General features: G+C 42.5%; 4 protein-coding genes across 6 annotated transcripts in view; 2 read left to right on the plus strand and 2 right to left on the minus strand.

The window, feature by feature from the left end:
* Nucleotides 1-9479: 9479 nt before the first annotated feature.
* Nucleotides 9480-46893, plus strand: CREB1 (cAMP responsive element binding protein 1). Its single transcript, XM_075284352.1, has 8 exons — nucleotides 9480-9628; nucleotides 26337-26458; nucleotides 29930-30076; nucleotides 32595-32695; nucleotides 34008-34150; nucleotides 37909-38085; nucleotides 42495-42645; nucleotides 44973-46893. Exons 2-8 carry the CDS (start codon nucleotides 26345-26347, stop codon nucleotides 45115-45117), a joined length of 978 nt encoding a protein of 325 aa, XP_075140453.1. The 5' UTR covers nucleotides 9480-9628; nucleotides 26337-26344; the 3' UTR covers nucleotides 45118-46893.
* Nucleotides 46894-59756: 12863 nt separating this feature from the next.
* Nucleotides 59757-73750, minus strand: METTL21A (methyltransferase 21A, HSPA lysine). 3 transcript variants are annotated; one of them, XM_075285938.1, is made up of 4 exons: nucleotides 73717-73750; nucleotides 63196-63390; nucleotides 62664-62775; nucleotides 59757-60815 (listed from the first exon to the last, which is right to left on the minus strand). In XM_075285938.1, exons 2-4 carry the CDS (start codon nucleotides 63340-63342, stop codon nucleotides 60427-60429), a joined length of 648 nt encoding a protein of 215 aa, XP_075142039.1. In that variant the 5' UTR covers nucleotides 63343-63390; nucleotides 73717-73750; the 3' UTR covers nucleotides 59757-60426. The 3 variants fall into 3 exon arrangements, with proteins under 3 accessions (XP_075142039.1, XP_075142037.1, XP_075142038.1); XM_075285936.1 differs by lacking the exon at nucleotides 73717-73750 and adding an exon at nucleotides 73646-73714 and having other exon boundaries at nucleotides 63196-63372; XM_075285937.1 differs by lacking the exon at nucleotides 73717-73750 and adding an exon at nucleotides 73569-73637 and having other exon boundaries at nucleotides 63196-63372.
* A 341-nt stretch (nucleotides 73751-74091) lies between these two features.
* Nucleotides 74092-117596, plus strand: CCNYL1 (cyclin Y like 1). The gene is made up of 10 exons (XM_075284350.1): nucleotides 74092-74425; nucleotides 93639-93713; nucleotides 98405-98439; nucleotides 99539-99639; nucleotides 103445-103480; nucleotides 103967-104018; nucleotides 104455-104574; nucleotides 106033-106199; nucleotides 113276-113438; nucleotides 113599-117596. The coding sequence occupies exons 1-10, from the start codon at nucleotides 74260-74262 to the stop codon at nucleotides 113713-113715; spliced, it is 1032 nt and encodes a 343-aa protein (XP_075140451.1). The 5' UTR covers nucleotides 74092-74259; the 3' UTR covers nucleotides 113716-117596.
* A 25130-nt stretch (nucleotides 117597-142726) lies between these two features.
* The window catches only part of FZD5 (frizzled class receptor 5), a 2099-nt gene continuing 646 nt past the window's right edge, over nucleotides 142727-144179 (minus strand). Inside the window, exon 1 of the mRNA XM_075283955.1 lies at nucleotides 142727-144179. This exon is cut by the window's right edge and continues 646 nt beyond it. Coding sequence (XP_075140056.1) covers nucleotides 142990-144179 — 1190 coding nt within the window. The 3' untranslated portion in view covers nucleotides 142727-142989.

The raw sequence follows: 144179 nt of genomic DNA on the forward strand, positions 1-144179 counted from the left end.
GAAACTGGCACTATATGGCAGTAGCAAGAAATGAGGGTATTTGTATTCCCAATATACTCTTTGAATTCCCAGTCAGACAATGGCACTGTATACCAGTAGTAAAAATTGTGGGTGCACGTAACCCCAATATATTCTTTGAATTCCCAGTCAGACACTGGCACTATATGGCAGTAGCAAGAAATGAGGGTATTTGTATTCCCAATATATTCTTTGAATTCCCAGTCAGACAATGGCACTGTATACCAGTAGTAAAAATTGTGGGTGCACGTAACCCCAATATATTCTTTGAATTCCCAGTCAGAAACTGGCACTATATGGCAGTAGCAAGAAATGAGGGTATTTGTATTCCCAATATACTCTTTGAATTCCCAGTCAGACAATGGCACTGTATACCAGTAGTAAAAATTGTGGGTGCACGTAACCCCAATATATTCTTTGAATTACCAGTCAGAAACTGGCACTATATGGCAGTAGCAAGAAATGAGGGTATTTATAACCCCAATATATTCTTTGAATTCCCAGTCAGACAATGGCACTGTATACCAGTAGTAAAAATTGTGGGTGCACGTAACCCCAATATATTCTTTGAATTCCCAGTCAGAAACTGGCACTATATGGCAGTAGCAAGAAATGAGGGTATTTGTATTCCCAATATACTCTTTGAATTCCCAGTCAGACAATGGCACTGTATACCAGTAGTAAAAATTGTGGGTGCACGTAACCCCAATATATTCTTTGAATTACCAGTCAGAAACTGGCACTATATGGCAGTAGCAAGAAATGAGGGTATTTATAACCCCAATATATTCTTTGAATTCCCAGTCAGACAATGGCACTGTATACCAGTAGTAAAAATTGTGGGTGCACGTAACCCCAATATATTCTTTGAATTACCAGTCAGAAACTGGCACTATATGGCAGTAGCAAGAAATGAGGGTATTTGTATTCCCAATATACTCTTTGAATTCCCAGTCAGACAATGGCACTGTATACCAGTAGTAAAAATTGTGGGTGCACGTAACCCCAATATATTCTTTGAATTCCCAGTCAGAAACTGGCACTATATGGCAGTAGCAAGAAATGAGGGTATTTGTATTCCCAATATACTCTTTGAATTCCCAGTCAGACAATGGCACTGTATACCAGTAGTAAAAATTGTGGGTGCACGTAACCCCAATATATTCTTTGAATTCCCAGTCAGAAACTGGCACTATATGGCAGTAGCAAGAAATGAGGGTATTTGTATTCCCAATATACTCTTTGAATTCCCAGTCAGACAATGGCACTGTATACCAGTAGTAAAAATTGTGGGTGCACGTAACCCCAATATATTCTTTGAATTCCCAGTCAGACACTGGCACTATATGGCAGTAGCAAGAAATGAGGGTATTTGTATTCCCAATATATTCTTTGAATTCCCAGTCAGACAATGGCACTGTATACCAGTAGTAAAAATTGTGGGTGCACGTAACCCCAATATATTCTTTGAATTCCCAGTCAGAAACTGGCACTATATGGCAGTAGCAAGAAATTAGGGTATTTGTATTCCCAATATACTCTTTGAATTCCCAGTCAGACAATGGCACTGTATACCAGTAGTAAAAATTGTGGGTGCACGTAACCCCAATATATTCTTTGAATTCCCAGTCAGAAACTGGCACTATATGGCAGTAGCAAGAAATGAGGGTATTTGTATTCCCAATATACTCTTTGAATTCCCAGTCAGACAATGGCACTGTATACCAGTAGTAAAAATTGTGGGTGCACGTAACCCCAATATATTCTTTGAATTACCAGTCAGAAACTGGCACTATATGGCAGTAGCAAGAAATGAGGGTATTTATAACCCCAATATATTCTTTGAATTCCCAGTCAGACAATGGCACTGTATACCAGTAGTAAAAATTGTGGGTGCACGTAACCCCAATATATTCTTTGAATTCCCAGTCAGAAACTGGCACTATATGGCAGTAGCAAGAAATGAGGGTATTTGTATTCCCAATATACTCTTTGAATTCCCAGTCAGACAATGGCACTGTATACCAGTAGTAAAAATTGTGGGTGCACGTAACCCCAATATATTCTTTGAATTCCCAGTCAGAAACTGGCACTATATGGCAGTAGCAAGAAATGAGGGTATTTATAACCCCAATATATTCTTTGAATTCCCAGTCAGACAATGGCACTGTATACCAGTAGTAAAAATAGTGGGTGTATATAGCCCCAATTCTATTGCTAGGGGACTTGCAGGGTATTTCTGGGGTGAAGGTGGGGGGGCACACCGTTGGAACGGGTATCGGGGTATATATCGGGTATACGGGAATACACTGACAGTGTATTCCATTCAGGATCCTGGGAAAGCTGGGTTGCGGCGATTGAGCCCGTCAGTGCCACGTTACACTGACAAGCTTCTCCCTGGAATTTAGCTCTTACAAGAGCTGTTGGTTGTCTTCTCCTTCCTATCCTAGCCTGTCCCTGCCTACCCAGAATCTAAGCCCTAGCTAGCTGGACGGAAACCTCCGTCCTCGGTGAATTGCAAGCTCAGAATGACGCGAACCTGGGCGGCGCTGTTCTTTTAAATTAGAGGTCACATGTTTTCGGCAGCCAATGGGTTTTGCCTACTTTTTTCAACGTCACCGGTGTCGTAGTTCCTGTCCCACCTACCCTGCGCTGTTATTGGAGCAAAAAAGGCGCCAGGGAAGGTGGGAGGGGAATCGAGTAATGGCGCACTTTACCACGCGGTGTTCGATTCGATTCGAACATGCCGAACAGCCTAATATCCGATCGAACATGAGTTCGATAGAACACTGTTCGCTCATCTCTAATAAGTAGTAGAATAGAAAAAAAATGAAAAAATATAAAAATAAGATATAGGTTATAGTTCACACATAAACATGCACACATACATATAGAATATATGTACATATATATACACGCTAGCTTAGTATAGAAAAAATAGGAAAATACGTAGGTTTAACACAGTATTATAGTATGAAAAAAAAGAAAAAAAAAGATATAGGTTATAGCTCACACATACACACAAATATAGAATATATATATACATATATATGTTAGCTTCGTATAGAAAAAATAGGATAACATGTGTTTAATATTATAGTATAAAAGAAAAAAAAATAAGACATAGGTTGTAGTTCACACATACACACACTTATAGAAATATATATACATATGTATGTTAGCTTTGTATAGAAAAAATAGGATAATATGTGTTTTTAATATTATAGTATAAAAGAAAAAAAATAAGACATAGGTTATAGTTCACAGATACACACACTTATAGAAATATATATATACACGCTAGCTTAGTACAGAAAAAATAGGATAATACAGTTTTAATATTATAGTATAAAAGAAAAAAGAGAATAAAATATAACTTATAGATCTCACACATATACACTAGGTCAGTAGACGTATAAAAAAAACTTAATACATAGTTTTAAGATTATAGACTGAAATAAAAACATAAAAAATTTAAACAAAATATTAGACAGAACACACACACATATATATATATATATATATACATACATACAGTAGTTTAGTAAGTATAAAAATAGCATAATATATTGTTTTAATGCATAATATTAAATAGTACAATATAAAACAAAAAAAAAATCTCAAAATGTAATTCTACTTAGCCATGTTAATATATAGCAGTGTAACACATAGGAAAAAAATTGTATAGTATATTTATATACACATAGTTATACAGTAGTGACATATAACATTAATATAGTAATAAAATATACCCCCCATCTATAAATAAGATTATTATAGATATAGACATAGCATAATATAATAGGAATATATTAATATAATATAACCCCGCCCCCCTCTATAAATAAGATAAGTATCGTACACATACATATACAGTAGACATAGTATATATAATAGGACTATAGTAATATAATATGACCCTGCCCCATCTATAAATAAATTTCCCTTTTACCTCTTACATCTTTGTCCCTGTCTTTATTCTCATTGGATGTCTGTGTAGTAAATGTTGTGCAGGCCTCATTGCCTTTTCCCCAGCACTCGGGATCTTCAGGGGTTTCCAATCTCACTTAAATCATTTTACCTATAGATGTCTATAGGTGGTGTGAACAGAGCCCTAAAAGGGTTGTCAGCTCTTTACCATCCTTTCCTGTAACCTGTGGTCGGACCTGACTGCAGGCGTTCACTTTCCCTACAGCGCCTCTAGAGGTAATAAAGTATAACACACTTCTCACTAACATCACTGGGTTCTCCATGGACCCATTGGGTCTTCTTTTAATCCCTTTCCATTCTGGCTAATAGTTGGTGGTCCTGACTGGAGGACCCCACCTCTATTACCTCAGAATTCCCTGGGGCAGTATGAAAATGGGTTTTCTAAGGCCTGGTTCACATCTGTGTTCGGTATTCCGTTTGGGAAGTCTGCTTGGGTACCCCTCAAACGGAATACTGAACGCTGCCTAAAACAGGCAGCAATTTTATTGGTCATATCATAAACGGTGAGGGTTTGTTACACTGTGTCAGTGCAGGACTACAGACTAGACTTAGTGGGATACACTGGATGGTGGGCGCTCTAATGCTGCCCCCTGTAGTCAGCGCCCTCGCCTCACTCTTGTGTTTCATACCCTTCCCCAGAGGGTAACATTTATAAAGAAGGAAAAGACATTAAAACCAAGAAATCCAACAGGAACCGCGTATTCCATCATTTTCTAATGTATCTGAATCTGAGAAAGCAGGATGACAACCAATATGGCCGCCACATTGACTGCCACAGGGGTTGTCACCCAAATTCTACACACAGTGGATGAAGGAAAAATGGAGAATTAAGATGACAGCTATCTAATGTGTATGGCCACCTTAGGTTATGTTCATACACAGAAATTTGGTGCTGATTTTGAGGCCAAGTCACCCTGTGTGAACATGCCCTTAGGGTTCAGCTCCAAACATATGCCCTTCAAACCCCCCATGCAAAGTAAGCGGATATCTTATAAGAGCTTTTATTTACATTTTTACAAAAACCAAGTAATAAGATGTCCCCTATGTACGCACCCTGGGCATCGGTGTTGTGATGATTGGGATGTCCCCACTTTCCAGGTTCTCTGTAACAATTCAGAGCATCTTATTACGGGGCATGGATCCACACTTCAGCTGGGCAGAGCTTTCTGTAGACGTATAATGGACTCCTCGGGTCCTAGTGACAGCATCATCTCAGCCATACTGGGTCCAGTCTAGAGAGGAAGAAGGAAGCTTCTATTATTTATCATAACGGGAGTCATATTGGATTTTCGGGCTAAAATATTGATGACTTATCCTGAGAATAGGTCATCAATATCACATCAGTTGGGGTCTGCAACCCCCACAACTGTTCTCAGCAGCTGATAAACAGAGAATGGATCAGGAAGCAGACAGCTCCGTTCTCCGTCTAGTGGCCAGACCAGGTACTACAGATCTGGTCTCATTCACTTTAATAGAAGCTAAGCTGCAGTGACTCAATTCAGCCACTATACAGAGAACAACGCTGTCTGCTTCCTGTTCAATTCTCTGTAGATCAGGTGCTGAGAACAGTGGGGGTGTCGGACTACCACTGATCCAATACAGATGATCTATCCCTAGGAGAGTAAAAATCAGTCATCTATGGGCACTTGCTATGGCCCATACAGTAGCGACTACCTTGTATTGTAATGAGTTTTACTGTACCTCGAGTCCACTGAGCAGCAGACGGAGAAGTTTCATGGATGTGCTGTATTTGGTGGCTTTCAGCTGCTGCAGGTGTTTCTTCAGTTCCATACTTAACACTTCCAGGCCGGTGACATTGTGGCTGTTCTGCAGAATCCTGAAAAAAATAAGTTCCAATTTCCTCATCAATGACGTGAAGATGACCTGTACTCTAATAATTCAGGCCTAGTCACAGTATAGGCCGCAATTATACAGCATCCATGCAGCAGTATCACTGGTTGGTATGGGTGATATCATACATTATACGTAATTTATTAGGATTACAAATGCAGTCCACAACATAGGGTTGACATCTGCAGTGTCATATTATATGGCCAACTGAATGAACCCTGAAAATTACAAGATAGGGTATAAGTGTCCGATTGCTACAGTGCCAAACATTGATATCCCCAGTGATCAGGAGAACAGGGAGCAAAAATTATCCTGCATACTCTCTGTGAATGAAGCGCAAATGCACTTACATGCAGTGGCGTAACTAGGAATGGCGGGGCCCTGTGACAAACTTTTGACATGCCCCCCCCACCCCCACCCAACCGACACCAACGCCGAAGACCTCGACTGACCCCCTCCTCTGCACTCTATTATGTCCCTTAGTAAGCCCTGCACACGGTATTATGTCCATTAGTGGCCCCTGCACACAGTATTATGTCCATTCGTGGCCCCTGCACACAGTATTATCCCCCATAGTGGCCCCTGTATACAGTATTATCCTCCATAGTGGCCCCTGCACACAGTATTATGCCCCATAGTGGCCCCTGCACACAGTATTATCCCCCATAGTGTCACCTGCACACAGTATTATCCCCCATAGTGTCCCCTGCACACAGTATTATAGACCATAGTGGCCCCTGCACACAGTATTATCCCCCATAGTGGCCCCTGCACACAGTATTATCCCCCATAGTGTCACCTGCACACAGTATTATCCCCCATAGTGTCCCCTGCACACAGTATTATAGACCATAGTGGCCCCTGCACACAGTATTATCCCCAATAGTGTCCCCTGCACACAGTATTATAGCCCATAGTGGACACCCATAAACAATTATTATACTCTGGGGTCTTTTCAGACCCCAGAGTATAATAATCGGAGACCCGGGGGAATAAAAACATAAAAAATTACTGTTTCTTACCTGTCCCCCGGCTCCTACGCTGTCTTCTCCACTGCCGTCCTTGTTCTATGACGTCGGATGTCACATGACCCGGGAAGCAGGCCGGGTTCATGTGACGTCAGACAAGAAGGAAGGAGGCCTGGCAGGATTGTGGAGAGGTAAGTAACACTGTTTGTTACGTTCCCTTATCTCTCCCGGTCCGCCGATCATTATACTCGGGGGTCTGCAAAGACCCCGAGTATAATGATAGCAGCGGTAGCGGCTGTCACCAGGCCCTTATTGTCCCGGGCCCTGTGGCAGCTGCCTCCACTGCTATGGCGGTAGTTACGCCCCTGCTTACATGAAAAGCACTCCATTCATTTCATTTCCGGGACTGCAAACTCAGCGGTCCCATAGAACGAAATAGAATGGTCAACAAGCAAGAGCGCTGGCGCCTCATTGACAAGGTTTCTGTTCCCCATTCTCCTGATCACTGGGTGCACTCTTCATGAAGTTGACACAGTCCCTTTAAGGACACTTAGAGAATAATACTCACCGCACAACAAGGCTTCCAATCTAAGTGGCTTCACTTGACAGGCAATGAAGATCTTCCTGCTGCACAGAAACAGGATCGGCAAGTGAATAGGGCCCGTAACGGACTATTTAAAAAAAAAACAAAAAAAACCCACAGCGGTAGCGGCTGTCACCGAGCCCCCTAATAGCCCGGGCCCTGTGGCAGCCGCCTCCGCTGCCTCTATGGTAGTTACGCCCCTGCTCTCAATGTACTCTTTATCAAATGACAGATCCTTGTACTTTTCCTGCAGCAGTGTCTGTAACTCTGCCACCAACTGTGTGCGGGTGTCAGCGCCCTCAATCCATGGGGTGAGGTGAACCCTGCAAGGAAATGGAGGGGTTACGTAGTGTAGGGATACCATATAGATCATGGGGTAGGCAAACTTCAGCACTACAGCTGTTGTGCAACTAAAATTCCCAGCTAAAATTCTCAGCTCTGCTCTTATTAGAGCTTACACACAAGTGACTGGGGCATGCTGGGAGTTGCAGTTTTACAGTAGATAAAGTGCTGACGTTTGATGATCCATGAACAGTGAACATTCGGGGCACATGGCAAAAACTTTACCTGCTGAATTCTGGGCACCTATTCATATCCAGGAGAGCGGAATGGGTGCTGGTGCTCTGCAGGTTGTACTGCTGTATTAGTTCAGGGATCGTGCGGCCAATCTGGTTTCCTATATAAGAATATTAAAGGGGTTGTCCCATCACAAGGATCCTATCTATACTGTTTGTTAATGTAATGTAAGACTTTTCCTAAATACACTGCTTCAGCAAAACCGCTTTGTTTGTCCACTATATTACTTTATTCATTTTTTTGGGACACATCCCTTGACTTATCTGCTCATAAGTGAAGTGATGTATCTGCTGCTCTGAGGGGGGAGGGAGGAGGGGCTAAGTGCACGGGAGCGAGCCTGGAGGGGAGAGGAGGTAGTTTACCCTTTGGGGGGAAGGGGCCGCCAATACAAACCCGGCGTCCGCTGTAATAGAGAGGCGGATGTCGAGGAGGGTTAGACGCCGGCACAGGTGCCTGCAACATCGCTATGCTTCTGCCCTGCATGAAGCCAGCAGCGGCAGAACTGCGCGGGATGGCGGGACAGGGGTATGGAAGTGGGACTGTCCCGCCAAATGCGGGACACTTGGGAGGTATGCAGATGTGATAGCCTATCCATTAAGATATATAATATATGTGACTCCTACCTTCTGCAGAAGCAACAACTCTCCAGACTAAGTGTAGGTTAAATGGTAGATGGTCACAACTTTATTTCTTTATGTACTTTGGGGGTCAAAATAGGGGTCATATATTGTTGGGGGGGTTCAGGGGGGCAAAAAAAAACCCACCATGCACTCTGTATGAAGACTTAGGCTTCATGCACACGACTGTGCGCAGTCTCTGGGTCAGTGAAAATGGCATGGATGACATACTGTATGGATTGGTTTAGTTGATCCATACATTGAATTGACAGAGCCGCTTTTACATACAGTAAGTATGTGCTGGTATTTAGCCGTGTTCCATACTGGATGCCAGGGAGATGTCACATTTATTTCCTACATGTGTGAGGACGGCTATACAACTGAGCCACTAAACCCCCAGTCACAGAGTTGTAGTGATCCATCTGTGTAATGAATCCAAGTCTGACTGTGTGTGGTTCAGTGTCCCAAATTGACCTGACAGGGTCCCTTTATCTGGTGACAAGGACTGACAGTGCTTTATAAAGCAGAGTCCTCCATGACTCCAGTGCTGCAGACCGTTGCACTCTCCCCGTTAGCGCCAGCTCTACACCCGCACTTTCCCTACTAACTAGCCGTAGGATTCCCCCCACACACTTCTACTCGCACACAGCCAGAGCCAGCACTAGTTTACTTCCGGTTTCACCACACCAGCGCGCATGCGGGAATTAGTGGCCCTAAGCCCCGCCTCTCCCCGCTGATTGGCTGTCGGGGCCGCCGTGGATGGTCGGCGTCCTGTCAGAGCAGAGCCCGCCGCACAATGCCGCGCCCGACATAGACTGAGAGGGAAAAAAAAAAAAAAGACAGAAAAAAAAAAAAAAGAAACCGCCCAACAGCAGAGGAAGGAGAGAGAGGAGCGAGCAGCACAGTGACGCGGCGGAGGTGTAGTTTGACGCGGTGTGTTACGTGGTGGGGAAGAGAATAAAAAAAGCCCAGCGAGATCCCAGCCGCGAACGAAAGCAGTGACGGAGGAGAGGCAGTGTAACCCGGTAAGAGGAAGGAGGAGGAGAGGGAGAGGCTGGAGGAGAGACGTGGAGCAGGCCGCAGCACCGGGCTCTCCTCTCACACATAAGGGCGCACTCACACTGGGCTCGGGGATGTTAGCAGGAGATTTTTCCCGACATTTGTTATTTTCATTTTTTTCTTTCCCCCGATGGTTTCCGTGTAAATGGCTGTGCGTGCAAATCACAAACATGGAGCCCCGGCCTGAGGAGGAAGGCTGGGGAGGGAAAGCCGCGAAACAAAGGATAATGGCGGCCGGCGCTAGCGGCCTGAACCGGGGGAGTACGAGGCAGACATGGGGGTCACTTGGAAGCGGGGAAAGGGTCGCATGGGCCGGATCGTGCACAAAGCTGCCGCTTCTCAGGGAAAGCGCCTGAAACTGGCCTATCCGCCCCTGCAGGGTTAAGGCTCTTTTTTTAATTTTTTTTTTTTTTGTTGTTGCATTTCTCCATTTTCGGTTTGTTACATAAGCTGTGTCGTGCAGCCGGCCTGTGCCCATGTCTGCCCCGCTCTCCCGCCTGATGTGTATGGCAGTGCCAGGGTACATGTAGCTGAGGGTCAGCTCTTGGGCGCACATTGCCAGGGCAAGGTTTGGTCATTTCTGGTTTTGCATTTTTCTTCTTTCCTTGGGATCAAGATGGAAAATCAGAATTGGCTTCAATCTGGTCCTGGTAATCTGCAATTCTCCATATTTCACTGAGGTTTCCTTGCAATCTTGTGTATTTTCTCATCTATAACACCTCTGCCTGTATATATATGTCTGTAGTGTCTCTTCCATATCCGCTCCATCACTTCAGGGATTGCTTGACTGTCTTTAGTGAGCCTTCCCCACTTTTCCAATAGACATCAATAAATGTGTTGCACTGCAGTGTCTGTTTCTGTTGTTAAGTGCGATTTCTTGTGCGACAGTGTAAGATCAGTTTGGACTAATACACTAACAGATAAGTAGAGACTCTGCAATGATATTCCCAGCTGGTCAATTCTTCAGCAAATTTTTGTGGATTTTGCTCATTGCCATGCGTAGATTGAAGATTTGCATCAGGTCCACGTGTGGATTTTACCCTAGGGTGCCAGAAAAATCTGCATTCCACTCTTGTGTGCGAGTAGCCTAAGGCCACACTTCAGATTTTCATCTGGAAAATCCACAGAGTAATACATTAATGATTTGTTTATGTATGCAATGCGTGGTTTTGGATTTTTTTTTTTTTCTTTCCATGCGGATTTTAACAGTGACAGCATATTATGTCACCTATATTAGTAACACTTGCACTGCATCTGTTTTGGGTCTGTCAGGGGACCAGAACTAGAGATGAGCGAACACTGTTTGGATCAGCCGATCCGAACAGCACGCTCCCATAGAAATGAATGGAAGCACCTGTGACGCCGGCCGGCAAAGTCATCGTCACAGGTGCTTCCATTCATTTCTATGGGAGCGTGCTGTTCGGATCGGCTGATCCAAACAGTGTTCGCTCATCTCTAACCAAAACAATGGACAAGCAGACCGCTTAAATAGCAGTTACACACATAACCCAGGGGACCCCACTGACCATATTGGGGGCTGTCAGGTGTCCTTTGGTTTTAAGTTAAACTGGTGGAGGAAAAAGTCCACTGCGCGGATGTGAGTGTAGCCTGAGAAGGTAAAATCCACATTTAACTCTTTTATGCTGGAGACACACATTAGGGGGACTTATTAATCTGGTATAAAAGTGGCACCAAAAATTGATCTGCTCACTAAACAGATGGTGGTACAGGGTGTGGATCTAGGCAGGCCATGGTGGGCAAATCTTAGTCTATAAGACTAAAACTACACCATAAATGCGGCTGCAACGCTCATCATAAAACCAGAATCGCCTTGCAATTCCCCTCACTAATATTAGTGCGTTCCATTATGACAATGTATTGAACATTACTTTCTATTTTTGCAACTAGAAGTCATGGCACACGAGTGGTCACAATTTGACTCCACTTACGAACATTAGTGAAAGAATCGCAGTGCAATATATCAGTCTTTGGTTTCTCCACAGGAATCGCAGCCAAAGTCGCTGTATAGACCAAGGCTAAATCGTGAGGCGCACCAGAATTTTTAAGGAACTGGAGTCTTTTTCTAATTCTGGCCCATTATCTTCAGGTGTATGATCTGCTGCTCTTCATAACATCCCCCTGTTGTGTTTTAGATGCGTGTTTTGGTTTTATTTTTGTCCCCCCGCGCCCCACTAAAGCTCAAGATTTACAGATTTTTGTACCATTCTTGCCACCTTTCCAAGGAAGAATGTGCATTGGCCCAGCAGATTTCTCATTTATGCTGTAAGAGTATGGAGAGACTTCCCTGCAGACGTAAGGCCTTGTCATTGGGGCTCATCCTCCACAGGTGACCGGGTTATGAATTCTAATGTTAATGATGCCAGTCTAATAAAATCTCCCCTGTTGTGTCTCCAGCCTTACACTTCCATGTAGTTTATTGGTTGCTGTCAGCTGCAGAATGTCTGCACCGAATCAGAGATGAACCCTATCATGTGACATCATATAGGAAGGGTGTATAGAATATAGATCATAGACTGATAAATCAGTACAGAGCACAGAATCACAGTCATACATGATAGTGTCGTTTCAACCATGGCAGGACAGAGCTGAGAAGAAAAGGTGCCGAAGAGCCCACAAAGTTTTATATTTGTACATTTGTTGCTTTCTATAGATGTCTGTAGAGATTCTTGTTGCCATGTTACTAATAAAATAAAACTACTAAATGATATTGCTCACTTTTAATAATGTTCTGTCACAATATATAGTTGGATTAAGGTAATTCAGATCTACCAAAATCACAGAACTTGCATGTTTTGTGTTTCTGCAGTGCCATAGTCAGTAAGGACTTGTAGTGAGTCCTCTTAGGGCTCGGGGACAGAGGAGGTGGAATTTGGCGCGGACTTCATGTCATAATCCGCCCCCCTCACAATGGTGGTCTATGGAGACTGCTAGTGATCTTTTTTCCATGAGCGGCATGTTGCTGCTCATGGGGGAAAAAAAGAAGCAGGCTGCCCTTTCATCAGGCGGATTCCACAGCTCATTGAGCCGCGACGTCTGCCTCACAGCAGCACCCTCCGGACTAGGCCCATTCATTTTGAGACTATTCGGGAGAGGGAAGCCGTGACTGACCATGTCAAAATCAGGAACAAAATACGCTATTCCTTGCCCATGTGAACTAGGCCTTAGCAGTCCTAAGGGGGGGGGGGTGTCTTTTCTCTGAGATCAAAATGATCAGTCGTGTTGAAATCCAATTGGACGATACTTCCCTGATATCTGCTGTTAGAGAAGAGTTGGTGGTGCCCGTACCCTATTAGATGTTCAACTGATTCCGCTGAAATTGGCAGGCTCGGCCAGGTTATCCTAATATGCAAACACAGGGTTGGCTTAAAGGGGTTTTTTGGGCAAAAAAATTATATATATTTTTTTAAAAATGATTTGTTAGTGCTATCAGTGGGTTAATAAGTGCACCCAAATACCTTTAGCAGTGTGTTGAGTGATTTCTGGCTTTCTCAGGGAGCTCCTGGTATCGCTTCCTGCTGTCTTAGTCTACAACTACCACGATGCATTGCAGCTCACTCAAATCCTCCGTCTCACTTCCGCCCTTACAACCCCCCCACCTCGCCCTACCTAGCTAACTAACTCAGTCCCCCAACCCCCTCCCCATCATACTTACCTGTCTTCTCGTCCTGGAGATGACTTTCATGCCACTGACCCCTCTTCTGCCTGCACCGAGGAGCCAGAGCTGGCACCTACACATTAGAAGGCCTGCAAAAGCCTCGCATGTGCAATAGAACGCTGCTTCTCTTCGTTTCTACCGGCGTTCTATTGCGCTGGCTGCAGCTGCAATGTGAAGGCAGCACCGCCCAGTAGCAGAGGAAGTGAGTATGAGGTGGGGGGTGTATTGGTGACACCCCCCCCCCCCCCCCCCCGTTTCTGGAAACGCTGAAACAGAACCACCAGGAAATCAGAAAATGTGCCATCCCAGGCATATGGGTAAATATAATTTTTTTTTATTTTTTTTTTCATTTATTTACTTTTTAAAGGAAGTAAATTAGAAGTTCGGTGTGTGTGTGGGGGGGTTAGCTTAGTGTTAAATGGGTTGTCCGGCATAAATTAAAACTTTAATTCGAGGAGACACAGACTTTTTCATGGATCAGGCGAATACTGTGCCTGGCCACACACCTATACTGAGAGCGCTCATATCTGTGGCATAGATTTCAGACTTTAGAAAACTTGTGCAATTAAAGACTGTCCTGTCTACAACATACTCTAACCATGCGCTCTTTTTAGGTGACTGAGACCTATAACGGGCACTATTTTTGTTGCAAGGTCAGTTTAAAAAGTCAGAAGGTGTGCAGCCCCACACTCATTAGCCCCATTCAGTGACTGGCAACCATGGCAGAAATGGAAGAAAAAGCTGTGAATGCAGCTTAACATGGAAGACTAGAGATGAGCGAGATCGAATACCTCCCCTGCATAGATATTGGTGTAAAAAAAAAAAAAAAAAAAAACACTAGGGAAAGTGGGAGGGGAATCGGATTTTTACAGCGTTTACCACATGGTATTCGACTGAGTACACCAATATCTATGCAGGGGAGGTATTCGATGGAATACTACTCGCTCATCTCTCTGGAAGGGCTTCATATATACGCATATTTCCTATTCCTGTTGTAGCCACTTTGGTTCAAAAAAAAAAAAAAAAAAAAAACAGTTTCTACAACTTGAGGCCTCACCATAAAAGAAAAACTATCCTTGCTATCCTATAGCAACTAATCCGATCTAAGCAAAAAAAAAAAAAATTCATATATATATATATATATATATACTGCTGTAGTAAAATAAAAGCCAAAGTTTGATTCACACTAGTGTTGGCTGTATTGTTCTAACTCGATGGAGGACCAGAACAAAGGACAGGCGGACTGCTATAATAGCCATTGCATACAAAGCCTAACGGTCCCCATTGATTATTATGGGGTCTGTTATTTTTAAACAAAAAGTGGTAGACAGAGACACTGACGCAAATGTGAACAGAGCCTGAGCTGTGATTGGTTACTGTGGGCAACAATCTGGATTGTTGTAGGACGGATTTCCATTTAGGCCAAGACCCCACATTGCGGAAACGCAGCTCTTTTTGTTGCAGATTTTACTGCGTTTTTTTCAGCCAAAGCCAAGAATGGCTACAAAAGAAATGGGGGAATATATAGAAAGCTCTTATGTCTGCCTTCTGCTCAATCCACTCCTGGCTTTGGCTCAAAAAACTGCAGTAAAATCTGCAACAAAAAAAAAGCTGCGTTTCCGCAGTGTGGGGCTTTGGCCTTAGTCAGCTTTGGTGATGGAGTCCTTTGTAGTTTATTAAAAGCACTTACGTCATTTCATTCCTTTACTCCCTCTTGATGCCTGGTGTTTTCTCAAATATATTTTTACTTAATTTACAATAAAGTTCAAAGCAACAATGTTTTGGTTTTATTTTTGTATCTGTGTGTTACTTCCTTTAATGTGGAAGAAGTATTTTGTAGGTTTAGGCTATGACGCTCCCTAAGTTAGGGGGCGTTCACACTACCATCGGTGTCTGACATGTAGTGTCCGCTCCTAGTGTCCGCTCAAAATCTGGCATAGACACTAGGAACGGACACTAGCTGTGTCCGTGACACCTGTCATTTATTTCAATGGGCATCGGGTGCGTTCTTTTGCACTCCGTGCCCGTCCTTTCCTGTCCGCAAGTGAAGATGTCCGACTTCTCAAGCGGACAGAGGAACCCTGTATGTAGGGTTTTTCTGTCCGCTTGAGAAGTCGGACATCTTCACTTGCGGACAGGAAAGGACGGGCACGGAGTGCAAAAGAACGCACCCGATGCCCATTGAAATAAATGACAGGTGTCACGGACACAGCTAGTGTCCGTGCCAGATTTTGAGCGGACACTACATGTCGGACACCGACGGTAGTGTGAATGCCCCCTTACACAGATGAAGGGTGTTAAAGAAATTCCACAAGTGTAACACTTCCTTCCCCTCATCTAGGGCTATAGGTTACTGTCCACTGCTGTTCTGAGGATATATTCTGTCAGAGAACCTGATGTCTCAAGACGTGCTTTATAGATTGTAAACCTTCTTCAATGAATTAAACACAAAAGATATGTTTACACTCGGAACTTGTATATGTACAAGCACAAACAGAAGTTTATAATTTATAACTAATCACATCCTTACATAGCCTTTAGAAAGGCTACTCCACACCTACCTTTAGTATGTAAATTGCCTCAGTGGTTTTTTAATAAGTCCGTTTTTAGTCATATGCTAATTATTATAATTATTATTGTTTATTTATATTGCACCATTAATTCCATGGTGCTTTACATTTGGGGGTTTACATACAGTACACAGAATATACAGGTAGATATACTACTAACAATGACCAACTGGCACGGTGGGGTAGAGGGCCCTGTCCGCAAGGGCTCAAAATCTATGGGGGAAGGGGGTAGAGACAGAAGGAGAGGGGGGAGACAGTTCAGATAGCGGTGCGGTGATAGTGTTATTGGAGGTTGTAACCCTTCCTGAATAGGTGAGTCTTCAGCGCCTTCTTGAAGCCTGTGATTGTGGGGCTCAGTCTTATGTGTCTTGGTAAGGAGTTCCAGAGTATGGGGGATGCACGGGAGAAATCTTGGAGGCGGTTGTGTGAGGAGCGGATCAGAGCGGAGTAGGAGGTCTTTGGAGGATCTGAGGTTACGTGTGGGCAGGTAGCGGGAAATTAGGTTGGAGATATATGGAGGGTCCAGGTTGTGGATCACTTTGAATGTTAATGTTAATAGCTTGAACTCAATTCGCTGGGCTATAGGTAGCCAGTGAAGGGACTGGCAGAGGGGAGCAGCCGATGAAGATCGGGGGGTGAGGTGGATTAAGCGAGCAGTGCAGTTTAAGGTGGACTGGAGGGGGGCGAGGGTGTTTGTTGGGAGTCCATGGAGAAGGGTGTTGCAGTAATGTAAGCGGGAGATTATGAGGGCGTGGAAGAGCATCTTGGTGCACGAAGCATAGTGTATCCTCTTTGCTATTTTTTCCTATGTATGTGTACAGCACAGGCTTCTGCTGATGACTCAGCTTCCTGCTTGCACCCACAAGCAGGGACGAGTGCTGCTGGGAACTTCCTGTGCTGGCTGGAAGCTCATTAGCATATGAATATAAATGGATTTATTCAGAAACCACTGAGGCAATTTACATACTAGAGGTAGGTGTGGAATAGCCTTTCTAATGGCTATGCAAGGATGTGATTAGTTAATAATGACTGTTCCCAATGATAAGGCCGCTTTAAAGGGAATTGGTCACTATTTTCTCTTCCACAAATGCTATAAAGGCTGGATAAGTGAAAAGATGCTGTTTCCGATATTAATATGTTTTTATCTCTGTAGTCTCTTGTATCCCCCACAGTTGCCCTACAAATGTTCCATGCTCTGTATGCCCATGTATACCTGGGACTCCTGCGCTCTGTGTTATCAGGTCTCCTTCTGATGGCTGTGACATGTCTGTAGTTTGTTGTTTGTTACATCCACCTATCCCTTCTCTATTTGACATGAAGTTGCAGCAGCGTAAATTCTCAATGGAGAAGATTCCTAACTGCTTCAGTGGATGGAGCGTTTGCAAGTGTGTACTTAGATAAAAATCAGAACCTGTCACAATACGCTTGGGATGTTAAACCAGTTTATGGTCTGAAAAGCCAGACCTTGCCACTGATATAAAGAAATATTATATTTTCCCTCCACCCACGACAGCACCATTCTTTATCAAGCAGGTCCTTAATGGTAGCCATATCTCTCTAAGGTGTTGTGGTGGGTTCTGGGAAATCAAATTACCGGTAAGTAATTTTAACTTTTTGTTTAACCCAAAATTAGAAAGGCTTTGGGTTGGGATGTTTGAGTCCCAACATACACCTGAATAGCACATTTGATGTCAGGTCAGGTGCTGAGTGGGCACCATAGCCACCAGGTCTTCTCTATTAATCATCATTGATCCATTGCAGTGCTCCCTGATCCCAGGCAGCTGTCTGGAGATGCCGATCTGTTTCCATGTCAGGAACCTATTGAAGGTTTCCAAGGCTGTCGTTACTACTACACTTCTACTACAGGCTGCCATTTTCAGCCTGTAGTAGAAGTGAATGGATTTCTTAGAGGACCTTTCATGGGTTTGGGCACAGGCAGTTCTATATACCGCTGGTCAGCTTTCACAATCTGTGCCCCGGGTGAAGCGCTGTCGGTACCGTAGCTCTTCACAGTCAGAAGGACATTCCTGACAGTCTGTCAGGAACGGCCTTCTCCACAGCAGCGCCTATAGTGCTGTACAGTGTGAGCGGGGAGGAACGCCCCCTTCCCTCCTGATAATACTCGTCTATGGACGAGCAGAGGGAAGGGGCGTTCCTCCCCGCTCACACTGCACAGCACTATAGGCGCTGCTGTGGAGAAGGATGTTCCTGACAGACTGTCAGGAATGTCCTTCTGACTGTGAAGAGCTACGGTACCGACAGAGCTTCACCCGGGGGAACAGATCAGGAAAGCCAACAGTGCGCTGAATTCAGTGATCAGCCACCTTAGGGTCTAAAAAAACCAGACATTCATTTTCACTAGATCAAAAATAAAGTCAAACAGTACATATCCTCACAACTGAAAAATTTAAGACACAAAATTATTTATCTCGTATGTTAAACGCCATAGACAGGGAAAAGACAGTTACTTTTTTATCATTTGGTCTCCCAAATTTTTTTTTATAAAAGGTGGGCAAAACATCAGACAATCCCCACATTGGTAAAAATAAAAAGTAAAAATCTAGGGTGTTAAGACGTGAACTATATAAATTTGGTGTCCTCATAATCGTACTGACCTGCTGAATGTAGGTAATGTTATTTTGGCTTCACAATGAACACTGTTAAAAGCAATAAGAAAGTGGACTTTGGATTTAAAAAATAAAAAAAAATGGTTTCCCCGCGTACAGGCAGAAGACGCACATGGATGGTCACTTTGAAAACCCATTCAAGTGAATGGGTTTGAAAACTGACCGCTGGGTTTCCGTCTCCTGTCCAGTTTCGCGGGTCAGAAGATGGAAACCGGCCATAGTGGCTAAACCGGATACCAGGCGCAGATGTGAACCCTCCCTAATTCGCAAAATTTGCTTAAGATTTATGAATGTAAATATGGTAAAAATTATGTAAATAAACAATAACAATAATTGTATAAAATAATGAATCATCTTATTTTGATGTTGGTATTTTTTTTCCTGACTCCACAACCCTGGAATCATTTCATCTGTATCTCAGTCAGTAAGTAAAATGGTCACTGAAATAGACAATGCGTTTGTGCTAGGGTGACCATTGTAAGTTGAGACCAGAACTGTGGAAAACTAGAATTGATAACTATCTAACACAGAAATAGCAAATCTTCCCCCCCCCCCCCCCCAAAAAAAAAACCTAACGTAAGCAGTTTTTGAGGGTCCTGGAAAATTGTATTTATTGCACACACAAAATAACATGGGGCCACTCAACCACAGCCAAACTCGGAGTAAAGGAAAGTACAGAACATATAGTATGTATAATGTAGAGAGGTGACCAGGCAGCCAGTCACTGCAGGCACTTCAGTAATAATTTTTTTTACCAGTGAAATGACCATGTGCCGATTTGTCAGAATTTCTGGCCATACATTGTATGTTAAGACGAGTTTCAAGTTACAGTGATCCAGATCATTGTATGTTGAAAATATCTATCCTGAGGCCATTATATCTAATATATGAAATTGGTGAGTCACTTACAGAGACAGCCCGGGATTGGATGTAGCCATATCATCTGACACTACCCTTAACAGGAGATCCATAGGTGATTATGGGGGCTGCCGACGTTTAAGTGGATCTATGCTAAATTCTGCCCTGGTTCTGCCTCCCTTCGTTTTCAGCCAGCTTATCAGAAAAATCATTCAACTTTTTGTTTTCTTGTTTTTTTGGTCACATTTTTGAAAACCAAGCTTTGTATACAACACTGCCCCCCCCCCAACAGTGTGGGTGAGAATAAAATCTTATTGGCTTTGCTTATACTTTAGAATACAGCGCTTTGTATTGTTTCCTGCAGTGTGGAGCCTTTTCACATTTGAAAGACAGAGAAATTCACTAATATGTTTATAAAAAAAAATAATTATTTTTTAGAAAAAAAAAAATCTGTGCTAAGGTCACAGAGGTCAGGCGTGGCAAACACAAATTGAAATCTTCTGGTTTATCCCAAATTTCCAGTTGGTTTTCAACTTTTTTACATTGTAGAGATTAAAAAAATGTACCCCAGTTTTCAACAAAACAACTATTAATTAAAGAGGATCCTTCATGATATAATATATACAGCTAGAAAGCTGACCGTGCGCTGAATATTATCAGCTTTGTCGATAAGCGCCCCGTTGCTAGAGATGTTAGTTACGTTACAGTCTCCACTGTCAGGTAGATTTTAAACCTCTGCATCACTGCTGAGCTGTAAGGAACGTCTCTCTCACAGCCCAGCATTCCTCATGGCCCAGCAATGGCGCTCGGCTTTAAAAGCAACCTTTCTGACAGTGGATATCTCTGGCAATAGGGCTGTTACCGGCACAGGACAGTGCGCTGAATTAAACCTTATAGCGGTATATAATGCTGCCCAAGTCAGAGGACTTGAAAGGACTCCTTAAGCCTAGATTGACACAAGCGGGCATGGGCATAATGGGCAACTTCCTTATGACATTAAGGAGTGAGGGGACTGATGGGGAGATGTAAGTCATGCCTAGGAGACAGTGTGAGTAGGCAAAGGGGCCCCCACCCAATGGGACTAGGTTAATGTACAGATGGCTTTAAATGCTTTCAACCTAATGGGGTTGTGGTGTGTTATGGTGAGGAAAAAAAAACTTGCAGGGCTAGGGCTCCGTAACCGCTTTCATCACAACTCTTGGGTCACGTGACCAGATATTGCCGTGTTACCTTTCAACTAATTCACTAATGTAACCCTTTGTGGACACCTGGTTTGTTGCGATACTGCCGTCTAGCACTGATTGGTCCTTTTGTGACTAGAAGTCACAATTGCAGCTCGGGGTCCCTGCGCAACTCTATTGACCTCTTAGTGCAGGTGGACATGGTGGTGAATGGTTGTGCAACAGGAGATGCAGCTAGAGTCGCTGTGTAGCCCTAACCTTAAGAATTTACCCACCCCTTCCCTCAAAAATTTCACTATTAACATATAATAAAATGTGAGGTGGACATATATGTGGCAAAATGATAAATCCGAAAATTAGGAACTACTGGCTGCAGCTGTGATTTCTCAATATTTATTATTTTTTTTTACATGAAGATTTGTTTCCTTGAACATACCCAAAGTAAATGGTAAAATCTACTTTTTTGAGGGGAGGGGGGTTACATGTGTTTGGATTGGGTTTTTTAAAATAATTTGATTTCCCTTATTGAAATGGCTATTGACTGACCAGATTAGGGTTGAGACTCCTAGTTTGATCATTGAGCTGACATTCCCTGTGATCTGTCGTGCTTGCTGATGTATTAATACTCTGTGCTTGACCTGAGATTGTACGCCTCCTCGGAATAGATCACAGCTTCAGATAATAACTACCTGCAGACTGTCAGTTATACAGTATCAGATGTCAGTATTCTACCTACTGGAAATACTTACCTGCTATTTCATTTGGTAATGGTCGACTGCCTTTTTAGCTCTCCTTCATTATGCCAAAGGTCTAATCAGTTTCTGAAGAGTTGAAATACATCTCTTTAGACCAGGGCCCCGCATGGCGTAAACGGCGCATCAAAAACCACAGCGTTTTACAGTCCCTGTAAAATGGATTCACTAGAACACATTGCAGAAAAATAGACACAACAGATACGCTGCGATTTCCAATTTCTGTTGCAGTTTTGTAAATTGCAGCATATCAGTTATACGTACAGAAACGCTAACACAGAGGAAACTTGCAGTGCTTTTTTTGCTGCTGCCTCTACGTGAGACCTTAGGCTAAGGCCGGTTGGCTGACCGTATGTTAAAGGAATGGATGACATGCCGATGTTTCCCGTGTCCTACTCGTGCATGGACGAGGCCGCTTTCATTAAATGAATAGGAGCTGCGGATGCGTGGGCCACAAAGTAGGACAGGAATAGGACTTGTCTTATATTTTGCGGCCCAGACTGTGTAATTCGTGGTCATGTGTACGGGCCCTTAATCACATACTAGGTCTGCAGCTTTAGCTATCCCCTATGCTAAGGGAGAGGTCCACGCACTTCCTTTTATATTTTCTGTTCCGTTTTGTGGACACTCCCTAGATTTAGCTTAAAAACAAAACCGAGCAAAATCTGCAACAGTCACTTTTCTGCAAAACACAGCTTATTTTCTTGGAAGATTTTATTGCTTTGTTTTGAGTCAAAGCCAGGAGTGGATTGAGCAGAAGGGAAAAGTATAATAGCTTCATGTATATTTCATATTCCTTTTGTAGCCAATGAAATGCAACAAAATCTGACGCAAAAAAAGCCGCGTTTCTGCAATGTTGGGCCTCGGCCTAATAGAGATTTCACTGACTGCTCTCATGTCACACCACTTTGTATGTAACATTGAGATTTTCATCCAAGCTCTTCTAAAATATTTGAAATGGATATGATCACTGATATCTGTTCTCATTTGGTGAATAAAGCCTGTATACAACTCTTTGTACTACTTAGACTATTGTCTTTATACTGTTATATGCTGAGGAGAGAATTTTCCTAATCTTTTTGAGAACTTAATCCTTTCTAGCACTTTTCCTGAACCTGATCAGGCGATTATCTTCTAATGTAATCTTGATGAATGGCAACTTATCAACAAAAGCATTTATACCATTTATACACTTGTATATTTGTATGTCTGGATGCAAAATAGTTAACAGGCGTAGATGTTAAAGGGATTCTACCATTAAAGCGACTTTTTTTTCTAATTACTATGTCGGAATAGCCTTAAGAAAAGCTATTCGTCTCTTACCTTTAGATGTGGTCTCCGTCACGCCGTTCCTTAGAAATACCGGTACTTACTGGTATGCTAATGAGGTCTCGGCAGCAATGGGGGCATCCTTCTTCTTCATCTGCTTCCTCCCCTTGTCTGTCGTTTGCTTTCTTCGTCATGTTTGACATCTGTGCAGTCGGCTCTGACAGCGAGACCCTGAGCCGACTGCGCATGGTCAGTAAGGTCCGTACAGCCCTCATCCAGGCGTCGGAGGGCTGTACGGACCTTACTGAGCATGCGCAGTTGGCTCTAACAGGGTCTCGCTGTCAGAGCCGACTGCGCAGGCATCAGACATGATGAAAAAAAGAAGACGACAGACAAGGGGAGGAGGCAGATGAAGAAGAAGGACGCCCCCATTGCTGCCGAGAGCTCATTAGCGTACCGGTATTTCTAAGGAACGGCACGACGGAGACCACATCTAAAGGTAGGAGACGAATAGCCTTTCTTAAGGCTATTCCGACATGGTAATTAGAAAAAAAGTTGCTTTAATGGTAGAATCCCTTTAAATAGCATAAGTTAGTGACAGTGATACAGAGTTATTTTGCCCTGTGTGTCAGTTCTCAGGCACATAAGGCATAAAAAGTTTGTGATTTGAGTCGCAAACTCAAAAACATCCAGGGTTGGTACAAAAGTAAACCACAAAAAAGTGCTCTTCTTTCCTCGGGGCTTCATTGTCCTATCCCAGATTTATGTACCCTAAATGTCACCAATAAAAAAATGTTGGGTCTTCCTGCAAAATCAGACTACGTTCACATCTGCGCTGGAGTCTCAGTCGGAGAATCTGCTAAAAATCGGCAGAGAAATAAGTCATGCCCAGAAAACCTCTAACAGTTTCAGTTAAAAAAAAAGAAACAAAAACAGACAACTGAAGGATCCCATTATAGTGAGTGCTGGCGTGAACCGGGTGTAAAAGGACTTAGACAAGAGGCAATGCAAATTATACGTAATCTAAAACAAGTGTAGCAAACGCGAACACTCATATCAGCTCCATCAATGGGATTCAATTACTCTTACTGTCTTCTGTGATCAGACGTCATGGTGCAGAAAGTAGAAGCCACACTCTGCTACATCTGCATAAAGATTGGGAAATTTATTGCACAAACTGGGGTAAAACTTATTTATCATTGCATTCTTCAGTATATTATGTTAAAGTGTAACCCCCCCCCCCTTTTTTTTTTTTTTTTTTTAAATCTACTATTATCTTATTAACTTTATTAAAGAGACTGTCCAGCATATACAGTTTTTCGCAAGGATGCAAATGGACATTGAAACACCAGGGACATGTGGGTATGTTTTGTTTTTTTCTTTACTTTCCCCAGTAAATTTTCCTTGCTGTAAATTTTACATCCTGGACAACCCCTTTAATATGCAGCAGTTCATGGTGCAAATAGTCACTTTCCTGTCTGTGTTTTTAACTAGTGTTATCTCTAAATATTGTGCAGCTAGTATTTCAATCTTGGCAGCAATCTTTCCTATGATAGCAGAATCAGTGGTATAAATTCACAGATATATCCATTTGTATTGACCATCCCCCATTTGACTGATGGGAGCTTTACAGCTTGTTACTATTAAAAGGAAGCTGAATAGGTTAAAAAAAATCTAAAAAGAGGGTCACAAACCCCCCCCCGACACACACCACAATTAAAATGGGAGTTCTACTTTAAGCTGTGTGGGGAATGACTGAAAATGTAAAGCCTTAAGCGACAGTGGTGAAGCTGTGTGTTTCTAGGACCCTATTGCAGATCATACCAATGGAATAAAATATGGTAATGTGAACCTAGCCTAAGCCTTGTAGTTTCCAGCTGCTGCACGATTTGGTAACTACAGCCAGAGCTCCCATAGAGAAGGCAGGGATGGTTTATTTATTATTATTTATTTATATAGCACCATTAATTCCATGGTGCTTTACCGTCCCTGTCATCCCAATCACTGTGTACAAAGCGCATAATGAGCTCTGTATATCCAGCTAGGAGCTCTGTTAGGCCACTGCCATGATGGGGCCGCCCTCTGACTCAGCGGTCATGTGATCCGTGGGATCAGAGATTGTTAGATCCTACAGGACCCAGATCAACTCTTTAGATATGGGCAGGAGGCCGTATTCCTTCTGCAACTGGGGCTAAATGTAGCAGTTACACAGGAAAGCAACCTCCTGCACAAAAAGAAAAAAGTGATCAGATGTCCCCAAAGGACTATAATGAAAGAAAGAAATACATCAATAACACACCTTATTACAGCTTCTAGTCCCACCCCCAACGACACCATACAAAATAAAAATGACCGTAATGAAGAGGAAAATTCTATTTTATAAAGGTTTTGGTAGCACTTTGTTCTATTAAATAAAAAAAATGAAAAGTGAAAAACAGACACGTTTTCCCTCCTCTTTTGTTTATATTTTCTCAGATATAAAAAAATAAAGCCCTATGTGTCACCGAAAAAAGACACAGAAACTAGTTGAATAACGTAAATAATAAAAATGTTATAGCCCTCAAAACCGCACATACAAAAAACCTGAAAATGTGTCTGGTCCTGGACCAGAAATTGGCCCGGTACTGAAGTGGTTAAATAATGTAACATCATAGTAAAATTACACGTGTTGCCTTTACTATGTTTTCCTTTCTCTGGTTTACTGTTCTGTGTACTGAACTGTTGTGTACTGTTGTGTACTGTGTTGTGTACTGTTGTGTACTATACTGTGTACTGCGCTGTATTCTGTGTGCACAGTTTTATCAGTATTAAGCTCTGTACACTCCTGTAATATTGAATTTTGATTTTTAAATCTCATTAAAGAGGACCTTTCACCACTTTTGGGCACATGCAGTGTTATATACTGCTGGAAAGCTGACAGTGCGCTGAATTCAGCGCACTGTCGGCTTTCCCGATCTGTGCCCGGTGTAAAGAGCTTATGGCCCGGTACCGTAGTGCTCTATGGTCAGAAGGGCGTTTCTGACCATTAGCCAGAGACGTCCTTCTGCCTCGCGGCGCCAATCACGCTGTGCTGTGGAGCGGGGAGGAACTCCCCCCTCCCTCTCCTGATAATGCTCGTCTATGGACGAGCGCTGTGAGCAGAGGGAGGGGGCGTTCCTCCCCGCTCCACAGCACAGCGCGATTGGCGCCGCGAGGCAGAAGGACGTCTCTGGCTAATGGTCAGAAACGCCCTTCTGACCATAGAGCACTACGGTACCAGGCCGTAAGCTCTTTACACCGGGCACAGATCGGGAAAGCCGACAGTGCGCTGAAATCAGCGCACTGTCAGCTTTCCAGCAGTATATAACACTGCATGTGCCCAAAAGTGGTGAAAGGTCCTCTTTAATAGTTTATTGTTATATAAATCTTACTCTAGGTTCACATTTGCACATAGGTTTCCGTTTGGGGTCCGCTTAGGGAACCCCTGAATGCAAACCTAATCCGCATGAAAAAGCAGTTACTTTAGGAAACCTGCAGACCCCACAGGCTATAATGGGGTCTGTGTGGTTTCCATTCGGTTTCTACCTGAAAAGGGCGAAAAATGTGGAGAGAAAAGCGCTTTTGGTGTATCTCAACTTAACAGTTTGCGGCCTTGTCCTGAAGAACATCTGACAAAATTTCAATTGCCAGTTCAACAGTTCTTAGTCAAATGTTTTCCTATGTTTTTATTAAAGATATACTTCTAATTAAACTTTGTTTTAGGTAACTAAATGACCATGGAATCTGGAGCAGAGACGCAGCAGAGTGGGGATGCGGCTGTGACGGAGGCAGAGGCCCAACAAATGACTATTCAAACTCAACCACAGATTGCAACATTAGCACAGGTATAGTATTCTAGAAAAGACTTTCTTAAAGGGATGAGTAAATGGCAAATTATTTCAAGGGGTCTTCCCATGAACGTAACCATATTTAAATTTTTAGGCAGTTAAAAGTTAAACCTCTCTGCAAATATAAATAATCAAAAAAATTCTGCTAACCATCTTACTGCTGATAGTTTGCTGTTTTGATCGATTGCCAATGGATGTGACTATGAGTGCAGGAACATTTTATACTCACAGCCTTGATTTCCTTTTGGACAGGTTATGATGATGATACTACATGGATGAGAAGATAACCCAGCTACAATAAGGATATCATTGCTGAGTGTCTAATAGGTCCAAGACCATAGAAAGTTCCTGCAATTATGATCATGTCAACTAATCAATCAATGCAACAGGCTGTCACCACTAAGATGGTTAGAGGAAATCAGCTAAATTATTTTATTTAAATTTACAAAAAAAAATTTAACTTTTAATTGTCTTTAATAGTTTTTATTTTCTTTTTTGTTGTTGTTTTGATTGCTGCGGGGTTTTTTTTTTTTGTTTTTTTTTTTTGAGCCAAAGCCAAGAGTGGAAAAATGGGATAGGAAGAAAAAAGATGGGAAATATAAAGGAAGTTCTTATATTTCTCCCTTCTACTCAAGCCACTCTTTGGTTTGGCTCAGAAAACTGCAGCAAAATCCCCAACAAAAATAGTGTTTCCGCAACGTGGGGCCTCAGCCTAAAACAATGTGTTTAGGTATAACACAGAGCCACTATGATGACTGCCTCTGTGGTGTGAGGGTGAATGCTGATACCAAAGAACGAGTCTCGATCTGCCATGATAGGTTTAAGAGCAGCTCTGTCAGGAAGGAAGTGTCACCTGATCTGATATTTCTTATTTAGTGGATTTAGAGAAGGAAGCGAATGGTGATCAAATTAGTGTCACAGTCCGAACCGCGGGTGTCGTTTCCAGCTATTCAGCGTGAATTCTCCCGTTTTGGTGCCCTCAGTAATTTCAAGGTTAATCTATCTAAGAGTGAGGCCCTTAATGTCTCACTTCCTCCTTCCGAGGTTGAATTTCTGGCGCAGACTTTCCCTTTTAAGTGGCAACCTTCCTCCTTCAAATACTTGGGGATCCATATCTCCCCTGATCCTGCTTCCCTGTTCCACCTAAATTACCTCCCACTTTTGGATGCCATTGCTTCGGACCTACGCTCTTATGGCGCTCGTCTTCCTTCTTGGTTCAGCCGAATCCATGCCCTTAAAATGGATGTCCTCCCCCGGTTTTTGTATTTGTTTCAGGCCCTTCCCATCCCTCTCCCACGCACTTTTTTGGCTAGGGTACAATCCTTGTTTGGGAAGTTTGTATGGGGCTCCTCTCGGAGCAGACTTTGGTTTAGCACCCTTGTCAGGCGTAAGTCCAGGGGGGGTGTTGGCCTCCCGGATGTGCGCCTTTATTATCGCGCCTCGGTTTTGCTTCGTCTGTTTGACTGGCAATTCCGTCGCCAAGATAAGCAGTGGGTGTCCATCGAATTTGACCTGATATCATCTTCGCTCTCCTCTTGGCCATGGATTCCACCGCACTTTCGTCCCAAACCTCCTGGCCTCTATGTTCTCCCTTCGCACTTCCTGAGGGTGTGGGATCTGGTCTGCTCTTCTGGTCGCTTGGCCCGTGTTCCGGGCCCCATGACTCCCCTCTTCGAGAATCCCATGTTCCCCCCTGGGTGCTCAGTGGATCGGTTCCTCTGCTGGGAGAAAGAGAATCGTACTCGTCTTCAGGAGGTGGCGGGTGATTCTCCGCTCCTTCCTTTTGCCCAGTTGTGTAGCTCTCACCCTGACCTACACCTCTCGTGGTTGGAGTATGCCCAACTCCAATCCTTCTTGACGCGGTTCTCTCTCCCTTCTCACCTCTCTCCTCCGGCCTTAGCTTTAGAATCCCTTGCTGGGCGACGGACCTCCCCCCCCTCGCGTTCTTTCGCTGCTGTATGACACTCTCCTTTCGGATGCCACGGCCGGACTCCCCTCCTATGTTGCTGCTTGGAATTCTGACCTCCCTGTAAGTCTGTCTTCTGCGGATTGGGACAGATCCTTCCTGCTTTCTCATAAGATGGCCCTACCATGTAGTGCTCAGGAGAGGAATTTCAAGATTCTTTCCCGGTGGTATAGGTGTCCAGTGCTTCTTCATAGGATTTTCCCTGCAGTTTCGGACTTATGTTGGCGCTGTGGTTCCGCTAGGGGTACTATGCTACATATTTGGTGGGACTGTGATGTTCTGCGACCTTTCTGGGATGCGGTGTTTTCATTGTATTCTATGGTCAGTGGGCGCTCTGTGACTGTTTCTCCTCAGCTGGCACTTCTGTCAGTCATCCCTGGCAAGCTGTCGGCTATTAAGGAGGACCTCCTGAGACATTTTCTTACGGCCGCCAGGACCGTTATTCCAAGGCACTGGCGCAGCTCCACTCCACCCTCCCTGCTTGAGTTCCTCCAGGAGCTCCTCCTTATACATAGAATGGAGACCTTGGTGGCGGAAGACTCTCCCACTTATTCCAAGTTTGAGCTTAGCTGGCGTCCTTGGATTATGTCAGAATCTTCTGCTTTTTCTACTGCCTTTGCTTGAGTGTGACGTGGCCGCCTGTTTTCTTCTCCTCTTTCTCTCTGGCTTTCCCTTTCCTCCGCTTCCCGTTCTGATTCTGTTTGTGGTCTCCCCGTTTTCGTCTTGTGTTTGTTTGTTTGTTTCTTGTTCTTTCTTTATTTCCTTTTCTTCTCCGTGTTGAGCTATTTTATTTTTGATGTTTATGAGCGGGGGGGTCTTTTTTTGGCCTCCCAGCCTACTGATTTATATGTTTTTTTTTTTCATTGATGCTCTGCTTGTCTTCTTTTACTTGTGTTGTATTATTTTCTTTGAAAAATCCTTAATAAAACCCGTTTAAGTATAAAATAGTGTCACAGATGAAAACGTGTACGGCAAGTTTAGGTGTGGTGTTTGCCCCTGAGCATCTGGTCAGGAACAGTAAATTAGCCAGATCATCCTGTGCATGTATACAGTCCTCATTCACAGTAAACTAATATCTTCATCACTATCATTTCATGGATGGATGTTTTAGACTTTTATTTATTTAGAGAAAACAGTTTTGTTACTTTGCTAATAAGTTATTTACATAGCACAGTGGCTCAGTGGTTAGCACTGCAGCCTTGCAGCACTGGAGTCCTGGGTTCGAATCCCGCTGAGGACAACATCTGCAAGGAGTTTGTATGTTCTCCCCGTGTTTGCGTGGGTTTCCTCCGGGTACTCCGGTTTCCTCCCACATGCCAAAGACATACTGATAGGGACTGTAGATTGTGAGCCCTATATGGGACAGTGACTGTCAATGTCTGTAAAGCGCTGCGGAATATGATGGCGCTATATAAGTAAGCATAATAAATAAATAATAAATATTTAAAGATTATATGATATGTCATGTTTTGCCATAATAGATTTCCTTTCAATCTTGTTAGGTTTCCATGGCAGCTGCTCATGCAACATCTTCTGCTCCGACTGTTACATTAGTCCAACTTCCAAATGGACAGACAGTACAGGTACACGGGGTTATTCAAGCTGCACAGCCTTCTGTTATACAGTCTCCACAAGTGCAGACAGTCCAAGTGAGTCAGTTATTTTCACATTTTTTATTCTTTGAATAAAGTGGACTTTTTACCACCTCCACCATCGCTAGTTCTCTGCGACCTTTAATAAATGCCACTCCAGTGATTCCAGCACAATTGAATTTGTATTCTCTAGCCCCCAGCGTCCCTGTAGTCTATGCCCGATATTGTAATTGGGCTTTCTACTTATGAGGGAATCTTGGGCTAGAGGAGAAAAAAAACATGTGACTGTGAACTCTGACAGTAACCGCCTGTAATCGGACCATGTCAGAGACTTCAGAACTAAACAAACTTGCTGCATTGCTTGGGAATGATGGGAACTAGAGAATAATGTCTAACAGTGTTGGATCAGTAGAACAGCACCTATTAAAGGATATAAAGAACTGGCTTTGGTTGAAGTAATGAAAGGTCCACTTTAACACGTTACAGTAAAAATATTATTTGGCCACAACCATGTTAAAGGAGTTCTGAGACTGAGATTTATCACCTGTCCTTAGAGTAGGTCTTTGCGATCAAACACTTGGGGCTTCCACAGATCAGCTGATTGATGCGGATTTTGTCACATCTTTAGTACTTTAAAAAACAGAGTACGGGTAGTCCTCGGGTTACGATGTTTTGTGGTTACTAGAGATGAGCTAAAAAGTAAGCTCCCTCGTAACAGAAAACTGGCAGCACTCCCGACTAGCAAGGACGAGCCTGCGGCAAATCAACGCTGGTTCTGCAGCAGGCTCGTCCTTGCTAGTCAGAAGAGAGCTGGCAGCTTGCTGTTATAAGGGAGCTGACTTTTTCTCATAGGAATGAATTGACCAACGTTGATTGGCCAGTGTACAGCATTCGGCCAATGAACACTCGTTCTGCCGGAGGCTCGTCTGTGAGGAGGCAGACTATAAGATCAGCCCACAGCAGTCTCCATTGTGGTCCGATATTAGACTCCGCCTCCTGGCCAGCGTTGATTGGCCAAATGCTGTACACTGGCCAATCAACGCTGGCCAATGCATTCCTATGAGAAAAAGTCAGCTCCAGCATAAATGCAATCTGCCAGCTCTCCCTGTACAGTACGTGATTTAGTGTGCAGCGGCTCAGAACTGAGGAAGACTACTGTATATGTTACAGTCTTCCTCGGTTCTGAGCCGTTGCACACTAAATCACGTTGATCCGTTCCTACGTGGCGTTCCTACTTACGTCGAAATTCGGTTTACGCCGCCGCGCAAGAACGGATCAACGTTGTAAGTTGAGGACTACCTTGTGCTCTACGTTGTATTGTGACTGCTTGACATAACAGCTGAGCCCCATTCATTTCAATGGGACAGAGCTTCAGCATCACCATGTGACCAATGGAGTAAGTGGAATTAACCCAAGTGCTGCAACTTTTTCAAATTGATGATCAGAGGGGTCCTTGGTGTCATTTTTTACCAGTCTACCAATGATGATCTATCTTAACGATAGGTAACCAATCTCATAGTCCTGGAAAACCACTTTAAAGCTGCAGAGGTACTTCTCATGCTCCATTAAATTTGTTATATAGTCACTAAAATTTTGACAAACCTTGCATAAATTAATGGAACAGTGACTAATTGGTGGAGCAATCTGCAGTATAGTCTCATACATACCGAACACAGAAAATGAAGTCTGCATTGGTGTAATTTGTGCCTGACTTATCAAATGTTAACTTATTAAATTTCACATGATGACCAATAAATTTGGTGCATCTATAAGTCTTTAATGCTTCTGATGTAAAATGTTACCCCACATTCTCCAGCACCCACGACTGTAAGAGATTGCAGAATTTTTTGCTACTTTTACATCATCAGATTTAGTAAGTCTGGAGTAGAGACCGCTAGATGGGTAAATCACCATTTATCAGATGTGTGGTGAGTAGTGTAAAAAGATGCAAAAAGCCGCAAATCCTTATTTTATGACCTAACTTGAGAATTCTGGAGTGCTTGCTTTGCCAAATGTAGTTGCATGACTTTGTGCATCTGACAAGTACAGGCAACTAGAGATGAGCGAACACTATACGAAATAGCCGTTTCGAATAGCACGCTCCCATAGAAATGAATGGAAGCGGCTGGCATGCTGACTTTGCCGCTTAACCCCTCCTCCCACGTGCCGCCTCCATCCATTCATTTCTATGGGAGCGTGCTATTCACAACAGCTGTTTCATATAGTGTTCGCTCGTCTCTACAGGCAACTAACAAAATGGGTAGTCAGATATTTGCAGTGTTGGAACTTGTGTTCCTAGTACAATGCTTGTGGTACAGCACTGGCAGCTGGTTTGGTTTTCCTTTTTTGTGGCCTACATTTTCATAGGGTGCAACAAAGTGTATACCTCAGATTTGCTTACACAGTTGCATACACTTAGCATTGACTCAAAGTACAAAACACAACAAAGCTTTTCAGTATGAAAAAGGATTAGTATAGCTCTGTAGTGTTCAAATGATGCGACTACTTATTGTGTTCCTAAATACAGTAATTGACAATAGAAATTGACATCTTCTCATGCTTTTTTTTCGATCAGATTTCCACAATAGCAGAAAGTGAAGATTCACAAGAATCCGTAGACAGTGTTACAGACTCTCAGAAGCGCAGAGAAATTTTGTCAAGACGACCCTCTTACAGGTATAAAAGTAGCTAACAACTTTGTTCTAATATCTTAAGATGATTTTATCTTTCTTTTTTTTTGCAAGTAATAAAATTTAACATATTAGGGTTTTGTAACATACCAGGGCTATTCAAGTTTGCCCTTTGATCTGTACTCGTTAGCACCATCTATCCACGAGTGGTAAAAACGTGGCTGCATTTTACTTAGCAGTTCGGGAGAAATTATGCCCATTTGTGCAACAGTTCTTCCAGCTCTGAAGCTTTTTGTAATTGTGGTGCCTCACAGACTCTGCATGTCTTCTGTATATAACTCTGATACAAGATGGAGCTATGGCTTTCTGTATGATGCAGACAGCCCGAAATGGTATATGCTGGGGATAGTTCAGGTACTAGTCACGTGATAATGCAAAGTGCATGACCATTGCTACATCTGAGATCAGGTAATGTGGCCTTTGTTTAATTACACCTTAGGGCGGGTTCACACCAGCACCCGATCTCCGTTTTCAGGTTTCCGTCTGCTGCCGACGGAAACCTGGCAGACCGTGTCCGGCCATGAGCGCCTGTAAGCCTTTTGTGCTCTCCGCAGTGAAATTGTTTTTTGTTTTTTTTTAACTGGACACAAAGTCCTGCATGTCCGACTTTGTGTCCACTTAAAAAAAAAAAAAAAAAAACAATTTCACCGCGGAGAGCACAAAAGGCTTACAGGCGCTCACGGCCAGACATTTTCCAAACCAATTGAAATGAATGGGTTTGAAAACTGACTGCAGGTTTCCGTCTCCTGTCCAGTTTCGGGCAGGAAACGGAAACCTGCAAAACAGTGACCAGGGCGCAGATGTGAACCTGCCCTATACGGACGTCCTTTAGCATTGACTTGCACATAGCTCACCAGATTAACAATATATTATTTGCTCCTTTCTGGTAGTGCTCCTTGCTATGTGGTCCAAATGCAAAAAGTAACAATGATCTGTTAGCATTGCAAATACAGAGGGCATGTCTAGGGGCCTCCATGCACAAATAATTGTGCCCGATATTGGGTTGATCCTGCTATAAACAGTTAAGTGATTTAGAATCTGATGTCAGAAGCCAGCTTTAGACAGAGGCTACGATCATATTCTTTCTATAGAAAGTTCTGAAGCTTTGCTCACATTGATATCAAGGATACGCCAGAAACATCCTGGACAACTCCTTTACATATGTTTCTTGCTGTATAAAGAGACTTCCCTAAACTCAGATTAGATTGTAGAAAGCTAATCAGTGTCTCTGTAAATGTGTGCAATTGTCATTTTATTGTCTGTGGGACATGTTAAAGTCACTAACTTTATTTCCACAGAAAAATCTTAAATGACCTATCTTCAGATGCCCCTGGTGTACCAAGAATTGAAGAAGAAAAGTCTGAAGAGGAGACATCTGCTCCAGCTATTACAACCGTGACCGTACCGACGCCTATCTACCAAACCAGCAGTGGCCAGTATAGTAAGTATTGGACAGATTTTGATAAAAAAAAAAAATTTAAACAGATGCATTGCAGTGTTTTACGGCCTATGAGCTACCTACAGTCTAGTGATTTCATATATATTTAACATATACAGTCCTATGAAAAAGTTTGGGCACCCCTATTAATCTTAATCATTTTTAGTTCTAAATATTTTGGTATTTGCAACAGCCATTTCAGTTTGATATATCTAATAACTGATGGACACAGTAATATTTCAGGATTGAAATGAGGTTTATTGTACTAACAGAAAATGTGCAATATGCATTAAACCAAAATTTGACCGGTGCAAAAGTATGGGCACCTCAACAGAAAAGTGACATTAATATTTAGTACATCCTCCTTTTGCAAAGATAACAGCCTCTAGTCGCTTCCTGTAGCTTTTAATCAGTTCCTGGATCCTGGATAAAGGTATTTTGGACAAACAATTCAAGTTCAGTTAAGTTAGATGGTCGCCGAGCATGGACAGCCCGCTTCAAATCATCCCACAGATGTTCAATGATATTCAGGTCTGGGGACTGGGATGGCCATTCCAGAACATTGTAATTGTTCCTCTGCATGAATGCCTGAGTCGATTTGGAGCAGTGTTTTGGATCATTGTCTTGCTGAAATATCCATCCCCGGCGTAACTTCAACTTCGTCACTGATTCTTGAACATTATTCTCAAGAATCAGCTGATACTGAGTGGAATCCATGCGACCCTCAACTTTAACAAGATTCCCTGTGCCGGCATTGGCCACACAGCCCCAAAGCATGATGGAACCTCTACCAAATTTTACAGTGGGTAGCATGTGTTTTTCTTGGAATGCTGTTTCTTTTTGGACGCCATACATAACGCCTTTTTTTTATAACCAAACAACTCAATCTTTGTTTCCAAAATGAAGTTGGCTTGTCCAAATGTGCTTTTGCATACCTCAGGCAACTCTATTTGTGGCGTGCGTGCAGAAACGGCTTCTTTCTCATCACTCTCCCATACAGCTTCTCCTTGCGCAAAGTGCACTGTATTGCTGACTGATGCACAGTGACACCATCTGCAGAAAGATGATGCTGCAGCTCTTTGGAGTTGGTCTGTGGATTGTCCTTGACTGTTCTCACCATTCTTCTTCTCTGCCTTTCTGATATTTTTCTTGGCCTGCCACTTCTGGGCTTAACAAGAACTGTCCCTGTGCTCTTCCATCTCCTTACTATGTTCCTCACAGTGGAAACTGACAGGTTAAATCTCTGAGACAACGTTTTGTATCCTTCCCCTGAACAACTATGTTGAACAATCTTTGTTTTCAGATCATTTGAGAGCGGGCTGTCCATGCTCGGCGACCATCAAACTTAACTGAACTTGAATTGTTTTGTAGAAAGAAATGGTCCAAAATACCTTCATCCAGGATCCAGGAACTGATTAAAAGCTACAGGAAGCGACTAGAGGCAAAAGGAGGATGTACTAAATATTAATGTCACTTTTCTGTTGAGGTGCCCATACTTTTGCACCGGTCAAATTTTGGTTTAATGCATATTGCACATTTTCTGTTAGTACAATAAACCTAATTTCAATCCTGAAATATTACTGTGTCCATCAGTTATTAGATAGATCAAACTGAAATGGCTGTTGCAAACATCAAAATATTTAGAACTAAAAATGATTAAGATTAATAGGGGTGCCCAAACTTTTTCATAGGACTATGTATATATATATATATATATATATATATATATATATATATATATATATATATATATATATATATATATATATATATATATATATATATGGCACTTTCAGCTTTCCTGGTATGTGGCCTGGTGGTTGGAGAGATTGGGGCCGTTAATTTTGGCACCAATATAACCCGATCGTCAGACGGGCAGGCCTTACAGCCTAGTTTCATCGCTGGGATGTGAGCAACACATCCACCCTCCCTTCCCTGACTATACTCTTCCATAGCCTTGTATTGTCAGAGGGGGTGTTCCTACTCTCTTTATACGCCTAAATAATCTGAGACTATAAATATACGGAAGCTGATTTTTGCACTCTTTCATTAGAGCGGTGTGACAGGAACTATCTCCCTCTGTGGATATTCTGTGTTAAGCTAAGTTCACATCTGTGTCGTGGTCTTCATTGCAAATTCTGTTGCAGAAACCGGCAGAGAGAAAATTCCTGACTTTTCACTCCACCGCTTTCGGTATCAAAATAGCGGATCCCATGATAGTCCATTAGGTCTGTTGTTGTCCTTGGGTAACCAGTGTTTTAGCAGTCCTGCTCGACATCATTCAGGTTCTCTTGCTGAAGAAAAAAACTGAAAGCCTGGTGCAGATGTGAACCTAGCCTTAAAGGGATCCAATCATTGAAATCTAATTTTTTCTCCCTAACACGTAGGGATAGCCTTAAGAAAAGGCTATTCTTCTCCTACCTTTAGATGTCTTCTCTACGCCTCCATATGGTAGAAATCCCAGTTTTCTTCTGTATGCAAATGAGTTATCTCGCAGCACTGGTGGCGGTTCCCAGTGCTCAAACAGCACAGGGGGGGTCCCCAATGCTGCGAGAGAACTCTCTAGCGACGCCTCTATCTTCGTCTGGAACGCCTCTCTCCGCTTCTTCTTCCAGCACTGGGCTTCAACCTTCTAGACATGCGCAGTCGGCTCTGCCATTGGGCATTGGGCCGAGGTGACTGCGCATGCCCATGGCCATTTTTTTTGTGGCAGCTTACGTCGGCATACTGTGCATATGCAGTACGCTCGTGTAGTTCTACCAAGTAACGAGCATACTGAGCATGCTCAGTAGCTATATACTGGTACTGACATCAAACACGTAAGTGAACTACACGAGCATACTGCATATGCGCAGTATGCTCGCATAAGTGGCCACAAAAAATGGCTGCGGGCATGCGCAGTCGCCAAGGCCCGATGGCAGAGCTGACTATGCATGTCTAGAAGATTGAAGCCCAGCACTGGAAGAAGAGGCAGAAAGAAGCGTTCCAAACAAAGATAGAGGCGTCGCTGAAGAGTTCTCTCGCAGCATTGGGGATGCTGCGAGATAACTCATTTGCATACAGAAGAAATCCGGGATTTCTACTGAACGGCGGCACGGAGAAGACATCTAAAGGTAGTAGAAAAATAGCCTTTCTTAAGGCTTGTCCTACATGTTAGGGAGAAAAAATGGGATTCCAATGATTGGATCCCTTTAAACAGTTAATAATACAGGAAATCTATGATTTGTGCTACAAAGTGTACCAATACTTAGAAAACAACTTTACATGAATGAAATAGCACATTCATTTATTGCTTCACTCTGCTGTTTTGGGGGAAAAGGTGTGCATTTTTAATGTCTTTATGTATCTCACTACTAACTTTTAATTGAATACAGTGATTGACTGGCTTATCTGTATAAGTGTCAGACACTTAGTAGGACATTAAATCCTCCTGCTCTACAGAATGCTGGACACATGACCAATTTCCTGTGACTGAATGCAATAATGTATAGACTTCTTTCTACCCTAGAGATGAGTATAATCAGTGCCTACTACCTAGCTTATCAGAGAAAGGAGCATTGCTAGGTTTATACATGTGGCAGGCATACTTGCTTTTATACCGGTGTGAAATGACTGTTTTGTAACATGACAGCATTATCATCAGTATTTGTAAGCCAAAACCAGGAGTGGGACCAAAATTAAAATCTTTCCATGATACTTTTGGGTTGGTTTTGGTTTTGTTTTGTTTTTTACAAAACTCACCTTTTCTATATTTTGTTTAGTTGCCATTACTCAGGGAGGAGCTATACAACTGGCTAACAACGGTACAGATGGAGTTCAAGGGCTTCAGACGTTAACTATGGCCAACACAGCTGCAACTCAACCTACAATCTTACAATATGCACAGACAACAGATGGCCAGCAGATACTTGTACCAAGTAACCAAGTTGTTGTACAAGGTAAGAGAAATAATGACATTTCATATACACTTGTGTAATTGTGTTGTATTTAAGTTGTTTTCTGTAACCTAAAAGGGCAGTTCAGTTTTTAAATGTATTGGTGACCTAATCCTTAGGATAAGTCATCCATAGGAGGTTAGTTGGGTATGTAACTAATCTTTTATTGGCAATTTATCAGAAGAATAGGTCATCGATAAAAATATGGGCAACCCCTTAAAGGGGTTTTTCCATCTCCCTCTCTCCAATTTGCCTGCTGTCTCTTCTTCACACTTCCCGTATTCTACAAATAGCTGGTGGGCGAACTTTAGTTGTTTAATAGACAGGACACTATGAAATACCTTACTAGATATAGACTTTGCCTTTACCATTAGAGGTTCCAAAATCCCGCCTAGGTGATTGGCCACTGCATGGGGTGTCTTCAACTGCTTGCAGCAGCTCCTCATTGTGTCCATAGTCTTGTGTGTCTGCGTGATTATGGCTTTTCTTTGTGTTCTCCCCTGCATTAGCTCCTCTATTCCTACTTTCTGTATTAATTGCTTTATCATGTTGATGGTGGCTAGTGACACAGATGAACCCAGGGGTACTCGAATAGTTTTAGTAAGGGTTCATTGACCTCAGTCTGCAGTCATGAAGGCCTAACATTAGATTCACACTAGCGTTGGGGGTTTCCCTTCTTCGGATCTGCTTGGGGACCTGGGTAATGGAAAGACAACCTGTTTAAAAAGCATTTACCTGTGGGGACTGCCAAGTTCAAGTCTGAAAAATGCGGAGAGGAGGGCAGGATGGAGTCACCGATCGCAGGTGTGACTGAAGTCTGAGCTGAGAGGAACTCCACGTTTGTCAGTGTCAAAGATTTTATTAGTAAAGTTAAGTGAACGTTTTCGGTCCCATGGACCTTCATCAGACTCTGTTCATATAGACGTAATTGTACTCCGTTGGTACGGTAAGTGTTAAGTGAGGAAAGGCACTCCAGACCAATCTCCAGGAGACCGGACCAAGCCCGCAATGTGTAGACGAAATAGCAAAGTAACCAAGCAGTGTACCAGCGCTGGTGAAAAGCCTATGGCTGAGGAATGGCGCCATTCCTCAGCCATAGGCTTTTCACCAGCACTGGTACACTGCTTGGTTACTTTGCTATTTCGTCTACACATTGCGGGCTTGGTCCGGTCTCCTGGAGATTGGTCTGGAGTGCCTTTCCTCACTTGACACTTACCGTACCAACGGAGTACAATTACGTCTATATGAACAGAGTCTGATGAAGGTCCATGGGACCGAAAACGTTCACTTAACTTTACTAATAAAATCTTTGACACTGACAAACGTGGAGTTCCTCTTTATACTACAAGACGGGTTGGGACCCTTGCTTCACTACTTGGAATCTACTGTATCCCTCTTCAGATTGAAGTCTGAGCTGAGCTCCAAACTTAAAGGGATTCTATCATTGGCTCTAGTGATATGTAATTAAGCATATACACTCACCGGCCACTTTATTAGGTACACCTGTCCAACTGCTCGTTCACACTTAATTTCTAATCAGCCAATCACATGGCGGCAACTCAGTGCATTTAGGCATGTAGACATGGTCAAGACAATCTCCTGCAGTTCAAACCGAGCATCAGTATGGGGAAGAAAGGTGATTTGAGTGCCTTTGAACGTGGCATGGTTGTTGGTGCCAGAAGGGCTGGTCTGAGTATTTCAGAAACTGCTGATCTACTGGGATTTTCACGCACAACCATCTCTAGGGTTTACAGAGAATGGTCCGAAAAAGAAAAAACATCCAGTGAGCGGCAGTTCTGTGGGCGGAAATGCGTTGTTGATGCCAGAGGTCAGAGGAGAATGGCCAGACTGGTTCGAGCTGATAGAAAGGCAACAGTGACTCAAATAGCCACCCGTTACAACCAAGGTAGCCAGAAGAGCATCTCTGAACGCACAGTACGTCGAACTTTGAGGCAGATGGGCTACAGCAGCAGAAGACCACACCGGGTGCCACTCCTTTCAGCTAAGAACAGGAAACTGAGGCTACAATTTGCACATCTCATCGAAATTGGACAATTGAAGATTGGAAAAACGTTGCCTGGTCTGATGAGTCTCGATTTCTGCTGCGACATTCAGATGGTAGGGTCAGAATTTGGCGTCAACAACATGAAAGCATGGATCCATCCTGCCTTGTATCAACAGTTCAGGCTGGTGGTGGTGGTGGTGTGGGGAATATTTTCTTGGCACTCTTTGGGCCCCTTGGTACCAATTGAGCATCGTTGCAACGCCAAAGCCTACCTGAGTATTGTTGCTGACCATGTCCATCCCTTTATGACCACAATGTACCCAACATCTGATGGCTACTTTCAGCAGGATAATGCGCCATGTCATAAAGCTGGAATCATCTCAGACTGGTTTCTTGAACATGACAATGAGTTCACTGTACTCCAATGGCCTCCACAGTCACCAGATCTCAATCCAATAGAGCATCTTTGGGATGTGGTGGAACGGGAGATTCGCATCATGGATGTGCAGCCGACAAATCTGTGGCAACTGTGTGATGCCATCATGTCAATATGGACCAAAATCTCTGAGGAATGCTTCCAGCACCTTGTTGAATCTATGCCACGAAGAATTGAGGCAGTTCTGAAGGCAAAAGGGGGTCCAACCCGTTACTAGCATGGTGTACCTAATAAAGTAGCCGGTGAGTGTATTTGCATAACCTTTAGAAAGGCTATTCCAGACATACCTTTTGTTTAGTAATCCTCTCAGCCGTTTTTGAGCCCACTTGTATTGATATGCTAATTAACCAGGACAGAGCACTGGAAGTTCACTGAGTGCTGTGTGTAAACAGGGGAGGGTGAGAGCCACGGAAGTCTGATGATGATGAGTAGGAGGACGACGACGACTCATCAGGCTTCCCTGGCTCTCAACACAACCCCCCCCCCAAATCACTAGAGCCAATGATAGAATCCCTTTAACGTTGTCATCTTGTGAACATTTTGCAGACTTTGTAACAATTTATATCAAAGTATTTTGCTTTGTTTTGTTTTGTTTTTATTTAGTAGTAGAAGCAGACTAGAGACAGAAATAAGTCCCCGCCCCTGCTAAACTCATTCAGTCTAAGGGCCTGTTCACACGGGCACAGAGGGGGTGGATTATGGCGTGGAATCCCCGTCATAATCCGCCCCCTCACAATGATCTATGGAGACTGCTCGCAATCTTTTTTACGCTCACGGAAAAAAGAAGCGAGCTGCCCTTTCTTCAGGCGGATTCCGCGGCGTCTGCCTCACGGCAGCACCCTCCGGACTAGGCCCATTCATTTTGGGCCTACTCTGGAGCGGGAAGCCGCAACTAACAGTCGCAGCAAACGTATTTTGGTCCCGATTTTGACGCGGCTTCCCACATTAAAAACAGGACCAAAATACGGTTTTCCACGCATGTGTGAACTTAGCCTTAGATCACACTGCTAAAATGTATGCAGAGCCAAGGCATTCTAACAGGCTGTTAGACTCTAGATCATAACATTAAACTGGGGATTAATATACAGTTGCTTCTAGAGAAGAACTCAAGAGATAACACTGCAATTGGCTGAACTGATTGTCCTGCAGAGCTTTAGTAAACAGCTGTGAGTGACATCACTTGTCCTATCACACAGGTCTGGGCGTTATGGAAACGCTGTGTAAACAATGGGAGGAATAATTTCACATAGCAGGAAAACAAAGCAGCATTTCTAAAGCAATATATTTAGGAAAAGTCTTCAATTTACATAAGCTACCAGTATAGATAGGAGTCTTGAGATGGGAATACCTCTTTTAACTTTGATCCTAGATCCATCAGAAAAAAATGAAAAATATATATATTTACACAGGACCTGTCACCTCTGTAATGTTCAGGGACATTTATTCTTACTTCTTTACCACTGTTGTGCAATTCCTCTATTAATTAGTCTATAAATCTGAGGGCCAAGTGGGTGTTACCAGTTGGGGAAGGGGGGGTTCTCATCACATTCCAGCAGTATCAAATTAGAATTGGACAATCTCAGAAAGACAGGTGCACTTTAAGGTTCTCAACACTTCTCTCCCTTTGTCATATTCTGATTGGGGCAGCAGAAATCATCTGACAAGTTCACTTTAAGACTTTGGGCCAGATTTTCCACCAAAATGAATGTGTTCCCCCCCCCCCCCCATATTAACTTTTATTTTATAATTTTTATGCTTTTCCTTCAATGATCAGAAAAGGCCCCAAGGCGTCTAATTGGGGTATAATAGTTATATAACTAAATTTGTCTACTTTATCAGGAGAAATGACCCCTGTCAGGTTAGGGCTACACAGCAACTTTGCCATGCAATGAAATAGCACAGTTGCTGTGACTGATGCAGTTTTGCAGAATCTTGTGGATTTTTCATCCTAACTTTCTTTCTATCTTTTAGCTGCCTCAGGGGATGTACAGACTTATCAGATACGCACGGCACCCACAAGCACGATTGCACCAGGAGTGGTCATGGCCTCATCTCCTGCAATCCCTGCCCAGCCGGCTGAGGAAGCTGCACGGAAAAGAGAAGTGAGACTTATGAAGAACAGGTAAGATGTTTTAAAGTTTTCACATTTTTGTTTTTCATTACATGGTCCTATGATAAGGCTATAGATCAGTAATTCCTCACCATCAGTGATACTAAATATGGCACTCTCATAGAATGTCCTCTTGGCCACAAATCTGCCCCAGTGAGGCGGAAAAGTCTGAGAGTAACACTTTGGCTCTTAAGCGACACAACACAGAAATTCTGAGCAAAAACACTTGCACTGAAGCGTATGGTGTGTAAAAATTGCCAATTGACATTATAGACCAAAACTCCGCACCAGAAACATCATAAATTGTGTTCAGTAAGCTCCGATAATGTACAGTCATGGCCAAAAGTTTTGAGAATGACACAAATCTTCTATTTTCACATGATCTGCTGCCCTCTGGTTTTTATGTGTGTTTGTCAGATGTTTTTATCACATACAGAAATATAATTGCAATCATATTATGAGTAACAAAAGCTTATATTGACAGAATGAGTTAATGCAGCAAGTCAATATTTGTAGTGTTGACCTTTCTTCTTCAGGACCTCTGCAATTCTCCCTGGCATGCTCTCAATCAACTTCTGGACCAAATCCTGACTGATAGCAGTCCATTCTTGCACAATCAATGCTTGCATTTTGTCAGAATTTGTAGGTTTTTGTTTGTCCACCCGTCTCTTGATGATTGACCACAAGTTCTCAATGGGATTAAGATCTGGCGAGTTTCCAGGCCATGGACCCAAAATCTCTATGTTTTGTTCCCTGAGCCATTTAGTTATCGCCTTTGCGTTATGGCAAGGTGCTCTATCATGCTGGAAAAGGCATTGTTGATCGCCAAACTGCTCTTGGACGGTTGGGAGAAGTTGGTCTTGGAGGACATTCTGGTACCATTCTTTATTCATGGCTGTGTTTTTAGGCAAGGCTGTGAGAGAGCGGATTCCCTTGGCTGAGAGGCAATCCCACACATGAATGGTTTCAGGATGCTTTACAGTTGGCATGAGACAAGACTGGTGGTAGTGCTCACCTCGTCTTGTCCGAATAAACTGTTTTCCAGATGTCCCAAACAATCGAAAAGGGGATTCATCAGAGAAAATGACTTTACCCCAATCCTCAGCAGTCCACTCCCTGTACCTTTTGCAGAATATCAGTCTGTCCCTGATGTTTTTTCTGGAGAGAAGTGGCTTCTTTGCTGCCCTCCTTGAGACCAGGCCTTGCTCCAAGAGTCTCCGCCTCACAGTGCGTGCAGATGTACTCACACCTGCCTGCTGCCATTCCTGAGCAAGCTCTGCACTGCTGGTAGCCCGATCCCGCAGCTGAAACACTTTTAAAAGACGTCCTGGCGCTTGCTGGTCTTTCTTGGGCGCCCTGGAGCCTTTTTGCCAACAATGGAACCTCTCTCCTTGAAGTTCTTGATGATGTGATAGATTATTGACTGAGGTGCAATCTTTCTAGCTGCGATACTCTTCCCTGTTAGGCCATTTTTGTGCAGTGCAATGATGACTGCACGTGTTTCTTTAGAGATAATCATGGTTAACAGAAGAGAAACAATGATACCAAGAACCAGCCTCCTTTTAAAGTGTCCAGTGGTGTCATTCTTACTTAATCATGACAGATTGATCTCCAGCCCTGTCCTCATCAACACCCACACCTGTGTTAATGGAGCAATCACTGAAACCATGTTAGCTGGTCCTTTTAAGGCAGGGCTGCAATGATGTTGAAATGTGTTTTGGGGAATAAAGTTCATTTTCTAGGCAAATATTGACTTTGCAAGTAACTGCTGTTAAGCTGATCACTCTTTATAACATTCTGGAGTATATGCAAATTGCCATTAGAAAAACTGAAGCAGTAGACTTTGAAAAATTAATATTTGTATCATTCTCAAAACTTTTGGCCATGACTGTACATGTGATGGTTAGATGTCAAAGAACTTATGCTCATAAGGTGCAGATTCTTATATATTTTTAGGCTTTCTTCACTTGGGTATATTTGTTCTGTGAAACATAGACTGTATGTCAGCCATATTTTCTGGACCAAACATGGAGCATTGACCCAAAACTGCAACCATCATCTTGTTAGGCATGTCCATACTACTATTCTATACTTGTGATACAAAGCAGTAGTTGCACAGGGGAACAGGAACTTCTGCCATTGGCGATGACTCCACTGCTTCGTGTTTAGTTCCTTGCAGCATTTGGTCTGGGAAATGTGGCCGACATGCGGTCTCTGTCTCTCAGACTGAATACACCCATTGGAAGCGTATCTAAAGCAGTTGCTTGTGTTTTGTGGGGGGTTGGTGTGTTGTTACTAATTTGTTTAGCGTGACAGGAGTATTCTTTTTGTACTTACAGGGAAGCTGCTCGGGAGTGTCGCCGGAAAAAGAAAGAATATGTAAAATGCCTAGAGAACCGAGTAGCGGTCCTCGAAAATCAAAACAAGACTTTAATTGAAGAACTGAAAGCACTTAAGGACCTCTATTGCCACAAATCTGATTAGGTTTATGATCCCTAACGAGGAGAGAGACTGGTTACCTGTAATCAGATGAACTGTGTTTTTTTTTTTGTTTTTGTTTTTTTTTTAAGAATTTCATTTTCTATATCCCTTTTTGCGCAAAACTGCCTGACAGCAACTACAGGATTTCATTCATCTGTGCTTTTTGCATTAAACTGTGAATGCTCCTAACTCCTGCCTCCAAACCAACTGAGTTAATAACATTGTTCAAGAATCAAGAAGAGAAGAAAAAAGACTTTTTTTTTTTTTTTTAAATCGATTTTTTTTTGTTTATTTGCATTTCCGCTTTGCCCTTCCTGTGTTTGCTCCACATTGTTAATGCAGGGAAGGTTTGTGTACATATATATGTATATATAATGCATTCAGGCGTCTTTCACTGATGTGGCTCTTAGTACAATTATATACTGTATTATCGGAGCTGATTACAGACACTGCCTTGCTTTGCCCGTCTACTTTACTCCACAATGCCTGGCCCGAGCATAGATGAGAAGATTATTATTGATGTATCCAACTGACTACACAACACGTGGAAGGTTACCATGTTAATGTCCTGTGGAGTAGGTTCGTCGTGTCTTGGGGATGATTGGTCCGGCTTGCTAGGTGGCTGCGCCAATCATTTGACAAGTTCACGTGAACTGCTCTCACTACATTAAGAAACTGTGCAAAACTTTATTGAATCGTCTGATCTAAGCACATGAGGTACATTTGATAAGTTTTAAAGGACTGAGGTTGAAGAAAGACGTTAAAGAAGCACTCCTTGTTGCACAAGGATATATGAAAACTATTGTTATGAATTTCTTGTATACCCTGTTTTCTCCTAAGGAAAGCAAATTGTCTAAATATTCCTTGAACAGCGACACTTTATGGGCAATTTTAAACCTGCAATCATTTCTTTATGTACTGTACCTCTCGAAACTCAAATCCCTATCACCAGCAACCTATTGTGGGATATTTGACTCCACATTTGTATTTATAAATTGGATTTATTTTTTTTTTTATTTTGTTCCTCTTTTGTGCCCAGTCTTGGATAGATATTAAAACAAGAAAAGTGGGCGCATCTCCCCGTTGGTTTACTGTTAGCCTCTGCTCACCGCAACATTTAAAATCGGCTTACTTTGTGTTTTTGGGATTTGTTGGTCTTGTAAAATATTTTATGTTGAGTAGAGTTATCATGTACTATTTGAAATACATTTTGTATTTTAAAACTTATGATGTATTGTTTGCATCAGAACATTTTTTTACTTTGTGCGTGCAGGATTTCTTTGTGCTTATGTGCTATTGTATATACCTTATATTTTAACTTTTTACACACATATATATTACTATATAAATTGAATTTCTGAAAATTCATACATTTGTAATCTTAGAATATGTTTCAGATGTGTTTAAGATCTGCAAGTTCTATTCTAAGTGATGGTATTAAAATTTACAAGGGATTTTTAGAAACCGGTAAGGGCTGCCATTTCACACTGGAAGCTGATACCAAACCGTTTGTACAGGTTAGTTACCCTTTATAAAGCAAATGTAAAATAAATAGCAAAGCCTGCCTTTACATAGCATTACGTATGCCATATTCTCTGGAACGCAAACTGGCAACGGTAATAAATCTCCATAATTGTAAGTAGCACACAAGATGCATCTGGATGAAGTACTTGGAGATTTGTCATAGAAATGACCTAACGTGCATCTGTACATACGTATTCTTGTGATGGACCTGCTTGTGTCCATGATGAGGAGGAGACACAATGTGTGCTCTTTCTTTTAGGCTGAGGCTCCACATTGCGGACAGGCAGCTTTTTTTGTTGCAGATTTTGCTGCAGTTTTTTGAGACAAAGCCAAGAATGGCTACAAATATATAGGAAATTCCAATATTCTGCCTTCTGCTCATTCCATTTCAGGATTTGGCTAAAAAAAAACACAACAAAATCTGCAACAAAAAAAGCTGCGTTTCCGCAACATGGGGCTTTAGCCTTAGACTCCCGCTGCATCATTCTGTCTCCTAGGCGTCCTGAATAAGAGCCACAAAGCCTTGACTCGTCATCTTGTCACGGTGTGGTACGTACTGCTCTTTCAGTACAATATACAGTTGTCCTTCACGTTACAGTATTAACTTTCTTTTTACATTCTAAGAGGAGCTTTCATGTCCTTCCGCACATGTGGTTTTATACACCGCTAGAAAGCCGACAGTGTGCTGAATTCAACGCACTGTCAGCTTTCCCGTTGTGTACCCCCAGGCTGGAGATTTCGGTGTCGTTAGTTTCTGCACCAATCTCTGCCCACCGTCAGAAGGGCGTTCCTGACAGTCTAGCTGGGCTGTGAGGAACGCCCCACGCCCCTCCTGACGGTACTCCTCCAGTACTGTATGGTCAGAGGTGGCGTTCCTTACAGCCCAGCGATGACATAAGCAGTGAAGACCACCCCCAAGTACTAGTCTATGGATGGGTTCTGTCAGAAGGGGTGTTCCTCACAGCCCAGTTAGATTGTCAAGGGCACACATCAGAGTTCGGTGCTGAAACTAACTGCACCAATATCTCCAGCCCTGGGGCACATAATGGTAAAACTGACAGAATTCAGCGCACTGTCGGCTTTCTAGCGGTATATAAACCGCATGTGCTGGAGGACATGAAAGGTACTCTTTAAGAATCTGTGGGAAACTAATTGGTTCCAAAGTCCCTGAATATCAACCCCAAATAGCAGATGTTTACATGTAAAAGTTAGGAAGTGTGGAGGGAAATTGGTGAATCCTTTAGAGATCAGGAGAGAATCTTCTTTAGGATCTTGTACAATGTACCAGAAATATAAAGTGAAGCCATTCTCACCAGTGGCCCAGAGGAAGAGCTCATCTTGGTGCAGGTAAAGAGAGATCCAGACCATGTGGCACTGTACTGTACAATGGCGCCATTACCACTTCAGTAATACAGAAGTTTTACCAGTGAGATGCTCATTGGCCAGCTAGTGTGAAGCACCACAATGTGTGAGGTATTGTAGTCTGATTGTGGTCTTCAGGTTACAATGGAGTAGGAAAAGTCTTTGTATGTTGAAAATATTGCAACCTGCGACCATTGTAAGGCGAGTGTCTGCGGTATTGTGACATTGTATGACATAAAGTAGTATACTGAAGGTAGGTGTGTAAAGTGCTCCAAAGAAGAAAATGCTCTAGTTATTACCGTCTAGTATTTTACCAAAATGCCATTTTCTTTCATTTGGTAAACCTGTTTGTTTCTTACAAAGGGCAAGGAGGCGTTTTACACAAAAGTAACGTAAAATTCTATTCTAGCTGAAAAATCACATCAAGTCTTCAATATATGAAATTGGATTATTAAAAGCTGCATTTAGTGATAAAGTTCTAATGCCAGAGATGTAACAAGTTACGTTTTTGGGGAGGGGGAATTGTCCTTGAAGTAACTGATGCTGCAACCTTACTCCGCCCTCTTGGTCTTGTCACCGCCATATTGCCTTTACAGTAGGCTTTACTGGCAAACCGTTAACTCTGTCATACAAAACATTTTGTAAACTTAGACTGAATAATAAAAAGGGTCTCTTTACTACACTTTGCGGCATTTATTATCATACCGTACTTAAATTCTTTGGTCATGTGCACTGATGTGTTAATTTTACATCCAAATAAAAAAAAAGGGGGAGAGACTATTAAGGGGGCGTTCACACTTTTGCCTGTGTCCAATCTGTGTCATTCTGCCGGTTTTCTGTCCTCAGCCTTGGCGAAACTGGACAATGGACGGCTTCCTTGCGGACAGCTTTAAAACCCATTCATTTAAATAGGTTTTTAAAGGTAACTGCTGGTGTCCGCCTGCAGCCTCTCCGCGGGGAAACCGTTTTTTTTTTCGTCGGACATGCAGGAGTTGGGATGCGGCAAAAAAAAAAAAAAACATTTTCCCCATGGAGAGGCAGCAGGTGGACATCTGCCGGGAAGCCGTCCCCTGTCCAGTTTACCAGGGCTGAGGACGGAAACCTGGCAGAATGACACGGGACAGACACGGGCGCAGGTGTGAACACCCCCTCAAAGAACCAGTTTAGAATGTTGGCTGATTTAGAGCGTTCAAGAAGAATTTCATACAAAATATAATATTGAGGAAAGCTGGATATATAGTAGTTAGAAATTACAGCAGTTACCGTGGCTATTATATTTGATAGAATTATTGGCTTTTTCCATTTTCTTCAGTATTGTCTCTCTGTTTTGGGGTTTGTTTTTTGTTTTTTTTTCTCTCAGAAACTCATTGATTTTTTTTTTTTGTTATCAACACTTTACTAATTCAAAGATGAAAAGTGCAGTGGAAAAAAACACAATGGGTTTTCACTGTGGTCTTTTCTGCAGTGCATTTTGGCTGCAGCTCACTACATGGGGCCTTAACCCCTTCCCCCACACAGGCATTATTTTAATTTAACTCCTCGCCTTCCAAAGCCTCTATATTTTAGGTTTGTAAATAATAGGTCACCAGTTCACACAATGAGCCAATAAATCAATATGCCAGCCAGCAGCAGCCTCCCACTCCACCCCTCCTTTCCCCATTGAGGTCTGTTTGAGGATGAATACACAATGGAATCTTATATATATATGTGTGTGTGTGTGTGTATATATATATATATATATATACATATATATATACACACACACACACACAGTGTATATATATACATACATATATATAATCTTAGTTTGGCAGTAAGGAGCAGGAGAACAGCTTAATGAGTGGTAAAGGATATATCGATCTCCTTAAAAAGGACCTTTCATGGGTTTGAGCACAGGAGTTCTATATACTGCTGGAAAGCTTACAGTGCGCTGAATTCAGTGCACTGTCGGCTTTCCCGATCTGTGCCCCAGGTAAAGAGCTATCAGTGCTGGTACAGTCTGTCAGGAACATCCTTCTACACATGAGCGCTTATAGCACTGTACAGTGTGAGCGGGGAGGAACGCCCCGTCCCCTCTTGATAGTGCTCGCCTATGGATGAGTACTGTGAGCAGAGGGAGGGGGCGTTCCTCCCCGCTCACACTGTACAGCGAGATAGGCGCTGCTGTGGAGAAGGATGTACCTGACAGACTGTCAGGAACGCCCTTCTGTCTGTAAAGCGGTACCGGGACCGATAGCGCTTTACCCGGGGCACAGATCGGGAAAGCTGACAGTGTCAGCTTTCCAGCAGTATATAGAACTGCCTGTGCCCCAAACCCATGAAAGGTCCTCTTTAACCACTTCAGTAACAGGCCAAATTCTCTGGTTCTGGAGAATTCTCTGCTTTAGTTACACCTATACAGTGGGGCAAAAAAGTATTTAGTCAGTCACCAATAGTGCAAGTTCCACCACTTAAAAAGATGAGAGGCGTCTGTAATTTACATCATAGGTAGACCTCAACTATGAGAGACAAAATGAGAAAACAAATCCAGAAAATCACATTGTCTGATTTTGTAAGAATTTATTTGCAAATTATGGTGGAAAATAAGTATTTGGTCAGTAACAAAATTTCATCTCAATACTTTATATATCCTTTGTTGGCAATGACAGAGGTCAAACGTTTTCTGTAAGTCTTCACAAGGTTGACACACACTGTTGTTGGTATGTTGGCCCATTCCTCCATGCAGATCTAAAGCAGTGATGTTTTGGGGCTGTCGCTTGGCAACACGGACTTTCAACTCCCTCCAAAGGTTTTCTATAGGGTTGAGATCTGGAGACTGGCTAGGCCACTCCAGGACCTTGAAATACTTCTTACAAAGCCACTCCTTCGTTACCCTGGCGGTGTGCTTTGGATCATTGTCATGTTGAAAGACCCAGCTGTTGGTATATACAGATGTGCAACAGATATAGACTTATTGTATTATACTGTGTTGGAGGAACTTACAGCTTCCGGACACTAGATGGCGATGTTATTATTGTTATGTGCTGAATACATGTAATGATAAGCTATGGAGACTTGTCTATATCTCACACTATCTATGGTTAGTCCTTTCCAGTGTATTCCTCCATATTGCTGTAGACATGCTGATGTTACCTCATGTTCTGATAAGTAAACTGAAGATTAACCCATATAATCTACTGTGAAGCTTTCTTCTGTGACTGCACTCTGCAACAGGTTATGGGCCCAGGCACCCAGACACCCCAGGCCCAGGCACCCAGACAACCCAGGACCCAGACAGACACAGCACTCAGGCCTAGCAACCAGGCAGAGAAGACAAGAGGACTCTGTGAATGCAAAAGAATTCTCCAGAACAAGTCTCTACACCCAAGTAAGATAAGTTAAAGATGAACAGCAGCTCAGAGCTCAGACTTACAGTAGCTAAGCTGAACAATGAGAACTATCAGTTATGGAAGTTCAAAGTGGAGATGTTGTTGTCTAAGGATGATTTATGGGAGGTAATCACCACAGATAGACCCAATGAGAATGATCAGACATGGGAGAAGAAAAACAGACAAGCTAGAGCTACTATCAGCTTATTAGTGGAGGATGATCAGCTCATTCACATAAGAAATGAGAATACAGCAATGGGAATGTGGCAAGCTTTGAGGAAGTTACATGAAAGATCCAGTTTAAATCACAAGTTATTTCTGCTACGGAAACTGTACAAGATGAGATTAAGTGCAGAGCAAGACATGCATGAGCACATAAACTCCATGATGGAAGTGACAACACAGCTGAGATCTATTGGTGAAGATATTCAGGAAAGTCATATAGCAGCGATATTATTATGCAGCTTACCAGATTCGTATACTGCTCTAATAAACGCTCTAGAAACAAGACCTGAAGCAGAGATTACACTAGAGTTTGTAAAGACCAGACTCATAGATGAATACCAGAGAAGGAGAGAGCAAACCAAAGAATCCACAGAAGAGGTTAGTGGGAATGCTCTTAAAGTTACAGATAAAAAGCGCCACAACACAGAAACAAGAGAGTGTTTCAGATGTAAGAAAAAGGGTCATTTAAAGAAAGATTGTTCTATATGGAAAGCAGAACAACACAAATTACAACAGAGAGACAGTAAACAGATAGTGAAAAGCTCCATTTCTATCTCACATGCAGATCACTGCAATGGTACGTTTAAAGCAGCTGATAAAAAGTCATCATCATCATCAAGTTGGTTTATTGACTCAGGAGCAACAAGTCACATGACAAGTAATAGAAGTTTCTTTACTGAGCTTGATTTAGATAAGAAGGAAGCAATTTATCTTGCAGATGGGAGTAGACTAACAGCAGAAGGTATTGGACAAGGAATGTTGATCTGTTCTGATAACTCTGGAAATAATGTAAAAGTACTAGTAAAGGATGTATTGTATGTTCCAGGACTAGAAGGAGGATTGTTATCCGTAAAACGTCTAACAGATAAAGGACTTACTGTAAAATTCAAAGATGATAAGTGTACAATCCTAGCAGGAGACAAGGTTATAGTCAGTGTAAATGCAGGAGAACAATTATATCATCTAGACACAGTACAGGAACAGGTGAAGTTATGTACACATGATCACAAGAATTGTATTCATGTATGGCATAGACGTCTAGGACACCGACATCCTGAAAGTATAATGGCATTACAGAAGAAACATTTGACAAAAGATCTATTAATATCTAATTGCTCAATGACCATGAAGTGTGAATGTATAAAATCGAAAGCTACAAGAGTGTCAATGTTTAAAGAAAGTGAAACAAGAAGCAAAAGACCACTTGACTTGGTACATACTGACGTATGTGGACCCATGAAAGTGACTACATCAGGAGGTAATAGATACATGGTGACTTTCATAGATGACTATTCAAGATACACAGTCACGTACTTGATAAAGAACAAAAGTGAAGTTTTCAGTAAATTACAAGACTATGTGACAAAGTCGAGTAACAAGTTTCGAAGGAAGCCAATCATCATTAGAAGTGACAATGGAGGTGAATTTACAGGACACCAAATAGAAAACTACTTAAAACAGAATGGAATAGAGCATCAAAAGACTGTTCCATACACACCCGAGCAGAACGGGGTAGCAGAAAGAAAAAACAGAACTTTGACTGAAATGATAAGATGTATGCTGACAGATTCCAAACTACCAGAGAAATATTGGGGTGAAGCAGCAATGACGGCCACTTATCTGCAAAACAGACTTTTTTCAAGGAAACTGAAAAAGACCCCATATGAGCTATGGCAAGGTAATAAACCAAGTGTGAAGCATTTAAGAGTTTTTGGTTGTAAAGCCTTTGTGTTTATTCCAGAAGAGAAACGATCCAAACTTCAAAACAGAGTCGTAGAAGGAATATTTGTTGGATACTGTGAAAACTGCAAAGGATACAGAATCCTAGATCCGAAGACAGACAAAGTTACAGTGAGTAACAGTGTGACATTCATTGAGGATCTAAATGATGACATAATGACATCACTGGAAATGAGAAATGATGAAAGCAGTGATATCAATGCAGGAATATCTGATGAAAAAGAAGTGGAAATTGCTGAAAATCAAAACACTGAAAGTAAAGAGATACAAGAACAGGCAAACAATGAACCAAGACGTTCAATAAGAGAGAACAAGGGAAAACCACCTGTACGTCTTTCATACAAGGCGAGTACAAACAAGATATATGAACCTACATCTTGGGAAGACATATCAAAACTCTCAGAAGAAGAAGCTAACAAATGGATAAAAGCAACAGAAATGAAATCCATGCGTGATAATAAGGCCTGGACACTGACAGAATTACCAGAAGGAAGAAAAACTATAGGATGTAAATGGGTTTTTAAGGTAAAATATCAAACGGATGGCACAGCTGAACGATATCGAGCGAGACTCGTAGCTAAAGGTTATACTCAAAAATATGGAGAAGACTATGATGAAGTTTTTGCACCAGTCGTCAAACATACTACAATTAGAACCTTGTTTGCAGTTGCAGCAGCAAAACAAATGCAATTGAGACATCTGGATGTAAGGACAGCGTTCCTAAATGGAGATTTAACAGAAGATATCTACATGGAACAACCTCCAGGATACAAAGATAAAAGAAAACCAAACATGGTTTGTAAGCTACAGAAAAGTATCTATGGTTTAAAGCAAGCTGCTAAAGCCTGGAATGATAAAGTCACAGAAGTGCTCACAAATGAACATTTTCAAAGAAGTAAAGCAGATCCGTGTCTATACACCAAGAAACTGGGAGACAGATGGATCTATGTACTGATATATGTGGACGATATTTTAGTTTGTTTTGAAAAAGAAAGGGATATAACAGAAATACAGAAAATTCTTGATCAACACTTTGAGATCAAATATTTGGGAAATGTGAAACAGTACCTAGGGATACAAGTAGAAAGAGAAGAAGATGGAAGTTATCTTCTTAACCAAAGTCACATGATTCAGGACATCATTGAAACATTTGGATTGAAAGATGTGAAACCAATAAAGTCTCCAATGGAAATCAACTATCTGAAGGAGATGAACAGTGAACAAAATATGTTGCCAGACAACGAACAGTACAGAAAGGCAATGGGAAAATTACTGTATCTTGCAACTGTTACAAGACCAGACATTGCAGCAGCAGTAGGAATTTTGAGCAGAAAGGTGTCAAAACCAAATAAAATGGACTGGAATGCCGTGAAGAGAGTAATACGTTACTTGAAAGGAACTATTGATGTTAAACTAAAACTACCTGCAAGTAACAAATGCATTTTAACTGGATATGTGGATGCAGACTGGGCTGGAGATACACTTGACAGAAAATCTACCAGTGGTTATCTTTTCTTACTCTCAGGTGGACCAATTAGTTGGGCTAGTAAAAAACAATCAATAGTGACACTGTCGACAACAGAAGCGGAGTATGTTGCCGCAGCACAAGCAGCTCAAGAAGTCTTATGGTTGAGACAACTACTGACAGACTTAGGACAACAACTGTTGGAACCAACAAAGTTGTATGAAGACAATCAAGGTTGTATTGTTCTTGCTCAGACGGAAAGAGTTAATCCAAGAACAAAACACATTGATATAAAGTTTCATTTTTTGAGGGATTACCAGGAGCAAGGAATGCTGAAGTTAGAATATTGTCCAACTGAAGATATGACAGCCGATATTCTTACTAAGGCATTGAATGCTGAAAGACATCAGAAACTGATGAAGAAATTAAGTTTGACTGAATAAGTCTTTATTGTTGAGAAAGGGTGTTGGTATATACAGATGTGCAACAGATATAGACTTATTGTATTATACTGTGTTGGAGGAACTTACAGCTTCCGGACACTAGATGGCGATGTTATTATTGTTATGTGCTGAATACATGTAATGATAAGCTATGGAGACTTGTCTATATCTCACACTATCTATGGTTAGTCCTTTCCAGTGTATTCCTTGTTATATTGCTGTAGACATGCTGATGTTACCTCATGTTCTGATAAGTAAACTGAAGATTAACCCATATAATCTACTGTGAAGCTTTCTTCTGTGACTGCACTCTGCAACACCAGCCACGTTTCATCTTCAATGCCCTTGCTGATGGAAGGAGGTTTGCACTCAAAATCTCACGATACGTGGCCCCATTCATTCTTTCATGTACCCGGATCAGTCGTCCTGGCCCCTTTGCAGAGAAACAGCCCCAAAGCATGATGTTTCCACCCCCATGCTTTACAGCAGGTATGGTGTTTGATGGATGCAACTCAGTATTCTTTTTCCTCCAAACACGTAAAGTTGTGTTTCTACCAAACAGTTCCAGTTTGGTTTCATCAGACCATAGGACATTCTCCCAATACTCTTCTGGATCATCCAAATGCTCTCTAGCAAACTTCAGACGGGCCCGGACATGTACTGGCTTAAGCAGTGGGACACGTCTGGCACTGCAGGATCTGAGTCCCTGGCGGCGTAGTGTGTTACTGATGGTAGCCTTTGTTACATTGGTCCCAGCTCTCTGCAGTTCATTCAGTAGGTCCCCCCGCGTTGTTCTGGGATTTTTGCTCACCGTTCTTGTGATCATTTTGACCCCACGGGGTGAGATTTTGCGTGGAGCCCCAGAGCAAGGGAGATTATCTGTGGTCTTGTATGTCTTCCATTTTCTAATTATTGCTCCCACAGTTGATTCTTCAATCCAAGCTGGTTGCCTATTGCAGATTCAGTCTTCCCAGCCTGGTGCAGGGCTACAATTTTGTTTCTGGTGTCCTTTGACAGCTCTTTGGTCTTCACCATAGTGGAGTTTGGAGTCTGACTGTTTGAGGGTGTGCACAGGTGTCTTTTTATACTGATAACAAGTTTAAACAGGTGCCATTACTACAGGTAATGAGTGGAGGAAAGAGGAGACTCGTAAAGAAGAAGTTACAGGTCTGTGAGAGCCAGAAATCTTGATTGCTTGTAGGTGACCAAATATTTATTTTCCACCATAATTTGCAAATAAATTCTTACAAAATCAGACAATGTGATTTTCTGGATTTGTTTTCGCATTTTGTCTCTCATAGTTGAGGTCTACCTATGATGTAAATTACAGACGCCTCATCTTTTTAAGTGGTGGAACTTGCACTATTGGTGACTGACTAAATACTTTTTTTGCCCCACTGTACATGAAACACCAGCGTTTCTATATGTATAATTGTCATGCTGCAATTAAAAAAAAATAAAAAATGCAACTGATTTTGAAATTGAAATCTGCTGCGGATATTTTAATTTTTTTTTGCAGTGTGGGGATGGGATTGCACTATGTACTACTATGTATTACGCTATATATACACTTTTATTTTTGTATATTTTTGCATATTATTATTAAACCTGGGAGAATATGAAGAGGGAAAACGTTTTTTTTTCCCACATTTCAAATTTTTACATTTTTTTTTTAATGGCACGAAGAGCAATTAAAACACTTTTTAAAATAGTTTTCCCTCTTTTATGGTAATTTTTTTATTTGGTATAGTCATCAGAAGTGGGGCTAGAACCTGTGATGTGGGTGCGGTCTTGGCGTATTATTATTATTTATTTATTTATATTTTTTACTTTTCTATTCATTTATTTCTCATTTTTACATTGTGTCCCCATAAGTTCATAATAGACCTTTGGAGGCATCTGGACATTTTTTTTTATTTTTTTTTTTGAGATGAAGGGGTGGGGCCTGATTTCTCCTATAGCTGGGGCTGATACCTATAGCCCCAGATCACACACAATTGCATGTGTGCAGCCAATAGGTCAAATCTGGGCCTGTGTGTGAAGGTAGCCAAAAGAAGCTTTTTTTTTTTTTTTTCTTCTTCTTCCCAGGGATTGCTTTTTCTTAGATAGGATCAAAAAGAATAAAATAGTACCTCGAAAACAAAAAAAAAAAACCTTCAACACTGTGTAACACTTCCTATCACTATGTAACACAATCTAACACTATGCAAAAAAACCAAAAACTCTTCAACCAGAAAAATAAACAACCAAAATATGTTTAATTGTTCTTGATTTTAGTATTGCAAACCAGGAACACATATTAAGTAGGCAAATTATAATAAATCTTAATTACGTTGAGGCCCCCGAATCCAACACAAACATCCCGCAGTAGACCCTCATGTGGCTGGTATTCGCTGTTACTATCAACTTTATTGCTGTGAAAATAATTGGAATAGTGTGTGTTTGAAGCCAGACACTTTGCAGGTTTGTTATTAAGTAGCTTCTTCCATTGTCCCGCAGATGGGAGCTTATCTCCCATCCATCAAATCGCTATAGCCATCCTAGTTAGGAACAGACTCTCGTAGGAATATAAATGTACGGTGTGTCCAGGCTGATTCCACCAGAAGGCCTAATAAGCAGATTCTCAGGGGTAGTTGGCACCAGAGTCTGAAGAATACTAGACAATGTAGCTATGACTTCCATCCAATACAAATTAATGTTAGGACATTCCCACATAACATGCCAAAAATCAGCATTTGGGCTAGCACATCTATGGGAACATCATATTATGTGTAGTCACATCAGATATAATTCACATTGATGTACCCCTCTGGGCTTTTTCAGTTTATGGTCCTTCCTTTCAGTGTTCACAAAGGTGAAGATAGATAGTAGCCTTACTCAGAAAACAAAATATCGTAATAGTTCCCTACTTAAACGCTTTACTACTGGATCAAGTGATTAATAGTTGGGGGACATATGACAGGTCATGGAGTTGTGATCTCCACTCCTAGCTGTATGGATGTCAGTTTGGTGCCCAAGAGATCGGTGTATAGAGCAGGAATTAGTCTCCATAAATCCTGAGAAATTAATATATGTATCAAGGGGTAATCTGATATTGATCATTTTCTACCTGGGAACTGGCTTGGAAGTACGTCTCAGTTGAAGGTACCTATAGAAAGAGGTTGGTAGAGATTTAAGAATACCATTCTAGTATGGATCACCCAAAGTTAAAACACTGTGAGATATGACATGTCAGAAGTGCATGCATTTGTATGACAGGCTGTTTTAAGCAGCTTGTCATACGAATGCAAATATTTTGCTATGCATTAGTTAACAGATTCCCCGGTCTCCTTAAATTTTTCTGATTTAAATCATCTAAGTAGGGAACTATTACAACATTTTGTTTTCTGAATAACGCCACTATCTATCTTCACCTTTGTGAACACTGAAAGGAAGGACCATAAACTGAAAATGCATTATTTTTCACTTTGTAGAAAGGAAATCATAGGGGTTGTAGAATTTAAGGCATCCGTTTTGAATCTGTTGTATCTTAACCATTGATTCAGGAACTTCAAATGTATAATAATATGGTAAGAAAGGGGTGCTGAGTAATGACCCAAACCCCTCTGATTTTCCAGAACTGGGACTATCATCCCTACTTCTAACATAGTCATGACTCCCTGAGATAGTTTGTCCTGGTCCTCTTTAAAGGGGTTGTCCCATGAAAAGCATTCTATCTATACTGCTAGTTTATGTGGATTTAAGACTTTTCCTAAATACATTGCTTTATCAAAACTGCTTTGGTTGGCTGCTATCTTAATTTATTCACTTAATTGTTGACACTGTGTTTCTATGGCCACTGGGCTTATCTGCTCATTTCCCAAGTGATGTAGCTGCCAGCTCTCAGGGGGTGAGGGAGAGGCTGACAAGCAACAGAGCTCCTCAGATAGGGGAGAGGAAGGCGAGAGCTCCGGGATTACTGTGCTGTCTATCTTCAGCTTTTCCACTTATCAGCCGGTTTAATTGAATTTGGCTGAGATAGGGAATCCGTTACCTCTGTATGTAATGCAAACTGACTCTAATCCAGCTCTGCTACATCAGTTTCCACAATAGCTTCATACTGTGGTAATGCATAGCAGATAGCAGAGCAAGTGAAACCCTGCCCACCAATGTGCTGAGATATCCAGGAAGTGAAGAGAGCACAGAGCCTTCAGGCTGCAGAACAAGAGTTATGGGAATACCCCTTTAAGGACTTGCACATTACAATCTTTACAAAGAGTCTTTTTATAGGCATCAGGCAACTTTTTTTTTTGAACAGACAGTGCATTTTCACATCTTTCTTGCATCACATTTAGATTTATGAGATGTGCTTGTATTTTTCTCACTGCTACAGTGTTCCGCATTAGGCTCCACTGGAGCAAGATCAGATAAGATGACAGTCTCAGGACTTGGAGAGTACATTTTTATGGATGAGGCAGATCTCAACACAGATCTAACCATAGCTAATCCCAAATTTAGCTTCATGATGACCTAATTTCCAATAGCTGTACTCTTGTGGATTCCATCAGTTTCAAGAACCGCCACCATACTGCCTCACTTCTGTCCTTACTGCCTGCCCATTCTAACCTCTGACCAATGAAATTTTAGCATAAGTGGAAGCTTTCCCCACTTCTGTGGCTCATCATTCCCTATGTATCTACCCCAAGGCAAAGCCAGACACCAGGAGGACTCTCTCCTCTGTAGGGATAAGAAAAACACTGGAGGGATGGGCCATTTAAAGTGCTCTCTGTGAGGTGGTTGTGTCGGACAACAAGGAAAAATTGCTAAAAAGAAAAAGGTTTGGTCATTTGGGACTAAAACACACTGCCCATGCATAGATTAAAACTCATTTTTTTTCTGGGTACCACATAGAACTCTCCAGTGCCACTTCCCTCTTCTTCTGGAACGACCTGTTCACATGTCTTCTTCCAGCCTTGGCTTGAAACTTCTACGCAAGCAAAGTCGGCTCTACTGTCGGGCCTCGGGCAGAGCTGACTGCACATGCCCACCTGGTGTAAGGGGCCATTTTCTTGTGGCTGCTTACCCCACTTACTGTGTAAGCGGCCACAAGTAAGTTATTGTGAGGCAGAAACAAAATACAAATGGAACAGTCTATAGCAATCCTTATCTAGAAAATATCAGCGTGTTTTTATTATCTTTTTAATCATCAAAACTCTTCTCTTTGAGGCTTCCAAGCCTTGTAGATGTAGACATCTACATTTTTGTCATAATGGACTTGATCTACAGTAAAATGTTTTCTCATCATATCTAGAAAGTTGTGGTCACGCTGGTATCTAAGTCGACACGACAACAAGATCACAGTGTTCTCTGAACTTAGGTGGTTTATAGTCTTTAAAAGGTCTTGGAATGTTTCTTCAAGATAAATGATATCTGCTCCTAGAATCACATCAAAGTGAGAAAAATGCTCAAGTCCGACTCCCCAGTTCAGCGGTCTCACAGACATTCTGCGCTCTAGATCTTTGGGAAGATTATTGTAAACATTTGATTTAAGAAATTCCATGGCCAAGTCTCGATCGGTCACTGTAACATCGGCACCTAGGGAAGGAAACATTTACATTAAAGGAAAATATTTGAGCAAAACAACGCTACTGCTGTGTACACATTCTGCAACCGTGGCTCCAACACAAGGATTTTTCACAGGCCAGAAAAATTTTAATATTTTTAATAAGTTTTAATATTTAACCTTACTTTATTTTTTAATGAATACAGAAACCTACCAGTTTTTAATGTACAATATATACAGAATTCACTGACACAAATGTCAGATATTGACTTTAAAAATGCATTTGCACCAGGGATATGGTGCACAACTGGATGGTTAGTAATTTTCTACCATTCTATGTTAGGCCAGCCCAAAACAAACTCCATTTGTGTTGAAGGAGTCCACAGGACATGGGATGAGTGTTTGATCACAGGGACATTATTGCCGATTCCCTTAGCGATTAAGAGAATAGGGGACTGAATGTTCCCCTAAAGCCACCTTGAGAATGTCAGTCCACTTGTAGGACTGGCACTCCATGCACTTCTATGGAACTGCGGTTGCTGTCTGAGATTACAGTCCCGGTAGCCCCATAGAAGTGAATGGAGCGCAGGTCGTGCAAGTGCGCTGACACTTCATTCACGACAAGGCTTTAAGGGGACTTTCAGTCCACCATTCTCCTGATCATTGGGGGGAACCAGCAGTCCATACTCCTGTGTTTGGACACATATGTCCTGTCCTGTGGATTTTTTCTTGTATTACAAAAGTAAAAAAACATAACGAACACTTTCTTCAGTAATGTTTTTTTTTTACATTATAGTCAATAGGAATGGATCCTGCTCAGTCTGCATTTGTCACTCTACCCCAGTGGCGTAACTACCGCCATAGCAGCAGAGGCAGCTGTCACCGGGCCCGGGACATTAGGGGCCCGGTGACAGCCGCTACTGCTGCTATCCTTGTACTCGGGGGGTCTTTTCGGACCCCCGAGTATAATGATTGGCGGACCGGGAGAGGTAAGAAACACTGTTACTTACCTCTCCACGATCCTGCCAGGCCTCCTTCCTGACCTCTCTGACGTCTCAAGAACCCGGCCTGCGTCCCGGGTCATGTGTCGTCCGACGTCATAGAAGAAGGACGGCAGCAGAGAAGACAGCGTAGGAGCCGGGGGACAGGTAAGTAACATTGTTTTTTATGTTTTTATTCCCCCGGGTCTCCTATTATTATACTCTGGGGTCTGAAAAGAGGGTAGAGCAGTGGCGTAACTAGGAATGACGGGGCCCCGTGGCGAACTTTTGACATGTCAAAAGTTCGCCACAGGGCCCCGTCATTCCTAGTTACGCCACTGCTCTACCCTCTACTACCACTAACATCTGTTGCGATCATACTACAACAGAGGAGACCAACGGATATTCTCAATGATGGTGTGAATGTCCCATTATACATTATGTCAGGTTTGTTTGCACGTATCAGATGTAAGGTTAACAACACATGGAGGAGGGATATACAAATACCTTGTTACTTGGCCATACGATTTTGCCGGTGATACCGCAGTTATGGCTGCATGTTTGAGTATAACTACACCATTACTGCTAAAATTGTGCAGCAAATGTAAAGCCCAACACATGTATATAGGGCTTTAACCATGTGTGGCTACGGATCTAGGTATTATTACTAGAGATGAGCGAGTACTGTTCGGATCAGCCGATCCAAACAGCACGCTCCATAGAAATGAATGGATGCACCTGGTACTTCCGCTTTGACGTCGGCTGGCCGCTTAACCCCCCGCGTGCCGGCTACGTCCATTCATTTCTATGCGAGCGTGCTGTTCGGATCGGCTGATCCGAACAGTACTCGCTCATCTCTAATTATTACCCTCATACACTGATTGGTGATGTAGCACTTACCCAGTAAAGCTGCCACAATTCCAACCAATCCGGTCCCCGCACCCAATTCTATTACAGAAGTTCCCTTCAAGTTCAGTCCCCCAGCTTCAAGGTACATGCAGAGAACAACAGCCTGAAATCAGAGTAGGATACATTAATCTTATTGAGAACATTTTACTGTACTACAATATATTTGAACAATATTTGAATGTCAAAAGTGTTATATGATAATATGTAACTAGTCAGGAAAGGAAAGCAGGAGAGAAATATGAAAGACGAATTTGTCCTAGTATATACAGCTTAGCTATATACATATATCCTTGCTATAAAGATGTATACAAGCTGGGAATGTTGGATTTCATTGGTCTTAGGGAGCTACCCAAGATTTCTAGTAATGGCTACCTGGTCTATTCTCCCCATTTTAAAACATGTAACATATGCATGGGTATACCGAGAAGGATAGTGGTTGCGTAAATAAGCTTTCTGCCCAAAGGTGTCTCAAGTGTACGGCCAGACATCTATATAAGTATGTCATGGCTGCACGGATACATACCGCATCCCAGACCACTGCTGCCACTCCCAGCTCTTTCCAGTCCTGCTTGATCTGTATAGGGTGGTTGCAGAAGGTATAGGTGGTGCTGGAATTGTGAAACCTCTTCAGGCCACTCAGTATATGCTCATCATATGGTACCAAAGCCATTTTAGCAAATCCACATTACATGCATGTGACCTACAATATAATATGTAACTGGATTAGTCATAACACTATGAGCCACATTTATATATCTCTGATAACCTGCATTTACAGCATGAAAAGGTATAAGAATAATCATCCATTTTATTTGTATTGCCAACATATTCCGCAGCACTTTTACAAAAAGAAGGGTTAAATGATAGACAAAATGAGACATTACAGAGTAATAAATCAATTTGGACAATGGGATTGAGGGCCCTGCTCACAGGAGCTTATGATCTGCGGTAGAGGGGGACACACAATATGTATCAGAGGCAGCATAGGAGGTCCAGCCCAAGGTTATTGTACATTGGTGGGCCCAGTGCAAAGGGTTCATAAATAGGCCCCCTTATCAGCACCACTTAGACATACCTGACGCACAAAAATTATAATGCCCTCTCAGTGGGTCCCCCCCCCCCATAGTATATATAATGCCCCTGCAGTATAAAACCCCTGCAGTGGCATCACGCTTTAACCTGCCACCCCCTTCCCCAAGTTGCCCCTTAGACATTATAAATTGCCCTAACAGTATTATGTTCCCCTCCTGGTGCACCTACAGTATAATGTCCTCCTCAGTTTCAAGTCTCCCTCCAGGTCCCCCGAGTTGCAAGTCTTCAGTCTGTTCTAGAACATGGTGTCTGCACAGGTTATGCCATTTCCCCCTTACATAAGTTAAGGGGAGTTCCCTGTGTACTTTCTCTACAGCTCTTCACAAAATTGTACAGATTGAGTACACATGCGAGATAACATTATTTATTTGTGTCAGAAGAATGATTCCGACCTTAGTGCCGATTTGGTCATTTCAACAAACTTTTCATAAGTCAATAGTACATAGATAAGAAGCGTGTACTATATCATATTACTTGCTCTGCACTTCACATCAGATTTCTCTCCTTTTGCACTGACCACTCAGCTGTACAACACTTTCTACCAATGTTAAATACTAATCCCCCAAAAAACAATAACTAAATAAAGAGAATACCTGTGTATGTGCTGAATGCTCCCCAGTAATGCTACTTTATCTCAGAAGTAATTCTTCATTTTCATGGTCTTATTCAGCTTTATGATGCACCTTTGTTTTGATGCTACTTGGGCTTGCATGGGTGGGAATTCCACATAAAGAACTATAGTTCCCATTCCTTTCCCATCTTAAAGTTCATCTGTCACTAAAATGCAGAAAGTCAACCTCGTGGGTAGATATTTAGGGTGACTTTCATCAGTGTCTTCCTCTTGTGAAGCGGTGCCTCCTTTGGCCAGATATTGACTTGTTTTGTCTATATGAATTTTAACACTTTGGAGCAAAGAGAAAAGCGCTTATATTGAAGAATTGAGCGCATATTGACAAAAACAGCAATATCTCAGCAATGGAGGCATGGTTCACAAGGGCAAAACATCACTGATTTAGCTGACTATGTAACCTATATATCTGCAGCGTCAGGTTAATATATGGTTTCTGATGATAGCCTACCTTTAAAGGCATTGATTCAAACTACAGTTGCCTGCATCCCCTTATAAGAAAGCTTAAGACAGTGCTGTAATAACATCATCTTCACATACAACACCGCTCTGCAACAATCTGCTGTGCAGCACGTGAAACACAATCCTTCCAGAGAGAGATGGAAAGGGTAGAACAAGGGACCAGTGGAGACAAGGTCCATATGATGTATGGATGAGGGGCAACCATATGGTTACTGTGCAAGATGTTACACAAGTAGGAGCTGAGCACTAAGAGACAGTAATGTTACTATAGGTGAGCAAGAAATGCCTTTGCAACCACCAACCCATGAGGATCCAGAACCGATGATCCTCTTCATAGGGTATATGAAATTAGCTTTTCTTCTTTTGTTCCTGTTGAAAATGAGATCTTTGTTGTTTAAGAGGCAGTACAGATGTAATAGTCCACTTCTGATAAGGGGGAAGGGGGGGTAAGTTCTAAAAATTGCTGAAAAGTTGATGCTTCTAAAAATTTGTATAAATGATCTAGGTATATCACTATGCAGCAAATAGCCGATGTTTCGTACATGACCAAAATGTATTTCTCCCTTTTCTCAGCTGTATTTATTGCTGCTCCTGTAATAAGTATAGGTCACCTCACTTAGCAGGGCACGGACTGCCACTGGGGTTCGGTTATAAATAGCAGCGGCACATTGGCTGGAAGACATTTGTTTGCAGTTGCTGGCAGCTGCGATGAACGCCATATGTTTCAGCAGCAGATAAAGGGTAAGTGGGCAGCAGCTGCATCATAGCACAATATTACTCCAGCCATTTGTTGCTTATATTCTTTGCAGACCTTTGAGCATTTTATAAGACTACATGGACAAATGTGCAAGTTGTATCAAACTGTTCTTGAAGGAGTTACATGAATAAAGTGCACTTCAGTGACTCACTTAGAATCCTTTTACTTTATGTCAGCACAGCAGTGAATTTTCCTGAATTTTGCCAAGGCAAAAAACTCTTGAGTGGCCGTGGAATTCACATTGTGTTTCCATTTTCTAGTATACTGGCAGCACATCCCTACCATCTGGCGACCTGGAAAGTGCCTATGTTAGACTTCCATTGAGACGTACTTGAGATGTGGTACATTTTTTCTAAACTCAGCCTACAAGTAGATATTAAAGGGGTCTTCTGGGCAATAAATAAATCAGTTCATGCTATTAAAAGGTTAATAATTGCACCCAAATACCTTTACAATGTTTTGAGTGAATTCTGGCTTTCTCTAGGAGCTCCTGGTATCCTCTGCATTTGCTTACATGGGTAGCTTCCTGCTGTCTTAGCATAAAACTACCATGATGCATTGCAGTTCACTCAGATAGCCCCCTCTCACATCCTACCTCACAACTCCCTCTGTTTCCCTAGCTAGCCCAGAGACTACTAGCCCTAGCTAGCAAACTAACTTAGTCCCCAACCCCCTGCGCACCCTATCATACTTCCCTGTCTTCTCATCCTGGAGACTACTTTGAGGTACCGCTGCCCCCTCTTCTGCCCACACCTGGCAGCCGGAGCTGGCGCCTGCGCAACAGAACGCCAGCAAAAGGGAGCCAGCGCAATAGAAGCAAAGAGAAGCAGCATTCTATTGCGCATACGTGGTAGGCCCGCTGCTTCTCTTTGCTTGTATTGCGCTGGCCCCCTTGTGAAGGAAGTGACCCCCGGAAGAAGAGGAAGTGAGCGTTAGTGAGTATGAGAGAGAGGGTGGGGGGGTTAGGGGTTTGCGAGGAGTACTGGTGACCTTCTGTCTCTGGAAACAGCACGCCACCAAGAACTCAGAAATTGTGCCCGGGCGGTCATATGACAGCCTCAGGCATATGGATAAATATACTTTTTTTTTTTTTTTTTAAAGGGAGTAAATTAGAACTTAGTGGTAAACTTTTAGTTTATGCCAGACAACCCCTTTAAGGCTCTAGTCACACAACTGGGGCAAATTCTTGGCAGTGTTTTTATTCAGATTCATTGCCTTTAAAAAAAAGGGTGAATGAGATCCATGAAAATTGCCCCAAGAGTCCAATCCAAATAAAATGCAGGTACGACCACCCAAAAAATGTAACCAAACCGAAATAACCAACATAAACAAAATCACGCCTGTATCCTGGATGATGTTCCGTTTCGGTTATTTTTTACATTAACCGTCCAGCCCTTTTCCTGAGTATGGGAGTTCCGCCTGTACACATTTCGTAGCAGCTGCCGGAGGTTGGTGTCGCAAGGCCGATGCCCACAGCTGAATCCGCCTGAAGAAAGGGCAGCTCGCTTTCTTTTTCCATGAGCGGGAATAAACCACTAGCGGAAAAAGGAAATGACTGGCTCTCATTGATTTCAATGGGAGGTTTTTTTTTTAGCAGGATTTTGACGTGGATTCCGCGTCAAAATCTTGACCATTTTGCCCTGTGTGAACTAGGCCTAAAGTAAGATGATTAGGAATCTTACAGATGTTGTGGAATATTGCTACTGACACGGCCGTGGCCCTCTCTCACTATATAGCTAACAGTGGGTCTCTAGGACAAGAAAATTCAAAGATGGATGATTTACATCAGGAACAACTGGAGGGGGGACGAGGGAAAGCAGAAATAGGAGCAAGCGGAACAAAGGTAATATAATTTTATTTTACAGTTATTAGGTTGGTGACAGGTTTTCTTCAGAGGACTCAGTGAATGGGCCCCCATGTCAGCAGTACGGCATATGGCTGCTGCTGTGGTCGCTTGGTACCCACATGTAAATGGTATACGATGGGCATTGACGGCTACTTTTACTTATTTTCTAAGATGGGTAAGCAAAGTAAGAGACATATAAGGAACTGCATTTGGAAGTTTGGAAAACAAACAGTCAAGGAGCTCTTCACAATAGATCAGGTGGAAATGGATCTACTAAATGGCAAGTTTCTTGAATGTAATGCATTCAGATGGATATAATAAGGCTCCACGGAAGAGCCATACAGTTAGTGCCAAGAACAGGTGTAATGGAATTGCTAAGACAGCAATTCCCAGAACGGTTAAACCCTGGAAGGGACAAGAGACAGTGAGCCCTAAGCTGAAGCCCCCCTCTTTCCCTTCCTATTGCCAGGCCCTATCCTAGGTAATAGGCGACAACCACGAGGACAAACCCTCCCTGAATACGTGAAACACAAAACGCAGACAAGACGAACAACAACAAAGGGAGGTCAGCTAGCCAGGGTTCGGTAACAGGAGAGCGATGCAGTGCCAAATCGGAGTAAAGAGAATAGTCAATGAGAAAAGCCAAAGGTCAGGTATAATAGTATAAGCAAACAGGGACAGTAAGAGCAGGTATGCGCACGGCAATAACAAGCACTGGTGTGAATGGGAACCAAGGCTAAATAGGGAGGAAGAACCCGCCCATGGAGTTCACAGAAAGGCAGCTGTCAATCAAAGGGCAAGGCCAGATTAACCACTTAATGGACAGAAGCAACCTTGGCAGAAGACGGGTGTGGTGCAAATCCAATTAAGGACTAGAGCCGTGTTCACACAGTGCAACTAAAAACTTTAAGTAGATTCTCAAACTGCACACGCCTCCTGCGCCGCAGCACGCGAGCAGAGGGTGGCGCAGAGGCCTGAACAGGCAGAGATGTTACAACAGGGTTGGGTCCCATCAAGACAAAGCAGGAAAACCTTTTGCAAACATGAGATGAGATGGCACTTAATGTACGACTCCTTCACTCGAACCAAACAAACTGTGTTGTAAAATCCATTGACTTCCATTACACTTTGAGATCCATGGTTAAAAGCTCTGACCTCCTTCATGACTAAGATAGCAGTAAACTTATATTTAGAAAAATGTGATTATATTTTCTTCACATCAGTCAAAGAAAATAAAAGGAATAGTAAAGCTTTCCACTGTTACTTTATGAAATTGGCAAAGAACATTAGACTCTTCAGCATCTCTATTCAGATCAGTGTACAGCAAAGCATCCTGCTGGGTAATGAAAAGACCTGATTCACAAGCGTGGACTATTGCACTATTGTCACAGTCAGTATGTGTGTAAATAGAGGACGTGAACAAGATGACACTGGAAGGAGGACGAGATGTCGCTAAAAATTGCAAAGTACTGTCTGCATCAATAGTGCTCCAACAGTTCATAACCGTATTAGACTTTTAAATGAGGTTGAAGCCTAAACATGGATGAAAAAAATATACCAAATATATTTTGTTATATATATATATATATATATATATATATATATATATATATATATATATTCTATTGCAATAGGCAGCTAACCATGCAGTCCCCCGTTCTAAAGAGCTCACTGATTTTGGGGTGGTACTATAATAGGATTGGCACCGTTGTGACAGGTCAGCCTGTGAAGGTTTTCTGTTAGATATTCCAAAATTAATTGCAATTATTCAAAAGTGGACACGTTAGGAACCACGGTAAATAAGCTATGAAGAGGCAGACCATGTAAACAATAGGGTCAATGAGTGCTGGGGCACATAGTACACCTAAGTTACCAAAGCTCTGCTGATCAATCACTGCAAAGATACATAACTCTTCTGGTATTAACATCAGCACAAAACCTGTGCGCCAGGAACTCTATGGCATGGATTTCCATAGCCAAGCATCTGTAAGCAGGTCTTATATTGCCAAGAACAATGCCAAGCAACAGATAGAGTAGTGTCTTTACTCTGCACTCTAAAAGACTGGAAACGTGTTCTGTGCAGGGACAAATCATGCTTCTGTATCTGCCAGCCTGATGGATAAGTCTGGATTTGGCAAATGCCAGGATGACATTACAGCTGGCACAATGGAAGTGGCTTATGCTTGTCGGTTGATCAAATGATCCTCTCTACTGCTGGTCCTTCCTGGCCACTATTCGCTCTATATGATTGCCCGATTGCCCTCTTGTAACCAATGCTCTCAACACCTCAAAAGAGCCACGTCATAATGGCCTAGATGGGAAACAATTTATCAAAATGACCATCTAGTTTCTCTCAGTTCAATTGACAGCCGATCTCCCAATCAAGTCTGGGGCAAGTTCTGGACTTCCTATATACAGGTCATCAGCCCACACAGGTTTGCTGGCTATTTTGACACTGTCCTGTGACTTTGTCCTCCCTAGCTTCCTACTTTCTTTTACTAGTGTATTACTCACCTCTAACCTCGGCCTGTGACTTCTCTTTTGGCTTGCTGACTTTGCTTCTGTGTTGTTTGTCTTGTCTGCGTTCTGTATCATCACCCATAACTAGGAAGGATTTTGCCACCCAGTTTTCGTCTGTTGCCTAAGACAGCTCAGGCAAGTAGGCAGGGATGGGGGATGGGGGACGGGGGAATCAGCTTAGGGCTCACTGTCTTGGCGTGCCCCTCCCCCCAAGGTTCCAGCAGCAACTGACAAATTGCTCCTCTAGAAATTCCCTTACATCAGTAATGGCAAACCCATGACACGTGTCACAGATGTGACACCAGGACGTCTTGGGTGACACGAACCAGCAGCTACTTGTGTTATTGCAATAAGCAGTTGTCGAAACTTTTTAGTTACCTATCCACACTCCAGTCTGAGCGACCCTCCACTGTTTCCTCTAGGTGGCACTACACGGACGTCACAACACTGAAGTACGTCAGGATGCTACGTACAGCATCCCAGCCTTCTTCAGCGTTGGCAACAGCGCACCCTGGAGGCGGCAGCGGAAGACGTCCAGGTCTGGACCGTGAACAGGTGAGTAAAAAGTATTGGCCACTACTCTGTGTGGGGAGATAACAGGGGGTCATATACTGTGGGTGGTCTTTAAAAAAAAAAAAAAAAAAGAGGATTATATACTGTGTGTGTGTGTGGGGGGGGGGGGTATAAAAGCTGTCAAACTGTGTGAGGGTCATAATTAGGGGGATCATGCTGTGAGTGTGGGGGGGAGAGATTGATATACTGTGGGGGGCAGAAAATGGGGTCACTGTGTGAGGGCTAAAAAAAAAGGGGTTATATACCGTGTAATTGGCCAGAAAAAAGGGTTGTATACCGTGTGATGGTCCAGGAAAAGGGGGTCATATATTGTGTGATGGTCCAGGAAAAGGGGGTCATATACCGTGTGATGGCCCAGAAATACATATAATATAAATAAATATATCAAATATATATATATATATATATATATATATATATTTTTTTTTAATTAGAGCTACAAATATCACAAAATTATGGATATTTCTAGATGTGACATTCCACCCGCGTTAAAGAGGACCTTTCATGGGTTTGGGCACAGGCAGTTCCATATACTGCTGGAAAGCCGACTGCTTTCCTGATCTGTGCCCCAGGTAAAGAGCTTTCGGTCCTGGTACCTTAGCTCTTTACAGTCAGAAGGGCGTTCCTGACAGTGTGTCAGGTATGTCCTTCTTCACAGCAGCGCCTATAGCGCTGTGCTGTGTGAGCGGGGGAGGAACGCCCCCTCCCTCTGCTCACAGTGCTCGTTCATAGACGAGTATTATCAGGAGGGGAGGGGGCGTTCCTCCCCGCTCACACAATACAACGCGATAGGCGCTGCTGTGAAGAAGGACATACCTGACACACTGTCAGGAACGCCCTTCTGACTGTAAAGACCTACGGTACCGGCACCACTAGCTATTCACCCAGGGCACGGATCGGGAAAGCAGACAGTGCGCTGAATTCAGCGAACTGTTGGCTTTCCAGCAGTATATAGAACTGCCGGTGCCCCAAACCCATGAAAGGTCCTCTTTAAGCTATGTCTTTTTTACGAATTCGGACACACCAAGCTTAACATCAGTATCTTACATCAATGAGACTCCCTCAAAGTCTATCACCTGGCTAAAATGTCTTTGATTCATAAAGGTACATTGAGCACATGTATCCTCTGACTGCCATTTAAGAGGTTACTGGGGAAAGAAATGGGCAATAGGTGCAATCATATGTGCATATGATAAAAGCGTCCTATACAGCATCAGTTGTCTCCACTTTGAGACTTCCCCACCCACTCACCAGAAATAGTATATTTATAAGTATTCCAACGCCCCTCACCCATTGCCCTTGGTTAAACCAGATTCATTTTATGACTTTTATCAACCATATCTATATTACTGTGTTGCTTCTAATAGACTGTATGCTCTTGTGACTAGGCCCCTCAGTCCTACTGCTTCAAATCAGATTTGTTTACTAGCGCTATATGAATATAGATTTTTAATATTATTATTTCTTGGTCCTTTATGCAGAATCATTCAGTGCAGTGATTGGAATTTGTGCCATAGACTTTAAATGGAGCATTAGGGCACATGCTTCACAGACTAGGGACTCATGGGCATTGGTGCATAAGCTCAGTTTGGACCCCCTGCTAAACTTCTCACAACTTTCAGCCACATCCAATCCTCACATTTTGGTTGCATTTAAGATAAATTCATAACAGATTACTGCAGATGGATTTTGAGGACGTTAATGACTTTTCAGCTAGAGGAAAAAAAAAAACCATCATGCCCCATCTTCTGACAGATACTGAAAGTTTTATAGAAATAAATGACACGCAGGAAAATGAAGTGGTTTTTGAGGCAGTTTTTACAAAAAATGCTAGGTGTTTAAGGAATCAGAACCGTGTGCTAGGTCAAAAACCATTAAGGTTTTTTTTTCGGGACTTGTGTATTATGATAGGTCATCAATTTGTCACTGGTGGGATGCCAACAACCAGGCCCGTTGTTTATTTGAAGAATCTCATGGCCTCTTTACTGTGCCAATGAGGTTGCATTCATTGGTCACAGAGTGCTGCAACAGCTCAGTTCCATTCAAGAGAATGGGGCTGAGCTGCAATACAAAGCACAACACTTATGAGATGTATGGTGCAGTGCTTGGTATTCAGTGAACTGGCTGAATGTTGCAACCTTTGGGGATACTGGGTGTCACACCCTTATGATCACATATTCGGACAGATCTTCTGTATATAGTACCTGGAAGACCCCAAGTGGGTCCCACATTGCGGGGAGCAACATCTGCAAGGAGTTTGTATGTTCTCCCCGTGTTTGTGTGGGTTTCCTCCGGGTACTCCGGTTTCCTCTGGGTACTCCGGTTTCCTCCCACACACCAAAGACATACTGATAGGGACTGTAGATTGTGAGCCCTATATGGGACAGTGACTGACAATATCTGTAAAGCGCTGCGGAATATGATGGCGCTATATAAGTAAGCATAATAAATAAATGGGAAATATATAGAAAGCTCTTATACTTCTCCCTTCTTCTCAATCCACTCCTGGCTTTGGCGCAAAAAAAAAAGCTGCGTTTCCGCAATGAGGGGCCTCAGCCTTAAAGGGATTTGTATCATAACTCCTCCTTCACCTGTCACACTCCAGGGCGCTAGAGGGCAGGGGTAATAAATTTACAATGCACACAATGAGGATCAAAGAAAACCAGAAAGGAGACCAAAAATGTTTAATGGGGTTATGCCACCAAGAACACGGATATAGTCAGACCCCGCTGATCAGATAGCTCTGTCATATGGATAGAGGGCTAATATTCTCTGCTGCACAACCCCGTTAGTGTGCTGAGCTTGCCTTATGGGCTCCCTGGCTGAAGGGCCCAGATGCAATTATATGGGGGGTCCCAGGAATCAGGCCCTCGCCATGTAGTAGTCACCTTCCATCCCTAAAGCATTGCTTCTGCCCTGCACATGAAACCAGCTGAAGCTTTACATGATGGGGCTATTTATGAAGCCTGGCGCAGAGCACTGGAGCAGTTGCCATAACGATCACACAACAGCTATTACCATATGCGGTGCAGCTTCATTCATACCAACAACCACACTGCCCAGAAGACCAACCAAGGACTGCCTAGCATAGTTACCGAGCCGCACTACGGAACTCTCGGGAGGCCGCGGCTGTAACTTCTCGCTCACTCACATTAGGAAGAATCACAAAGCATGGAATGTCAGGAAATCGAGCGTTCCAGGCCTCGCTCTGGAGAAGCCCCGCCCACGAGCACGGCTATTGGCCCGCTGTACGGGCTCGCCTGGGAGCGCTGACATGTGATGGGGTGGCTGAAACTCGTATTACGCTGCTTTCAGCAACACTCCCCTCTGAACCAAAAGCTGCTCTGTGATTGGCTGTGATGGCGCCCTAATCTAGTTCGATGACTCCGCCCACCATTGCTCCTATTGGTGGACTATCGAGATAGCGGAAAAGAGCTGCGTGACGTCAGCGGAGGGGTGTGAGTTGCCTCACGGATACGCTCCCGCCCTCAGCTCCCGTGGGACCGGCTGGGAGAAGAGGATGCGGTGTCCAGCCCGGCCGTCCTAGCTGTAGTCGCCCCGCGGTCCCTGACTTGTGTAGCCGTGTGCCCAGTTCTCCATGCGGGTGTGTTGTGCGCGCCAGTGACGGACAGGAGGAGGCCTCCGAGCAGGGGGAGGAGAGTCTGGCCGCCCGAGGTATTCCTCTCAGCCGTCTCTCGGGGAAGCCAGCATGGGCAATACGGTGACTTGTTGTGTGTCCCCGGACGCTAGTCCTAAGCCAGGCCGTGCCCGAGGAGTGGTGGAGCGGGCAGATCCGTACCGGGTAGAAGTGGAACTAGAGAAAGCCGAGCCTGGGCCTAATTTACAGCACATCAGCGACCGGGAGTTCCCGGATGGTAAGGGCAGCTGTGCACACATGGGGGGTCCTCACTGATGCTTCTCTATGGAGACTGACACAGGGCGCAGCTGGGCAGGCCCAGGGTTACATGCCATAGAAACTTGCCTGCAGGTGCCAGCCATGCCACCTTGTTCTGCAGGATTCTGCACAGATGGCACTGCCACCCTCCCTGTTTGTACACAAGTGTGGTCTTTATTCTAAGATTTTGCTCACTGCCATCCCACTGTCCTTATAGTATGGGTATAAGGCCTGGCAAATGCTGTGATGTCACATATGTATAGATGAGGATGGGTAATGTAACCCTGCGCACAATGTCACCAGCCCCTACCCAACCAATGCTTGGAGGATCAGTGTATAGATGAGGATGGGTAATGTAACCCTGCGCACAATGTCACCAGCCCCTACCCAACCAATGCTTGGAGGATCAGTGTATAGATGAGGATGGGTAATGTAACCCTGCGCACAATGTCACCAGCCCCTACCCAACCAATGCTTGGAGGATCAGTGTATAGATGAGGATGGGTAATGTAACCCTGCGCACAATGTCACCAGCCCCTACCCAACCAATGCTTGGAGGATCAGTGTATAGATGAGGATGGGTAATGTAACCCTGCGCACAATGTCACCAACCCCTACCCAACCAATGCTTGGAGGATCAGTGTATAGATGAGGATGGGTAATGTAACCCTGCGCACAATGTCACCAGCCCCTACCCAACCAATGCTTGGAGGATCAGGTCCATATCAAATAGATGGTTAAAAGGCATTTATTAATATAATATGTTAAGACAATAACAACCTGTAACCTAAACTATGTAAAGATGGTAAGTGTCAGTGCACACTGTCACATTATTCAGACGGGAGGCACAGCACCCCCACTAGGACCCCAGCAATCAGATGCCTACCTCCTAACCTCTAGTGACTGCTGTACATCCCCTTTAATTATATGACTTATATGCTAAGCAGCCATTCACTGGTATTCTGCTGAGGGTCTGCAGTGTTGATGTGCCTTCAGGAGATCCTGCTTGTTACTCTCTGAAACTGGACAGCACCTTAAAGAGGACTTGTTACTTCCCTCTTGTCTAGTATACCCTAATTTGCTTTGACTATAAAAAGAGTTTGGAGTGACTGAACGGATATGGATAAACAAAACCCTAAAATACTCGGGGTGGCAGCGCCTGTCAGATGGTGGATGTCATTGGGCTTTTCAGACTTGGTGACGGGTCCTATTAACAGTCAGTTTCACCATAGTACCCAAGTTCTAGTAATGCTGAGACATCCTTGGTTCCTCTAGTGCACAATAGTATCTCCAGCATAAACAGCTGTCTCTTCGGAGCTACTGGTTTGGGAACACTGGCGATGACTCTGTAATATATGATTGATAGGGGGTTTCCAAAATCTGTCTCCCCCATATTATCATTGAGGCACAAGTCTGAAGTCCTGTCTGTAACTCTCACCGAGATTGCCAGTACAGTAGTTCTAAAAGGGGCTGTTCATGTGGCGGAAAGTGAAGAGGAATTTCAGGTAGAATTTGACTCTGAGTATCCCGAAGCAGGTTGGTTAGAAACAGTGTGGCTTATCAGCTGTCTTGTGCTGCAGGTTCTGCTTCAAGATCAAGCAGGTCACTTTTTTTTTCCCTTCCTGTTTTTTTTTTTTTTTTTTTCAACATCATGTAGAGTCTGCCTTCCATTGAAAGCAATGCGAGGCAGATTCAGGTTGGAATTTGGGGGTTACTTTAAGTCAAAATCCACTTCAAAAATCAGCTCCAAATTCCATTAGCAAGGCAAAATCTATCTATACATATAATGTCCAAGCAGCAAAGGAATTTAAAGGGACTCTATCATCGGCAAAAGTCATTTTTAACTAATCACATCCTTACATAGACTTTAGAAAGGCTATTCCACACCTACCTTTAGTATGTAAATTGCCTCAGTAGTGTTCGAATCAGTCTGTTTTTATCAATATGCTAATTAGGCTCCAGCGTGCACAGGAAGTTGTCAGCCAGCTCTCCTATCTATGCTGTGGAGGAGTCAGCAGCAGCCTGTGCTGTATATACAGAAGACAGTGCATGAAGAGACTTCCAGGGTGCACCAAGAAGCGAATTAGCATATGAATAAAAACGGTCTCATTCAAAAACTACTGAGGCAATTTACATACAAAATGTAGGTGTGGAATAGCCTTTGTAAAGGCTATGCAAGGATGTGATTAGTTGAAAATGACTTTTTCCAATGATAGAGCCCCTTTAAGGGTGCATTCACACTAAGTATACACTGAGCTGATTCTGAATGTAAAACACGTACAAAGCAGATCCCATTCATTTCAATGGGAGCCAGCATACGAGCGCTTCCCATTGAAATGAATGGGCTGCTTTTTTCACTATTGGTTTCAATGTGATACGTGCGTATCACATTGAAACCAATAAGGAAAAAAAGCAGCAGAGGTATTCGATCGAGCATATTCGCTCATCTCTAGTCCCGACAGCATCCTACCAGAGATTATTAAATCCAGCTCCCCAGACATACATGTGGCACTAGCAAAACTATTCACTCTCGTCCTCAACACCGGACACTTCCCTCAAGACTGAAACAAAGGCCTCATAACCCCCCATCCACAAGAACGGGAACCAGTATGATCCCAGCAACTACAGAGGGATCTGCGTCAGCAGCACGCTAGGGAAACTGTTCAACAGCATCATCAATAACAGAATCCTCACACAACACGAGGTGCTCAACAAGAGCCAAGCCGGGTTCATGCATATTCGGGATCGAGCGTATTCGCTCATCTCTATTTGGGACCACTGGCCTTTCTGCCTTTCAGTAAGGCGATTCTTTCCTCTGTCTTTTAAGGTGATTGGTGAGTCAAGGGGAAGTCTTTGATGGCCTCCTCCATGTCTTTGTGGTTATCTGTAACGTTTCCGAGGTTTGGTCTTCTTCAGGGATGTTTTTGTAGAGGTCTTTGAAATAGTTGAGCCAGATGTAGCTATTTTGGATGGTGCCAGGTCTCCCAGAACGAGCTGTCCTGGAGGGGGGAGTTGAGTTCCTGGATTTTGTGGCAGGGTTGCCTCTGTTTCTTATCTCCGAGGGTGCCTTTGTATTGCCTGAGTAGGCTGTGCTAGGCGTCCCTCGCCTCCTTGTTGTTGGGGTCTCTGTGTTTTTGGTTGGAGGTTGCCCTTAGAGTCGCTGTCGAATCATTTGTGAGACTGTTTGTTAGTAGGTCTCTTGGGTTTGAAGTGTATGGGAGTCTTCCGACTTTAATGGTAAGGAAATGATGGATTGGGCATGTTTGATTTCACCATGAATTTCCTAAGTCAGAAGTCTTTTCCCATTGGAAAATATTCCTGCATTGGGGAGTCGGTCACGAGGACAGTGTATGGTGGTAGTCACGTGACTTACTCACATGACTGCTTTTCTTGGATAGCTTCTCTTCTGCACAGTTATTTACCAATCGGTGCAATGTGAAGATGTGGAGATGATGCGCCCAGGGACAGCTGAGAAAAGTGGCCACATGGGAAAATCACATGACAGCTGATACTTCATGCACCTTAGATTAAGAAAATCGTGGCAGTGTGCTTCTCTCATACACTGCAACTCCATGTGGAGTCTTTGGGACTGATAGCTGAGCATCTGACATGAAGTCCAGCACCACCATGTAAAGCACAGCAAAAATCATAGTGTAATTTGTAATAAAGATATGACAATAAAAATGGAGACTGACCACACTTGTGATAAACTGATGGGATAGGAACTAAAAATATTTAGCATAAATCAGATGACCTCTCCTGAAGTGTCTTAGTAAATACTTGCATTCCCCAACCACAGTTCCCTGTATAGTACTGTCATTTCTCTTGGAAATGTAGAAACAATTTGGACACTTGATGTTAGCGGTGGGTAGTCCTACTCATTGGCTTTATACAAAGTCATACAGGTTGTCAGTCATTGAGCAGGACTGCCCACATGACACCCTAGAGTAAAGGTATATATGAATAATACCAGTTAAGCTAGGTTCACACTAGCATTGGGGTGTCCATTGTTCTGATCCTCCTTTAGACAACTAACATGGAGAATTCATACAGACCTCAATGGATCCCATTTACTATAATGGAGTGTGTTGGGTGCCCTTTTCTTTTTAACTAAAATCGCCAGACGAAAAAGTTGGACTTGCGGGACTTTATCTGGTATTTTTCAGCAGACACTGTGACAGATTTTCTGACTGGAGACTCCGATGCAGATGTGAGCCCAGCCTTATGCTGATTCTTTTCAGTATGTACTACGTTTTTCTGTTCGTACAACAAAAAAAGATAGTAATGGTTTCCTCTATTTCCTTTTCTTTGCATTGGTTTCTGCATAGATGGATAGCCATACATTTGCATCAGATAGTGCTATGTCCATACTAGTGTTGTGGTCTCTGTCGTTTGGGTCCGCTGAGGGAACACAAATGATGGAGAGCCGGACCACCAAAACAGCAGTTGCACATGGACATCTGCAGGTCCCATTGAGTATAATGGGGCCGCTGCTTTAAGTTTGCAGGTCTGTGCGGACCTTTTCTCTCCACTGATTTTCGATTGTTTCTGTGACTGAGTCTCCAACGGAGGGGATGTAAAGAAAAAAAAAAAAAAAGCTTTAAAATGAGATGTCTTGCATGTAGCTCTGGATTGCTGCTTTCTGTGTCAGCCCCTACTCAATTGAGGCCGCAACAGCTTGACAGACTAACCATGCCCATTTTCTCACCCGTTCTGTAGTGGCGTGAACAATATAAGATAAGATAAGATAATCCTTTAATAGTCCCACCTTGGGGAAATTTCAGCGTGTTACAGCAGCATAGTAATACAGATACAGGATAATACAGAGTAATATGTTACAGACGTAGACACAGATAGGCTGAGAAGAGAAGATATACTAGGAGTCCATGGCAGCTAAGGAAAAACAGAAGAGAAAGAGGAAGACCTCATGGTCATCCTCATAATCATTAGTTCTCTGTGCGGAGAGCTCTTCGTTTGGTCTGATGTAGATTATACAGCCTGGTCGCGGTTGGAAGGAAGGACCTGCGATAGCGCTCCTTCTCACACTTGGGGTGAAGCAGACGGTCGCTTACAGTGCTGCCAAGTCCCATCAGGGTCCCATACATGGGGTGGGATTTGTTCTCCCGCATGGAGGTCACCACAGACAGTATCCTTCTGTCACCCACCACCTGTACTGGGTCCAAGGGGCTCCCCAGGACAGAGCTGGCCCTCCTGATCAGCCTGTCAAGTCTATTTCTGTCCCTGGTTGATATACTGCTTCCCCAGCAGGCCACACCGAAAAAGATGGCTGAGGCAACCACAGAGTTGAAGAAGGCCCTAAGAAGTGTCCCCCGGACTCCGAAGGCCCTCAGCCTCCTGAGCAGGTAGAGTCTGCTGTGGCCCTTTCTGTGCAGCGCCTCCAGGTGATCAGCCCAGTCTAGTTTATTATTGAGGAGCACGCCCAGGTACTTATAGGTCCTGACTATCTCAATACATGTTCCTTGGATCTCCACCGGGGTCAGAGCACCTCTCCGTTTACTAAAGTCCACCACCATCTCCTTGGTCTTCCCAGCATTAATCCTGAGCTGGTTCTGCTGGCACCATTCAACAAAATCCCGGTTTAAGTCTCTATTCCCTATCATCGCCATCAGTGATAAGGCCGACTATAGCAGAGTCATCGGAGTACTTCTGTAAGTAACAGCTGGATGAGTTGTGCCTGAAGTCAGCAGTGTACAGTGTGAAGAGAAATGGGGCAAGAACTATACCTTGTGGTGCCCCCGTACTACAGATCACAGAGTCAGACACACAGTCCTGGGCTCTCACATACTGAGGGCGGTTTGTCAGGTAGTCTAGGATCCAGTTGGACAGGTGATGGTCCACACCACCAAGGTTCAGCTTCTCCCTCAGTAGCCCTGGCTGAATGGTGTTGAACGCACTGGAGAAATCAAAGAACATTATTCTCACAGTGTTCCCGGGTTTCTCCAGGTGAGAGAGAGCTCTGTGAAGAAGGTGGATGATGGCGTCATCTACCCCAATGCCTGGCCGGTAGGCAAACTGGAGGGGGTCCAGAGCGGAGCTCACTAGGGGGCGTAGGTGTGTCAGGACCAGTCTCTCTAGGACCTTCATTAGGTGTGATGTCAGTGCTACAGGTCGGTAGTCATTGTAGCCCATCGGGTTGGGTTTCTTCGGGACTGGTACCACGCAAGATGTTTTCCACAGTTGAGGTACCACCCCCAGCTTCAGGCTCATATTGTACATGTGCGTTATAATACCACACAGCTGGTCACTGCACATTTTAAGAACTCTTGCGCTTATACCATCAGGTCCCCCCGCTTTGTTCGCTCTAATGTTCATTTCCTTACACACTTGAGACTCCTGCAGGATCAGATGGTCAGATTGCAGTTGACCGCAGGTCGGTGGGGGTTGGGTCTTGGTGTGTGAGGGGAGGGCGGTTGGCTGACATGCTGGTGGAGGGAGCATTTGCTTGGAGTTGAATCTATAAAGATGTAAGATACTGAGGCCTCATGGCAATGCGCACATATCCTTCCTAACTACTGTATGTTTGCAGCAAATGCTTCTAGCTTCCTCTGTTGCATGCCTTATGTCCATCAGAATACCCCTTTAGGTGCTTTGTTTCGGTGGCATAACGGGGAGACGTGGTACCATTTACATCACCTGGTGAAGGGGAGGGGGGGGAATCGGTGAGGTCACCTTTATATTTTTTAGCCCATTTTGAGCTTCTTTAGCCACCAGAAAATCCCTGTAAATCTCCTAGTGTAGATGTAGTCCTGATTTCTGGTCTGCAGTATGATATGAAGGTTACCGTCACATAACTGGTGTGTGTTCTGGCTTTGGGGAAGTAACAGATCTCCCAGCTGAATCCATTTCTTCCAGTTACACTTCCAGTGACGTCTTGCACGCCTCTAGAGAACTCTCTTTTCCTGCAAGTCTGTGAACTTTACTGTACTCTTCTTATGTGTGTTTATACTGCACATTGTATATGTGTAAGCGCTATGTAGTCTGTGTATTCTACGCATGTTGGGCGCCATGTATGATCACTATCCTGTATAATACAGAACCTGGTTTCATAGGATTCAGAAAGGAGTTTAACCATTTTGTCTTTTTGTTTCTTTACTTCTTAATGACAAAGATGGTGTTTGCAGAAATGAAAGTTATACTTAATGCAAAGTATAAGGAGCGTATAGGTGCACTTCTCTGTTGGTTCGGTATGTGCACAGCTATTCATGCCGATATCATTCTATTTTGTAGATAACTTGGTGAAGCATTAATGTGCTTTGTAGGAGGCTGTGAGGGAAGTGCGGGGATCACATTCAGACTCATTAGAGGACAGGATTATAATAGAGGTAATCTGATCAGACTCTGGTGACTTGTGTTGCCCTGTGCACTGCTGAATTATCAATTGCCGCATTCATTTGTCCTTCAAGGCAGTCGTTCAATAGACAAAGTGGAAGAAAGTGGAGCTGTTTAGTGCCGCAGTATGCTAAACTTTTGGCTGTCCTGGATGTCCAGGCACACACCCTTTGTTATATTTTCCCAGGAACAGCGTTAAACAGGAAGGTAGCCCTGAGCAGAAAGAATGCGCTACTTCCTCTGCTATTCATTTTCTGAGACAGCTGCAGGGTGAGGTCCACAAACCTTTGCTTCTCCATCATTTTTAGCTGAAGTTGTACGTGCCATGGGCGGTCATCTCTTCTCTACCTGCACTAATTCTTGGCAGTCTAAGGGCTAGTTCACACGGGGCAAGTTAGTAGCAGATTTTGATGTCGAATCCACCTCAAAATCCACTGCTCCCATTGACTTCAATGGGAGCCGCTCGCTGCTTTTATCCACTAGCTAGTAGCGGAAAAAAGCGGCGTGCACTCCATCAGCATCCCATTGTAGCCGCTGCGACAGAATGTGTACATGCGGAGCTCCATGTGAACTAGCCCTCAGGAACACCAGGCATTTAGGAAGCAAGAACCTCTTGGAGAAATGTCTTATTGCCACAGTTTTGGATTGTTTAAAGGGCTTTTATGGCAGATATGATTTTAAAAAAAAAAATGGTGCAAAATAACAAAACAGGTTTACCCAGATTTCCACCCCTTCCCCTGGTCCTCATGCTGCCTGGTCATTCTACCTTCTTTCTATAGGATTGTAATGGTTGAATATATGAACACAGCAGTTTCATCAGTTACATAATGTTATAGTGGTCGAAACGCCAATTTCATGTTCATTATGTTTTTAGGCTGCATACTCAATGTATGGGCCTATAAAACGTAACAGATGGTACGCCACCTACGTTTGTTACTGAATAATACAAGGGAAGAAATGGACTAAGCTGCAAAACCGGACAGGACCTGCTACATATTTTGTAGCCCTGACACATCTATAAAAATGACAGGTGTGTATGGGACCACAGAAGTGAATAGGTCCATATATTATGTGCCTGACAGAGCCATAATTGTAGATAATAAATGACAATAAAATAGTCATGTCCATATCTTTATTTACCTGGAATTTTGCTTAGGGTTTTTTTTTTAATTTTTATTACACTTGTCTTTATTTTTATTAAATAAAACTTTAAGACCGGAGTCACAAATGCATCATAATAGATGACATGTCAACAAATCTCATCCACATATGCTAGAAGAAACTGTAGCTCAAAGTGACCTGTATTTTAGGTTTACCCCCACATCCCATCCTGATGTTCCAGTGTTGCAAGCAGCGAGGGAGCCGCGGTGATTCCTGCAGTTGTGCCATTGCAAAAACTCTCATTTCTGTCATTTTTTAAGAATCCGCTCTGTAGGATTCCCATGATGTGAGGTTTCCATGAGTCAGTGCGTCTGACTCCAGCCTAAGGGCACATTTACACACACTGCCAATGCCTATGATATGAGCGTGTACTGCCTGTGTAACTTTCACTGCTAGGCTTGCATTAACAATGAGCGTTTACATGTGCCATTTTGGCAATATTGTAATTATTAGATACATGGTACAGGGTGTCAAAGTTAAGAAGGGCGGTTAATCTCCTGACCATGAAACAACATTGTCTGAGACAACCACAGGCAACATTTGCAGTTTTTGAAGCCTTTACATTCTTATTTTTGATACAGCAGGTAGGCACTTATAGAGAAATAAGCTGGTTCTTACGACTCACTTAGACGCCAGTATTTCTTATTCTTTTTTTTTAAAAAAATATAGATTGTGAGCCCCATACAATGTATCAGAATGTCTTTTTACAATGGGAGGAAATCCATGCAAACAAGGGGAGAACATACAAACTCCTTGCAGATAATGATCCTGGCGGGATTCGAACCCAGGACTCCAGCGCTGCAAGGTTGCAGTGCTAACCACTGAGCCACCATGTTGCCCCATAGATGCCAGTATTTCTATATAGCCCACGTCTGTACACAGTGCACAGGATTTACTCCGACTGTACACTGACAACAAGGGCTGTGGAGTTGGGGTCTTAAAAACGTTGCCGACTCCTGATTTGAAATATAATGTTTAGGTTATCCTACAATATACACTCACCGGCCACTTTATTAGGTACACCTGTCCAACTGCTCGTTAACACTTAATTTCTAATCAGCCAATCACATGGCGGCATTTAGGCATGTAGACATGGTCAAGACAATCTCCTGCAGTTCAAACCGAGCATCAGTATGGGGAAGAAAGGTGATTTGAGTGCCTTTGAACGTGGCATGGTTGTTGGTGCCAGAAGGGCTGGTCTGAGTATTTCAGAAACTGCTGATCTACTGGGATTTTCACGCACAACCATCTCTAGGGTTTACAGAGAATGGTCCGAAAAAGAAAAAACATCCAGTGAGCGGCAGTTCTGTGGGCGGAAATGCGTTGTTGATGCCAGAGGTCAGAGGAGAATGGCCAGACTGGTTCGAGCTGATAGAAAGGCAACAGTGACTCAAATAGCCACCCGTTACAACCAAGGTAGCCAGAAGAGCATCTCTGAACGCTCAGTACGTCGAACTTTGAGGCAGATGGGCTACAGCAGCAGAAGACCACACCGGGTGCCACTCCTTTCAGCTAAGAACAGGAAACTGAGGCTACAATTTGCACAAGCTCATCGAAATTGGACAATTGAAGATTGGAAAAACGTTGCCTGGTCTGATGAGTCTCGATTTCTGCTGCGACATTCGGATGGTAGGGTCAGAATTTGGCGTCAACAACATGAAAGCATGGATCCATCCTGCCTTGTATCAACGGTTCAGGCTGCTGGTGGTGGTGTCATGGTGTGGGGAATATTTTCTTGGCACTCTTTGGGCCCCTTGGTACCAATTGAGCATCGTTGCAACGCCAAAGCCTACCTGAGTATTGTTGCTGACCATGTCCATCCCTTTATGACCACAATGTACCCAACATCTGATGGCTACTTTCAGCAGGATAATGCGCCATGTCATAAAGCTGGAATCATCTCAGACTGGTTTCTTGAACATGACAATGAGTTCACTGTACTCCAATGGCCTCCACAGTCACCAGATCTCAATCCAATAGAGCATCTTTGGGATGTGGTGGAACGGGAGATTCGCATCATGGATGTGCAGCCGACAAATCTGCGGCAACTGTGATGCCATCATGTCAATATGGACCAAAATCTCTGAGGAATGCTTCCAGCACCTTGTTGAATCTATGCCACAAAGAATTGAGGCAGTTCTGAAGGCAAAAGGGGGTCCAACCCGTTACTAGCATGGTGTACCTAATAAAGTGGCTGGTGAGTGTATTATGCATTTATTATAGTTTATTGCATATTTACTTTAATAGGAATTCAATTACTGGCATTTTTTTACAGAATTAGAAGTGTCACTGCTTCTGCCTGACCATGACTGTCTATGAAGGAGACGGTGGTTTGGCTTACAGACTCCACAGCCCAGCTGCAAACGCGTGGTGCTGTACATGATGTAGTACCTGGATTGTAAATACCATTCCTTCTCTTGTATACTGCTGTGGTTTACTGGCGTACTAGCTAACTCACAGCACACTGTAGAAAGGAATGAGTTGGTCTGTGGTCTTTGGAGGAAAAGACTGCAGTATATTTTGGCAATGACGTGTAGTGTTCTGCTTGATTCTTAAATCTCGTTCGGTTTTCTGAGCTTCTGCCTTGTAAAATCTTATTAACCAATACTGCAGTTTTACTGGCCCCTGCTGTAGTTATGGTCAGAGCCATCTAAGGCTGATAAGACCTAGATCACACATTGCACTTTATGGATATAGTTGTTTTGCATTTATTTGGATCACATTAAAGAATAAATATATATCGTGCAAATCATCCATAATATGTGAAAACATAGAGCTCACAATGCACATTTTTCCCTATCAGTATGTCTTTTTTTGGAGTATGGGATGGAAATCAATGCAAACATGGGGAGAGCATACGAACTCCTTGCAGATGGTTTTTTGCCCTTGGCAGGATTCAAACTACGGACTCCAGCACTGCAAGGCTGCAGTGCTAACCACTGAGCCACCATGTGGCTCCGAGAATGAACAACATTGTCAAGGCATGGGATACTGTCGTTTTCTTAGCTTCTGTTCCTTTTATAAGGTACTTTTGAGTGTAAGGACCAGAGTCTGCAGCAGAGCCAGGAAAAGGCTGCAGAGTCCCAGTCAGGCCCCAGTCTCAAAGGCCATCATTGTGACTCCAGTGACAGTCCTTTGCCAGTACTATCATAAAATACATTTACATAAATTACTTTGGGTTACAGCTACTTCTTAGTCTTGGGATGGGATTGTCCAAGCAGTGCCCCCCCTGACATTAAAGGGATTCTACCACTAAAGTAACATTTTTTTCTAATTACCACGTCGGAGTAGCCTTAAGAAAGGCTATTTGTCTCTTACCTTTAGATGTGGTCTCCGCGGCGCCGTTCCTTAGAAATACCGGTTTTAATGCAAATGAGTTCTCCGCAGCAATGAGGGCGGACCCCAGCGCTCAAACGGCGATGGGAGCGTCCCCACTGCTGCCCGAGAGCTCACTCCAACGCCGCCTCCATCTTCAGCTGCAATGCCGCCGACCATTTTTGGGAGGCTGCTCTTGCTCTTGTAGTTCAATACAGGAGCATACTGCGCAGGTGTCGGAAGTTGGACCAACAGAAGAAGACAGAAGAGGTGGGGTTGCAGCTGAAGATGGAGGCAGCGCTGGAGTGAGCTCTCGGCAGCAGTGGGGGCGCGCCCATCGCCATTTGAGTGCTGGGGCCCGCCCTCATTGCTGCGGAGAACTAATTTGCATACCGGTTAAAACCGGGATTTCTAAGGAACTGCGTCACGGAGGCCACGTCTAAAGGTAAGAGACGAATAGCCTTTCTTAAGGCTATTCCGACGTGGTAATTAGAAAAAAAATGTTGCTTTAGTAGTAGAATCCCTTTAACCCCTTAAGGACCAGGCCATTTTTTGGTTTCGCATTTTCGTTTTTCCCTCCTCACATTTCAAGAGCCATAACTTTTTCATTTTTCAGTTCACAGAGTCACATGATGGCTTATTGTTTGCGGGACAAATTGTACTTTGTAATGGCACCATTCAATATGGTGTGCAATGTACTGGGAAGCTGGAAAAAAATTCAGAATGAGGTGCAATTGGAGAAAAAATGCATTTGCGCCATTTTCTTATGGGTTTAATTTTTACAGTGTTCACTGTTTGGTACAAATGACATGTTACCTGTGTTCTACGTGTCAGTACGAACGCGGTGATACCAAATTTATATAGTATTTGAAATGTTTTGATACTTTTAAAAAAAAATGATAAACTTTGCAAAATAGAAAAAAAAATTTGTCATCATGTTCTAACACCTGTAACTTTTTCATATTTCCATGTATGGAGCTGGTTGTGGTGTCTTTTTATGCGGGACAAGATGACGTTTCTATTGATACCATTTGGGTTTGATCACTTTTTATTCAATTTTTTCTAAGAGGCAAAGTGTTGAAAAAAACGCTTTTTGGCTGTTTTTATTTTTTTTGCCGCTACGCCGTTCGCAGTACGGGATAAATGTTTTAATATTCTAATAGTTCGGGCATTTTGGAGCGCAGGGATACCTAATATGTTTATGTTTAATGTTCTTTAATTACTTTTATAGCTAATCTAGGGAAAGGGGGGTGATTTGAACTTTTTATATTTTTTTTATTTTTTTAATACTTTTAAAAACTTTTTTTTTTCTTCTGTTACATTTATGATCAGACCCCTTAGGTACCTTGAAACCTAGGGGGTCTGATCGCTCATACTATTCACTGCAATACTACAGTATTGCAGTGAATAGCAAAATCCCAGCACTTCTATTAGACGATGCCTCTGGCATCGTCTAATAGATCTAGTGCAGAGACAAGCCTGGAAGCCTTCAATAGGCTTCCGGCTGTCATAGCAACCGATCACCGCCCTCATGTGACGTTCAGGAGGGCGGCGATCGGGGAAACATGGCGGCGCCCATGCCGCCTGCGCTGTTTACACGCTGCGGTCGCGTTTGACCGCAGTGTGTAAAGGGTTAACAGCAGCGATCGGCTCGGGCACCGACCGCTGCTGTTATTGGCAGGTCCTGGCTGTATTATACAGCCGGCATCTGCCGTGTATGGAGCGAGCTCAGCGTGTGAGCTCGCTCCATACATCCCCATGCGACCCATGACGTACAGTTACGTCAAGGGTCGCTAAGGGGCACAGGAAGAGATGCTAGGGTACTGTGTAGTGTAGATGCTATTGTTGCCCTAATGCCTGGAGCAATCGTTGTGCATGGGTCCTATTTTTCTTAAATAGGCATTAATTTGAACACTTGATTTATCCCTCCCCCTCCTCCCTGCCCTCCCTTCCCTCCCTTCCCCTCCCTGTTTCAGGTACCTGCTGATCATCCAGCTCAATCTTGCTGTGGTTTCAGTGGCAGAAACCACCTTAAAATTGAATGCAGGTGGCCACACATTGAATTCCCCACTGATTGAGGCAAAATTCCTGATTTTTATCTGTATTATAACTTAAAATGTAGTGTGAATATATCCTAAAGGGCAGGTGTAAATTCCATTATCATTTTGACATGTATTTGGGGCAGTTTCTTTAAAAAAAAAAACCAAAAACAAACTTAATCATCCCATCTTAATATATCCTAAAAGATGGTTTCTCTGGTTAGTGGGGCAACCAGAGGGGGTATAGCTTTAGGAAATCGGAGCTCCTAAATCCCATCATGGCTTACTAATTTAAAAAAAAGTGTCTTCTTTCAGCGGGATAATAATCCTCTACCACACTTTAAAAATTGTTCAGAAATAGTTTATGCTCTGTAACAAAGAACTAAAGATGTTGACTTGCCTTCCAGAATCCCTCAATCTGACCGAGCTTCTGTGGTATGTGCTGATAAAAATGTGATTTATAGGGTATGCTGCTAATGTCTTGGTTCCTTATAGAACAGACTGGGGGCTATACAGAAATTTTGGCCAGAATCACTGTTGACTAGGGTTGAGCGATCGGGATCCGAAAAGATCGGATTCTGATTGGCGATCGAGTAAATATCACGAGTGGAATTCCGTTCCCAATCTTTTTAGGCGGGATCAAGGTCGGAGGTTATTTCCCAAAATGCTTTGCTACTGGCCAAACATTGCGGGAAAAGCTAACCGCGTTAGCTAGGCCCAATAGCTATGAATGGATGCAGCCGCCACACAGCCTGTGCCGGCGTCCGGCCGCTTGACCCCCTGTGCGCCGGCTGCGTCCATTCATTCTAATGGGAGACTAGCTAACATCTCTAGTAGCTAACACTTACCTGTACAGATCGCTTGTCCGGTCCCTGCTGTTCTCGCCTCGCTGCCCCCGCCTCCCAGGTTAATGTTACAGAGTGTGGGCGGGTACTGGGAGGGGGAACGTGAGTGGTGCACTCACATCTCCCCGCCCTGTACCCGCCCACACTCTCCTAAGCCACAAGCCCCGCCTTCTTCCTAGTTCTGTAACACTAACCTGGGAGGTCTGGACCGAACCAGCAGCAGCTGATCTGTGCAGGTAAGTGGAAATCAGGGGGGAGTAAGTAGCAATTCAATTTTTAGACTCCATGCTGTGTAGTGAATAGGATCGTTTTTAAAATCCAATCTTCAATTATTAAAAAAATCCCATTGACTTGCATTGGGATTGGATTTTAAAAACGATCCTGAAATCTCAAGATCGGCTCAACCCTACTATTGACCCCATTCTCTTACATTGCCTATGATGGTTTGTAGCTAAAACTCTTCAATTGTAGGAAGGCTTGAACGCTAGTCCTATAAGTACTGTTGTGTAACAGCCGGACTAGTAACTACAATGTGTTAGTCAGTTCTGAGAATTAATAGTTCCAGTCTGAGCCTGTGGAAAGCAAATGAGTAATCTAACACGTACGGCGGCAGCGGCGCTAAATGTGCCTGTTAGTCTGGAGGAGGATTTTCTTCATGTAAATGTTTGTTCCAAATACACTTGAAAGTAATACGGAAATCATTTCTCAAGAGGCAGGAATCTGCAGGATACTTTATGTATTGGTGGTAAAGGCTAGCTACTCTGAAGCATCAAGTCTCATTGGTGTTAGGAACAATGAGACTAGAAGAATAAAGTTTAGTTCTTATCTTTGTTATTAAGAATATGCCGTTGAAGCTTTGGATGTCAGACCTCCACAGATCAGCAGCAAGGATCCTGGTAATGTTTGTATGGCAGGAGTTGCGTCGCATATGAAGTGTAGCAACAACGTTTGGTACAGGTACTGCAGTGTTGTCCCATAAAAGTATATGGGGCAGCTCTGCAGTACCCAAAACCACACTGCAAATGATAGTGAGTAAGCAGCGTGGCTTCTGGCATCCTGGTAGCTGTGCAGAATTCGACATGACGCCCGAGACCCTATGAGATCAATATTAGAAACTGGATGACCCTTTTAAACTATGAGGCTTCATATTCTCCATCAACTAAATTGTAAAAATTGAGGGGGACGGACCTAATCTGTTGGAGGTTTGAAAAAAGAAAAAAAAAATTAATATACTGCGCGTAGGACCTAAAATGGCTCATACTGTGGGGGACCATTGAGAAAGGGGTCATATACTGTGGGGGAGCCATAAAAAACGGGTTCATATACTGTGTGGGTGCCATCAAAAGCAGGTTCATATACTGTGAGGGGCAAAAAAGGAATTATATACTGTGTGGTGGGTCAGAAAAAGGTGGTTATATACTGTTTTGGGGGAGGCAAAAAAAAGGGGTTATATACTGTGTGGGGGCCAAATAAGAGGATATTTTGTTTAGGCAAAGGAGGAGTGTTCTATTTAGGGGGGGCCCAAAGGGGGGGGGTTGTTTCTGTTTTTTGGAAGGTGAGGGGGTGTTGTTTTGGGAGCCTAGATTGTTGAAAACCCTATTAAGATTGGTAGGACCAGTGTGGTAATTTCTGTGACAAATCTGCTGTTAAAAATCCCCTTACAAGATACATGTGATAATATACATTGGATATTGTAGCAAGCACCTCTGTAATGTACTTATCAGGGCCCTTCCATATATGTTTCTTACTTGCAGCCACCCTCAGTGAGCAAATAAAACGTCACCATGAAAATGACAAAATGTATTATTTGTCAAGTAGCCGCCACATGTGACTGATAACCTTTAGCTGGTCAGCGAGTCCTTCTCTAAGGTTATCCCCAGCCCCTATAGCTTAGTAAACACAAAAGAACAGATTTAATGTCACCTTACTTTTATTTTTTTTATCATTCCACATTAGTACTGTGGGGTGTGTAAGGGGGTGCACTCTTATCCCCTAACCCCTTGTTATTGATCACGGCATCTGAGGGGGGTTAAGCTGCTGGGGTTGGAGCATTTTCCGACTGCAGGGGGTAGGCCCTGCTCCCGGCTCTATTATATATCCGGGACCAGGAAGCCGTGTGGCAGGCACCGATCCTTTTTTTTTTCCGCCTATCAGTATGTTTTTGGAGTTTGGGAGGAAACCTATGGAAACACGGGGAGAACATACAATCTCCATACAGATGTTGCCCTTGGCAGGATTCAAACCCAGGACTGCAGTGCACAGCTCCAATTGTGGCGTAATATGACAGCTCTGAATATTGCTCAGGTTGATGGAATCGTATGACAGAGTAGGAACGGGTTAAATCTATATTCTTGTCTCCAAAACAACTCCATTGAAACAAATGGAACTGCTTTTGTATTCTCCGAAATTTCTGCAAGAAGTTTTTCTTTCCTTTGTACATATCTTTTAAAAATTCTGGATTCCCATGGCTATAGGATGTCCCTATTATACAGACGTATCACAGCCGCAAGCTTCTATTCTAGCTGTGGGTCTAATAATCCAAACTAGCAGCATCATTGGGAACTTTTATATGAAATTTGTTTTCAGTCTTTCAGGGCTCCAGATGGCGGCCAGAATGATTGTCAATGTAACTAAGAATTTGCAGATAGTGCACATGGTTACTTCTGGGGACCATTGCCTCTGTCCACAGCCTTCAGCTTCATGCTCCACCATTCACTCTTCCACTAGTATTCTGCAGGGCTTTACAGAAATATTGTCATCTCTATCCCAAATACTGCCGTTGCTCGAGTCATTGAGCCAGGGAACTGCAAATCTGCTCCCATTCACTTGAATAGGAGCAGAGCTTCTTCTGGTTGTATATCTTGTATACGGCTTCCAGCAACCGAATGATCTGATTGGCCCGGGCTCTGGCTATTGTGGATAGGTCATCAGTGTCCCTTATGCCTGGATCATGGACCAACCCCTTTAATACTGTATTGGGAAGCCAGAATGGGGTGGAATTAGAAAAAAATGTGATTGTGCCGTTTTCTTGTGGCTTTTGTTTTTAATGCGTTCACTATACAGCAAAATTGACGTTACCTGTATTTTTCAAGATGCTGCCAAAGTAGTTTTTGTTGTATTTTAATATAATACTTTTTACAAAAATACTCTCCATAGGGATTTATAGACATGTAATGGGTTATTTGACCTACAGTTCTCTTAGAGGCGTCTATAGCAGGGATATTCAGAGCAAGATTCATTTTAGGAAAGGCAGGGGGAGCTAGAAAACAGCCAAGGGCTAGTTTCCCATCTGCAGCAGGCACTGCATCATTGGAGCCCACCAGGGGGGCTTTACCACTAACACAGCAGTTACTCGCACATCAGTGGACTACATTGCCGATAATGGGGGGGTCTCCATTTTTAAACTAAAAGCGGCAGAGAGAAAAGTCCTCCTTGCAGAAGTTTTGTCTCCGCCAATTTTCTGCGGTTTTGCAACGGAGTTGACTCTGATGCAGATGTGAACTTGGCCTAAGATTTGAAAGCGGAAACTTTCCTCTAATAAGATATATTACAAAGTTTCTTACAATCTCATACACTATTCATTTATGCAAAGCTTGTTGAAAAGATATTGAGTATTTATAGCATGATGTTTAAAGGTGTATGCTGTATGAGCCCCATATATGCATTCAGGCACTGCAAATGTTGTTTCAACCCCCCCCCCTCCCGTTTTAAAATGAAACCATAAAAACATATTTGTAAATCATACCTTATTGTGCACGGTGGGCGGTCCTCCATGGTCCGACGTCATCTTGCTGTCACGCCTTCCTCTTGTTTCTTCTTCCAGCGACGTCCTCCTGTCCTGGCTCTTCCCCGCCTTCATCTTCTGTTCTTCCGGCAGGTTGTGTTCAAATCCTACACACTACTGCACACGCTTCGGTGCCATTTTTGTTGTAGTTCTAAGTACCCCTTAAAACTATGCGAGCGTACTGCACAAGATGACGTTGGACCATGGAGGACCGCCCACCGTGCACGATATGATTTACAAATATTTTTTTATGGTTTTATTTTAAAACGGGGAGGGGGGGTTTAAAATAACATTTGCGGTGCCTGAATAGCCTTTCTAAAAGCTATTCACGCATATGTGGGGCTCTTACAGCATCATTTTGCTGATAGAGCCCCTTTAATAGTGGCATTTTCTCTGCAGCACTAGTGTGATGCGCTAGACCTCGGACTTCTGTTACGTTTTACACAGTGTCTGGTTTTGGGTTTTTGTGTGTGTTTTTTCGTACACATATATTTCCTATGTTATCACTAGCTGACTAATTTATAATTGAAAAACTGGCATGTCATTGAAAGGAGTCACTTTAAAAAGACCTACAACATGTAGTAAAATCTTAATAGAATTCTTTTTCTCGTCTCTATGTATACTGTTATTTTATAGACCTGTCATTTGCCTGTTATATTGTTTACAATCCCAATAATAGTTTATTTTCCCTCATTTTAGATCTGGCCTCTGAATCTAACCCGTCTGATCATGCAAGAGCAAGCACAATATTTCTTAGTAAATCCCAGACTGATGGTAAGTTATAAACCCTCTGTTTTACATATTTACAAGGATTAGGGATTTTTTTCTTTTTCAGAAATCTCTCTCTGGTTTATAAAAACAGCAGAAGACTTGTTGGTTGTTATATCAAACCGCAGACCAAATACTAGTTGGTAATGGGGGGGGGGGGATATGGTGAAGTGTAATGGGGGGGGGATATGGAGAAGTGTAATCTTTGCCCCAATGCAGACATAGCACAGCAGGGAGGCTCATGTTGCAGCTAATAGGTCACAAGACAGTGATATTGGGGGATATACAGGAAAAATTTGTTTTTATATTTTTTGGTAGTGTTGAGCAAGTAGTATTCGATTGAATACCTCGCCGGCATAGGAATATTCGATGTGTTTAACCCCTTGGTGTTCGGCCGCTTACACGGATACCTATGGCGGGGAGGTATTCAATCTAATACTACTCGCTCATCTCTAATATTTTTCAGTTTGAACTGTAATTTGAGACCAAGCGGGTTCATGGGAAAGAAGGAAATGAAGGGAGGAAATGCTGGGGCATTGTTTGTTTTTATGCATTGTTCATGTCCTTCTTCACTCTAGAGAACACATTTCCACTACCTCGGAGTCCAGTTGGTGATTTCAGGCTTACATGTAGCTGCTCATCCATGTTAAATAATTCCTTCACCTTGTTTGTGTACTGGCATTTTTATTTCACAATAATAGCACTTAAAGTTGATGCCGGAGAGATCCAGAAGATCAAAAAGTTTCTCTTTGGATCTGGATGGTACTTTTTTCCTACCTACCCCTTCTCTTCTTCCTTGGCTCTCGCTTGAACTTCAGTAACACATGCACTTTTTTTATTCATCTGTATTAACTAAAGTATGTAACTATGTAATATGTCCTTTGCAAAGAATCCACCAGATGTTCACACTAGCCCTCAATAAATCATTCCCATAGTAAGGGTAAGTTCACACTTCTGTTATTTAATGTCCATTTCTCTCATCTGTCACAGGATAAGGGCAATGGACATTAAATGACAGATGCAGACTGTTCCCCTCCCATCTGGTCTCCACCGGCATTCACCACCTAGTGAAAAGATGACATGCTTTCTTCGTAATTTTTTTTTCATGGTGGAAGATAGCGGCGACATGTTGTTTATACAGTAGTATACGCAACGGGGCTCCATCTGCATCAGTCTCTCTACTACCATTACTGTCCATTACTCTCAACCTATGGTGGATGAATGCAATGGACAGTAATAATGGTAGTGTGAAAGTACAGCATCAGCAAGGAAAAAAAAAAAAAAAAAAGCATGGATAAAACACAACTTTTAATAAGACATTGTTTGTCCCCAGGCAGTAGTACTCATTCCCTGATGAGCTCCACTGCCCATAGGACAAAATATGCATATAAGGTTATATAATACATGGAATATGGTGTAAGTGTGGTACTGCCCTTGTAAGGTCAAGGCAAGCATGTGGTGTATAGTAAGGTGAGTCGGTTTAACCTGACTGGCCAAACATTGTGAAAAAGCTGCACCCTACAAGCTATGGCTCTCTGACCAGCATGTGGGACGTATGTATCTTACGTCAGAAAGCTCCCCCTACTCTTTTCATCTGAATTGCTGTAATACCATTCCAGTACTAACTTATCTTCTATATATATATATATATATATATATATATATATATATATATATATATATATATATATATATATATATATATATATATATATACACACACACACATATCCGGCCACTTTATTAGGTACACCATGCTAGTAACGGGTTGGACCCCCTTTTGCCTTCAGAACTGCCTCAATTCTTCGTGGCATAGATTCAACAAGGTGCTGGAAGCATTCCTCAGAGATTTTGGTCCATATTGACATGATGGCATCACACAGTTGCCGCAGATTTGTCGGCTGCACATCCATGATGCGAATCTCCCGTTCCACCACATCCCAAAGATGCTCTATTGGATTGAGATCTGGTGACTGTGGAGGCCATTGGAGTACAGTGAACTCATTGTCATGTTCAAGAAACCAGTCTGAGATGATTCCAGCTTTATGACATGGCGCATTATCCTGCTGAAAGTAGCCATCAGATGTTGGGTACATTGTGGTCATAAAGGGATGGACATGGTCAGCAACAATACTCAGGTAGGCTTTGGCGTTGCAACGATGCTCAATTGGTACCAAGAGTGCCAAGAAAATATTCCCCACACCATGACACCACCACCACCAGCCTGAACCGTTGATACAAGGCAGGATGGATCCATGCTTTCATGTTGTTGACGCCAAATTCTGACCCTACCATCCGAATGTCGCAGCAGAAATCGAGACTCATCAGACCAAGCAACGTTTTTCCAATCTTCAATTGTCCAATTTCGATGAGCTTGTGCAAATTGTAGCCTCAGTTTCCTGTTCTTAGCTGAAAGGAGTGGCACCCGGTGTGGTCTTCTGCTGCTGTAGCCCATCTGCCTCAAAGTTCGACGTACTGTACGTTCAGAGATGCTCTTCTGGCTACCTTGGTTGTAACGGGTGGCTATTTGAGTCACTGTTGCCTTTCTATCAGCTCGAACCAGTCTGGCCATTCTCCTCTGACCTCTGGCATCAACAACGCATTTCCGCCCACAGAACTGCCGCTCACTGGATGTTTTTTCTTTTTCGGACCATTCTCTGTAAACCCTAGAGATGGTTGTGCGTGAAAATCCCAGTAGATCAGCAGTTTCTGAAATACTCAGACCAGCCCTTCTGGCACCAACAACCATGCCACGTTCAAAGGCACTCAAATCACCTTTCTTCCCCATACTGATGCTCGGTTTGAACTGCAGGAGATTGTCTTGACCATGTCTACATGCCTAAATGCACTGAGTTGCCGCCATGTGATTGGCTGATTAGAAATTAAGTGTTAACGAGCAGTTGGACAGGTGTACCTCATAAAGTGGCCGGTGAGTGTGCGTGTGTGTATATGTGTATATATATATATATATATATATATATATATATATATATATATATTTTACCAGTCTAGGTGGCGGTTTTATAACGTCTTACTAGTTATGTTCTGTTCATGCTTTGTTTGATGCTTTCCATACAAAGTAACCAGCGTAAAGCCGGGGCCCCACGGACCGGAAATGCTGCGATTTGATCGCGGCATTGTACAGTTCAGGCTTTGCACTTTGCAGAAAACATCGCAGCATGTCAATTATATCTACGGAAATGCCAGTGGCTTTCCCATAGATATAATGTTAAGAGAAAGTCCGCAGAGAAAAACTGTGAACTTTCTCTTAAAAGGGCTGCGGAAAGAACCGCAATGCATTCCCTTTAGTTCACTTTAGTGCTGTGGATACGTCCCGTGGGGCCTTAGCCTTAATTTTTTATTTTTTTTTTTTAAATAAAAAAAAAAACAACTTGCTTTGGAAGCCTGAAAGCTGGGATCTATGAAAAATGGGAGCCACATGAATGCTAATTGGCAGTGAGTGCCAGACTAATTCATCGGTGTTCCATTGCTGAGAATTGTCCATGTTGTGTTAATAAACCTTTCGATTTGATAAATGAAGCTATTGGGTCAGTCACTCAATGATATTGCCTGAATTATTATGATACAGCTCAGCCTAGGCTCTCCTCTCTGTAATAGTCTCAGTAGATTCCACCAAAAACATCCACGGGTTTCATAGAAAAGAAAAATTTGGAAACCAAACAGACACCAGCAGACCCCACAATAGTCTGTGGGGTCCGTGGGTGGTCGCTGTTTTAGTGGATGGATCCAAGCGACGGCGTGTGACCCTAGCCTAACCAGATAATGTTAAGCTGCCTACACACATTAGGTTTCCATCGGCTGATGACTGGCAACGTTATTGCTGTAATTCTTAGTTGGCGCAGACTTTATCCTGCAGAAGTAGATCCACCATGCTGTATGTCTTTGGCTTGCAGTCGGTTGAGATTATCAATGTTTGGTAAGGTGGGATCGTTTGTGATCAATACCATTACCATCAGTTGGAAGACCGAATGACGGCCATCTCAGGTCTATAGTATATGGCCAGTTTTGTGGAGACTCAAAATATAAGAACCTATATCTTGAATTAGAACATTGATATCCTGTAACCTCCATTGTCTGAAAAAAATGCAGTAAAACATAGCTGCAGAATTACCCCCCCCCCCATAATGATATAACAGCGCCTAGTTTAATGCAAGTACAACCAGCATGTGTAATGGCTCTCTTAAGTCTGCTTCAGTGATCAAGTAATGTTCTTATTTAAATGTGAACTTTTCCTTTAAGAATGAGGCATTAAAGAGCATTAGTGATGGTTCCTCTTCGCTACAATTGTGTTGATGTTTCATCATTAGGCTTCCTCCTAAGGAGATCTGCACTTGAGGAGCGGCACTTATTGAAGTCACTAACAAGGGAAGTCGTCTTGTTTGCATTTTGTAATGCAGACTTGGAATGTAAATACATTTTCTGCCTGGAGCAACTTGTTGACTTGCTTAGAAGAAGCTGCTTATTATAGGTGGAGGAGGATCGTTTGCCAGCTAAATATTCCACAAGTGCAGCGATCTACAGCACATTAGTAGATGGGGCTATGGTAATGGAAGCACGGACAAGCTAGCAGTAACTAATGTATACTTCTGTCTGTCTACAGATGGGTCACATTTACTCCCAGTACAGATTTCCCTACAAGACTAGTAATTTCCTTTTTTTTCTTTTTTTTTATTCAGTGAGAGAAAAGAGGAAGAGTAACCATATAAATCATGTAAGTAAACATTATCAGATGATTTATTGTCTAAATGATATATTGCACCTTTCATTTCCTCATTTTCTACCTGTAATATTTCTACATGCCATTATGGGATACTTGAAAAAAAAAAAAATCCTCTGTATTTAACAGAGACATTATATGTCCAAAATATGGCATATAATTCAGTGGTGTGGTACAATACATTATTTTCAAGGTGTTTTACATTATTATATGAATTCAGTGGTGCTTTACATTTGGGGGTTTACATATGATACACAAAATATACAAACAAATACAATACTAACAGTGACCGACTGGCACAGTGGGGTAGAGGGCCCTGCCCGCGAGGGCTTACAGTCTATGAGGGAAGGGATAGAGACAGAAGGAGAGGCTATACAGATGTGGTGACAGTTGTATTATTGGAGGTTGTAGGCCTTCCTGAATAGAAGCCTGTGGTTGTGGGATACAGTCTTATGTATCATGGTAGTAAGTTCAATAGTATGGGGGATGCACAGGAGAAGTCTTGCATGGTTGTGTAAAGAGCAGATAAGAGCAGAGTAGGTGACCTTGGTTGGATCGGAGGTTTGGTCATAGATGTATGGAGGGGACAGGTTGTGGAGGTCTCTGCATTAACATAATAAATTGTGCGATTGATTTACAGCATGTGAAACAAATGCTTTTTTGACTTCTTGGGAATATTTGTGCATAAAGTAAAACCTGGCATTAAAGAAAACTCCGTCGCTGGTGGCAAAGTTTGAATATTCACATGAAGACCAACAAAGTGAGGACAAAATGAAAATCGCGGCAACAGAATGATGTGTTTTAGGAGATCCTTTGATTTACATGCTGATCCAATGAGAAATTACCTCTGTTGTATGGTTGTGCCTGGAACTTCACAGTAATAATAATCTCCTGTTTCTTATTTCTCATGCGCTTCTGATCTGGCAGTGTCCAGATAAGAATCCATGTTATTTCAAGTCATTAGCTAGTGAATACGTTTTTTAGCTTAATCATGCATTCCGCAGTCCTCTAGCGCCATCTGTCTGTGCAGTGAGTGAGTGCAGATTCCTTTTCTACTCCTAACTCTTTTTCTATATTTGTTTCTTGTATACAGGTCTCTCCTGGGCAACTTACAAAGAAGTACAGTTCATGTTCTACAATATTTTTAGATGACAGCACAGTCAGTCAGCCTAACCTCAGAAGCACAATAAAGTGGTAAGTGATTGAAAGTAGATCTAGAATATCTATCTTCAGTGATCGTGGGTTTAAAAAAATGGATGAAAAATACTGATCAAATAATGGTGTGAATGAGGGTTAACGCTGCATTCAGCGCGGATGTAACATGGGCGAATCTTTACTTCTGTAATATTAAAGGGGTTGGTCACTTTTAAACCATTATTGAGAGACAAATGTTATTCTTTGTATAATAAAAATTTGTATACTTTTCCAATATACTGTATAAATCCCTCACCACTGTATAGATCTCTGCTTGCTGTCATTCATTATGCTTACTTTTAGTGGACAAAATTCTGACGCTGGTCATGTGATGTACATGTGATGTATGTGAACAACTCGTTAGTCACAGCACAATATTATAATTAGACATCAGCCTGGTAATCAGCCGTGCACCTGTGTGCTCATCACATGACCATGGACCGTAAATCACATGACCATGGTCAGAGTTTTATCCACTAGAAGTAACAGAATGAATGACAGCAAGCAGAGATCTAGAAAACCGTGAGGAATTGATACAGAAAGTATATTGGAAAATTGTATATCTTTCTATTGTACATTTGTCTCTCAATATTGGTCTGAAAGTGGCAAACCCCTTTAAGGTATGTTTGCATGGGGTTTTTTGTTGGTGGATTCTGATGCGGAATACGCCTCCACAATCTGCTTAGCCTAGCTAGCAAGAAAAAGAAGCGACATGCCCTATTTTTGCTCAGATTTTGCGTCTGACTCAGCCGCAGCGTCCGAGCCTCGAGACTCCCTCCTGATTAATTTGGGCCTAATCAGGAGCGGCATCCCGTTGTGGCCAGTCACGTGGAAGAGTCACATGGTGTAAAAGGTTTCCACCTTGTAAACATACCCTTTTAAGGCCCATATTCCTGCTGCTTTGTGTTTTTTTTTGTTTTTTTTATCCAATTTCCTAGCACTGTGGGGAGGTTCGATCTCTGAATCAGTGATAGGGAAGCTAAACTGCACCCATGTTACAGCCATCTGAAAGCGTATTTTGATCTCTTTAACCTAGAGAGGATTTCCTATAACCATATTTACATTTGCAGACAATGGTTAATGGTAAACATTTTGCTGCGTTTTAAAGCTTTTCTCTAACCACCTTAGTGTTTGCCAGTGGATATGACCATGAAATTGGGAACTTTCTATGGTTTGGCACTTGTCAGAAACACAGCTATGATAATTAAAGAAAATATTACATCTTTAACTTTATTAGCCTATTGTACTTTGAGCAAAAAAAAGTGCATGCTGGGCTGTGACATTCTTTCAGTTCCGTGTACTCTCGTTCTGTCAGAGGGTGCGTTTCTCACATCCCAGCAATGATGCTGAGCTGTAAGGCCTGCCCTTCTGACAGTGGAGGGATATCTGCGCAATATCTCTCTGGCACTGCGGTGTATACCGGTAAGACTGGCAGTGTGCTGGATTCAGATCACAGTCAGCTTTCTAGAGGTATAGAATACTGCCAATGCCAGAGGACATGAAGATCCTCCTTTAAATGGAGTCTGTCAGCAGGAAATTCAGCATGAAACTAATGACAGTACCTTGTACAGCGGCTTCTACACTTTACAGATATGATTTTCTTATTCCGCATTGAAGCTCCATTTTCATGAAAAACCTGCATCATCATCTTATTCAGATTGGCTGAAAAAGAGCTTTAGAAACGTTTCCTCTCCTGCTGGGGCTTCGCTTTCTGCTCTAGGTAATCGCCCCTAGCTGTTGCCCAGTCCTGGTCCTCCGTGTTTGAGGGACATCTCCTGATTTGGCTGCAGTTAGAGGAGAGTTACCTGGAGCAGAGAGCAAAGCCCAAGCAGGAAAAAACACCTTTAAAGGGGTTGGCCACTTTCAGACCAATATTGACAAACAAATGTACAATAGAAAGATGTACAATTTTCCAATATACTTTCTGTATCTATTCCTCGCAGTTTTCTAGATCTCTGCTTGCTGTCATTCATTCTGTTACTTCTAGTGGCTAAAAGTCTGACCATGGTCATGTGATTTACGGTCCATGGTCATGTGATGAGCACACAGGTGCACAGCTGATTACCAGGCAGAGGTCTGATTACTGTGCTGTGACTGTAACGAGCGGCACCTGTGTGCTCATCACATGACCATGGTCAGCAATTTATCCAGTAGACGTAACACAATGAATGACAGCAAGCCGAAATCTAGTAAACCATGAGGAATAGATACAGAAAGTATATTGGAAAATTGTATATCTTTTTATTATACAAACCATTACATTTGTCTCTCAAAATCAGTCTGAAAGTGGCCAACCCCTTTAAGGGCTCGTTCACATCTGCGTTGTAGGGTCCTTATTGCAGGTTTCCGTTTCCTGCATAAAACAGAGCAGGAGACGGAAACCTGCAGGAGTCTTTCTCACCCATTCATTTGAATGGGTGAGAAAGCTGTCCAGCCGTGAGCGGCGGTGAGTGTTTTGCGCTCTCCGCCGCAAAACCAGGTTTTATAATCCGGACACAGTCGGACATGCAGTACTCTGTGTCCGGATTTTAAAAAAACGGTTTCGCGGCGGAGAGCATAAAACGCTCACCGCTGCTCACGGCCGGACCCGATCTGTGGTTTCCGTCTTCTGGCATGCAGAAGACGGAAACCACAGAACGGAGACCCTGAACGCAGGTGGGAACCTAGCGTAAGGCTGATACCCCATGGGCCGGAAACTCAGCGGGAAAAGTTACGGTGTTTTACAATACAGGCAAAGTGGATGGGGTTCAAGCGAATTCTATGCCCACTTTGTGGTAAAAACCGCGGTGTGGACACGCTGCGATTTCCAAAACCGGTGAGATTTTGAAAATCACAGCATGTCAATTATATCTGCAGAAGATATAATTGTAACAGAAAGTCTGCGGAAGAAAACTCTCCGAACTTTCTGTTTTAAAGTGTTACGGGAAGAATCATGATGTGTTCCTGCTGCATTTATTCCCACAGCGATTTATTGCGGCGGGACGTCCCGTGGGGGCCTTAGCCAAAAGCTTTTTTAATCTGCATAAGACTGAAACCAAATTTCATCAAATTGGCGCTACAATGCAGGAGGAAAAAGACCTCTTGGAAAGTGTAGCAGCCGCCTACAAAGTATTGTCATTCGTTTGATACTGATTTTCCTGCTTCAAAGCAATTAGGAATGTGATTTTATTTACTGCAGCAGACTCCTCTCTACAGAAATAGTAAACCAAAGTGGAAGGACATTCACCCTTTAAGAGAAAAGTTGACCAAACACAATCATTTTGGTAGGAATATCCCAAAGTGTTGTGCATGGGGGGAGCATGTTCAGATTTAATGGCCAGTCCTTTTAATTTTTGGGAGATAAGACACTGCTAGATGTGTCTGACAGCAACTTGCGTTCCTCGTCCCATTCAGAGCACAAGCCTGTAACGCAAAATGGGTATGAATAAGATGTTGAGGGTCCTTAAATCTTTACGTTGGTATTCTGACCGTTCCAAAGCAGAGTTTTCTTTGTACAGTATATATATTACTTGTCTGAGAGCTATAAGTTCTTGTACAGCATGATACGTTGCACACTGGTGGTGAGTTGCTGGATAATCACTAGTGTACAGAAGACTCGAACTCATTCAGTTTCCAGTAAAAGATCATGGTCTTTTTTTTGTGCATATTTTTGCTTTGCTGCTAATTCTCTTTAACGTGTAAAAAAATAAAATAAAAACCTTGCCCAATATACAACCCTAACCAAACACTCTCCCCTGTTCCTGGTGACTTTGCTTCCTTTTACCATTACTCTCCTTTACCTTTTTGTTTTCCTTTTGTTTTTCAGTGTTACCTTAGCAATATATTACCACATAAAGAACAGGTATGGCAATGCGCTCCTCTATTGTCTATAAAGGTTGGGAGGATGAGGCTTCAGAATTGCTATTGCAGAGATTCTGCAGAACGTTTCTCTGTAGATCAGTGGCAAGAACCACCCAACAATCAATCTGTTGGGCTTGTAATATACCAGTGACCTCTGATATGGGGACCCCACATAACTGTATTGATTACGTGGGTACCCCGGGGAAGACTGTGAAGTCGGTATAGAGGCCCTATTGGACCTGCGCTAGGGCTGTCTCTCCATACATTAGTCCTGAATGATTGTTAGTTTTTTCTTGTATACACCTAGTGGACGTCTTCTGATATTTTCAGTAGTAATACTTAAGTAGTATGGGTAATGTCCTAGTGGAATGATCAACTGCTGCTACACAGGCATGAAATGGTAGGGGTCTGAGGTGGGGTGAGGAGGGTATAAACCAAACCTGAAGACTTTCCATAATTATGGATGGCATATTTTACTGTCTTGTAGAGATTCGGACAGATCCCTGGACATATTTGATGAAAAATTGCATCCTTTAACGGTAAGATCTTTGTCGCGTATTGTCGATCTTTACTAGATTTATTTTTATGTAGATTGTGAGCCCCATATAGGGATCACAATGTACATTTTTTATTTTCTCCCTATCAGTATGTCTTTTGTAGAATGGGAGGAAATCCACGCAAACACGGGGAGAGCATACAAACTCCTTGTTGATGTTGTTCCTGGGGGGATTCGAACCCAGGACTCCAGCGCTTGCAGTGCTAACCACTGAGCCACGGTGTTGCCCTGATCATTACTAGATTTGTTTTTTCTGCGCTTGTGTTTTTAGGTCCTGCTTTTAGTTAAGGTTTTCATTTTGCTACCGCCCTCATAATGTATTTACCGAGAGAGGCGCCTGCCCGTGCATGATACTAAAATCTCCCAGAATGCCTCTTGGGACATCTGACTACAAATATACTATATGTTGTCTTTTGCAGCGTGAGGAAGTGACAGATGAGTACTGTAAACACGATCCAGATCATAAGCACATCTACCGTTTTGTGAGGACTCTCTTCAGTGCAGCGCAACTGACAGCCGAGTGTGCGATTGTCACTTTAGTAAGTATTAGGGTTAGGGTGTTTCTGATAAAGGGGTTGTCCATTTTCAGCAATTAAATGTTATTGTTTGAATTCTGAATTATTATTTTTTATACAATTTCTCTATACACCATACCTTCTGTATCAATTCCTTTTGATTTTTGTAGATTTCTACTTATTGTCATTCTGTGTGTTACTTTCCGGGGTTAAAAATCAATCCGTTGTCTTGTGATTAACCCGCAGCTTGTTACAAGACAAAGCTCTGTAACCTTATTATGCACCTGAACAAACTAAATATTCTGCATTGCTACAGCTAGAATTTTGCTTACCTAGTTGTATCAAACTGTTCTCCTGTGGATTCCTTCTCCCCTACTGTGTTTTTCTGAAAATAAGCCCTAGTATGATTTTTCAGAAGTTTTAGAGTATGCTTGAAATATAAGCCCTAACCCAAAATTAAGCCCTAGCTTCAGTTCATTAAAAAAAATGTGTCCAGACAGCTATACATGTAAGAAAAAAAAAAAAAAGGTAACTAGAATATAGCAAAACAGATACAGCAGTTCTTTAATCTATGAAGGAAGAGACTGCAACAAAAGCTAAACTTGGCTGCAGGGGAACGCTCCGGCAATGTCAAGGTGCCTGAGATAGGAGTGACACACATCTTTGTGTAAGAACCCATCCACCATTAGCACTTGCCAAATCAGAATTGTTGGGATCAGGTTCATGGAAAAGACATTTTCTGAAAATAAGCCCCAACCTATCTTTTGGAGAAAAAAAAAATAATAATCTTAAGACCCTGTCTTATATTTGGAGAAACATGGTATTTATCCTAGAATAACTCTTACTGTTTATTTATTTATTTATTTAACCTTAAATTTATATTAATTTTTCACCCTTAGGGCTAGTTCACACGGGGACATGGACGCTGATTTTGACAGCAGATTTTGCGGCCAAATCAGCGTCCATACAATGTCCACACTATGTGAACTGCTCCCGCCGCGACCATCGCGGTCGCGGCTTTCACCTCCGCTGTCGGCTCAAATGAATGAGCCGACATGGAGGGCGCTGCGGCTGGGCGGAAGCCGCGGCTCATCGCGAGCGGCTTCCGCCCGAAAGATAGGTCATGTCGCTTCTTTTTCTGCTAGCGAGCTAGCAGAAAGAAAAAAGCGAGCAGTTCACATAGGGATACATTGTATGGACGCTGATTTGGCCGCGAAATCCGCTGTCAAAATCAGCGTCCATGTCCCCGTGTGAACTAGCCCTTAAATTTTATAAATCTATCATTTTTGCTTTCATTTCTCCGTAATCCAAAATGGTGTCCCTTGATTTCTAAATTTCTAAGGCGGATTTTGCCCTTTGTCTTCCATACTGCTTGTACTTTTACTACGTTAGCCACTAGATGGCAGTGTTGTCTTGTTGTTGTTCATGTATTTTCGGCTTGCTTGCTGTAGGTAAATGCTGTAAATTGTTTTATCTCTGTAGGTTTATCTGGAAAGGCTATTGACTTATGCTGAAATTGATATCTGCCCCAGTAACTGGAAGAGAATTGTATTGGGAGCGATCTTGCTTGCCTCTAAGGTGTGGGATGATCAGGCCGTGTGGAATGTGGACTACTGTCAGATTCTGAAGGACATTACAGTAGAAGATATGTAAGTGCTGGCATTCATCCTTTTCGTTATACCAAGTTTTATTTGCACATCTTACACTAGGTTCACACATTCGTTCAGATTTCCGTTCTTCGGGTCTGCTTGGAGACCCTAAAAGAACAGAAAACAAATCTGCTTACAAAACAGTTACCTCTGAAAACCCACAGACCCCATAGGCGATAATGGGGTCTGCTGGATTTCTGCCCTGTTTCTATCTGAAGAATGTGGAGAGAAAAGTCCTGCTTGCATTTTTCAAGTGGAGTGGGGAACTGAATCCCCAAATGCAGATGTGAACCCACCCTTAAGGCTTCATGCACACGATTGTGTGCAGTCTGCAGGTCAGTGAAAACGCCATGCGTGACACCCAGATGGGTTTTCACTGACCCATCCATCCTACTAAATGGGCCACACCGCAATTGCAGACAGGTACAGGATCTGCCCCAGTATTTGTGGCTTTTAAATGCAGCCCGGGCACACAGCCGCAAGAACTAAGGCTTTGTGTATGGGCCCATTTGAAATGTATAGGCTGTACCTTTATCAGAAATTGCGGATAAAATAGCAGCCGTGCTTGTGAGGTCTTAAAGAAAAGTTGCAATGTTAAAAACAAAAAGATAATGAATCTTTTCCAACCAAACATATATTATTCTTCTGAGATCTTCTTGCTCTAAAACATGTGGTTTTATGGTAGCAGGTTTCCTTTAAGTCTTCTCCTGGGGGTTTAGTAGGAGATGTTTTTATTTTTTTTGCTTTAAGGGATGTTTTTTTTCCTGCTAGCAGCAACCTCTGAGTAATGTCTTGCCCTTTCCCAAACTTGTCCCTAGTTTTCTGGTCCTGATCAGGGCTTCCAGCCAATTTTTGCACTGTTGTGGTGAAAAAATGACTATTTCTTTAAGGCCATCAATATCTGATCTGAGAAAGTGAGCCGCAGTAATGTTACACAGCGAGTATACAATGTACAGAGCCTTCTACTGGCAGCAGTGTGGAGGGCTGGTGTCGCCCCCTGATTGAACAGATAGCAATGGCTTATACTGAGGGGGAAAAAATTGGAAATAGCGGGGAAAAAATCCTGAAAAGTCTCTTTGCCGGATAGCACAAGGATCCATTCATTTCTATGGGCCCATACACAAGACCTTGAATTACACAGTCCTGTGTGTGGGCCAACAGACTGGCCCCCCAAATATGCAACAGATCCTATTCCTGTCCTATTTTGCAGCCCTGCTTCCGTGGCTCCTATTCATTGGATAAGCGATGCTGCAGAAGCACAGCTGGTGCACATGGGGTGGCGATAGAATAAAATCTGTATGCTCCCCGTGTGCTGCCCATGCCATTCATTTACATCCGCCGGTTAGCACAAGGTTGTGTGCAACCAGCTTAAAGAGGTATTCCCATAACGCTTGTTCACTAACCTGCACTTCCTGCTTTTCTCGGCACATTGGTGGGCGGGGTTTCACTTGCACAGGATTGGTTGTAAATGAATTACCACAGTGTGAAGCTGATGTAGCAGAGCTGGATTTGAGTCAGTTTGCATTACATACAGAGGTAACGGACTCCCTATCTCAGCCCTTATCAGCCAAATTCAATTAAACCGACTGATAAGAGCTCAAAAATCCCAGAGCTCTCACCTCCCCTATCTGAGAAGCTCCGCTACTTAAAAGACACAAACAGCTCAGAGCTGCTCCCAGCCCCTCCTCCCCCCCCCCCCCCCCCCCCCGAGAGCAGGCAGCTACATCACTTGACAAGTGAGCACATAATCCCAAGGGCCATAGAAACGAGTGTAAACAATGAAGTGAATAAATTAAGATAGCAGCCAAACAAAGCAGTTTTGTTAAAGCAATGCATTTAGGAAAAGTCTTAAATCCACATAAACTAGCAGTACAGACATCCTGAAATCGTCTGGTTAGTTCTTCATGGGTGGTTTCCAGTGTGGCTTGCACAGGTTTTAAGGGTTGAAATATGGTCGAACAAGCAGCAATAGTTGACATGCTGTGTGTTCACAACCCACAGTGCAAAACACCCTGTGCCGAGGCTTTTTCCTGCAGTGTGTAGATGGCAATTGCTTAAATCCCATCCACTATGCTTGTACTTGGCAGCAGGTTAATCGCCAGCGCTTCCACCGCAGCTAACCTGCTGTGAACTCCCAGCATGCGACCTTTGCCTAAAGCTGGAAGAGCTTGTACAGATTATTGTGATTGTAATAATCATCATTTTACAGGTCACAGTAGCCGCCTCTAATCGGTCTGTTTCGGTCCTCTAAGCTGTAGACATAGATCAAAGACAATCTTTGTGATTTTATTGTGCTTTTCCAATTTGTCCTTATTGGTGATCTAGGGTTTTGGGGTTTGTTTTTTTTGTTGAATTGTCCATAAAAGAATAAATAATTGGGTTAACTACCCTGGTCCTAATGCCCAACAAGGTATAAAATGTAAGGGCAAAATTAGCAATTTTGCTGCAGCCAAGGCCCTTTTCACACCTGTTCACACAGGCAGGTTTTCTGCCAGAAGTCTCTGTAATATATAAAATGGATCTGCATTTTTTTCTTGCACTTTACACACAGTAATCGTAATGTATTACGACAAGTCATTAATACAATTTTTCATCTCCTTATAGTTTGCGTATTGTCGGCAGCACCTCCCTTGTTCACATGGGAGATGTTACTGAGAAAACAATGATTTTTAAGCCCCCCCCCCCTCTTGTGCCCATGAAATAAGCAGTCAGCCCTATAACATAGCTGCAAATAGCTGGCAAATGAGCTTTGTTGGCTGATCTGCATCTTGTATGCAGGTCTAAAATTCATTCTTTTTGGCAACATGTCTCCTCAGACAAATGGAATAAGATGCCAGCAATAAGAAAGCTGCGTGGCGACTGAATGTACATTTTGTATTGGCCAAGTTAAGGGCCTTTAAATGGGCAGCGATCGTTATATCGGTCACACTAACACATGCAGACGTGTTGTACATAAGTATAAACATGATAGTAGTGTTTTAAAAGCCAATGGCTATATGACATAGTATTTTATTAAAGAAGCAACTATCTATAAGCTCAGTGAAGCCAATGATCACAGCAGTGTTCAATCCCTGATATGGAGAGGTCTTTTCCAGGTCTCCTCCCTTTATCTTCTGCCTCTATAATTATTCTATTTGCCTAGTGACATCTTCGCTCTCAGGTCTGTACCCTCATTATAGAGGCAGCATTTTTAGCATCATGGTGATCCGGTGTTGGTCCTTGAAGCATTATGTTTGTACGTATTTAAAATGTATTCGGACAACCAGAACAAAAGCAGAAAAGTGATTTCATTAGAGCGGAGATCAGCTGATTTACATCTCTATAGGCCTGTGTGCTGAGCACAGAATAGAGACTAATTTTCTGTGACCTATTCTTCAGCTACACATATAAAAAGAACCGTACCCTTGCAGGTATGTCATTGTGTACTGTGCAGGGAACCATTTATGACTGATACACATTTGTGGAGGGTTTTGTTTAATTTTTTTATTTTTATTTTAATCAGAATATAAAATCTATAAAATTCCCTATATGGAATATTAAATGATACTATTTGTCCTCTGTGCACTCTCTGTCCTGCACAGACTTACTACTCCTCCCAGTTCCCGCCCCATTAGCACTTGACCGTTTTCATTCTCCCCTCCATCAGAGCCCCTCTCTGAAATCTCAGCCAAATTTTGTCAGTGCAGAACTGCCAATCTGTGTATACAGTGCCTGTACTGTGTGACTATACTTGTGATATAACACTCATCCAGTTATATATTCTGGCACCCATGTATTGAGGATCTAGTATAGCAGCACTATAAAGGTATGTTGCTGGTTCTAGCAACTGCAACTTCTACTTCAAGTATTTGAAGAAAAGCTCTACAACACCAGCCAGGATCCAGTGCAAAACAAAAAAAAAATATTAGCCCTCATCATTGCCAGTGCTTCACATCCACTCTAGAATTTTTTATTTCTATTTGAGTTGTTAAATATATAGCATACTAGCAGAAGGACCTGACTTCGCATGGGTATATTTAATTTTTTTGTTTGGGTAAGTAGCACCATAACAGTTTTGCACTGGCTTATTTTGTATGTTGTTTGTGTGAGTGTTGAAAAAACATACCTTGTCAGATTGGAGAATGTCTTCGGTCTGCTGGGGAGTTTCAGCAGCTCTAGCAGCAGTCATGCGTTTTGCTGCATGAGTTTTGCTATGGAAAAAAAAACCTGGTGTAATGTTGTGTTTGTGTGTGTGTCAAGACTGAAAAACCTGCATTGGTCCATATGTGTGATGTGATCATATGTATCTCAGTTTGGATATCGGTGAAAAAACTGCAATCGGTTGTTATTGAAATCTGGAGTAAAGCTGTGTGTATGTGACTTTGTGTAACAGTGCCATCCACAGCGCCCTGACCCTTTTAAAGCTGACCTACAGCAGTGAAGAAAAAAATTGCTGAGTTGTTATGGAAACCTGGAGTAAAGCTGTGTGCATGTGGAAACTAAGCATCTACGAGTTTCTATTGGCTGATAAGGTGCATGTGACTGTGTTTATGGCAGTTGGAATATGAGTGAAAGATTTGCAGGCTTCTATTGGCTAATGCAGATCATTTATTGGGAATACTGTATCTCAGGAACGGTACGTCCTACAGAGCTGAGACCCAGTCTAAAACCTTCACGGACACCTGAAGTATCGATGTGCCAAATTTGGTGAAGATTGGTCCAGTCGTTTGGTCGCGCATAAAGAACAGACAGACAAAAACTCATTTTTGCATAAATAACAGATCATAAAATATATACCTCTATATAAGACTTTTTTTTTTTTATGTCTACGTTCCTAACTTTCCTTTTATAACTCCCATACACCCGTATAAAGAACGTAGAGTCCATAACCGAACAGTCATTGACAGGTGTGTTTTATATGTAGCCAAGGTTGCCCATGTTTGTTTGCTGTTTACTGATCCTGATCATTGAGTTTGTCTTTTTTTTTCTGTTAGAGGAGGGGGCAGGGGAATTCCTTGTTCCATAGTGTCATTTATTTATTTATTATGCGATGTGGCCACATTGCTTCAAGAGCCCTTTTTCCCGGAGATAATAGCTTCAGCTCTGCGCTGATCCATTTGTTGCCTTGGTGATGTGCCCACCACTTTTGTTGATACGTCTGTACTTTAGTAATAATAAAAAAGAGCCCTTTCCTGTTATCAATCTCGTGAAAATGTTGCAGAGTTCATTGGAGCTAATAAACAGCAAGTATCCTGCCTTTCATCTGCTCCGGCGTGGAGCGTCTGTATGAGAGCGCCCGCCGGCAGGAAGGATCCGCTCCACTCCTGGGGCCCACACCTCAGGCACACTGTAAGACATGACATTTCCTCCACTGCACCAGGGCGGCAGACATTTGCAGGCAGGCAGTTATTGTTTAGGAAACCTGTGTATAGCAGACTCCGGTTTTTAGGAAGAAAACCTCACAGCCAGATGTATTGATTTAATTTACACTCCATAGCTTGTGCTGGATTTCTTGTAGCTGTACTCTATAGGAGCTGTGGCTTGCCGAGGTAATGAATAAAATCTCAGCACTTGGAGAATTGCAATTTTGCAATCCAAAGGTGTCTGGCGTGTGCTGTGTTCCATAGGGACACCCTACATTAAAAAAAAAAACAATGTCGAAAAACTGCATGTGTGAATCCAGCCTAAAGGTAGCTTCATTCCATTTGTGAAGATGAGGGTTGTAGTTTCATATTTGTGTGACTCTACTCCCACCAGGCGGATAAACAAGCTGGGTCACTGCTATTATTTCTCCCAATCTCTTGAACGGTTAGGGGTAGAAAGTGGTGCCTGGAAGTTGCTGATCTGGATTTTGTTAGTCTCTGTTCACACTGTTGTTATTAATATCCATTGCTGTCACCCTATGATGGTGAACAGTAGGCAGAGTAACTGACTCAGGCCGAGCCCACTCCGCTTGGGTCCTTATCCATTGACACGAATGTTAACACAATGGCCACTTTCTTCCATCGTGTTGGTTTACTTTTGTAACAGCAGCACAGAAATGTTATAAAAAAAAAAAAAAATACTATTACAGGGGATCGGTACTTTGAAAATCCATAGACTTCAATGGGTGTTTTGCTTTAGCAAAATATCCCATCCATCTATCTATCTATCTATCTATCTATCTATCTCCTATCTATCAATCATCTATCTATCTATCAGCAGTGTATGTTGAATATTTTATCTACACCTCTGAAAAATCCCATAGGGTAAAGGGGTTTTCTAGACTAAAGATATTCCTTATATTAGGATAGGTTATCCATATCATATTGGTGGGTTCTGACACAAAGTAACCCCTCCCGTCACCTGTACTTGTTGCACCTGTACATGTCTCTGTTTTGTTCCTGCCTCTACCACCTGAGAACAGCTGATTGATGGGGGGTGTCAGACCACCACTCATGATATTTAGGATCTATCTATAGGATCATAGCTTGGAAACCCCCTTTTAATATCGGCTCTGCAGTACTGACTTAATAAATGTGAAAAAATAAACTTGCCCGAATTTTGCCATGTTATGCTGATAAGACCATTGTGAGCAAACTGCCTTGTATTAGTAGTCTTTGTATTTCACCTTCCTACTGCTTATAAGGTCAAACTTACATTGGACTGTCCAGAATTGGATGCTCAAGTAGACTGGAAATCTTATGAGGAACTACAGAATCTTATTTGTAGTTATTTTTCATGGTGCCTTTTTTTAATCTCCTTTTTTTTTCTTTTTCTTTTTGGCCCCGTTCACATGGGGCAAGAGGGGGCGGATTTTGGCGTGGAATCCATGTCATAATCCGCCCCCTCACAATGGTGGTCTATGTAGATCACTAGCGTGCCCTTTGACTCAGCCGTGGCCTCCGCCTTGCGGCAGCACGCTCCGGACTAGGCCCATTCATTTGCGCCTAATCCGGAGCGGAAAACCACGACGTAATATGCACACACGGAATTGTGTGTGAACTAAGCCTTAAAGTCAGTCCATACTGGACCAATGTAGAATGAGGACTAGTTTGTGGTCTTCTAGATTTGCATATGATTTCTAACTTGTATTAATTTATTTATTTTTTTTCAAGGAATGAAATGGAGAGACACTTCCTGGAGCTGCTGCAGTTCAACATCAATGTCCCCGCCAGTGTATATGCCAAATACTACTTTGATCTGCGTTCTCTAGCAGATGACAACAATCTCAGTTTTTTGCTAGAGCCACTTAGTAAAGAGAGAGCACAAAAACTAGAGGTGAGCCTGATATATTTGATGTGCTAAGTTGGCTGGTGACTGCCTTTCACACGCCATTGTGTCTGGGTTTTTTCTCTTTCTTGTTTCTGCTTTGGCGTTGTTGTGTATTGACCATGCACTTGTATTACATGTGATATGTGATCCGTTTTATTTTGCTCAGGCTATTTCCAGGCTCTGTGAAGATAAGTACAAGGACCTTTCTAAAGCTGCTATGCGACGGTCCATCAGTGCTGATAACCTAGTGGGCATTCGGCGATCTAATGCCATCATTTCCTGAGGAAAGACCAGCAAGAGCAGCTTCAACATGGTCAGTGTGAAACATGGATACCCGGGCACTACCAAGCTTCCCACACACTCTCTTATACACTATTTCAAGCCAGCAGTGTCTTCCAGCATGAGGGCTGTGGGGGGCAAGGGACTGTGAATCCAAGGATGCTGCAAGCCCTTCTTCAAGACTGAGGGGCATACATTGTGAAAACAGAGAAGAGGCTGTAACTGAAAGCAGCACAGCCGGTTTACACACAATAACATGGTGCATCGAAAGTGAAGTCCTTCTCTCGGATATCCCTCTACCACCTACATTTGTATGCTTACTATGTAGGCCTATAGCTGTGAACTCAGACTTTTTAACACTATATAGTTTGACATTTTAGAATCTAAAACACTAATCATATGATTATAATTACTATTTTATTGCCTTCTTCGTCCCCTCCCCCATTTTTTTTTATTTTATGGTTTGCTACAGTTATCTCTATCAAGTGTTAAAGCCGTTCCTTCCTAACCACACTAAGCCACACCAGAGCAATGACAAGACATGAGCAGACTTGGTTTTATCACGTTTTCTGGTCCAAAAGCATTTTAGTAGGTCAGCGCAAAGTTCATTTAGTCCTTTGCCTTCCAGCACAGCAACTACAAAATGGTTTGGTTAGGATGGGGGCTCTCCAAAGATGTACATGCGTCTTCAGATGAAAGGGGATGCGGCCTGTACTACTGTAATGCTTGGTGCTCCTCCGCAAAATATGCATTTCTAAGGAACTGAATATGAAATAAATTTGGGAATTGAATATTCTTACACTATATCCGCCGCTTATAGGGATGTACTTTGTGCATTCCCTGCCACTAATGAACTCTTCAGTGCGGTAACATCTACACTCACTTGTATGGAAAGTCTACAGATTTCCGAAGATCTCTGTCCTCCCTCCTGTAACTTGTGCTGTATGTTTACATGCTGCAGATTTTGGTGTAGCTAGCATGTTGGCTGCAGTTCCATCTGTAGGTTTTTTTGTTTTTACACGTCCTTTTAATTTCAAGAAAAGTGGAAAAGGCTCAGTTCCTTACCCTATGGCGTACCATTCCTCCAGCGGGCAATGCTCTAATATTCGGCTTCTAGAAATGGTTTCTACCTTTATATTGTACCGTTCCATTCTAAAACATAAGGGCACATTTATAAAGGTGGGACTTTGCAGACTTTTTTCCTTATCATGCTTGCGATGTGAAATTGGCACACACAATGCACTTTACAAAACCCTTTTTACAATGTTGTGACTTAAAGTTTAACTGTTTTTGGTGTAAAAAAAAAAAATTAAAAAAAATAGATATTTTAAATATGGTTCACAAGCCAAACCATACCCCAAACTGAAGATAATTCTTACAGATGTGTACAATATAGAAAAGGATGGCAGCCATTCGCTCTGTATGATGCTTTACTGACAGTTCTTATAAATGTGCCACACTGTGTTTTTCCTAAATACGAGAATATTTTAAGATCTTCATCTAACTGATAGTAGCAGACCAGTAATGTCCATACTGACACAAAAATCATAATCCAGGGAAATAAAAAAAAAAACCAAACATTTTTTTTCCTACCAATTATTAAAATAGACTACTCCTCTAACAGTTATCTTACAGCAGTTCTGGTCCCTTGCCGCATCTGTGTCCTCACCTCTCCGCCATGTCAACCATAATAACATGGTGGCATCCCTATTGAACAAGTTTCACCATGTAGACAGTAATCTTTGACCATACAATATCTGTACATGTCCCAGTTATTTACCGAATCTGCTGATATTACCCCAAGACAAATGACCATCAATAGTTTCCACCATTGCCAGCAGCACATCCTCAGTTTACTCAAGGGAATGTGCTGCTGACAAACCATAGACTTGTCGCCCTAAAAGATGTAATTCTAGACAAACAAGGCAAAATTGTCCTTAGATTGTCATGCACACGGAGTTTACGCTCGCTCATTCTGATCGTAAAACTCGTTCCGAGTGAGCGGCGTGAAAAACAGATCCCATTGATTTCTATGGGTGCCGGTATATGCGCGCTCCCCATTGAAATCAATGGGAGGCTTTCAATGTGATACACGCGTATGCCGGCACTCATTCAAGTCAATGGGATCTGTTTTTTACGCCGCTCACTCTGAACGAGCTTTACGTTCAGAATGAGCGCACGTAAACTCGGTGTGCAGGCTCCCTTAGGTTGCTCTTCCATGATCAGTTTCTTCTTCAGCTTTCCTTATTTGTCAACCTAAAACCAAGAATGGATTAAAAAGGAGAATCCCATGTCCTTCGTAATTTCTCTCCCTTTATGATCCACTGCTGCTTTTAGCTTCGAAGCTGCATCAATGCTGGGTTCTTCTATATACACAGATATGCCTGTCATCTGTGCGGGCACCTCACACTAAATGTATTGTCTAGAATATAGCAATGTTACTTTCTAGCACAGTGCTAAATTCCAGGTGGGATGTCACGTTGTGCAGTCTGCACTGCAAGTTGAATTTGCCAAATTGAGTTGTCCCTACCTTTATCTGATGTGACGTTACAAGATGGCGCCATCTTAAAAAGTAATTTAGTCCCAACCTTCTTAACATGGAGGTTACCACTGAACAATTTTCAAGTCCCACAGGACCCCCCATGTTTGCTGTAGGACCAGGTAAAACCTAGTATAATCTGCGCCTAGCCGCACGTCCTGGCTATGGAGAGGTTACTATTTTGGGCAGGTTGAAATCCATCTGCACTATGAAAGTGGCAGAAACCAGTACATGGCTGATACCAACACATGCCCAGCTCTCCAAACCAGTTCAGATGCTATCACCTTTATTCCAAGTGAGAAACTAGGAAACTACTGCTAGGTCCAGCCAGGGCAGCGAGATGGAGACTGATACTGTAGAATTCCTTTCATCTGCTTTTATCCTGGATTATTACAGTGGTTTTTTATGTAGTCTTTTCCTGCTTTATTTCTATTCACAGTCTTACTTCTATTTAATGTGAGATGAATTTACCATTGTGTTGTATTGTTCAATTCTGAATTCCTGGTTGTTACAGTAAAGGGTTTACCCACTAACTGGATAGGGTATAAGTATCTGATCACTCATGGGTCAATCGGTGATCACCCCAGCTATAGGAACAACAGGGGGTCCCCGAATCCTCTGTGTGAATGGAGTGATAGTGACCATGTGTGACCAGTGATGGAGCGCTGTACTGACTACCTCTATTCATTCAATACAAGTGAATGGAGGGGTAGTAACGTCCATCGCTGTATTCTATTCACACACGCACTCGGGGATCTAAATTGTCATTCCCTAACATTTTGTACCCTGCACACGGGGATTTTAATTTTTTTTAATCAGTTTTAAGAAGTGTTAACCAAGCTAAAAATCATGGGAAGAAATGAGCGGTCTATAAGGTCTTACTGCAGCATGGAGACATCTAAAGCCAAAGGTATAAGGCTGAATGTGTCTGGTCTCGTCATCCGTTCTCATCTTATCATTGTATGACCACAGTATATTGCCCTGCAATCCTTACCCTTCTGTCAGAAATGTATTGTTTTACTGCTTAAGATTGTATTAAAAGAACGGTTTCCCAGCCGGAGAACGGCCATGAGCACAGCTGACTAGTAATAGAGTAAAATACAATTTATTATGTCGTTCTATCTCCATACAAAAACTGTTCACCCCTTTATAGAAGAAAGGAGGGCAGGCTACACCCGTAGTCCTAAAGAACGGTTTCCCTACTGGCTATGGTGTAATAACCCGATGCCAGCGCGTCCGTTGTCTATTGCGCCTGGTTCACCACTGGAGAACCCTGTGGCAAATTGGTTTATTTTAATGCAAAATTTTCAGGCCATTTTGCTTCCTCATGTTTATATTAAAAAGAAAAGCTAATAAACTCTATTTTAATTAAACAATAATGTTTGTCTGTGATGTTATCTCAATAAAAACAGATTGCATGGATCAATAGAACAGGAGGAATAACGCCATTTCTGCCCATTATGACTTGTATTCTGCACTTTGGTAGTTTTCCTCTCTGTATGCTGTCATTCCCAGTTTTCTTAGCTGGTGGTTTGTGACTGGTCCATCTCTCCCACACACTGCACACAGTCCTCTTGCCATAGAAATCTGTGAGCAGTAGTCCATCTTACTTTAGTAGGAAAATTTAGGAGAGATTTCAGAAGGAATGACTGCGGAATGTGGTTTTATATACCGCTAGAAAGCTGACCGTGCGTTGGGTGGGGGGAATGGCTTGGCGGTAAGGAACAGCCCATCACAGTACAGCGCTATGGACAGACTGTCGGGAGAGGCGTTCCCAGTTAGACTGTCAGGAACGCCCTTCTGATGGTGAAGGGCTGTCGGTAAATTCACAGATCTCTCTTCCACCGATGCACATAACAGGCCCCAATATGGGGCTCACAATCTGCAAAAATAAAAAAATAAAGTATAAAGGAAGCATTTGTACTTTTCCCTTTCTGCTCAATTCACTTGACTTTGGCACAAAACTCAGCAAAATCTGCAAACATAAGGGTCCATTCACATGGAGTAAACGCATGCTCATTTTGGCACAATACACGTGTAAAATTAAGATTCCCATTGACTTCAATTACTTTTTTTTTTTTTTTTTTACACGTAAAAAAACGCTTCAAAACACGTGTATTGTGCCAAAATGAGCGTGTGTTTACTCCGTGTGAATAGACCCTAAAAGGCGGCTTTTCTGCAATGTGTCAACCTTAAGGCTAAGGCCCCACATTGCAACCGAAAAAGACTGCATTTCTGCAGAATTTGCTGTGGAATGGATTGAGCAGAAGGGAGAAGTATAAGAACTATATATATGATATTATACAATCTATATGGTTCCATTCCTTTTGTAGTCATTCTTGGCTTTTGCTCAGAAGAAACAAATCTGAAAAATAAAATGCTGCTTTTCTGCATTATGAGGCTTTAACCTAAGGGTGAATTCCCATTTTGCGGAAAATCAGCTTTTTTTATTTTTTTTTATTTTTTAGTTGCAGATTTTGCTGTGGTTTTTTGAGCCAAAGACTGGAGTAGATTGAGCAGAAGATTGAAATAGAAGCCATTCTTTTGTAGCCATTCTTGGCTTTGATTAAAAAAAAAAAAAAAACTGCAAAATCTGCACTGTTTGAGGCCTTAGGGTAAGTTCACACACAGTTTTTGGTCAGGATTTTGACGTGGAATCCGCATCAAAATCCGCCTCCAAAAACCGCCTCACGCCATGTAATCCACTAGCAGAGGGGGGTTTTTGCTAGCGGAAAAAAGAAGCGATATGACCTTTCTTCAGGCGGATTCCACCTGAAAAAAACAGGAGTCAATGGGAGGCGGAAAAACCTCTAGATGTTTTTTTCAAGGTCAATATACTGTGCTGGAGGAAAAAATTAAAAATGCCTCATAAAAAAAAAAAAATATATATTCAAAAAACCATTTCCTAATTTCTGAAGTGGATTTTTTCTTCTCCAAAATCCTCACCCAAAAAACTCAGTTTGACCCCAGCCAAAAGCTTAAAGGGGTTGTCCCATCACAAGGATCCTATCTATACTGCTAGTTTATGTGGATTTAAGACTTTTCCTAAATGCATTGCTTTATCAAAACTGCTTTATTTGGCCGCTATCTAAATTTATTCACTTCATTGTTTAGACTTAGTTTCTATAGCCCTTGGGATTATCTGCTCATTTGTCAAGTGATGTAGCTGCCTACTCTCAGTGGGGAGGGAGGGGCTGGGAGCAGCTCTGAGCTGTTTGTGTCTGATAAGTAGCTGAGCTTCTCAGATAGGGGAGGTGAGAGCTCCGGGATTTCTGAGCTCTTATCAGTCGATTTAATTGAATTTGGCTGATAAGGGCTGAGATAGGGAGTCTGTTACCTCTGTATGTAATGCAAACTGACTCAAATCCAGCTCTGCTACATCAGCTTCACACTGTGGTAATTAATTTACAACCAATCCCGTGCAAGTGAAACCCCGCCCACCTATGTGCTGAGAAAAGCAGGAAGTGAAGAGAGCACAACAGCCTGCAGGTTAGTGAACAAGCGTCATGGGAATACCCCATGGCTTTTTCGCTGCAGGCAAAACTGTAGTGGAAACTTATTGCGGTTTTTCCTCCAACACTTTTCATAGAAAGTCTACAGTTTTCCTTTGCAGATTTTCTGCTTCAATTATACCTATAGGTAGACTAAGTCTTCTTAGTCGTAGCCAGGCTACGACTAAGAAGACTATATGTCTTCGAAACGCGTCAGCGAGTCTATGTAAGGGATGGAAATACTTACGAGACGATACTGCTTGTGAACGTGTGTTTTTTAACATTGGAATAAACGCTACGTTTTATAAGGACCATGGTTGAAAGCTGGAATTTTTTATGTCATTGGATTTCCTAAAAATAAGAGTTTGACATGTACAAAGTTCATTCATATCACTAAAGCCTACTCCTGCATGCACATATCTTCAGAAAATCACCAAAAGTAAGTGAAACCCTAAAACTCTATATATTTCTTTAAAGTAGACAGCCTGAAGATTACATATGTCTCAGTTGATTATCAGTAGACATGCCTATATTCATGTAACTCTATAACAGTGCATTTTTTTTTCCAAAAAATTATTTAAGAACCATACCTTTCTTAAAGAAAACCTTTCATGGTTTGGGGCACATGCAGTTCTATATACTGCTAGAAGGCCGACAGTGCGCTGAATTCAGCGCACTGTCGACTTTCCCCAATCTGTGCCCCCGGGTGAAGAGCTATCGGTGCCGGTACTGTAGCTCTTCACAGTCAGAAGGGTGTTCTTGACAGTCTGTCAGGAACATCCTTCTTCACAGCCCAAACCCATGAAAGGTCCTCTTTAAGTTTCAGAGCACCAGGGATCCATAGAAAAAGCACTTTTATTATTTATTAAAATGAGGATCTTGGAGCACAGGGGGAGTTTTCTTCTGTTACTGAGCACTGCTGCGTCATCACTAAACCCATTCATCCTGCATTCGGGGTCATCCCCTTGGGTAGTGTGAGGATCAACTGATACTGGAAGGATCAAATCACATTTCCAAGGGGGGCGAGCTGAATGCAGGATGGGTGTGTTTAGTGATGATGCAGCAGTGCTCAGATCCTGAAAAAAAAAAAAAACTCCTGTGCGCCAGGATTCTCATTTGAATAAAGAATAAAAGTGTTTTTTCTACGCATCTCTGGAACTATGAAACTTGAGAAAGGTATGGTTTTTATTCTGCTGACAGCATCTATAGCACTATGGGAGTGGTATAAAGTAGCTGGAGAAAGTGATAGACTCATTTTAATAATCATATTCCTCACTGTGTTTTTTAACTAGTAATATCTAGAGATGAGCGAACAGTGTTCTATCGAACTCATGTTCGATCGGATATTAGGCTGTTCGGCATGTTCGAATCGAACCGAACACCGCGTGGTAAAGTGCGCCATTACTCGATTCCCCTCCCACCTTCCCTGGCGCCTTTTTTGCTCCAATAACAGCGCAGGGTAGGTGTGGGACAGGAACTACGACACCGGTGACGTTGAAAAAAGTAGGAAAAACCCATTGGCTGCCGAAAACATGTGACCTCTGATTTAAAAGAACAGCGCCGCCCAGCTTCGCGTCATTCTGAGCTTGCAATTCACCAGGGACGGAGGTTTCCATCCAGTTAGCTAGGGCTTAGATTCTGGGTAGGCAGGGACAGGCTAGGATAGGAAGGAGAAGACAACCAACAGCTCTTGTAAGAGCTAAATTCCAGGGAGAAGCTTGTCAGTGTAACGTGGCACTGACGGGCTCAATCGCCGCAACCCAGCTTTCCCAGCATCCTGAATGGAATACACTGACAGTGTATTCCCGTATACCCCATATATACACCCCAAATCCCCGTTCCAACGGTGTGCCCCCCCACCTTCACCCCAGAAATACCCTGCAAGTCCCCTAGCAATAGAATTGGGGCTATATACACCCACTATTTTTGCTACTGCCATATAGTGCCATTGTCTGACTGGGAATTCAAAGAATATATTGGGTTTACAAATACCCTCATTTCTTGCTACTGCCATATAGTGCCATTGTCTGACTGGGAATTCAAAGAATATATTGGGTTTACAAATACCCTCATTTCTTGCTACTGCTATATAGTGCCATTGTCTGACTGGGAATTCAAAGAATATATTGGGTTTACAAATACCCTCATTTCTTGCTACTGCTATATAGTGCCATTGTCTGACTGGGAATTCAAAGAATATATTGGGTTTACAAATACCCTCATTTCTTGCTACTGCCATATAGTGCCATTGTCTGACTGGGAATTCCAATAATATATTGGGTTTACAAATACCCTCATTTCTTGCTACTGCTATATAGTGCCATTGTCTGACTGGGAATTCCAATAATATATTGGATTTACAAATACCCTCATTTCTTGCTACTGCCATATAGTGCCATTGTCTGACTGGGAATTCCAAGAATATATTGGGTTTACAAATACCCTCATTTCTTGCTACTGCCATATAGTGCCACTGTCTGACTGGGAATTCCAAGAATATATTGGGTTTACAAATACCCTCATTTCTTGCTACTGCCATATAGTGCCACTGTCTGACTGGGAATTCAAAGAATATATTGGGGTTACAAATACCCTCATTTCTTGCTACTGCCATATAGTGCCATTGTCTGACTGGGAATTCAAAGAATATATTGGGGTTACAAATACCCTCATTTCTTGCTACTGCTATATAGTGCCTTTGTCTGACTGGGAATTCCAATAATATATTGGGTTTACAAATACCCTCATTTCTTGCTACTGCCATATAGTGCCATTGTCTGACTGGGAATTCAAAGAATATATTGGGTTTACAAATACCCTCATTTCTTGCTACTGCCATATAGTGCCATTGTCTGACTGGGAATTCCAATAATATATTGGGTTTACAAATACCCTCATTTCTTGCTACTGCCATATAGTGCCATTGTCTGACTGGGAATTCAAAGAATATATTGGGTTTACAAATACCCTCATTTCTTGCTACTGCCATATAGTGCCATTGTCTGACTGGGAATTCAAAGAATATATTGGGTTTACAAATACCCTCATTTCTTGCTACTGCTATATAGTGCCTTTGTCTGACTGGGAATTCCAATAATATATTGGGTTTACAAATACCCTCATTATTTGCTACTGCCATATAGTGCCAGTTTCTGACTGGGAATTCAAAGAATATATTGGGGTTACAAATACCCTCATTTCTTGCTACTGCTATATAGTGCCTTTGTCTGACTGGGAATTCCAATAATATATTTGGTTTACAAATACCCTCATTATTTGCTACTGCCATATAGTGCCAGTTTCTGACTGGGAATTCAAAGAATATATTGGGGTTACAAATACCCTCATTTCTTGCTACTGCTATATAGTGCCATTGTCTGACTGGGAATTCAAAGAATATATTGGGGTTACAAATACTCTCATTTCTTGCTACTGCCATATAGTGCCATTGTCTGACTGGGAATTCCAGGAATATATTGGGTTTACAAATACCCTCATTTCTTGCTACTGCCATATACAGTCCTATGAAAAAGTTTGGGCACCCCTATTAATCTTAATCATTTTTTGTTCTAAATATTTTGGTGTTTGCAACAGCCATTTCAGTTTGATATAACTGATGGACACAGTAATATTTCAGGATTGAAATGAGGTTTATTGTACTAACAGAAAATGTGCAATATGCATTAAACCAAAATTTGACCGGTGCAAAAGTATAGGCACCCTTATCATTTTATTGATTTGAATTCCCCTAACTACTTTTTACTGACTTACTGAAGCACAAAATTGGTTTTGTAACCTCAGTGAGCTTTGAACTTCATAGCCAGATGTATCCAATCATAAGAAAAGGTATTTAAGGTGGCCAATTGCAAGTTGATCTCCTATTTGAATCTCCTCTGAAGAGTGGCATCATGGGCTACTCAAAACAACTCTCAAATGATCTGAAAACAAAGATTGTTCAACATAGTTGTTCAGGGGAAGGATACAAAAAGTTGTCTCAGAGATTTAACCTGTCAGTTTCCACTGTGAGGAACATAGTAAGGAAATGGAAGACCACAGGGACAGTTCTTGTTAAGCCCAGAAGTGGCAGGCCAAGAAAAATATCAGAAAGGCAGAGAAGAAGAATGGTGAGAACAGTCAAGGACAATCCACAGACCACCTCCAAAGAGCTGCAGCATCATCTTGCTGCAGATGGTGTCACTGTGCATCAGTCAGCAATACAGTGCACTTTGCACAAATAGAAGCTGTATGGGAGAGTGATGAGAAAGAAGCCGTTTCTGCACGTACGCCACAAATAGAGTTGCCTGAGGTATGAAAAAGCACATTTGGACAAGGCAGCTTCATTTTGGAAACAAAAATTGAGTTGTTTGGTTATAAAAAAAGGCGTTATGCATGGCGTCCAAAAAGAAACAGCATTCCAAGAAAAACACATGCTACCCACTGTAAAATTTGGTGGAGGTTCCATCATGCTTTGGGGCTGTGTGGCCAATGCTGGCATCGGGAATCTTGTTAAAGTTGAGAGTCGCATGGATTCCACTCAGTATCAGCAGATTCTTGAGAATAATGTTCAAGAATCAGTGACGAAGTTGAAGTTACGCCGGGGATGGATATTTCAGCAAGACAATGATCCAAAACACCGCTCCAAATCGACTCAGGCATTCATGCAGAGGAACAATTACAATGTTCTGGAATGGCCATCCCAGTCCCCAGACCTGAATATCATTGAACATCTTTGGGATGATTTGAAGCGGGCTGTCCATGCTCGGTGACCATCTAACTTAACTGAACTTGAATTGTTTGTCCAAAATACCTTTATCCAGGATCCAGGAACTGATTAAAAGCTACAGGAAGCGACTAGAGGCTGTTATCTTTGCAAAAGGAGGATCTACTAAATATTAATGTCACTTTTCTGTTGAGGTGCCCATACTTTTGCACCGGTCAAATTTTGGTTTAATGCATATTGCACATTTTCTGTTAGTACAATAAACCTCATTTCAATCCTGAAATATTACTGTGTCCATCAGTTATTAGATATATCAAACTGAAATGGCTGTTGCAAACACCAAAATATTTAGAACTAGAAATGATTAAGATTAATAGGGGTGCCCAAACTTTTTCATAGGACTGTAGTGCCATTGTCTGACTGGGAATTCCAATAATATATTGGGTTTACAAATACCCTCATTTCTTGCTACTGCCATATAGTGCCAGTTTCTGACTGGGAATTCCAATAATATATTGGGTTTACAAATACCCTCATTTCTTGCTACTGCCATATAGTGCCATTGTCTGACTGGGAATTCCAGGAATATATTGGGTTTACAAATACCCTCATTTCTTGCTACTGCCATATAGTGCCATTGTCTGACTGGGAATTCCAGGAATATATTGGGTTTACAAATACCCTTATTTCTTGCTACTGCCATATAGTGCCATTGTCTGACTGGGAATTCCAAGAATATATTGGGTTTACAAATACCCTCATTTCTTGCTACTCGCCAAAGTGTCGCCACGGAGGGTCCTAGTGTCACCAGGCGTGAGAAGTATAGGCGCATGTTGCGGGAATACCTTTCCGACCACAGCCCTGTCCTCTCCGACCCCTCTGCGCCCTACACGTATTGGGTGTCGAAGTTGGACCTGTGGCTTGAACTTGCCCTATATGCCTTGGAGGTGCTGTCCTGTCCTGCCGCCAGCGTCCTATCTGAGAGGGTGTTCAGTGCAGCCGGTGGCATCATCACTGACAAGCGCACCCGTCTGTCAGCTGAGAGTGCCGACCGGCTCACTTTGATAAAAATGAACCACCACTGGATAGAGCCTTCATTTTTGTGCCCACCTGTGTAAAGCACCCGAACATGAAACTCCATGTCTGTGCTCAACCTCTCCAATTCCTCCGCATCCTCATACTCATCCACCATAAGCGTTGCACAATTCTGCTAATACTAGGCTCCCTCCACCCTGATTTCCCCCAACTCTGCTGGTTAGAGGCTCCCTCCACCCTGATTTCCCCCAACTCTGCTGGTTAGAGGCTCCCTCCACCCTGATTTCCCCCAACTCTGCTGGTTAGAGGCTCCCTCCACCCTGATTTCCACCAACTCTGCTGGTTAGAGGCTCCCTCCACCCTGATTTCCCCCAACTCTGCTGGTTAGAGGCTCCCTCCACCCTGCTTTCCCACAACTCTGCTGGTTAGAGGCTCCCTCCACCCTGATTTCCCACAACTCTGCTGGTTAGAGGCTCCCTCCACCATGAATTGGTCCAAACTGGGCTGTTTAGAGGCTCCCTCCACCATGAATTGGTCCAAACTGGGATTTTTAGAGGCTCCCTCCACCATGAATTGGTCCAAACTGGGCTGTTTAGAGGCTCCCTCCACCATGAATTTGGCCTAACTGGGGTTTTTAGAGGCTCCCTCCACCATGAATTGGTCCAAACTGGGGTTTTTAGAGGCTCCCTCCACCATGAATTGGTCCAAACTGGGGTTTTTAGAGGCTCCCTCCACCATGAATTGGTCCAAACTGGGGTTTTTAGAGGCTCCCTCCACCATGAATTTGCCCAAACTGGGCTGTTTAGAGGCTCCCTCCACCATGAATTGGTCCAAACTGGGGTTTTTAGAGGCTCCCTCCACCATGAATTGGTCCAAACTGGGGTTTTTAGAGGCTCCCTCCACCATGAATTGGTCCAAACTGGGGTTTTTAGAGGCTCCCTCCACCATGAATTGGTCCAAACTGGGGTTTTTAGAGGCTCCCTCCACCATGAATTTGCCCAAACTGGGCTGTTTAGAGGCTCCCTCCACCATGAATTGGTCCAAACTGGGGTTTTTAGAGGCTCCCTCCACCATGAATTGGTCCAAACTGGGGTTTTTAGAGGCTCCCTCCACCATGAATTGGCCCAAACTGGGCTGTTTAGAGGCTCCCTCCACCATGAATTGGTCCAAACTGGGGGTTTTAGAGGCTCCCTCCACCATGAATTGGTCCAAACTGGGGTTTTTAGAGGCTCCCTCCACCATGAATTTGGCCTAACTGGGGTTTTTAGAGGCTCCCTCCACCATGAATTGGTCCAAACTGGGGTTTTTAGAGGCTCCCTCCACCATGAATTGGTCCAAACTGGGGTTTTTAGAGGTTCCCTCCACCATGAATTTGGCCTAACTGGGGTTTTTAGAGGCTCCCTCCACCATGAATTGGTCCAAACTGGGGTTTTAGAGGCTCCCTCCACCATGAATTTGCCCACACTCTGCTGGTTAGAGGCTCAATCCACCCTGATTTTCAAAACAAATGTTGGTGCCAACCTCAACTTACTACAAGGGCCAAATTCACTGCTGGTGACAAGCTCTCCTCACTGCAAGTGCCAAATACACATGTTTCAAGGTGTTTTCCTACTGTCAGAGATGTGGTATTGAGTGTGTAAAGTGTGTAGTTGTTAGGCTGTGATGTTGGGGTAATAGAGGGTCTTTGGTGTGTTAGATGCCCCCAGACATGCTTCCCCTGCTGTCCCAGTGTCATTCCAGAGGTGTTGGTATCATTTCCTGGGGTGTCATAGTGGACTTGGTGACCCTCCAGACACGGATTTGGGTTTCCCCCTTAACGAGTTTATGTTCCCCATAGACTATAATGGGGTTCGAAACCCGTTCGAACACACGAACAGTGAGCGGCTGTTCGAATCGAATTTCGAACCTCGAACATTTTAGTGTTCGCTCATCTCTAGTAATATCTCTAATTCTTTTATAGCTAGTACTTCAATCCTGGCAACATAGGGAAGGTGAGAATCTCCGCGTTCCAGTGTACGGAGTCTCCCTAGCAATTCTTGCTTAGGTCACTGCTAATGGGAACTTTACAGCCTATTTTCTATTAAAAGGAAGTTTCATAGGTTAATAAAGTATATTACAAATATGTTCGCTACATCCCCCCCCACCCGACACAATAGCAAATAAAATAAAATGGGAGTTACACTTTAACCCAGTTAAGTGAAGAAAAACAAGGTTTAGTTGTTCTAGTGGTTTATACTATTGATTTGTGCAAAGTTTGTTAAAAAGTTAGTGACCATTTACAACTGGCTTTTTGTTTCCAGATGTTACGTTAGAGCTCCAGTAACAAATATCACAAAATACCAGGACCTGGCTGATAACAGATAGCAGTAGAAATAGCTGATTAAATCTTATACAATGCTGCGAGATAAGACAAGACACCCAACTCCCTTACCAGTGCCAGCTGCAAAGCCAGATGGACTTTGATAAATTTGGGGTCCAACTTATCACCACCAGAAACTCTACGAGAAACAAACGCTCACAAACTGAACCAAAACCACTTTTTTATATTTTCACAATTTTTTTCATTTTCATATTTTCATTTTTTTTTAAATCTATTACCATTTTGGGGAATGTCTGAAGTTTTTAGCGCTTTTTATTCAAATATGTTCAACATACTGGGAAAAAAAATTTATACGTTTGTAGAGCGGACATTTTCAGACATGGGGATACCTAAGGTGGATGTGTTTTACGTTGTTTATTTATTTATTTTATAACTGATCTAGGGAAATGGAGGTGATTTTAATTTTTACTTTTTTTTTTTTTACTTTTATTTTAGACATTGCATTGCAATGTGTTGAGGAATCCCTATATTTCTATTACAGGCGGCCTTCAATAAGCTATCAGGTTTCCATTGTATTATACTCCAAATGAAAAGAACCAAACTGACTTTATTTGTGGTTTTGTCTACCATAAAAATTTGGATAAAAGCGAAATATGTCGGAATATTGGGGCTCCAAATTTTTTTGTTTTGTTTGCAAGGGGTTGAAATGTAAAAAAAAAAAAATATATATATACAACAAACTATTTGCTAGCACAATAATCATACAGACCCAGATAATACAGGTGACATGTCACAGAGAATGGCGTAAAAATGAAGCCTGTAAAAAAAGCTGCGCAAATGCAGTTATTCTGTAATTCCAGCCCATTCTGAAGTTTTCCAGCTTCTCAGTACATCATATGAAATATTAAATGGTATTAGTATGAAATACGATTTGTCCCGTATGAAGCCTTCATACCATTCTGTGAACAGAAAAAAAAGAAGTTATGGCTTTTGGAAGGTGGAGTAAACTGGACCCAACATATGCAGGATGAAGTAATTCCCTTTCCATTGCTGTTCCCCTGTTATCTTTCTGTTGGAGCAAAGTTCTAGATGTTTAAAAGCATAAAGAGTCACATGTAAATTACCCTAAATAGTCAGGGGGCACGGGCATGTTTGACAACCAGCACCCCCACGATCAGCTGTTTGAAGCAACCACAGTGTTTGGAAGAGCGCCATGGCCTTTATAATACTTACTAAGCACAGTGCTGTACATTGTACAGAGCATGCCCGCTAATCACACCTCCTGGACATGACCGACATCTCCTTCACAATCCCTTCACTCCTTCATGTCTTGCGGAAGATGTCGGTCATGTCCAGGAGATGTGATTAGCGGGCATGCTCTGTACAATGTACAGCACTGTGCTTAGTAAGTATTATAAAGGCCATGGCGCTCTTCCAAACACTGTGGTTGCTTCAAACAGCTGATCGTGGGGGTGCTGGTTGTCAGATCCTCACCAATAAAGGACAGAACAGTAGCAAAGATGAAAGAAGCAATAAAAATATTGTATTGTGTATATAATGTTATTAATGTACATCCGCTTTATAGGGGTCTTTTTTTTAATATCTGTCTTCATATTCGGCTCCCTCTATGAGTATTCTACTATGGAGTTAGGTTACACATTCTGAGCCTTCACCATTTGGGTGCCCCTCAGCCAATTCTTCTGTGTACATCCGTTTACATGTCAGTGAAACATAGTAATTAAGAGATGAGCTGATAACGAAGATCTAGCGCCAATGGTACATGGCTAATGTGCTCTATGTAAACTGTGTACAAATGCTGAACCAGGTCATTTCCCTCTGGCACATACCTTCCTAGCTTCTGTTGGCCTCCAATCCTTATTAATGGATTGGCTTGTCCTCCTCTGGTCTTGTAGGATCTAGTTTAACCTGAAAAGAAATGTGCCCCACCCTGATCTTCTATAGCAGGCAGGAAGGATCTCGGCAGAAGTGCTCCGCATCTCCTGAGACGTGTGGCGTGCTTTTACCTGCAATGCATCATGCAAACCAAATCCTGCATGTTTGTCTCGCTTGACAGTACATTATTATGTTGACGCCCAAGCACAGTCAGTCATCCAACACCTACCCTGTAGGGAAGTAAAGCTAATTTGTTATATGAAATTGACTTAAAGTAGGTTTGTCAGATAACTGGCTCCGAAAATAGATGTTGGATAACACAATGAGTCATTGTAATAGCAAAGAATTGGGCAGTGTACAAGTGTGTACTATGTTATCTCTATATAGTAGTGGTATAAACGGGTAAACCATCCCTATTTAATAATATACAGAGGGCATGTGCTATTAAATGTATTACAATATGTTCTGGACATTTAAATCCAGTCCCTGTTGGCGCAGATATATGGCAAAAGTAAAACTTGTCATCGGGACTATCACCGCCTGCTTATGGTGCACCGACTGTTATAAGTGATGTGGACGGTTTCCTAACAAGTCTATGCTCCACGTCTGTAGTGCAGAGCATTGTTCTCCACCATACTTGGCTGCCTGAACCTACCCCAACAATTCCAATGAACCTTCTTGACAAAAATGGTGATTCCCCACCCATCAGCAAGATGGTTGCATCACATAGTCATGTCTTGGCAGAATGTGCTGTAGGCACCTCACCACCTTCAGTCTCAGCTACCCTTCAGCGGAATCCTTCTATTTGTCTACAACACTGGTCCCCAACCTTTTCAAGCAAAGTATCCCCTAGTGAGAAAATGTCCCAACTGAGTAGACCCAAAGTAGTGATCAATTATAAATGTTAATAAAATAAGGCTTTGTTAACAGTTATGTAATGGCCCCCTCGATGTCCCCACACTCAGTAGAATATTCATGTCACTGCCCTCATACTCAGTATACAGTAATGGCCCAGTCAGTGCCCCTGCATGTAGTATAATGGCCCTCACACTTCAGTCCACCAAATGTAATATAATGGCCCCCACATGTAATACAATGGCCTACACATGTAAAATAATAACCCCACAGTGCCTTAGTGGCCCCTCCATGCAGTATAATTAATGTCCCATAGTGGCACTTCCCTATAGTATAATGTCCCCAAATGGCCTCTACATTAACACATTTTTTTTTAAAAAAAAAATCCCACAGAAATAGGGATTTCCTAAGCATTCAAATTTTTTCTGGTGTTCAGCTGAACCCAAAATGTGGGGGGTTTGTCACCTATGAACTATTATTCTCTTGGACATCTTCAGACTTCCAGAATATATTTAGCGGAGGCTCTCGGCAGGTGAGCAAACATAAAATACAGCGTTGTTATTTTACACGTGAAGGCGATATGACATGTGGGGCACTGACGTGTGATGACCATTATACTACATGTGGGGAACTGACTGGGCCATTATACTGAGTATGAGGGCACTGACATGGACAATCTACTGAGTGTGGAGACATTGAGGGGACAATGATGTCTGAAATGGCCAGAAGATGACGCCGGATTGTCAGATACCCAGAGAAGTGAGTAAGTTTGTTATTTTTACACATCTCCCCTGGACAGACTTCTATTGCAAAGGGGCCCTGTGGCACATCATGCGGGGCCTATTACATTACAGATGTGGCTGCGCTTGAACATGATTTGAAAAGAGAAATTTATCAATATTATTCCAGTTTTTGGGACTCATTAGGCAGGGTCCAACAGCTAGTGTCCGATGCTAATGTCCGCACAAAATTTTGCACGGACATTAGCATCAGACACTAACTGTGTCCGTTACATTTTGCATTGATTTAAATGGGACATCATGTGTGTTCTTTACAGTTCGTGTCTGTCCTTAAAGGGATTCTACCACTAAAGCAACATTTTGTCTAATTACCACGTTGGAATATCCTTAAGAAAGGCTATTCGTCTCTTACCTTTAGACGTGGTCTCCGCGGTGCCGTTCCTTAGAAATACCGGTTTAAAATGGTATGCAAATGAGTTCTCCGCAGCAATGAGGGCGGGCCCCAGCGCTCAAACGACGATGGGAGCGCCCCACTGCTGCCCGAGAGCTTACTCTAGCGCCGCCTCCATCTTCAGCTGCAACCCCGCCTCTTCTGTCTTCTTTTGTTGGTCCAATTTCCGACGCCTGCGCAGTACGCTCCTGTATTGAATTACAAGAGCAAGAGCGGCCTCCCAAAAATGGCTGCTGGCCAGCAGCCATTTTTGGGAGGCCGCTCTTGCTCTTGTAATTCAATACAGGAGTGTACTGTGTAGGCGTTGGAAGTTGGACCGAGACGGAAGACAGAAGAGGTGTGGTTGAAGCAAAAGATGGAGGCATCGCTGGAGTGAGCTCTCGGGCAGCAGTGGGCTATTCCAACGTGGTAATTAGAAAAAAATGTTGCTTTAGTGGTAGAATCTCTTTAAGTGTCCATTCACAAAGATGTCCGATTTTTCAAATGGACAGCTAAATCCTAAATTTGCGCGGACATTAGCATCGGACACTAGCTGTCGGACACCGACGCTAGTGTGAACTCCCCCTTACATTGAAAAAACACTTGCCACTAGTGTATGAAGAAAAAATGAGATGGGTCTGGTCATCGTTTGTGCAACTGATCTATTTAGGTTGTTCACTTTTATGTATCACTTATGCTTAGAAACGTAATACACCACTGGCAGATACAACAATGTCAAGTAGTGTAGATTTAATTGGTACTTACTACACTAGAATATCACTTTTGTGCGCTCCATACTACTTTCTTAGTATCAGTGCTCCCTTAATCCGTAAAATAAAGCAATATCTCACCAAAAAAAACAGCACGTGAAATAAAATATTCTACAGCCACATACATTTCGTGCCCCACCATGTGAACCTGGCTAACAGCCATACCAACAGTGTCAGAAGACATTGATTTGCCACTGCTCTCCCCCAACCCTGGCTTTCATGTAGAGTTTCTACCACTCCCTGTAATGAACTTCTTAATATAAGAGATGATTATAAGAAGTGACTATCATACTTAATAAATATCATTTCACAGCATGGCTGGAGGCTTTGGTATGACAAATGATTTTGTCTATTTTATATTCCACGTACTCAATGAGAAAAAAAAAGTCCTCTAAACTGATTATTGCAGTCAATGTAGACCTGAAGCAGTATGAAAAGTATTGCAAACATTGTATGGCAGCACATTAGGGGTATTGGGCACTGAAGGGCCACTCTCTGTATGTTTTGCAGGGGAAAGTCGCCAGAAATGAATACATGTAATATGACATTAAACCCCGAAGGTGCGATCCTAACTCAAAGACACAAAATTGTATTCACAGTGCAACAAAATGTCCCTTTTAATAAATATAGCTTAAAAGATAGGGCCATGTGCTTTAGCTATCCAAACAACATATATGTCCGGAGCACAGGTAAAGATAAAAAACACTTCCATTCAAAGAAAAAACAAAGCGCCATTTAGACAAGTAGTATACATAGCAGATACAGCACAAAATGTAGCACATCATTGAAGTGTGTTTGCTCACCCCGTTACTCAATGTTATAGATTGTTGGCGTAGCCGGATCAATGCTAGAATCTACAATCCAGCTAGAGGCAACAACTAGTGCCTACTAGAGCAATGAAGACCCTTTCCCAATCTAGGAGACCGTCCATGGTTGATGGATACTGCCCAGTAAGTAGTAAAGAGGGGAAGGTAACCCCCCCCCCCCTAAAGTGTATCTCAATGTGTTTCTCCTCAAAATGAGTCATCAGGAGATAGATCCCATATTAGTTATAGGGAAGGCAGATAAGAAGGTAGATATTGCAGTGAAAATGCACTTCCCAGATCCCTGATGGTGGGCTCCAGTACTCATAAGCACTAGCGCTGAATGATGCTAAGGCCCAAGTTTATATAGGGCCAACTTACTGGTAAGTCACGGTCATCCCGAAACGTCACTAGCCACGCCCCTATAGAAATCTAATATAAATTCAGATAAAATAATATGCACAGTAAATGTATATTACATTACACAGGTTTGCAGAGAATGCTTCCCAGACAATGTCCTTGCAGCAAAATCAATTTTATCTTTGTGTCTACACATAGAGAACTAACACTGTCCGAGCCTTTATCAACAAACTACAATTAGCTGATCAATGGTCCTGACAGCTGAGGCGTACATAACAGCTCTGGAAGCAATCACAACCTGCAGAACTCAGCCTCTACCATGAGCAGTAAGTCACGTCATCTGACCTGTTATCAGATACAGGCCGGGAGCTTTGACAACAATGTGTAAACAATGGGAAGAATTATTTCATATAGCAGGCAAACAAAGCAACATTTCTAAAGCAATGTATTTAGGAAAACTCTTGAATTTACATAAGCTAGCAGTATAGATAGGATTCTTGAGATGGAAATATCCCTTTATCACCTCAAAAACATCTCCAGAATACGCCCTTTCCTCACCAGAGATACACTAAAGACACTTATTGTCTCTCTGATTCATTCTCACCCTGATTACTGTAACTCCTTACTAATCAGTCTTCCCCTCACTAAACTCTCCCCTCTACAATCTATTCCGAATGCAGCGGCCAGGCTCATCTATCAGTCTAGACGCTACAGCGATGCCTCTGGTCTGTGCCAGTCGCTACATTGGCTGCCTATTCATTATAGAATAAAATATAAAGTTATCACCCTCATCCACAAGGCTCTCCATAATGCCGCACCTCCCTACATTTCCTCCCTCATCTCTGTCTACCGCCCAATCCGTGCTCTCCGCTCACTCAATGACCTAACACTTACATCCTCTATTATCAGAACCTCCCACGCTTGTATACAAGACTTCTCCCGAGTTGCACCACTTTTCTGGAATGCTCTACCCCGGACAATCAGATTAACTCCCAATTTCTACAGCTTCAAGCGCAAACTAAAGACACATCTCTTCAGACAGGTATATCACAATTTTTATTGTAAACCCTTCTGTACAGTCATTAGAATCCCCAAAATTTAACCCTCCTCTGTCCCCGCCCCCACATTTCCCCACATGATATGATGTCTTTTCAGGCTAACTTTATATGTCCAAGCTCCATCCACATGTTAAAGGACACGACTGGTGACGGCTCATTAAGTTTTATTTTTGTGTAATGACAGTCACTTCTATTACAAAATTGTCTGACCACTGTATAAGCAATGCCACCCCTGCTACCTCTTGTGTCACCCCCTCTACCTCATAGATTGTAAGCTCTTGTGAGCAGGGCCCTCAGTCCCTGAATGTGAAATGACTTTCTTTGTAATGTATCTTTCTGTCTGTATTTGAACCCTACTAATTGTACAGCGCTGCGGAATATGTTGGCGCTATATAAATTTATCATTATCATATATCAAATTTATGTAATATCAAGGTGCTATAATGTAAAAACATCATTGGCATGATTTGTTGATTTTTATGGCCAAAAACAGTGAAAAATCCATATTGCCATGAAGGTGAATAAACAATAGCACACAAGCCCAACCATTTTTCCTTCTACTGTCCACCTGGATGCGGTGGCCTAGGGTCAGGAAACTTCCATTAAGGAGAGAATGTCCCAACTTTGGGACCTGCACCTATGTTATGTGCTGTACATGCCATAAATGTCTAGTCTAGGAATACTCCTTAAACAGATTGTATCTTTTTCAAACCTTACCTTATTCCTCGACTACCAAGATTAGGCGTTTACTTCTGTGCACATTCTGCTATACGTATGCACTACTAGAGCAAATGTGACAGATGTCAGCATATTGTCCATCTGGAAGCTAGAGCTAGAGCCGTGGAAGACCAAAATGCAAGACTGGGAGCAATTGACAATCTTAGGCTGAGGCCCCACGTTGCAGAAATGCAGCTTTTCTTGTTGCAGATTTTGCTGCATTTTTATGAGCCAAAGCCAGGAGTGGATTGAGCAGAAGGTAGAAGTAGAAGAACTTCCTATATTTTTTCCATTCCTTTTGTAGCCATTCTTGGGTTTGGCTCCAAAATCTGCAACAAAAAATGCTGCGTTTCTGCAACGTGGGGCCTCAGCCTTAAGCAGTGCAAACGTTAGTGAGTTAGATATGGAGGTTAGCAAGCTGGAGGAGCATCAGGAGAAACAGGCAAGGGGCTAGGTAAATACAGACAGATTAGATGGGAGGGGCTACAAGTAAAAGAAGCCCAGTCCTGATTCTGTCAGGTGATGATGTGAGTCAGGTAGGCGAAGGCAGTTAGTGGTTAAAGGGGATTCTATAACTGATAACAGAATAATTTTTTCGCCAATATCACCTCAACACGAACTGTTTGCTGACGGAACAGGTGGAAACAGCCGTTTTAACCCCTTCCCACCGACGGCATATTTCGATTTTCGTTTTTGACTCCCCTTCTTCCAAACCCCATAGCTTTATTATTTTTCCACTCTCAGAGCCATATGCGGTCTTCATCTTTGCAGGACAAATTGTTCTTCATGATGCCACCATTAATTGTTAACTCGCCCTATTCTGACACCCTTACCTTTTTTTTATACTTCCTGAATGCATAGGGCGTCTTTTTTTTTGTGGGGCCAAGTGTACTTTTCAGTTCTACCATTTTGGGGAATTGCTATTGCTTTGATCACTTTTTATTCAAATTTTTATCAGAGGCAAAACAGTGAAAAAAACGGCGGTTTGGCACTTTTTACTTTTTTTCCCGCTACGGCATTTATCGTACAGTAAAAATATTTTTATAGATTTGTAGAGCGGGTGTTTTCAGAGGGATACCTAACATGTATGTGTTTCACAGTATTTAAATACTTTTATATGTGTTCTAGGGAAAGGGGGTGATTTTAACTTAATTATTTTTTTTTTTGCATTTCTTAGACCCCCTTGGGGTCTTGAACCTCAGGGAGTCTGATCACTAATGCATTGCACTACAATGCTAATACATTGCAAAATACCGGCACTTCTATTCAGTAGCCTGCAATAGAATAACAGGCCAGGGAGCCTTCACAAGGCTCCTGGCTGTCATAGCAACGTAACGACGGCCCCGGAGCTTACTCCGGGTGCTGATGATCACAGGAAAAATGGCGCCTTGGTCAGCTTTGTACGGCAGATGTCGAGAAGGAGTTAAAGGCTATTCAGGCACATGCTTACCTCAAAAATCACTTTTCTAAATGATAGAGCTCCTTTAAATAAAAATTTCCATCAAAAGAATCTACCATCACCAAACTTCTCGTCTAAACTACTTATATGCTGTTGGAGTATAAGTATATGACATTATAAACATACCGTTTCCGTGTGCAGACTCGCTGCTGAGAAAATCAGCTTTTAACCCCTTAGCGACCCTTGACGTAACTGTACGTCATGGGTCGCATGGGGATGTATGGAGCGAGCTCACACGCTGAGCTCGCTCCATACACGGCAGATGCCGGCTGTATAATACAGCCAGGACCTGCCACTAACAGCAGCGGTCGGTGCCCGAGCCGATCGCTGCTGTTAACCCTTTACACACTGCGGTCAAACGTGACCGCAGTGTGTAAACGGCGCCGGCGGCATGGGCGCCGCCATGTTTCCCCGATCGCCGCCCTCCTGAACGTCACATGAGGGCGGTGATCGGTTGCTATGACAGCCGGAAGCCTATTGAAGGCTTCCAGGCTTGTCTCTGCACTAGATCTATTAGACGATGCCAGAGGCATCATCTAATAGAAGTGCTGCGATTTTCCTATTCACTGCAATACTGTAGTATTGCAGTGAATAGTATGAGCGATCAGATCCCCTAGGTTTCAAGGTACCTAAGGGGTCTGATCATAAATGTAACAGAAGAAAAAAAAAAAAGTTTTTAAAAGTATTAAAAAAATAAAATATAAAAGTTCAAATCACCCCCCTTTCCCTAGATCAGCTATAAAAGTAATTAAAGAACATTAAACATAAACATATTAGGTATCCCCGCGCTCCAAAATGCCTGAACTATTAGAATATTAAAACATTTATCCCGTACTGCGAACGGCGTAGCGGCAAAAAAAATAAAAACAGCCAAAAAGCGTTTTTTTCAACACTTTGCCTCCTATAAAAAATTGAATAAAAAGTGATCAAACCATCAGATCTTTCCCCAAATGGTATCAATAGAAACGTCATCTTGTCCCGCATAAAAAGACACCACAACCAGCTCCATACATGGAAATATGAAAAAGTTACAGGTGTTAGAACATGATGACACAAATTTTTTTTTTCTATTTTGCAAAGTTTATCATTTTTTTTTTTAAAAGTATCAAAAAATTTCAAATACTATATAAATTTGGTATCACCGCGTTCGTACTGACACGTAGAACACAGGTAACATGTCATTTGTACCAAACAGTGAATGCTGTAAAAATTAAACCCATAAGAAAATGGCGCAAATGCATTTTTTCTCCAATTGCGCCTCATTCTGAATTTTTTTCCAGCTTCCCAGTACATTGCACACTATATTGAATGGTGCCATTACAAAGTACAATTTGTCCCGCAAACAATAAGCTATCATGTGACTCTGTGAACTGAAAAATGAAAAAGTTATGGCTCTTGAAATGTGAGGAGGGAAAAACGAAAATGCGAAACCAAAAAATGGCCTGGTCCTTAAGGGGTTAATCCATTTGCAAATGAGGAGTATGGTTTACCTGGGACATGGACTCCTCTGTGGAACACCATTTTTATCTGTGGACACCACCCAGCTCCATCCCTTCACATATAGACTGACAGGTCTCACTGTGCAATGTTCACAGCCAGTGGTGTAACCAGGAATGGCGGGACCCCGTGGCGAACTTTTGACATGGGCGACCGATGCCGAAGACCCTACCAACCCCCCCGCATTCATGCACACACTATTATGTCCCATAGGGGCCCTTTGCCCATTGTGGACGCCCATGAACAATTTTTATACTCTGGGGTCTTTTCAAAAATTTGGTGCAAATTAAAGCAGTCACGGAGAAATCAAGAAATGCTACAGAATGAAATCATTTTTAGGTTTATTTTACTACAATTAAGAACATCAGAACAAACAAAAATAAACAATTCTCTGCCTCCCATCATAAATAACTAGTCTTTAATACAATTTTCTTTGAATAAATTTCAGACTTTACCTTTACACAAAATATAATACATAGAATTTTATATAAATGAAACAAGGGGACACAAATGTACAAAATATGTCCAGGCTGTATGTTCCCTTTAGCGATTGAGGAAGATGATGGCATCCTTTAAAGTTGATGCGGTCTTGGGTACCAATATTAATAAGTGCTTGGGTCTAAGCTTGCTTTGGTGGGAGGTAACCAAAAAAAAAAAAAAAAAAATCTGATTCTACCAGTAATATACCAGCACCAGAAATTATCCTCTTGATATTTAGCAGGGATTGTAGCTTTCTTTCAATGTGAAAACACACTACAATATATAAAATTCCAAGATTTTACAAGGCGCGTGTCAGTCAGACAGAACCCTATAATATTAGTCCATATGATACAGCCATGAAATCTGCACAGGTTTGTATATTTCACCAGTATGACACCTAATCCCGATCATTGTGATGCCCAATTGTCTATGTAAAAAACCAAGCAACAACAATACACATGATATAATGGACAATACAGATAGCTTAACAAGATGATCTAGAAACTCTGGTCACAGAGAATAGGTTCCATTAGACAACATATACACTGTATGTACATATACTTAGAAAGACTATAGCTGCAATACATGAAGGTACAACAGAAGACTACAGGTTTAGACATCAGGGACTCATGCAACCGCTAGTGGGTGAGGTTCACACAATGCAGTCGTGTTGGGTTTCCATTGGTATTTTTCTTGCAGTTGTTGGTCACATGACCAACAACTTGGCAAGGCACCTGCTGTCAGTCAACTATTTGAGGATGCAAAAACAAAACAAACAAACAAATCTTAGATGGGTCACAGACAAGTCGCAATTGCGTAAAACTTGCAACCAAAGATCCAACAGATTTGGATTTTTTGCAACAGTGGTTTTTTTCAGTTGCGCAGAGACATTATGCAACATTGTGATCTTTGCATTGGGCATGTAGTCTAGCCTAGAAGAACAAGAGGAGAGGACACGGTCTCTTGATTTGGAAACTGAGAAAACTGCAGTGTGTGAACCTGAGGCAATGGTCGCTACTTTCCAGGAGAATCCAGTGGAGAGCTTTGTCTGAACACGGCACATGTGTATGAAGATCACGTGCTGGAGAGAAAGGTGACTACAGTACAAGCTGCCAACCCCAATATCACAGGAGGTCACGAAAATGCTCCAATATAAATAAATATTTATAACATTACAAATGTGCATTCATATGGTTTTTCCTATAAATAGTAATTTTGTAGTTATTTCATGATAGATGTAATCTGGATTTTTCACACATTGAAGTTACAATCTGTACTTTTTTATGTAGATTGTGAGCCCCATATAGGATTCACAATCTACATTTTTCCCTGTCTTTGGAACATACAAACTCCTTGGATATGTTGTCCTTGGCAGGATTCAAACCCAGGACTCCAGTGCTACAAGGCTGCAGTGCTAACCACTGAGCCACCGTGTTGCCCCTACAATCTGTACTTTGTATCTGTGTTTTAAAGCCAAAATTAATGCATAAAAACAGAATAAAAATTCTTTCTATTGTATCTCCCCTGTTCTTATGTTCCAGTCCTGGGTTTAGTTTACAAATACAGATGCAAAATACTGACTAAATCTGCAGCATGCGAATAAGGATAAACTTTGGGTAACTGAATGATCACGGGGTGTGTTTACATGCCACGTTTTTCTGCAATCAGACCAATTACAACCCCATCTATTAATAATATAGGCATGCCAATGATCTGTAGCAATGGTTTTCAATATCTACGACAGTGACTGAAATGAATCTGACATTGGGACATGCAGATCTCTGCCACTAACTCAATATATCAATCACAGCAGGATGGCAATGAAAAAACCCAAAAAAACTAGAAACATACAAATAATGTAGTTTCATAAAAACAAGGTAGATTATAATAGGATCATTCTAATACGTTGTACTTGCAGTCTTATCTGCAGACAGTATGTTATAGAGCAGGAGGATCTGAGCAGAGTGAGATGTAACATGTTGGAAAAGATTCAGTATAATGTGTTTTATTGCTCCCTTTATGTCTTGGAATCCCCCTGGTGGTCCTATTTAGTGAATAATAGCTGTCAGTCACTAATAGGACCGCCCACTGGACTCCTCAACATACAGAGTTTTCACTGGATAAGGTACAAGTTATAGAGCTGTACATCTACTACAGTGCCTGACTGCTGTATGTGCACAAGTGCCTATTCAATAAGCAGCAGCGCAGCAATACTCATTGTACAAGTGTCGTCATAAAAGATGCAATAAAAGAAATTAACAATTGCAAAAATAAAATGCCAGTCCCGTTCTGGAGGATACGACAGGCAGGAAGGCATTATAATTGCCTGTACCTGGGTTTAGAAGCCCCTTCATTTTCGCCTACTTTACTAACCATTATTTGCATGCCTCATGCTTTGATAAACTGCATGACAAATGAAACAAAAATGCCATAGAGCTTTCACAATGGGCACTGCTTGTTTGCCATTGTCAAACAGAAGAGCACTGAAGAGCCTGTGCAGCTTATTGAGTTCCCTGGGCAAAGCATGTGACAGCAGGAGTGAAACGGCCAATTCATTACTTATTTCACATTCTTTATCCTGCTAGGAACTATGGACGACTATTTGTTTTACCTTGCGTCTTAGTAGAAGAATTCACATATCGTAGATGTAGATCCTTACATTCTCATTTTATGGGCAGGTAGAAAGCTCCTTGGCATCAAATACAAACCTAAAAGCAGAAATGGTGGCAAAACAATGACTAAAAAAAAAAATAAAAATTCAAACATTTTCTCTAGTATTGGAGAAAACCAATTACAGAGACCTGATATCACACAGGCTAGGACTATAGGCAAGTTTTATGGGGGGGAAAAAGACACACAATAGTGTCGTCGTCCGAACACCCAGACGCTGCGGTGTTTATACTGCGCACTGCCATGGTCCTCACTCCTTGAATAAGTTGCTGGTTTTACAGGTATACAACACAAAGCAATGGCGAACATGTGGAATTCATAAGAACTAGTTTTCAGTGTATACATAGGGAAGAAGGTGGGACGGCTGCACACACAATGAATGGTAAAACAAATACTAGAACAGGACACAGTGACCAGGTTTACAGATTACAAAACGTGACAGAACGGATTGTCACAATGCAATCATATAGCATGGCTGGACTTTTTTTTTTTTTTCCAGGCTTAAACACACAAGTCAAGTTAACCCTTGAGATTTTGGGTGGTACACCGATCACATGAGATGTGAGAATTTAAAAAAAAATAAAAAAAAAAAAAATGTAAGAGAACCAATGATAGTGATAGATCTAAACACTAGATCCCAAATGCTTAAAAAACATGCACACAAACCCCTCCAAAACTATAGAACCGCAGCTAAGAATGGCATTAGATGCTAAAGGAGGGCTCTATAGGGTTAATTCTGAAGGCAATGACCACTTATGTCCTGCAGGTGTCCTTATTGCTATTGGCCACATATATTACTGTACGTAACAACAAAATAAACCTCCTATATAGCGACACAGCAATACCAAAACGTATAACAAATTCTAACAGGTTATCACATTGAAATTATTTGGACAAAATGCAGATTTTCATTTTGTTCTACATGGCAGTGTAAGCTATGCATTGCAGACTGAACGGCATTCACTTAGTAAACACTTTTAGGTTCTCGGATTTTGGATATAGGGCGATGATGTATCATGTCACCCCAACAAAAGCGGAGCCAGTAATAGGGCTCGGCATGTAAGTATATAGCAGGGACGTATACTACCTAAAGCTCATCTATTCAGTTGTCCACCAGTGTACGGTATTATACAGGTTCACTTACATTTTCAAGTATTGTGACCAGAATTCTTACAGAAAAAAAATAATTTTTAAGAGCGTAAATTAGAGTTTCCCTAATGACATGTGCACATTGGCTGATATGGAGACTGAGCATGGCAGGATCTCTGAAATGTCTATTCTATATAAAAGGACTTTTACTGCAAGAGTCTGAATGAAGACGAGTAAAAGTGACGAATGTAAAGATTGTCAGGGCATGAAATAGTCAATAGCTGTAACACAGGCAACAAAAAGGACCGTAGCTTAACAAATGCAATTCAAGATGTTCTGCAGCGCTTGTGGTTCAGACGTGAGACATTGGCACTTGCTTGTGGTATAAAGCTGAACTTGGCAACCCAGTCCTTGTAGTTAGTGCTGTGCTGGCTTCACCGTACGCCAAGACATTGATAGATTTGCTGCTTCTGCAACATCTACTTGTAAATCTCTTCCAAGACTCAAAAGTTTTTCCAGACCAAATCCATACACCTGAGGTTATACCAACCAACAGACACATAAAGTACTTTAACATGAAAACCGCATACTCAGGTCTGGATCTCTGTTTGTCCCCAGAACAAGAGCAGTTGTGGGATTTTTCCCAAAATTCCCTGTAGTGCTGTTCATAAATATAACAGGCAACCACTATAGTAGCAGGTACAGTGTATAGTACAGTGAATATACCGATCCGGATCATCAGTTTTTCCAGTTTGTCGGTTTTGGTGCCACCTTGTTTTATAACACTCCTAATTCTAAAGAGCGAGACGAAGCCAGCTAGTAGAAACATAGTTCCCGTAAACAGGTATACTACCAGCGGTGCCAACACAAAGCCACGGAGGTTGTCCAGGTTTTGATTCCCCACGTAGCAGATTCCAGCCACAGGGTCCCCATCCACCGAGCTTAGTGCAAGGACGGCTATGGATTTGACGCTTGGTATGAGCCATGCAGCCATATGGAAATACTGAGAGTAGCTGGCGATGGCCTCATTGCCCCACTTCATGCCAGCAGCTAGAAACCATGTAAAGGACAAGATCACCCACCAGATTGAACTGGCCATTCCAAAGAAGTAGATCAGAAGAAAAACTACAGTGCAAAGGGCCGGTCCTGTTGTCTCGTAATGAATGTGGTCCCGGTTGCAGGCAACATTTTCATGACCTACTATGAGCCTGACAATGTAGCCAATGGATACAAAGAGATAACAAGCAGATAAGAAGATGATGGGCCGTTCTGGGTACCTAAACCTCTCCATGTCAATCAGAAAGGTAGCCACGGTCATAAAGGTTGAGATGAAACACAATATGGACCACAACCCGATCCAGAAAGAAGCAAAAGTCTTCTCATCCTGAGTGAAGTAGGGCTGAAAACACGGCATGGCACAGTTGGGCACCTGGCCGGTCTTAATTCTATTATAGAGGGGATGGGAATCTTTTGTTATGGAGATGAAAGGCTCTTGGCATTTGCATACCCCTTCACAGACACCGTTTGTTTGCTTCTGACTAT

Source organism: Leptodactylus fuscus, chromosome 8, assembly GCF_031893055.1.
Source record: "Leptodactylus fuscus isolate aLepFus1 chromosome 8, aLepFus1.hap2, whole genome shotgun sequence".
In the NCBI taxonomy this organism is placed as follows: domain Eukaryota; kingdom Metazoa; phylum Chordata; class Amphibia; order Anura; family Leptodactylidae; genus Leptodactylus; species Leptodactylus fuscus.

Bases quoted from the DNA above. Each gene is read 5' to 3' on its own strand.
- CREB1 (XM_075284352.1), top strand. From the start codon at position 26,345: ATGACCATGGAATCTGGAGCAGAGACGCAGCAGAGTGGGGATGCGGCT. The intron at 30,077-32,594 runs GTGAGTCAGTTA...TTTTTCGATCAG, and splicing joins CACAAGTGCAGACAGTCCAA to ATTTCCACAATAGCAGAAAG. The intron at 42,646-44,972 runs GTAAGATGTTTT...TTGTACTTACAG, and splicing joins GTGAGACTTATGAAGAACAG to GGAAGCTGCTCGGGAGTGTC.
- METTL21A (XM_075285938.1), bottom strand. From the start codon at position 63,342: ATGGCTTTGGTACCATATGATGAGCATATACTGAGTGGCCTGAAGAGG. The intron at 62,776-63,195 runs GTATGTATCCGT...CTCTGATTTCAG, and splicing joins CAGCAGTGGTCTGGGATGCG to GCTGTTGTTCTCTGCATGTA. The intron at 60,816-62,663 runs GTAAGTGCTACA...TTCCTTCCCTAG, and splicing joins AATTGTGGCAGCTTTACTGG to GTGCCGATGTTACAGTGACC.
- CCNYL1 (XM_075284350.1), top strand. From the start codon at position 74,260: ATGGGCAATACGGTGACTTGTTGTGTGTCCCCGGACGCTAGTCCTAAG. The intron at 104,019-104,454 runs GTAAGATCTTTG...TGTCTTTTGCAG, and splicing joins AAAAATTGCATCCTTTAACG to CGTGAGGAAGTGACAGATGA. The intron at 104,575-106,032 runs GTAAGTATTAGG...TTATCTCTGTAG, and splicing joins AGTGTGCGATTGTCACTTTA to GTTTATCTGGAAAGGCTATT.